This window comes from Sciurus vulgaris (genome assembly GCF_902686455.1).
Source record: "Sciurus vulgaris genome assembly, chromosome: 3".
Classification (NCBI taxonomy): domain Eukaryota; kingdom Metazoa; phylum Chordata; class Mammalia; order Rodentia; family Sciuridae; genus Sciurus; species Sciurus vulgaris.
Genome location: NC_136463.1, coordinates 145876276 through 146020454, shown reverse-complemented (window position 1 = coordinate 146020454; position 144179 = coordinate 145876276).

Below are 144179 nucleotides of genomic sequence, written 5' to 3'. Positions count from 1 at the left end.
AGTGTGGGAGGATTCCCTCTTCTACTATTTCATGGAATACTTTGAGGAGTATTGGAATGAGCTCTTTTTTAAAGGTTTTGTAGAAGTCGGCTGAGAACGCATCTGGTCCCGGACTTTTTTGTTGGTAGGCTTTTGATGATTTCTTCTATTTTATTGTTTGAAATTGATTTATTTAAGTTGTGTATGTCCTCCTGGTTCAGTTTAGGTAATTCATATGTCTCTAGAAACGTGTTGATGTCTTCGTGGTTTTCTGCTTTGTTGGAATATAGGTTTTCAAAATAGCTTCTAATTATGTTTTGTAGTTCACTTGTGTCGGTTGTGATATTTCCTTGTTCATTCCGGATTTTAGTAATTTGAGTTTTCTCCCGCTTTCTCTTTCTTAGTGTGGCTAAGGGTTTATCAATTTTGCTTATTTTTTCAAAGAACCAACTATTTATTTTGTTAATTTTTCCGATTGTTTCTTTTGTTTCAACTTCGTTGATTTCGGCTCTGATTTTAACTATTTCCTGTCTTCTACTACTTTTGGTGTTGCTCTGCTCTTCTTTTTCTAGGGCTTTGAGCTGTAGTGTTAAGTCGTTTATTTGTTGATTTTTTACTTCTTTTATTGAATGCGCCCCATGAAATAAACCTTCCTCTAAGCACTGCTTTCATATTGTCCCAGAGATTTTGATATGATGTGTCTTTGTTCTTGTTTACTTCTAAGAATTTTTTTATTTTCCTCCTGATGTCTTCTGTTATCCATTCATCATATCATAGCATATTATTTAATCTCTAGGTATTGGAGAAGTTTCTGTTTTTTATTCTGTCATTTATTTCATATTCAATCCATTATGATCTGATAGAGTACAAGGTAATATATCTTCTTTTATTTGCTAATAGTAGTTTTGTGGCATAAAACATGGTCTATTTTAGAGAAGGATCCATGTGCTGCTGAGAAGAAAGTGTATTTGTTCTTTGTTGGATGGTATATTCTATATATGTCTGTTAAGTCTAAATTATTGATTGTGTTATTGAGAGCTATGGTTTCTTTATTCAATTTTTGTTTGGAAGATCTATCCAGTGGTGAGAGAGGTGTGTTAAAATTGCCTAGTATTATTGTGTTGTGGTCTATTTGATTTCTGGAATTGAGAAGGATTTGTTTGACGTACATGGATGAGCCAATGTTTGGGGCATAGATATTTATGATTGCTATGTCTTGCTGATTTATGCTTCCCTTAAGCAGTAAGTAATGTCCTTCTTTATCCCTTCTGACTAGTTTTGGCTTGAAGTCCACATTATCTGAAATGAGGATGGATACTCCAGCTTTTTTGCTGTGTCCACGTATATGGTATGTTTTTTCCCATCCTTTCACCTTTAGTCTATGGGTATCACTTTCTATGAGATGAGTCTCTTGCAGGCAGCATATTGTTGGATTTTTCTTTTTAATCCAATCTGCCAGTCTATGTTTTTTGATTGATGAGTTCAGGCCATTACATTCAGGGTTATTATTGTGATATGATTTGTATTCCCAGTCATTTGACTCATTTTTGGTTTTTGACATGATTTGGTTTCTCCTTTGTTTGGCAATTCCTTTAGGCTACTTTCTCCCGTTGCTGATTTGCATCATTGTTTTTCATCTCTTCCTCATGGAATATTTTGCTGAGAATGTTCTGTAATGCCAGCTTTCTTTTTGTAAATTCCTTTAGCTTTTGTTTATCATGGAAGGATCTTATTTCGTCATGAAATCTGAAAGTAAGTCTTGCTGGGTATGAGATTCTTGGTTGGCATCCGTTTTCTTTCAGGGCTTGGTAAATGTTGTTCCAGCCCCTTCTAGCTTTTAGGGTCTGGATTGAAAAATCTGCTGATATTCTTATTGGGTTCCCCCTGGATGTAATTTGATTCTTTTCTCTTCCTGCCTTTAAAATTCTGTCTTTATTTTGTATGTTAGGCATTTTCATAGTAATGTTCCTTGGTGTGGGTCTGTTGTAATTTTGTATATTTGGATCCTATAAGCCTCTTGCACCTGGTTTTCCATTTCTTTCTTCAGATTTGGGAAATTTTTTGATTTTATTTCATTGAGTAGATTGTTCATTCCTTTGGTTTGATTTTCTATGCCTTCCTCAATCCCAATAATTCTTAAATTTGGCCTTTTCATGATATCCCGTAATTCTTGTAGATTCTGTTCATGATTTTTTACCACCTTCTCTGTTTGGTCAATTTTGTTTTCAAGATTAAATATTTTGTCTTCAATGTCTGAGGTTCTGTCTTCCAGGTGTTCTGTCCTCTTGGTTATGTTTTCTATGGATTTTTTAACTTGGTTTATTGTTTCCTTCATGTCAAGGATTTCTGTTCGTTTGTTTGTTTTTTTTTCCAGTAACTCTAACTCTTTATTGAAATGATCTTTTGCTTCCCATATTCGCTCTTTTAACTGTTGATTGGTGCGATCTTTTAATGCCTGCATTTGCTCTTTCATCTCCTCATTTGCTTCCTTGATTTTTTTTTTTTTTTTTATGCAGATGGTGTGTATTTTCAGCTTATTGGATATCCATTTTCCCTGATTGGGTCTATAGGAAAATGCACACAGTATTGAAATGATTTTGATTTAGCTTGGGTATTTGGGTATAACCAGCTGTTACACTGAGGAAGGCTAAATATCACTGTCATAAAAATTATATACATACACACATTGTCTGATCAACACTGCATCATATATTCACTGTAGAAAAAGGAGCACAGATATGTTCCCACTGGTACCCAGAGATAACCTGGAGTATAAACGAGATCCCTTCAGGCTCCAGCTGTAGTTTGGTCTTCCCTGAATCCCCGAGACAGGAGCTGAAGTAAAAACATTCAGGTACACTTGGCTAATTATCTTTTCAGGATGCCCTTGCCAAGTTCTAGTTTTATTTAATTAATTTATTTTTTTAAAATTTCATTTAGATGTTGATAGAACTTTATTTTCATCCATTTATTTATATGCGGTGCTGAGAATGGAACCCAATGCCTCACCCAAGCTAGGCAAGCGCTCTCCCATGGAGCCACAACCCCAGCCCCTAAGTTCTAGTTTTAAATGGCACTCTTCTACCTATGGGATAAACAGACTATGTTCTTGTCCTTAAACCTAAAATATAGACAGAACATATGGGACTCAGATGTAATCACCACCCTGAATGAACAGGCCGCGCAGACAGTGACTGAAAAAGACTCTTGCCAAGACTGTCATTTCCTTTCCTCCTACCTATTTTGGGACCTTGATCCAGCACTTGTCTTTGTTTCATGCACACATGATCTTTTCCTTTCACTGGCTCCAATTCTTCTGTTTTAAATACACTGAAGTTGTTATTCCCTTGAAGAAAATCTTCCCCTTGAGCCCCACTCTTTCCTCAGGCTGTCCCTGGACTTCTCAGGAGCTCTGGCTGTCACACTTCCCCAGGGGAGTGGCCTGGGTTGGCTCCCTGTACTCCCCCACCCTGCCCGGTAACCTCGGTAACCTCGTTACTTCTTTTTTTTTTTTTTTATCTTTTTTAAAATTTTAATTAAAAATCATAAATTTACATAGGGCAATGTTGTTTGATTCATTCTGTTATTTTTTCCCTTCCCCCTTCCCTCCCACCCCTCTTTTCCTTCTATACATTCCTTTCTTCCTCCATTCTTACCACCCTCCTTATCCCTAACCCTAAACCTAACCCTAACCTTAACACTAACCCCTCCTACCCCATCCCATATGTCCTCATCCGCTTATCAGCCAGATCATTCGTCCTTTAGTTTTTTGAGATTGGCTTATCTCACTTAGCATGATATCCTCCAATTTCATCCATTTGCCTGCGAATGCCGTAATTTTGTCATTCCTCATGGCGGAGTAATATTCCATTGTATATATATGCCACAGCTTCTTTATCCATTCATCAACTGAAGGGCATCTGGGTTGGTTCCACAATCTGGCTATAGTGAATTGAGCAGCTATGAACATTGATGTGGCTGTATCTCTGTAGTATGCTGATTTTAAGTCCTTTGGGTATAGGCCAAGGAGTGGGATAGCTGGGTCAAACGGTGGTTCCATTCCAAGCTTTCTGAAGAATCTCCATACTGCTTTCCAGAGTGGCTGCACTAGTTTGCAACCCCACCAGCAATGTATGGTTGTACCTTTTTCCCCACATCCTTGCCAACACCTATTGTTGCTTATGTTCTTGATAATCGCCATTCTAATTGTACATTCTGATCTCCCTTTCTGACATTTCTTCTGCTGTGCTGTCATTGGGTTTTATTTATATAGTATCTAGGTTTGTTTGGGATATTTTCTTCCCTTGTTTTCTCATATTTTTCAGATATCAGTGGGACTCTGAGATATTGCAGATTTCCTCTTTGGCTTATAGTGTCCTTGTAGATTTCCAGTATATCACATCCCAACCTTCAGTATCCTGAAGTTTGGAGGAACTTGATAATGCAGTGCTTCCGAAGAAAGCTGCCCCTAGCCTGCTACGGGGTCCAGGGCTGGGTGCTGGATCTGCATGGAAATCCTCTCACTGGGCGGTCCTGCTCCTAGAAGCTGGCTATCGACAGGGCCTGCCCCCACCTGGGGGAGCCAGGCTGCTAGGGGAAAGCCTCTCCCATCCTTGGTCTCATAAGCCACCTGCAGGCTGGGGCCCACTGTTAGGTCCAGGTTTTGGAGTTGGCTCTGGGCGGAAAAGCTCTCACTGGGCGGTCTGCTCCAAGAAGCTGGCGTGGGTCAAGCCTGCCGCCTGAGGGAGCAGGGGTGCTTGGGGACGACTCTAGCTGCCCTGCATTGCTCTGAGAAGCTGCCCCTGTCTGGACCTGCCGCCTGGGCTAAGCTTCACCCTGTGAGGGACACTCACCCTGCAGTTCTATGTTGGTCTGAGTCTCTCAATACCTCCCCTTCTTGAATACTGGGTTCTGGAGCGATGGGAGATGCAGTCACCCTCTAGTCCGCCATCTCAGATCTCCTTGCATTTGTGATATTTGAATAAACCTGTAATACTGTCTTTAACAGAGTTTAATCTTCTGGGTTCTGATACAATAACACATGAAACACATGATAATGAAAACAAATATTTGTCTATCCCCATGCTTCCTACTCCAAAAGTAAACAGATGCTGTACACTTCAGGCAACAGTTAATAATAATACAAATAAACAGGTAAATGTTCTATTTGTGCTCAATGAATAAAATCCCAGATTTTTCATGTAATCTACTAAGGAAAAATAATAAATAATAAATAAATGAAAACAATAAAAAGTAATAAAAGTAAAATATCCTTTTATTATATCAAAAGATTAACAAAGTCCTTGTGATATTTCATTTATTGTTGTAAAAATAAGTTTATATAAAATAGCAGAGGCAAATAAATGGTTTATAAATCATTATCAAAACTCTAGACAATTTTAGCAAATTTTAAGATCATGAAGATTTAATTTCAAGCATACTAGAATGATAATTGTGGGCTATGAAGAACTGAATATAGTGATTAAAGATTGTCAAATGGGAAAAATGTTACAAAAGTATCTAGTCTAGATTGGTTTGGGAAGCATAATGCTGCTGCCAATTGAGCTATCATTTTAATATAACACTTTTACATAGAGTTGTATAAATTTAAAGCCCGTAAATAGTGATACTATATACAAGATTTAGTCGTAAAACAATTTCCAAAGAACTATGCAAAAACAAGAAAGAGCTCATTGTGATACAGTGATCCTTTTTAAACTCAGTGTTCATTAGTTTTTCTTACCTAGTAGCTACTAAAAAATGAGTTAGTGAATTTACCCATTTCTACTAACCCCAAACATTCTGTCTAAATCATAATAAACTAGGTACTAAAAAATATTTGAAGCAGTGACACCTATACTTAGCAAAATGATTTAGTAGAACCAATTTTGTGCTCTTGCCCCTATGCAATATAGTTTTTTGTTTGTTTGAAATCTTGTCCTAACCCAGTTTTGAAGCTTTGAATAGAGGCTAGTCAGTTCTACTCTTTGAGCAAATGATTAACAGCTTCCTTTATTGTCTCCTCACACAGGGCCACTATCACCTGCCTAAATCACCCCAGGACAAGCTATCAGAAAATTAGGCACAGCCTTTATGCTCTTGAACCAATGAAATTATTCTAATTGGCCAATTCTGTTTTCCATATACACCATTAGAGAGGAAATCACAGGTCACATACTGGGATTAGAGTCTCCAGTGGACCCCAAAATGGTGACCTCTATGAAAGTTTTTCTGAGACGTGGAAGCAGTGCCCCATAAATAAAGAATCCTTAATATAGAGAGAGCCAAATCTTCACCCTCTGGCATATTCCTTTTGCAGAATGAAATGTCCTCCTTTGTCCTCAGTCTTTTGCCAGGTGCCGTGGTGATGGAGAAGGTTACCTTTCCTCAAGTCCCTTGTGACTAGCTGAGTGTCCATCAATGGGCATTTCTGGCCATAGTCATAATGGATGGGATTCAGGAGAATATTGCTGCTTTACTTTCCTTATCCAGGGCATCTCAAAGAATGGAAATGAAAGTCAGCTCATTTGGCTAAACTTCAGGCAGACATTTTAATGGTAGAAGCCCTCATTAGGCAATGACCTCAATCATACAATTTTGCAAACATTTTGGCTATTGCCTAACAGCTCTGGGAATACTTAACTTCACAGGTATCCCTCAAAAATCAAAGTTATATATCTGTCTGTATAAGGTCCAATTCAAAGTCTTAGTATACCACATATTCATTTTAGACTGTTAAACATCATTGATTGTAATCATATGCACGATTTACATTCCAGGTAGACAACACTGTACTCTTGAAAAAGACATGCAAATGGAACTTTTATTTTCAACAGAGGTCCTAGGCAGTAGGTTTAATTGAAAGACCCAAATGGACTCATCGAAGAACTCCTGTTTAGTCAATGACAAATAGATTGCTAAATGGGACTGTGTCTTATCCCAGGATTTGTTATTATTATTATTTTTAAACTCAAGTTCTGATACCTGTGACACTAACTTTTAAAGAATCATTCCTATGCCCCTTCCTGATTTTAAACTTAGATACATCTGTCTATCCTCCATGTGTACTCTTGGCTATCAGTCAAAACATAGTCTCCTGCAATCTATGCCTTGTGGAAAATCATGTAAAAGATTCTACCATCTCTGCCATCCTAAAAATTGTTTTCCCCATGAAGCATCTGCCCCATATCTGTCCATCCCCTGACCCCTTGGAAGAGAACCTCCCACTTCCTAATACCTCCTACTCTCCCTGCCCACTACCTCAGCACATCTCTGAGCAACTCTGAGCATGATCACAACCACCTCTTCCACTGGGTTGGAAATAACTATTAATGACCTTTACAAATACCTCACTGAGATGTCAGTTTATACTAGACCAGCCTCCTTGGCTCCAGGGCAAAGCAAACTATTATCATGAAAGCATAAAATTCATTTTTAGACACTTTCAATCAACGAAAATAATGTTCAAGTTTCCAGAATTCCCAGGTCTGTTCTTTCAGCAATGTCATACTCTGGGACTATTGGTTATTCCATTTATTTTCCTCCTTTTACTCTCATAAACTATTCTCTTTGCTATTTAGGGAAATTTACACTCTATTCTAGAAAAGTCTCTTTTACTATTTGGTCACTCAGATATCCCAAATAATCAAGCTCAAAATTTATGTCAAGTCTTAATGGGATCAATATTTAAAGGATTATTTTTTCTGGATGTCTGCTTTACAGGGACTTAAGGCTCTATCTAGGAACCCATCAGTTCATCCTTTTTTTTTTTTTTTTTTAATTTTTGGTAGTACTGGGAATCAAAACCAGGTCCTGCTGGCATGCTAGGCAAGTACTCTTGTTACTGGGCTATATCTGTGGCCCCAGTTCTTCTTCTTGGGCAGCTAAGTTGATACTCCAATCCCTTTTCTCTATGGTTTTTTCACACTCAGTCACTATTCAGTTGCTCTAATTGCCTCAGGGCCAGGTATTGAACAAATAGTCAAAGCTAGCCCCTATGTCTGAAACCTAAGAAATTATTCAAATTAGCCAATCTACAGGAAGCTGAGAAGGAGCTAAACCCACCCTATAGGGTATTCAGCTTCATTTTGCTTTAACCTTATCTCTGTGTGAAAGCCTCTTATAACCCTGTCATTTGGAGGTTCCAGTAACTGAATTTTATCTTTCCTCTATCTGTCTTTACTTTGTGTGTTTCTCTATCAAAATAATTTTTAAATTTAGAAGACACCGTGTACACACTCTTTGCAGTGTTTACCACTGAAATGGGAATGTGTGTTTCTGTCCCTATGTTTTCCTACTATTCAATTTTAATTATTTTGACCAAAGAAGTGTTGGTAGAAATAACAGTGTGCCAATATTAAGCCTGTCTGAAGAAGTACCCAGCTCATTACTGTGATTTTATTGTTAACATCCAGAGGAACTCTACCCTGGGGTAGAGTATGCTTCAGGCATAATGAACTTAGGTGAAGTCAACTCTCCCAGCACAAAGCTCAGGTTACACACACCTTGCAATAGAGTGATCCAGGCAAGTGCAGGATTTACCTGTTGACCACAAGTGAGTGAAAAGTAAGCAAAAATTAAATTCTCATAAGAATGGTAATCACTGTGAATGCCAATAAAGAGTGGTGGTTGTTTCTGGCAAAACTTACTGCCATAAGGTGGATATTCATGTCTATAAAAAGAAAGTCCTACAACATTAGAAATGTAACTTAGCATTAGTCAACCATAGCTGAAGAGATCTATCTCCAATGTGTTCCTTCCTATAAACTTAAAAGAAGAGAGAGAGGAGATATCTTGGATGACACCAAATGATATTAGATCATCTGTCTGGAAAGTGAATCTACAAGCAGTAATACCTGAAAAGGTGCTTCAAATTGAGTGATCGTGTAAGGCCCACTGCCCAGTTGTGCTAGGGCAGCTGGGTAGGTTTCCAAGAAACCAAGCAAAGCACTTGGAGATGGTTTGAAGAGTTTATCAAAAAACGTGCTTACAGGGAAAGTCCAGTGTCAAATGAACTGAAAATGTATAACTGTGCTATATGTAGTGCCTCCAGGAGCTCACCAGAAAGGAGTGCCACTTGCCTGTCCAGAGGCAGCTGACAGTATAAGCTTCTGCTTCTCCTTGGTGTCTTCTCTGTCCCAGTATTTGGAGGAATGTAGGGCAGCTTTATACATTAGGCAACAGAAGCAATGCATCATTAATCTGCCTTTATTTTATTATCTTTTTGTAGTGGGAATTGAACCCAAGGGTGCTTTACCACTGAGCTACATTCTCAGCCCTTGCTTTAAATTGTGAGACAGGATCTCACTAAGTTGCCCAGGCTGGCCTCGAATGTGCAATCCTTCTGCCTTAATCTTCCAAGTTGCTGTGATTACAGGTGTGCACCACCAGGTCCAGTTTAATCTGCTTCTGTTGCTTTGTCTCTTACAGGACAAGCATCCCAAAGAGCAGCTGTATGCAAGAGTAACTTGCTATAGATGACACCAGCTTGCCCTAATTTATAACATTCGTGGAAGAGAGCCAGCGTCCTTCAAGATAATATGTATGTGGACATTCCAGTTCAAACACATTTTTATTGTTCCACTCTCATAGCTAGGTTTGGGGGAACAGAAGGGTCACTCACGAACATGGTGCTACTGTCTTCCTCTTTTTGTAAACATAATACAAGTGACTGCATCGTTAGTTTAGTAAGTGCAAACACGAGAAGTTGCCTTCTGGTATGGCACCTTCTCATGTTTGTACTTACTAGGACACCATTTCCCACACTTGCAGGTGAAGAATAATTGGTCCTTTTTCCTGAGACTCAAATATATCTAGAAGACAGGATCCAAGTGAGAGAAACAGAATGGACCAGGACTGGAAACTGGAGCATGTATTATTATAGAATTCTCCAGAATCCTCCACCAGCAACAGGTTGCCAGGGTAGACACTTTGACATTTGTTAATAGTACTTATTCAGAATGACTTTTATTAAGGGCTGACATGTTATTTGCTTCAAAGCAGCATAATTACTGAGTAGAAAATAAGGCCAAAATTTCAAAAGTAGAGGATTACAAGATACTTATTTAATGAACGAGTAGAATAATGTATTGCATGTCTCCAACATGTCCAGTGTATGGTCATACAGGTAACCTTGTGGAAATAAACCACTGCTTATATTGCAATGAGAATTTTGACATAGTTATATAACACAGATTTTACATAAAAATCTGTAAACAGAAAAAGACATCTCATCAATATTCTGAAAGAAATATTTAAATGTCAAGATATTAAAATTATTTTGACAAGGAAATATATCAAAATGTCATCAAATACAAAATGTAAATGAAACCATAAAACACTTAGTAATTTTTGATTTTGACCTTGTACATATTGACAGAACACAAATAGAAATTTTGTGAATAGTTAAGTGCTAATTATTATGGGTAAAACTAGGAAATGTAAGACCTATTATTTTCATGAGAAATTTATGTTATAAAAATCACACAACTGAAACAATGCTAGAATGATCATAAGACAGGAGAAAACCACATAATATTTCTTATGATTGGAATATTCCTTATTTTATAGATGAGGATGCTGTCACAAAGACAGTTTCAAAACTGTGTGAAGGCCACACAGCTGAATGGGAGAGGAGTCATGACTAGGGTCCAGATCTTTGGGCATGAAGTTCATGGATAGTTTATTTTTGGATCTGCTCTTGAAAGCAAATATGAAGTACTGAAGTATTAGCAAGTATTATGGATAATCAGAAAAGGGGAACATATCACACAATGCCAATATCACCAAAAGTTTCTGGAAATTATGCAATACTGAAGCAGATCAGGTACCCCCCACCCAGAAGATCCTTACCATAATTAAGCTTCTCTTCTTGTCAGAAAGATTTTTACAAAGGGTAGTCAATAGTATATCAACAAAAAATTCTGCAAAGAGCATTGTGGTTTGTAACTTCCTCTTTCTTATGAATGCCAGGTTTGTAGGCAAACTATGTGTAACCCCTGTCAAGTCTAAGAATATGGGACAAAGAGCAACCCTTTCTACCTACTGCAATGTAAGCATCCCACTTAGTATAAATACAAAAGAATTTTCAGACTCAAGGTTCAGAGATTTTTGGGTGTTAGCCCCTCTCCCTCCGGATGGTGCCGTCTAAATAAACCTGCTTCCTGCTAATTTCTCAGGTGTCCAGCCTCATCTGACCTACACAACATGTCTTAAAGCATGTTTGAATAAAGAATCAGAGGACTGGGGAAGGAGAAATAGGCTGAAGCACAAAAGTTTAAACTATGAAATTGAAGACCAGTGAATAAAAAGTCTAAGAGATTCCAAGTTTTAATGTAAATAATTTAAGAATAAATTATATTTCAAAGTCCCTTCTTGTATTACAAAGAAAATAAGCTGCATATAGCAAATAAGGAAGAAGGTTTTGGAGTGGATGAGTATAGTCATATTCTACCATAAAACAACAGTGTTGAAAAGCATACTTTGACAATGCTATGTAAAAATAATAACAAGAAAAGATGAAAAGTGGATTTCAGTTTTGATGTGAGAATTGACAGGTTTATTATATGGTTGGGAGTAGTGAAAAATATACATTAAAGGTCTGACAGAAATATGGAATATCAAAATTGGGAAACGTATTAAGGATATTTATTTCAATCCATTTGTTAAAACCATTGCTTAAATCTCTTCTACAACAAGTGTGATATTTGGTAGGCTGACCATTCTTGAAAACCCCTGGCAATCAATCTTTTCAACTTATCTTTCAATTGTCAACTCATCCTTTGTACGTGTGTTGTTCTTGATAAGTTTTTCTTATACTGGTAGGAAAACCTAGTTCAGTGCCTCAGCTCCAATTCTTTTTTTCTGACATGCACACCTATATTTCCTTCAATCATGCGTTGAGTATTTGTTATAGTATATAAACACTCTCACATCTTTGTACAGTGAATATAAAGTGTCGTTATCCAAACATAAACATTTAGACATAAGATATCCATCCTCTACAGTATAGCTGTGTTCTCTTTTTCATTATTCTAAATCCTCAGTTTCTGTTTGTATAACATATGTATCTTTTTTCAGATAGTATAAAGTCTCAGACTGAATATAACGTTGAATTCTTTTCCATATGCTATTGTTAAAAGAAAAATTCTCCTTTGTATGAAGCTAGTATTTGTAACCAAGTATAAAAATTATACTTGCCAGTGGGCATGGTGGCACACGCCTGTAATCAGAGTGGCTCGGGAGACTGAGGCAGGAGGATCAAGAGTTCAAAGCCAGCCTCAGCAACCTCACAAGGCACTAAGCAACTCAGTGAGACCCTGTCTCTAAATAAAAAACAAAATAGGTCTGGGGATGTGGCTCAGTTGTCTAGTGCCCCTGAGTTCAATCCCCGGTACCCCTGCAAAAATTATTCTTACACCTTTTAAATGTTGTAACTTGTTATTTGAATTTCTGAAAACTTCCAGTCCTTTTTACACTTTTATATTTTGAATGTAATAATCACTAGACACAAATTTAATAGGCATATTGCCTAACTTTTCCATTAGATGGTTAAAAGTAGTAGAAAAAGGCTAAAAAACATGACATTGAATTGAAAATGAAAGTGAAAAATATATACAATTTCCCACAACATAGAAGGAAAGATAAATACCTTTATTTAACTATTATACTTAAAATCAGTGCTATAATGCATAGCCTCTGCTGCTTATATTCACAAACAAGTATATTTCATGCACTACATTTTAATGCCACAATTTTTTTTTTTTCCTGAATGTTTTCTTTCTGCATTTGAACAGAGAATTCCTCAAGGTAAGAGGACATTACTGACGAGTCCTCAGTTGCCAGTACCAGACAAGAAGTATAACAAGAAGTGTAACAATCACATGATTAATTTGAAAAGTATCTCATTAACTATATGATCAAATTGTTTATTAATAAGTTTTTTAAAATTTTGTTCAAGATGATTCTGTATTTTTTAACAGAAGTACGAAACATTAACACTAAATATTAAAAAATATTTAAGCTAGTTTTAAGTATAGAATTCCTTATAGAACATGAAAAACAAGGAGTGACTCTACTAAATGAGCCAGAATGTTGTGTCGCAGCTTCCAAAGCTATTAGCAGCTGTGAGGAACCTCTCGGCTGGAAGTGACTAACTCTAGGTATCATGGAGTCCTGCCGACAGCTTAGCTCTCATGAGACAGCAGTGATTAAACATTACCCATAATTTTTTTTCTTTTCATCAAATTTAATCATAATTTTCAAGGCAAATAAAAGATTCATTTGTCACAAATATTCATAGAGCTGTCCTCAAATGTTACCACAAGATTAGATTCCTTCCAAACCCAACTTACAGAGAATGGATTAAAAACCTCTATATAATGTGTCAAAAATGAAAATTAACTCCTTCTTCATCTTCCAAGTAATGATAAGGGAGATTGTCTATGGCCATTGTCTTGTTAGATTTTATATTCTAGATGTGCATATAATAAAGTTCACCATTATTTAAAAAATGTGTGTCCTTTAAGAATTTAACTTGTGCACAGGTTGTGGTAAATTGCAAGTGAAGACAGTCTCAGCAATTTAGGAAGGCCCTAAGCAACTTAGTGTTAATATTAAAAATAAAAAGTCTGGGAATGTAGCTCAAAATTTAAAATTAAAAGGGCTGGGGCTGAAGCTCAATGTACATTATATATAAACAATCCTGAGTATCAAAAAAAAAAAAAAAAAAAAGAAAAGAAAAAAAAGAAGAAGAAGGAGGAGGAGGAAGAGGAGGAAGAAGTGGAGAGGAAGGAAGAAAAATTTAACATGTTTTCACTATTTGGAAAGGTAAAATTAACTGAAAAGTTTGTGACTTCTCATGTGAATTCATAAGATAGTTTTAACTTTATCTTTTTTTCCTCCCAAAGAAATAAGGTGATAAAAATCCTGAAATTTCCAAACCATAAACTGACAGAAGTAGAGATAGAAACTGTTGGGTAGCTAAAGAAAATGAGCCTTTCTGGTCCTTCAGCCTGATAATTGATTAGGATCTTCCTTTCTAACCCCCTGAGAAACAAATTTAAGAAAGCTATCATTTTAGATTCAGCTCAATTCTACCTATTGAAAAATCAGAACAGCACTGACAGAGGCCATCTCTGGGTCAGGTTCTACTTAGAATCTATGCATTCATTCATACACTGTGCTAGTTTTAATTTGGTGACACAGGAAAAAAAGAAAAGCAAAATCTAATTGTTAATTACACAACTATTTGTCAAACCAAGTTTTTCTTTAGGGGCTAGGGACAAAGTTTTGAACAAAGTCAACAAACTTTTGTGTATTAGTGGAGAAGGGGAAATGTTATGGTTTGCATCCGGAATGTCCCCCAAAGGCAAACATGTTGAAGGCTTGTCCTTTAATACAGCAATGTTTGGAGGCAAGGTTTTAGGGAAGTGATTGTATGGTGGGGACACTGACTGATTTTACTGAGGGATTCAAAGCTGAATGGATTATTGGGAGGAGGTGGAAACTAGGAGGTGTAATCTAGTTAGAGGGAGTGGATCTTTGGGAGCATGCCTGTAGGGACTATTTCTCCTCCCCTGGCCTTTTTCTTTCTACTTCTTAGCTGTCCAAAGGTGACCAGTTTTTCTCCACCACACCATTCCACCTTGATATTCTGTCTTAACTCAGGGCCAAAGCAATGGAGCCAGCTAACCAAGAACTGAAATCTCTGAAACTATGAGCCAAAATAAACTTCCTTAAGTTGCTTATCTCAGGTATTTTGGTCACAATTATTAAACACTGACCAACATTGGAAGACAGAGGATAAAAATTAAATACAAATATATAATGTTATACAGTTTTAAGTACTATGAAGACAATTGAAGAAGGTAAAAGAAAAGGCAGAGTTAATTTATTCCTTCATTCTTTTAACAAATATTTATTGAATACAGAATGTATGTCAGGCTTTTTTTTTAGGGGGAGGGAAAAATAAGACCTATCAGTTAAAAAAAAATGTAAAATAGTGTCCTTCATGAAATTTATATTATACCATAAAGAAAAAAATAATTAATAAATAAGACTATATTATCGCATGATAAAGGTGAAATATGCTACAGGAAGTTCTTCATGTAGCAAAGTAAATTGACCTGGTTAACAGATGAGATGGCTTGCACAATGTTGGTGCAGCCTCAAAATGTGCCAGTGCCACACTTCAGCTCCCCTCAAGCTTTGCTCTAGAGTAAACAGCAAAGAAAATCTTTGCAGTGAGCAGATATGTTTGGTATTAACTCAGTCATTTACTACATGAAAGAGGTGATGGGTTTTTGTCTCTTTGCTGCTGTAACAAAATATCTGAAGGTAGATATAACACAGAAAGAGGTTTGGCTAAGGATTCTGGTGGCTGCAGAGTCCAAACAGTATGGTGCCAGCATTCTGGGGAGTACCACCCTGGCTAAATTACAGCACGGCAGAGAAGAAGTCATATGGAGCAGGGGCACACAGGCAACAGTGCAAGAGAAGGTGGTGGAGCTGGCCGCCATCTTTTTATAACAGCTTACTTTCCTGATACAATGAGGTCCTGCAAAAACTATATGAATTTCTTTTGAAGGCAATACCCCTTTGAATTGCCATCAGATCCTACTATTAATGGGGCCATCATATCTTAGGATCACCTCAGAGGAAACCAAACTTCCAACATATGAGCTTCTGGAAGACAAATTACACTCAAACCATAGCAGGTGGCAAGATTGTTAACAGTGACGTTGAATAGTGTCCTCGAATTTTTTTTTTTTTTAAAGCTTTAAATCAGAGCTAAGAAGGTCTGGGAAGAAGTATGTGGATGTCCCTATAGGAATAGGCACAAACCATGTAGACAGGCATGACTAATGTTAATCTCCCCCAAATGGAATCCATTTCCAGGGAGTATATATTCCACATAGTAGAAGGAATGACAACCGCCATGGCTGCTCCATGGGACCGTGATCAGTGTGTCATAGTAGAAGTGATTAAGACTATGCATAGGTCTAATAAGATGAGTACCTGCTTGCAAAGTCCGAGGTCCTTGCTACCACTAATGAATGTCCTACTCAACAGCAGTAGAGTTCATTGCAGAATCCTCCAGTTAGTCCCATTTATTATAGAGTCCAGACAGCATCTTGGTGACTGGTCCATGAAATAAGACCTTTTCAGGGAAGTGATAGGGATTGATCTTTTCCAGAACAAATGCACAGTCTGGATACAGGTGTGTCATCCTTGTGCATATTACATCCATCAACACCACCATCTGAAGACTTCTAAAATGCTGACATCTCAACAAAGTATTTCAGGTGATTCTGCCACAGGACAAGGGATCCACTTCACCACAAAACAGGTATAATGATGAAAGAAAGATCACAAGATTATGAGGCATGTTTCTATTCTATTACACCAATAAAATGAAAGCTCAATTAGGAGAGTCAACTCAAAGACAAAATCCCAGAAAATTGTCTTCCAGTACATGGTATATACTGAACCAACAGCTCATTTATAGGTCATGGAAGAAAAAAGAAAATCAAGGAAGTATCTGCTGCTTATCATTTACTAGTTATTCACCTTTAAAACTCATGCTTCTCATGCTATCTTAGACTTTGCCAACTTTGAGTGCTACTTTCCAATTTAAATAATGATTACCTGGAACCCAATATTGGTACAGCTGGGACTATTCATACACACACACACACACACACACACACACACACACATATACATACATACACACACACACACACATACACACAAACACACGTAGGATGTCTTTGTATTTTTATATCCAGTGATCACAAAACCTGCAACTGCATAAAATGTAGCCCCATGAACTCAAAGAAGCTTAGGAGTCATAACTCTAAGTTCAAGGTCAGTCATCTTATTCAGCAAGAAACAAAATTACAACTGAATGTAGTTAGATGTAGCCTCATATGTTAACTCCATTAAAAATTTAGGGAGCATTGTTCGTTTAAGGATATTGTAACTAGCAATAACATTTAAAGATTGAACGTTCTCACTTCTCAGGAAGAATTTGAAAGCAAGGTTTGTATATCACAGTATAATGTTAACAGATCCGAGATGCCCATGGTATGATTGTACCATACTCAGTTTACATGTTGCCCGTCTGTGCACTGGCCTAGCTTTCTAAATGTGGTGTCACCCTCACTTCCAACATTCTGAAATGCTCATGGGGTATGCTCAGTGGGAGCCTCCCTTCCAAACTACATTACCATTCACTGGTAGTTCCTCTGTTTCTCACGTGAGTTCCTGAGCAGGGTTTAAGCACATGATGCTACAGGCATCTCATCACCCACTCTGAATGCAAGAGAGCTAATATTTTCTGAGTGAACACTGAAGACAGAAGCAGATCATTCAGACTTTTTTCTCTCTGCTTTTTCCAAGGTAAATAGTCTGGGAAGCAATCTCTGAAGGTGTCTGAAAGACAGGGTGATTCATCTTCCTCCTCATATTTGCTTTGCCCCTTCACTGACTCACTCCCATTGCCTCTCATACCCCAAGAACCCTTTGAATTGGAAGACCAGTAAAATTGTTACCACATAAATTTGACCCAGGTCTGCTTTTAAGGAACACCAACTAAAACAACATATAGCAAAATACTTGTACATGGTCCCCATAATTTATGGGGTCCATAATATTATTACTATGTAAAAAAATCAGTGGGCAGAAATCTACTGGAAACAAAAATATGTCTATTTCAAAGATTTTAAGCAGACTGTGCCTGAAAGCAATGTTTTAACATGTGTAACTTCAGAAAGTTCACCTATGTATTGATCTGTACAATGTGACTTTTCATATTGAAAATTATTGCTCTTAATTAAATGTAATAATTTTTCCTCCCAAGTTTCCTTGTTCATATAGTTAGAAAATGAAAGATACTATTGTTAATGTGTTGGCTGTATTATCGAAATAACATTTCTTCACCAGTTAAATAATGCTCCTTTATTAATTACATATATCATTATTTATATGTATCAATAAAAGATAATAAACAAAAATCTTAAAAATGTATTCTATAAAATGTGTAATCATTGATGTCATTTGAAGTTTACTGCAAAATCAGTTCAATTGTACATAAAACTTTTTCATTTGTTTTGGTAAAAACATAAAAATTTTGGTGCACTGGGTTAATAGAACCATTCTTACTAAATTGGTAAACTGTACCTCAAGCAGAGGTAGTGTGAAAATGTACAAGTACTATTTATCCTATTTTTTTATGCTATACAGTTTTCTTTATATCTCACTCACAGTTATTAAACCAAATAAATCCCATGCATGGCTAAGATGGCTCCTTTCTCTCAAAAACAAACAAAACAAAACAAAACAAAACAAGCCAATGAGAACATGGCAATCCATGCCTTCTGTCTTTACTCTCCATCACCAACTGGATTTTTAAAACAAGCATATTTGACAAACTTAAAGTAAGCCTAATTGATGTCTGCTGATACTGAACTTGTAGTAAAGTCTTCCACTTTCTATAGCAGTTCTCAAAATTAATTATTTGTATTTAAGACACATTGTCCCTGTATCTACACAAAATTTAACTTTGGAAGTCTATTAATCTAAGAAAACAAAGTATTCAAAAATTGCAAGCCGGAAGGTACTAAGAAGTATTGAAACAAACACAAAACAAAAACTAAACATATACAGTGAAAATGCAAACGGAATATAAGATTGAAGTCTGAAATTTTATAAAGTTTGTACTAGGATATCTCAAACTATGGAAAGAAAAATTTAAAGAACTCCAGTTTTACTCAGGTAAACTTATATTCTACACTAGAATGGAACAAGTATGAAACTGCCTATGATTTGATAGCATCAAAGGTTATTGAAGTAGTCTACAGAATTTTAAATAACTTATAAGACAAGTTTTATCTTTTAAGATATTTGTCAAAAAAAATCCTAATTGGAAGCAAAAGCACAACAGCTTCAAAAATATTTGGGCTGAAATGTTTATGGATCAAAAATAAAAGAGAATATAGTTGAAAATAACATTTACTTAGCAGAAATTTTTCCAAGCTTGCAAAATACCTTGTTATCTATAAATTATTTTCCCAGTTAAAAGCTTTAAGATCTATAGAGTTAGATGACAGTTTCAATACTTTCAGATTTATTTATGTATTTAACATTATTTTTGTTTTCATTTTTAGGTCCTGGGAATTGAACCAAGGGGCTCTTCACCACTGAGCCACTGAGCCAGACTTTTTTAAAAAAATATTTATTTAGAGACCCGGTGTTGTTGAGTTGCTTAGAGCCTCCCTAAATTGCTGAGGCTGGCTTTGATCTCTCAATCCTTATGCCTTAGACTCCAGAGCTTTTCAGATTACATGGGTGCACCACTGTGCCCAGCCTGACACTTTCAAATTTATTAACCAAAACTTTTCATTGAAGATAAATTTTAGGCAAATTAAAAACAATGAATCACATCAAAATATTTTGAATGCATATTATTAACATTATATTAAAGGTGGACAATATTATGACATTGATCAAAATGTTAATTACTCTTTCTGATAATTTCACTCTTCCAAAAATAAATATAAAGCAATTTTTTTGTGTTTATATGCTACTATATTTCTACAAAGAATTTATTTTTTGAATAACTTTTTTTTATCCTCCTGTGCTAGGAATTGAATGTAGGGTTTCGTATACTAGTCAAGCCACATTCTCAGCCCAGAAAATAACTTTTGATAGTATTATTTTATAGAGTCCACAATCTAATAAATCAATGGTTATTTTTAGTAACAGATAGGTCAAAATTATACATATACAGCATAAATATTTTTTCCCAATCATTTAAAAATTATTTTGCTTAGGTATTGTCTTTTATTGTCCCAAAAATGGTAGGGACCAAAAAGAAAAAAGAAAAATTTGTAAAAATTATGTAATTGCATAATGTAAGTTTCAATTGGTGAGAGAAGGGGAAGAGTCAATTATGGTGCAGCTATTTCAGATCAGTTAGTGACTGAAACTGCCTCAAACAAGAAGACAATTCAACAGACTCCAATGAAGTGATGATGGACTCACTTGTCTGCAAAGACTAATGCAGGCAATTGCAAACTACAAAGAACCTTTGCAAAACTGAGCTTTCCTTAAATTCTGAAAAGGCTAGTGTGATTGGAAGAGAGCCAAAGGAGCCAGTGGTCAGGAAGTACATGAAATTGGAAGAAGAGACAGAGCCAGATCACAGAAGGCTTGAATTTTTTTCCTTACCTTCTTGGCATGATGAAGAGTACAGCAAGGTTTTAGGTGGTAATGGAACATGATCTGGTTTATTTTTAGGAACTTTTTTCAAATTGTTACATGGAGAATAGATTGTAAGGAATGGGGCAAAAGTGAAGGGAGCAATTACACAGAAAGCAGCAGAAAAAATTATTACAAATTAAGAAAAGACCTCTACGCACAGTGCTGTATATTTACATAAATTATGAAATATAGTTAATGGATATGTTCGTATATTTGTTGATTTGCTGCAGGATTATATTGTAATTGGAAATTCCCATTGCTTGTAAATTAATCAAACATATCTGAAGATAGCATAAAAACGCATGGCTAAACTATGTGGAGTCTAAAACTTTAAGAAATACTCTAAGGAGGATTAAGGTTCAGTACAAAAATTAATGAAATGATATTATCTCAATATGCATATGCAAATATGAAGAAGTGGTTAGGTTCAACAATAGCATAAGCAAATGATTATGATAATAAGCTCTATTATTTGAATTAATGAATGGTTCACCTCATTTGATGAGGTCACATTGTGTCCCCATGCATCTCAATATAATTTTATCATTTGACTTTATGAATCTGCTTAATTATTTCTGTGTATTTTAATGAGGAATAAAAATCACACAGTATCCGAGGTAAGTTGCCTGTGGGAGTCAGAAAAAGACTAAGAAGGAAGTAAACTCTTTCTGATTTAGAATACTCCCCAATTTTATGCTTTTTATATTTTTTCTAATGATTCACCTTGCAGATATTTAATGGTGAATAAGATGTTTAAATATTTCCTTCATATGGATTTCCAAAATTTATTTTCTAGTTAAGGTTTTTCATGCTTCTTGTGAGTAGGTATAGTTATTAATAGACTTATAGATGATATGTTCATATATGTAAGATCTATGTGGACTTCACTTACTGAATAGTTACAAATGAAGAGCACAGCCTTATTCTTTACCTCTGTGGAATGAACAGATAGTTCCCTAAAAGGGAAATAGTGTGACTTGAAAATAAATTTTGTGTGATTTCATCAAATCATCCTTGGGGATAGAACCTGGAAGCAAACATATTACAATGCCAAGTGTGTTCCTCAGGAGGCCAAATAAATTAAATCTTTGGCAGAGAAGCTAAATAAAGGGAAGCTACAGCCATGTTCTGTAGACAGATTGAAGGCACTATTTATGGTGACACAACATTGAGGGACCCTTCAGACCAGTTCATTATTTTCTGCTAATTACACTAAAACTATTAATTTTTTTCAAAGCATTTCCATTATCCTTCTAAACATTAGCAGCTAAAAAAATCACAATTTAGGTCATGATGACTATATTCTTAGTAGCTGAACATATTAACAGTTACCTCAACTCAAGGTCATTGCAAACAAATGTTATGGCATAGGGCGAAGAGGTTGCTGCCTGATGGGAAAATTTGCTCTCCACCAACACAAATTTGTTTTAAAAAAGGGAGAATGAAAGTTTTGCTCTTGTTATTATTCCCATTCAAGTTACAGTTTTAGAATTGCGATTACCAAACTCTGTGCCAAAGTACCTTAGGCAATATAAGAACAGGGCCACAGAACATTTTTTTAAAACTTCAAGGAAAACAGAGTGACATCTATGGGTCATCAGGAAAACTGCAGCTGTTAACTTTGGACCTTATTGCTAATATTGTTTGCTTTGTGTTTTGTTTTGCTTTGCTTTGATTTGACTTGGGTGTTTTGTAGGGAGAAAAAAAAAAAAAAACCTCAAAAGCTAAAGATTTCCTGAACTGAACAATTATATGATCCACTGTTTTATACAAAATTTCAGTAAAATGTACAATGAAACCTTAGATTTTATGAGAAGTAGGCCAGGGATCAATTTATAAAGAGAGAGTGTAGAGTTAAAACCAAACAAAACAAATCAAACAAAATAACACAGAGATACCGAAAATCAGTTGCTAAAATGTTAATAGGAATAATTACTGTGTGCATGTATAAAAACAGAAAAAAAAAGAATAAAAGAGAAGATAGAAAGATATCTTTATGATATCTATGTAAACAATTTTATGAGGAGGTCCCAAGAGATGCAGACTGTAAAATCTGAGAATGGTGTATTCAGCACGAAAAAGTAAAAACGTTTTATTACAAGACATAAAGTAGAAAGGTAATCAATAAACTATAGAAGATAATATAATAATTACTGTCTGGAACACTTAAAAATTCTTAATATTAATAAGATAAAAACAATTCAATAGAAAAATGACCAAAAGAATGAGCAAATATTCCAACAAAAGTGGAAATATGAATAAGTAAAATAAAATGATTCTCAAACAAAAAAAATTATAAGCACAGAGAGATTCATTTCATGGCATCAGACAATGGTCAGACAATGCAAAAATTGTCTAATCAGAAAAAGAATGTTGGTACAAGGAGGAGCTCTATGGCCACCAATATGCTAATTGTGGTAGTCTAATAAATGCTATTACTTTGGAAAATTATTTGACATTATCTTGTAAATTTGAGCAGTAGGTGATCTTTTGACCTTAGTGTATATTAGAAAAAAATGTTTTCCTTAGTGCATATTAGAAAACAATTCACATGAAAGCTACACAAAACATACAAAATAAAATTTATTATAGCTTCAATTTCATAACAGTAATATCCCCAAACAGCATTATGTCTATAGATAGCATAATCAGTAAATAAAATGAAAATGTATATGTTGGAATGGCATACAGAGTACAAGTAAACAAATTAGAACTGCTCAATATGTAACAGGATCGTAGGACCATAATGTTATATGAAAAAAGGAAAGTGAAGAATATTACATCTAAAATCCATTACTTTCAAATTTTAAAACATGTAAAACTACATATTTTCATGAAGACATTTGATAAAACTGTTTTACAAGCAAAGTAGAAAAAAAAAACAGGAAAGGAATGATATATATAAAATTCAGGAGAGAGATTGCAATATGGAACTTCAAGTGTTAACTACATAGTTATTCAATTAAATAATGAGTTCACAGGTGGTTCATAATGAGGTCATCATGTTTTATAATTTGCATATGCATTAGAGTAATTATTTTATGTTTCAAATTATCTTGGTATGCACAAAATTGTGCATGCACATTTTTCTCATTCAATTCTAACACACTGAGAAGTGATCAATTTCCATATTACTGAAAAAGGAAATGCTCAGACTCACTTACCCATGTCACACATATAATTAGAATCAAATTGAAATTAGTATCTTTTCCAATGCTCATATCATCTTACAGTGAACATCTTTTTCTGAAAAATGGCAGAACATACAAGGATATCTGATATTACAGGAATTTCCCCAGATTACTTTGTGGAATTAGTTTAATACAATGATGGATTCATGAAAACATCATTTTAATTAATTTTGAACACAAATCTGAAATAAAAGTATTTTATTAAAGTTGTGATATAGCGGCGGGAGCAAGGACCATTTTGAGGTGATTCTCTTTAGCTCCACAGGTAGATAAGTTCAAAAACTACTCCTTTCTTACCATCAACATTGTTCTAGGGACCTAAGTCTGCTCTTTATGTTAGATACTTGCCAGTATGCTGAGATCTTACCAGTTGAGCAGAAATGAAGAGTATTCACCTGGGGTACTTTGAATCTGGATACAGCATGCTCTCCAGATGTGCAGGAATGTGATCTCTGTTGAGTGAACAAAGGACAAATGTGCTCCATGCTTATGAAAACATGGACCTTAGAAGAAAAGTCAAGAAGCTCAGGTAATACTTCAGCAAATGCTAGTGTGCTGCTCTCCAGAAGTGTGCTAGAAGGTTTGTGGTCACTGACTTGACATTCATGTAACTCAGGCTGTGGAGCTTGCTAAAATGATGGTTGGGCGGTCTCTCTGGATGCTCATGAAGTACATAAGGCAAGTTCTCAGAAGCGTTTGTTGCCTCTTCAAAATAAGCCTTTCTTTACATTATCTTAAATTTTTTCCTTTTTCTAAGCCCAGGGAATTTTTTGTGGGTAGGGTCTTACTATTTCTCCTAAAATAGGCTTCCCGTATACTCAAATTTCTTTGCTGGGAAATAAGGACAGACTGTTCTTAGTTGAGTCACTGTAGGAAAGCCAACTAGGATAAGAAATGCTAAACAGAATTATTAGATTTATTTCTTTATATTATGATCTAAGATTGCTCAAGCATTTTATTTATGGTGGTAACCCACTTACTAACTTTTCCTAGGGCAGCATCTGACAAGGTATTTTTGCTGAATAAATTGTAATCCTAAGTGACTTTTAAAATTTATCTTTATGTTTTTATCAATTTATGTTATTGTCAAAATAAATTTGGCCATCATTAGAAATATAACATTAAAAATTGTAGTAATTGTTCTTGCATTTATTTTACTTACTATTAATGAACTATTTAAATATATGGGTTAAATAAATGTATTTTGCAAAGAAGAGCACTTCATCTGTAATAATAACACCTTTCTAAAAAGAGGTTAGAAACAGAAAAGAAGCTATATTCACTGAATATATATCAGACCACAAGTGGTAGAACCTCTTATATATGTTATTGCATTGTATTTTTTATATAATTTATAAATACAACCAAGTTCAGAGAAGCAAAATAATATGTTCAAGGTAACAAAACAAGTGGCTGCTTGCTTCTGAAGACTATGTTTCTGTCTCTCTACAATGCTCCTTATAACACAGGGCTAGGTGTGAAAGAGGAGTTAAATAAATATTTGTTTGTTATTGTTTATCATCTCATATGGTCAGTGTGAAATATTTGGTTTCACCTCTTTTCCACAAAGTAGATCTAATTCTGATAAGTAACTTTAAATCTCTGAAAAATAGTGCAACATATAAGGTTCACTGAACAACTCAGATTCCATCCATAACTAACAGTCTTTTTATTGGTTTTTACGTTTACAGTGATGTTTAAGTACTATAGCAATTATATTCTAATTCACAGTAATTATATTGTTTTATTATGCTCTTCTTAAAGTACTTTACACAGGTGATTATTTCTGTGATTTTATTTTATACAAATTATCCTCCAACTCATTTTGAAATGTAAATTAATGCTATTAATGACTATACATTTGTATAATTCATTGATTATGCATGGTTTGAGCAAAAATTGCTCATTCATGAAAAATCAAAGATCAACAACTCTCTTCAAATCTGTCATTGACGGATTCCTCTACATGACTCATAGTTGCTACAGGAGAAGATCTATAAAGACAGGAGCTCTAGTTTTTATTACAATTATTTTCCAAATTCCTAAAATACTATGTCTGTCACATAGTAGATGCTCCCTAAATATTTGTGGAGTAGACAAATTTATGATTTGCTCTCAATTCACTGATAATTCTGTTGCTGAAAATACATGCCTGCCCCTGCTAATTACTTGCCCTTTTATACCAAGGCTTAATTATACTTGACAGGGGATATAAAATTTAAATAAAAGTGATCAAAGTCCTTAAATAACTTAAAAATGATATAAAGGGTCATATTTCCAATTACTTATATAAACTTATTTGAATAGTGATTTAAAAGCTGCAGGGTAAAAAATATTGATCTAATAATGTAAAGTAAAAATTAAGACATATATTGTAATTGCTTCAATTATATTTCCCAGCTTATGTTTTTATATAGATTTTTTTAACCAACTTACAAATAAATTAACACAAATATTTTAACATGTATTTTTGTGTCACTATCCCTTTAGGGAAATATGGTCTCATTTTATATAATGCCCTATAATGATTCTAAAAGAAAATTAATCAAATACTAATATGTTCTTTTTAACTCTTGAAAAATGTATGATTAATACTAATTTTGACATTAGGTTTTAGATTTGTCTGAAGAAAGTAGATGCTGGTGTAGCCACAGTAGTTGCAACAGGTACTGAAATTTCAAGTGATAAAATGTTCATGTGAATCATGTCTTCAAGGACAATGTCAGTAGTACTGAACTATGTTCATCTAACAAGTGTCTATTTAGAGAACCAAAGTTGTGCCATAGTTTAAAGAAAACTTTTTGAATTAGGCATTAAATCCACATTAAACAAGTATCCCTAGTTATTAATTAGAAGATCTGGAAGTGCTAATTGTACCACTAGGGAATCTTTAAAGTTAATTCTGCATTTGCTTTGATGTTTTGTCAAAGGAGAAGATGTGGAAAATATTTGGCTGTGTGACACCTAGCTTTATAAGCACTATCGCAGTTCTAAAGGATAGAATAACAATAGTATCACTGACGCCATTCTTACCAATCACAATCCCATTGTTCCTAGAAATCTAATTTTTTAAAAGTTTACTATATTTTTGTCAATTGTGCATATCAGTTTAAATAACTCAATTTTTCACTCACTTGTTAAGATTCAGGGAAATATTTCAATCAGCTTTCCTAAGGAAATAATTACTGAAGAGGTATTTTTTATGAACCATATTTTTCTAATTTTGCATTGTTTCCACTTATTTGGTCATCAAAATTTTAATATAAAAAGTTAGCTTTAAAGAATCTGGATTTAAAAGTATAGATATAACTAAAAAATGAAAAAAAAGAAAGCAATCACAACAATATAAACATGTGAAAAGTTATATTTGTGCTCTTACTAAAAACAAGGGTCAAACTCAGAGTTTCTCCTGCTTCAGCTTATTGTACTAGAATCTTTTACTGTCATCTTGCAAGGTTTAGGAAGCATAATTTACTGAATGCTTTCCTCAATAAAATTTTTAAAATACCAGCTGAATCTTTCTTCTGTTATTGTTTAATTCCCTATGAGAAGACAAGCTATAAATAAAAAATAATCATATCATTTTACTTTTAATCCAAGTCTACACAACAGTTTTTGAAGCTAATGATAAATGTATTGGAAAGCTCCCCTCAGGAGAATGGAATTACTTTTCTACTACTGATAAAAATAAATTGCTAAAATGTAATGACCTAAGATAAAATACATTTATTATGTTATTTTGTTAACGGGCATAAGTCTAAAATAGTGTCTTTTTCTCTTCTCTGGAGAAGTTGGAGAAATGGAGTTCTCCATTTCCTTGCCATTTATACTTTTTGTTGGTCACCTACATCCCTTGTTCATGGCACCAACTTCAACCTTCCCAACAAACAGGGTGGCATCCTTTCTCCTCTCTGATCTTTTACCTACTTTAAAAGTTTCCTTGCAATTACAGTAAATTTGTCTGGAAATAATCTCCCTGTTCCAAGATCCTTAACCATACTTGACATATTCCTTTTGTCATGTAAATGAATATATTCGCAGATTTCAGGGATTTGGAAATGTCCATGTTTGATGGGTGTATTTAGCCTACGATTTCAAGAATCATTGAAATTGTCTAAGAAGACATAATTGCATTAATAAGATGTGATTTTAATTGTGCATTTGGAAGACTAATCTAAGAGCTTTGTAAAAAATCCCAGAGAAAACTTACTACTTTAGCAACTGGGTATGCCATAATTAATTATTTATTAGGTAGTCATATGTTTATAGACATACATTCAAAAGGGAAAGGCATACAACATACTTGCCATTCATATCTTTATAGGCATTTCTGTTTTTATAAGTTGTTCATAGCTCAAGTTATAGACACCTATTCACCTAAATCCAGGTTTATATGGATTTAGCTTTATTTTTCTAGGAAAAATAAATAAGGGGAGCTGAAGACAAAGAGGGAAGTAAAAAAATAAAAAGTAAGAATGGAAGGTAGGCATAAAACCAATGATATAATATTATCACTAGAAATAACCAGCTGCATCTAATCTGATGCTACAATCTAAAATATACAAGATATATATAAAATGATAAAAAACAAAAGTGAAACACAGGCCTGCTATTCTTCCACCTAAACAGCTCCCAGAATCTTCATGAACTGCCTGCCATAAGCTCTAGTAAAAAGGTATTGCTGTTTGCCTTACACATTTGCTTAAATTTTCCCCATAGGTGAATATGAATTCACAAAATGTGGCAAAGAGTCTATTTATAACTCTATATCTCTTCCCTTAAAAACACAGATCATTATTAAGTAGAACCAAATCTTGAGCTACAAATTGCAGAGTTTTAACACTATTGAACATACAGTTCTTGGATATTTTCCAGTTCTGCAGCAGTAAACCAACCCTGGGATGTCACAGTTACTGCCATAAAATATTAATGCTGCATCTTAAAGGGGAGAAATGAATGCCAAGGAAAGACTTTGAAAGTCTATTTTCTTCTCTTCCTATGAGGTTTTATAATTTTCATAATTATACAAACTAGTAAAAACAGTTTACAAATTAGCAAGTCTTGATCATAATGTTCACAATAAATAACAATTTTATACAATCAAATTTAATGAAGGGAGTTTAGGAGAAAACAGCAGTATGCATGACAGTTTATAAATAAGAAACAAACTCACCTAGAAAAGATCTCCATGTCAGAAATTTGGTGCCAAAACCCAAATTAATGTTACTCCCTCTCTTTCTTGAGTACATAGTGAAATGAGGGGGTTTGTTTCCTTTTCCATTCATAAGGAAAAAGGGCAGAATTAAGATACAAAAACATAGTGTCTTGAATTTTCTATTTACAGTTAACTAATTCCCAAGAGTCACTTGTGAAAATAAATTAGAAGAAAACATAAATGTTTCAAAGAAAATATGACTTTGCCATCTCAATTTTATAAATGTTAATCATCTGTATATAACATCTACATTTGCTTTGTGGAAGAAGTCATTGGTTAATTTCCTCTAGGCACATTTTAACGGTGATTAAAAAACATTGCTTCCATAATAGTTTACAGTATAATAGACAATATGAAGATAAAGTATGTGCATAAATATAGTCCTAAATTCCCCCAGTCATGTAAAAGCATATGCCTAGATTCTAGGTATACAGAAATTGCTTGACCAGATAGGTGTGGGCATCTGTGACCTTGAAAGGATCCCTTGAATCAGTATTACAATTTTCAAAAAAACAATGAAGAAATGCGAAAATGAATCTCACCAAAATACTCCTGAACTGTCCCTCTAAGGGTGAATTAATACAACATAGAATCAGAGTTTAAGGAGGGATGCAAATGTAGGAGTATGGAAAGTCATCTTGTGTACACCAGGAACTGTGTCACCTCTGAGTATATTGAGACGCATAACAGTCTTAATTTCAAGTTCACAGCTGGTAGGAATAACAAATATGTCACTGGAATGCACTGCAATATGTTATGACATTGTGATAAGTGCAAAAATAGACATATGCATGCAAGAATGAAGGAGAAAATGCTTACTCTTCCAGGAAAAGACTCTCCTAGGAGGAGATGATCTTTTCTAGTGAATGAGAAATAGAAGTTTCTAAAAATGTGGTGTGTGGGAAGGGAATGTGGAGGTGTGATGAGGAGAAGTATTGTCAGCAACCTAATGGTTTTCCCAGGGATGTGTGATTCACAATGGTACATTGACTCGGGGTAGGCTACAAAAGAGTCAGACCACTTCGGGGAGTTGAAGTAGTTGCCAGTGCGATTAGTCCACTGAACGTACCAGAAGGGCTGAATCAGGGAGTGCGTCTATAAAAAAGAAACAGACTACTGAATTAATTTTTTAGGAAAAAAAAAAAAAGAACAGAACAAGTTAGCTTATGCAAAAGTATAGCGGAGAGGGAGAAATAAAGGATCATTTATTTCAGCATATTTGCACATGTCTAAAATCCCAAGCAGGGAGGTCTCAAGCTCAAGGACAGCTTCAGTAACTTATCAAGACTCCATTTCAAAATAAAAATTAAAAGGGATCTGTGATGTAGCATAGTAGTCGAGTGCCCGTGGTTTCAATCTTCATTACCAAAAAGCTTAAGAAGTAAACATCATTTCAAGTTTGAGAATTTGAAGAGTGGGACTTAATGCTATCAATGAAAATATAAGAAGCGTCTATTAAATATAAGCAGCATTTTAGTTTCCTGAGCTCATCAAAATGCTGATGCGTGAACACTTGAGTAGGAAGCTCAGGGTCTTCATGATGATTAATTAAACATGGTGTTTTGAGGGTGTGTGATACAGTACTAACAAATTCATCACTATTTCATTACGTCTTTGCAAAGGTGGAATATACAGAAAAGAAAGGATAGTGGTCCTTTCTGGTTTGGAGTGAAAGCAGAGAGATCAGGATGTGGCACCAAGTTTCTGAGACTGGCAGTATCCTTGACTCATGGAATAGGTTACACAGGTGTTTACTCTCTGGTTGTTTGATGAAGTGTATATCTGTGTCATGTGTTTCTCAGTCTGTGCATTATATTTGTCATAAGAGTTTTAAAGATCAAGTTATAATTTTACTGTTTTATTCCTGGTGAATCATGGGTTGTCAGTCATTTTAATTGAGGAATTTAAAGGATTATTTTTGCCCCAAGATATATAAATTTATATATTGATGTTCATTTTCAAGTATAAGCTTTGATATAATTTCTAGGGGTGTAAATATAATTTTTTGTTTATTTGAAGTATAAAAGTTAGTGGATTTTGGAAAACATTATGGTGAACATAGAAAAGATTTGAAGAAAGAAGTGGTATAATTGTGAATTCACCATCATGGGTACAGTGTGAAAGTAATACAATGCAATTATTTCTTTAACACACGAAAGTGTAAGTATAGAGAGACATATAAAGATGGATAAATTGAGCAATAATGGAAGTGTGAACCTGTACTTATAAGTGATACTCTCCAAGTGTAAGCTGAAGATTTAGTCCCAGTAAAGCTTAAAAAATATCCAAACTCAGTGACCTTAGAAGCAGGAAATATTTAAAACCTGCTAATTAAGAACAGTTTGTTCTTCACTGATGTGAAGAAAATATATATATAAAGAAGTTTCTGAGTTTACAGTAATATGTAAATGTATGTGTGGTGTAAGACATCACTAAAAAGATATTAAGGACTGTAGGTATGATAGAGTGCTATTCTGCCATGTAATGTCATCATTCAAAAATTTGTATGATATACTTAGATCTGGTGCCATGGAAAACAAATGCAAAGAAGGAGATTTCCATGTAGGAGGTTAATTGGTGAGAACTCTAAAACCAAAACCTGTAGGGAAATGAAAAGATTTGCTTAGAGAGGAGTTAATCTGTGAATCTTTGATGCAGTCAAAAAAAGAAGAAAAAAAAAGAAAAGAAAAGATTCCACAGCAGGTGATCCTGTACTGAGTTCTGGAGCCAAGATTGCTCTTCAGAGTTGTCTCTTAAGCTAAGCAATGGGAAAAAGGAGAAGGTGTCTATTTCAGGGTTGAGCCAATTTTGGAGGAAGTTACTTTTCTTAGAGATACTCAGTTCCAAGCTATTTATCAGCAGACAATAAGGAACTACACCTTGCACATGATAAAGACTCATTGGTAACAAATACAAGCAATTTTCTAACATAAAAATGTAAATATGAAAACAGACCAATGCAAGACATTTAAAATACATTCTTAAGAGTAGCAGATGCCATATATTTTCTTTTCTATACTTCAAAGTGGAATTCCTTAATGGCCTTAAATTCTGAAGTTCTTTTTAATCCAAAAAACATAAAATAATATTCTATTGCATTTTCTATGCTTTCAGTTATTACCATTTTCCAATTATGAAGCCCCAGGTCTCTCTTTTTTTTTTCTTTTCTTATTTAAGGGGCATAAATACCATTAAATTGATGAAATAGTTGAGTGCAAAAATGAGGTGAGTCTTTTGTGCTGTGTAATAACCTTCCTTACACTAGATTTCTGATTTGCTGGCCTTTATTGACAGAAGAAAACACATTTTGTGAGCATGTCAGCCAAAGATAGCATTTACAGCTTCTAAATAATTAGATATTGATTAATTTCACCAAGAATATATGGACCATTTTTTTTCTAGCTTGCCCATTCTTAAAGATCATATAATTTCAGCTAAAGAAATCACAGAGCAGAACCTTGATTCCTAGTAGCTAACTCCTATTGCCTATCCTCCACAATTACATGTGTGAGCTGCAACAGTTCGGAAAAGCACATGAATGATCGCTTCAGTAGTGTTGAACCTCCAAGATATTCACTCTTGCATCAGGCCAAGTTAAGGAAGCTTACCAGCTTCTGCCTGAAAACTTTTCTTTACAGTTACACATGAATATATGCATTAAGAAATTCCTGAAATGCAAGTCAGATGTGATAAGTATACATAACTGCAAAGAAATAATAATAGAACCTACACACTATACTCCCACATTAGAGATGCAAATGTTTTCAGGCAAAAATTCATTAGGTCAGTGTCATGATCTGAAGTGGATGGCAGGACCACACTGTGAGTCAATGACTATGGTGACTATAGAGAGAAAATTACGTTTATGTTTTGATGATTTGGCTATTTTTACCTGGAAGTATGTTAAAAACCATAAATCATAGCATTTGTTGATACATAAAGATAAGCACATAGTTAGAAGTCTAGATGTATAGATACAGAAAATATTATAAGATATAGATATAATGTCCTGTTGTCTGAAAGAATCTGAAATTTCTACTTACACATCAGATACATTCAGTTTTGTAATGTGTCATATAATGTCCAGCATGGCTGAAACTTCAAGGATTTCTTTACTCTGGAAAAATTCATACAGAACTTATTTTACTTCACTAAAGAAATTTTAGAAACACTCCCCTAAATTTACCCCCAAAGCACTCATTTCACAGGGCAGAAGTTGTGCAAACAACCTCTTACACATCATGAGGAAAGCCACCTAATATTTGGTGAACATAACTGAAAATTAATCCAATGATAAAAATAATTTTGATAACAAAATCACTAATAATTTTAGCATTAAATTAAAAATTATGATTAAAGTCATTTAACCATACTTTTCTGTTATTTTTCTAAATTTTTTAAAGCCCATATAAGCAACCCAAAATCAGTTGCTAACTTAAAAAGCAGAAGGGTTCCAATTGTCCAGCTATTTTTCTCATTTTCTTCTGAGGTAATTGAATTAAAATACTTTTGCTAAATATGGCTCCATAGTTCTACTTTAAGAATATAAATTTCAACAAGGCTATAAGAACAAGTGCATTTTTTTATTAATTTTTGTTATGTGGTGTGGAGCGCTAAGTTATCTAGATGAACTTAGTTTATTGTAGTTTTTTAGTGTTAGTGGGTGGATTCTGAAGGTTATCGCATGTTGAGAGCTCATGATTCATTTCATTCGTTCATTCTTTCTTTCCATTCAATCATTCATTCATTCATACAACAAATATTTAGAGTGCTTCTCATACCAAACATTCTTTCAGGTCTCCGCATTCAGTACAGAACAAATCTAGGAGATGGAGACCCAAAAAGTACATAATTTTATATATCAAGAAATAAGTGATTAGCTGCAAAATAATTAGGGGCAAGGGGTAGAGAATTTCACAAAAGTAGTATTTTAGAAAAGGTGGCCAGGAAAGGCCTTTCGAGAAATTGACCTTGGACCTGAGGTCAGAGTTCTGCAGAGGTCTTGGGAGAGGAGGTTGTGGCAATTTAGAAGTTTCAGCTGAGGGAAAAGATCAAATGCTGAGAGACAGCAGCCTTAGCTAATGATTTGTAGTAGCAGCTATTTTAAGACAGAATTAGAGATGTTCAAAGCAAATGGCCACTTTCCACTCTTTCCTATATGGAGAATCATGGTATTTTACTCAAAAGTTTATGAAACTCAAAAGAGCAGACTTGGGAAATTGATATTTTGATATAACTGAGTCAGGTTTGACCTTACAGCACAAAGTTATGCTGGGCAGCAAACTGTTTAATTTCATATTACCCAGAACCTTAGTTTGAATATTCTGGTGACACAGGGATGTAAACAGATTCTGGGGAGTCTTTAGCTGCAGACTACATTACACGAGTCATTTGTAATACCAAGGACATATCGATGACGTGATTGAATCTACTAAAATACCCCCAATTTTTGTCTATGCACAATTGAACTTTTACATGTATGTAATTCATTTGCTCAAAAATTGCCATTTTGACTGATGAATTAACATGGGGGAGTTACTGAGCTGGACATCCAGTCTATCCTTTATGATGACAGTATGGCCAATAATACCATAATACTGGTCTGATGAACTGCCTATGGAAAGTATATCAGTGTCACTGCTGTCCCATGGAACGACTGATGGTGATTCTAGAAAGGACATCTCCTCACATTAACACAGCCCTGGACTGGAGTTCATGGCTTAGCAATTGAAACAGGCTGGCTTTCAATCCTTTGGTTTGAAACACAACTTGCAGAACACAACTTGCTACAGGATACATATGAGCACTGAATTTATTCCATGAAAACTATAACTAGGAGCTCAGTATAACTGGAGTATTACTTGGAAATTTACAAACAGGAAATTATTTGTTCTCCCAAACTAAAGTTAATATAATCAAAATCTGTCAAAAGAACAGTACACACATAGGAAAGCTGGCCCAGAACTGACTTTGCTGAGCTGCTCAACTCTCTCTGCAATTGCTCTCTTCTGGAATTTCATATTATGTGAAGTAGTACAGTTCTTGTTTATTCTTAGGACTGTCTGATATTTAGAGATAAAGGCATTTTAACTGATACAAAGGAACACTTTTCTAAGTGTTATAAATTCTGTACCATGATTTGGGGGAAGAATTATTTCTGATATGGGAATGGATGTTTGTATAAGCCTTTTTTTCCCCTGATGTGAAATAGAATTTTCTAACTACAAACATTTTAGTGGCAGATTTATTACAATAATATGAAATGAGCAATGTTGAAACAATATCCTAGAGACCAGTATCAGCATGAAACCATTCCTATTTTTAGTCTTCAGGGGACAAAGTTGGACCCCAGTGAGAGCTGCTGTCATGGAGGATGTATTGCCACTACCAGAATTGTGATACCAAATTGTTAGTACCTTCCTTTGAAGAATTCACCCAGATGCATGTGCTGGTGAGCTGAGGCAGAGAGAGAATGATGGAGAGAGAGCTGGGGGGAACAATGTGGAATAAGTAGCACAGTGTTTGTGTTTTGTTTTTCATTTCTGTAAATTCCTGCATAAAAGTCTCAGGATTCGAAATAAAGTTATTATATTAGTTGGAAAAAAAAAAAAAAACTGCCAAAGATATTTTCCCTTTTTTCCTTCTATTTTTCTTGCTTCTAGATGTAATATGTCCCTTTATTTCTGATTACAATTTTTACTTTTCTCTCACATTATTGTTATATATATTAAACTTATGTTTTATATGTATTAATAAATGACCATTTATTATCAGATGTTTTAAGAATTTTATATTGTCTGTAACTTCACTCTTCAATATATGTCTGTTGTAAATGCTATGCTTCAAGTTAGAATTAAATATTCTACAACAAATACAGTATGGCCCAAGCAATTGCACATGATGTGTGATACAATCAAACTAACTACTTGTAGCAGTACTATTTGTGAGTCATTTCATATTTGCATTGCCTGAATAATTTCAAAGTCAAACTTGGAGTATTTTTTGTTTTGTGTTAAGTTTGCCACTGCCTTTGAAACTCCCCATCATATTTCATAGTTATGAATTAAACAAGAGATCATTTCAATTTTTTCTAAAAAATTATGAGTTTGGAAATACCTCTTCCTGATATTCTGTTGCATTATCCGAGGGTTATAGAAAACTAATAAAGTACAAAGAAGTGAAAATAATAGGTTTGAGATATATTATAAGGTACTTATTTACACATAGTGAAGGTGACATTGAATGGAGTCATATAATCCCTGACTAGATCACATTTTTCTCAGTTGTCAAAAAGTCAACCCTGAATTTAGTCAAACAATATAAAGTGATACTCTCCTTATGTATTTCCACTTATAATTTTTCAAGTTAATTTGTTATAAATAAATAAACTCTAGGTGCATTTGTAGTAATTTTTAGCAACTGGGTAATTTCTATGACTAACTGCTTTGAAATATATAGAAATAAATTTGGTTTAAGAGTAAATTTATTGAATTTACTTAACTAGTTTTATTGTTTTCTTTAGATTAATTTCAGTATAGAGATAATTAGGTCAAAATTCTCACTAATTTTTTAATATCTTTTGTTCTCTGTGATTAACTGCTTTAATTGAAATTTCACAAATAATTACTAATAAGTGAACATTCTCTGTTGTACTGTCTAACATGCACTATATTTATGTATTTAAAAATACATGTTCTTTCTTCTCAAATCATTGGAGTTGAAACCAATTGTGTTATAGCATGGAATTGTTTAAATCTCAACATTATTGCAAGTAGAGACTAAAGAAAATAAGAATGTGGCAACACTAAAGTGAGCTAAAAACACATAAACTGGGATGCAGTAAGTAGAAGACCTCATCAAAACTGCCTCACTGCAAGCAGTGACCCCTTGCAGTGTCATTGCATACATAATGTGCTGACCAGTCACCACCACAGCCATGCCGTGCACTGCTGCATCACTTGCTCAAGGGCAGAAGTCTCAATCATGTATATTGCATTGTGTGAACATAGGCAGATGGTCTATTTATTTATTTTTTATTTTTAACTATCTTGTGGTGAAGGGAAGATCTTGGCCTTCTTTTCCTGTATTGGAAATAAATAATATTCCCTTCCCTGGCTTTGCCTCAGAGCTAATTAAGACATAGACAAAGTGGTCAAGCAGACAGAGATTAAAAACTATATATCATCATTTCATTGTGTGACAAGAGGATTTTAAATATTTTTCTCTAGAAGCAGCCATATTTGCTGGTCTAACAAAGATCAAAGGTACTTGCTAAGTGTATGATAAAGAGCAGAAAAATACGTATGCTCTCTGAAAGTAGAAAAATCCTCAAGGGAGAGAGATTCAAGATGGTGGTCTAGAGAGAAGCGACATCTCTAGTTGCTCCATGGCTCAGGATTTAAGCAGTGGGAGTAATGCTTCCAGTGAGGTGGGTGAAAGAGGGAAATCACTAAAACTTAATATTGGACAGAGTGTCTTTAAGACTCAGAAATTTGGGTACATTAAACAAAGAAGAAAGACTATATTGGAGTCAAGTCAGTTGTGGCAGTGGCAACAGTGGTGGAAGCGGTGGTAGTGGTGGTAGTGGTGGCAGCAACAGCAATTATGGAGTTGTTTCAGCACAGAGGGAGGGAGAACACAGAAAGAAACACAATAAATAGACTTATCATGTAAAAACTGAGATCAGAAAAGCAGCCTGAACTTAGCTGATCCAGAGGCTGCTCTGTGCACTGGTGCACTGGTGTTTGAACATTACTGTATAATAATAATTCTCTAAAAATATAAAAATAAATAAATAAAATGATATAAACATGAAAAAAGCTACCTCCTATAATTTATAATTCACCAGCAACTAATCCCAAAAATGTTGAAGTGGATGAAATATCATTTAAAGAATTCAAAAGAATTATTATAAAAATTATCAATGAATTCCAAGAGAACACAGAAAAACAATTGAATGAAGTAAGGAAGTCACTACAGGATGAAAATGAGGAATTCAATAAGGACATAGAAATACCAAAGAAGAATCAAACAGAAATTTTGGAAATGTAAGACAAAAATAAATCAAATAAAATGTTTGGTTGAAGTCTCTCAAATAGAGTAGACCATGCTGAAGATGAAATCTCAGAGCTGAGAGGCTAAGTGGCAAGACTTGAACTTTAAAACAGTATTAAAAATAGAGAAAATAAGTAACCATGATCAGAATATACAAGAACTATGAAAAGAGAACAAATTTAAGAATCATTGAAATACAGAAGGTTGTGAGATGCAGGCCTACGGAATACATAATCTTTTCAGGGCAGTAATAAGAAAAAAATTTCCAAACCTTCAGAATGAGATGGTCATCCAGATAAAGTAATCATTCAGAACTCCAAAATAGACAAGATAAAAAACAAACCTCTCCAGGACACAGTATAGTTAATATGTCCAACATACAGAAGAAGGATAGAATTTTAAAAGCCTCCAGAGAAAAATGTCTAGTTACACTTAGAGACAAACCAATCAGAATCACTTCTGAATTCTCAGCACAGTTCTAAAAGCCACATGGGTTGGGAATGATGTGTTCCACACCCTGAAAGAAAATAACTGTCCACCAAGACTGCTCTATCCAGCAAAATTATCTTTCAAAATCAAAGTGAAATAAAATCCTTCCAAGATGAACAGAAACTAAGGAATTTATGACTTCTAAACTGATACTGTAGAACTTATTTAAGGAAATACTCCACACAGAAGAAATAAAAATAAAACACACCCCAGTGCTCACAAATGAACAAAATCTCACTTGAAGAGTAGCTAAGCAAATGGGAGACAGGACCAAATTAATCAAAATGGCAGGAATAAACATCTCTATAATAACATTGAATTGAAATGATCTCAGCTCTCCAATTAAAAGATATAGGATGCCCAATGCACTAAAACTAAGAAGACCGAATGTTGTTTGCAAGAGATACACTTTTCAGGCATAGACAGTCACAGGCTGAAAGTGAAAAGATAGAAATTGATATACCATGTAAATGGAGCATGAAAATAAGCACAAATAGTTACTGTCTTACTGACGAAGCAGATTTCAAACCAAAATTAATCAGAAATCAATATGACAGAACCCTACAAGAATGATATAAACTCATGAAGATTGATCAGTACTCTTCTGAATAATGAATAGGTGATAGAAGAAAGCAAGGATGAAATTAAAATTCTTAGACTCAAATGAATATAGTAATACAATATAGCAGAAGCTCTGAAACATTATGAAGTCACTTCTGAGGGGAAAGTTAATAAGTGCCTATATAAGAAAATCAGAAAGATCCCAAGTATACAAACTGATGATGAATCTCAAGGTCCTTGAATAACAACAAACTAATTCCAGTAGAAGGAAGGAAATAATTAAGATCAGCAGAGAAATCAATACACTTGAGAAAAAAAAATTACAGAAGATTAATGAAACAAAGTGTTGTTTATTCGAAAAAATAAACAAGATTAGTAAGCCCTTATCCAAACTAACCAAAAGAAAAAGAGAGAAAAAATGAATTACTAAATTAGAGAATTAGAGATGAAAAAGGAGGAAATCACCCAGACATGTTAGAAATCTAGAAGATCATTGGAGACGATTTTTTTTTTTTCAGTACTGGGGATCGAACCCAGGGCCTTGTGCTTGCAAGGCAAGCACTCTACCAACTGAGCTATCTCCCCAGCCCTGGAGACAATTTTAAAAACTTATATTCTAACAAACTGTAAAACCTAGAAGAAATGTATACATTTCTAGATAAATATGATGCGTCAAACTGAACCAAAAAGACATAGAAAACCTAAACAAACCAAAAACTAACAGTAAGATGTAAGCATTAATGAAAGTCCTTCCAACGAAGAAAATCCCTGAATCAGATAGAATCTCGGATGAATTCTCCTATACCATTAAAGAAGAAGTAATGCCAATATTCCTCAAAGTTTTCCATGAAATAGAAAACATGGAACACCTCCAAATTTATTCTGTGAAGCCAGTATCATACTCATACCAAAAACAGATAAGGACACATCAAAAAAAAAAAAAAAAAAGAAAAGAAAAAGAAAACTACAGAACAATATCCCTGATGAACAAAGATGCAAAAGTAGTTAATAAAATATTAGCAGATTACGTTCAGCATATTAAGATGAATATACACTATGACAGATTTGATTTTCTTCCAGAGATGCAAGAATGTTTTAATATGTGTAAATCAATAAATGTAATTTCATTGCATAAATAGAATTAAGGACAAAAATCATGTAGTTATCTCAATAGATGCAGAGGCCAATGACAAAATTCAGCACCCATTCATGATAGAACACATTGAAAAGCCTAGGAAGAGAAACAACATACCTTAACATCATTAAGCCTATATATTAAAAACCCAAAGCCAACCTCATAGTGAATGGGGGAAATCTGAAAGCATTTCTTTTAAAATCTGGGAAAAGAAGGATATTTACTGTCACCACGTCTATTTAATATAGTGACAGAAATTCTAGCCAGAGCAATTAGGCAAGAGAAGAAAATAAGAAGGATAAAAATAGGAAATGAAGACATCAAATTATCACTGTTTAGAGACGATATGATCCTATACATTGAAGATTCAAAGAACTCTTTGATAGTGAGTTCAAAGCCAGCATCAGTTAAAATCTGCTAAAACTAGGAAATTTGTCAAAGTAGCAGTTTATAAAATCAGTATACAAAAGTCAGTAAGTTTCTTATATGCCAACACTGAAAATGTTGAGAAAGAAATTAGGAAAATTACATTCACAATAACCTCAAAAAAAAAAAAAAAAAAAAGAAATGAAATAAAATACCTATGAGTAAATCTAACCCAAGGAGGTGAAAGACCTCTACAATGAAATGATGAAATATGGAGCATTGAAGAAAGAAATTGAATTAAACCTTAGAAAATGGAAATACCTCCCATGTCCATGGATAGACAGAATTAATATTGTCAAAATGATCATACAATCAAAAGAAATATATAGAATCAATGACATTTTTTCACAGAACTAGAAAAAATAGTCCTGAAATTAATTTGAATGACTAAAAGATGCAGATTAGTCAAAACAATTCTAAATCAAAAAAGCAATGGTGAAAGCATCATAATACCTGACTTTAAATTATACTACAGAGCTATATTTAAAAAGGCTACATGGTACTGGCATAAAAACAGACACATAGACTAATGGTAAACAATGGAAAACACAGAGACAAAGTCACACATCTACAATCAACTGATTGTTGACAAAGTTGCCAAAAACAATTGACGAAAAGACAGCCTTTTTAACAAATGATGCTAGGTAAACTGGTTATCCACATGAAGAAGAAGACTAGACTTTTATCTCTCACCTTGCACAAAAGTCAACTGGAAATAAATCAAAGACCTAGAAATTAGAACAGAAATTATGCAACTCCTAGAAGAAAACCATAAGGTCAACACTCTAGAATTTAGGCACAGGCATTGACTTTTTTGATAAAAAGCCTAAAATTCAGGATATAATGCCAAGAGTTGGTAAATGGAATGACATAAATTAAAAAGTTTCTGACTGGGTGCAGTGGTGCATGCCTGTAATCCCAGCAGCTCAGGAGGCTGAGGCAGGAAGATCAAGAGTTCAAAGCCAGTCTCAGCAAAAGTGAGGTGCTAAGCAACTCAGAGAGACCCTGTCTCTAAATAAAATACAAAATAGAGATGTGGCTCAGTGGTCAAGTGCCCCTAAGTTTAATCCTTTGTACCCGCCCCCCCGCAAAAAAAAATTTAAAAAGTTTCTGCACAGCAAAGGACAAACAATCAGAAATATGAAGGGATATCCTACAGAAAAGGAGAAAATCTTTGCTAACTACTCTTCTGACATAGGATTATTATCTAGAATATGTTGAAAACTCAAAAAACACTTCAAAAATCAAATAATCCAATTATAAATGGGCAAAATAATTAAAGATGCTTCTCAAAAGAAGAAATACAAATAACCAATAAATACATGAAAAAAATGTTTAACATTATAAACAATTGGGAAATTCAAACCAAATGTACACTGAGATTTCATCTCACATGAGTCAGAATGGTAGTCATCAAGAATACAAATAATATTAAATGTGGAGAAAAAGAACACTTTTGTTATGGTTGGGATGGTAAATCATTACAACCAATATGGAAATCAGTATGGAGTTTCCTCAAAAAACTAGGAACGGAAGCACCTTATGACTCAGTAACACCACTCCTTGTTGTTTATCCTAAAGAATTAAAGTCATCGTACTTCAGTGATTCATGCATATCCATGTTTGTAGCAGCAGAAATTCACAATGACCAAACTATGGATCCAGTCTTGGTATCCATCAATGAAAGAATGGATAAACAAAATATGGTATATATATACGATGGAGTTTTATTTGGCTATAAAGAAAAATGAAATTGTTATTTGCCAGAAAATGGATGGAACTAGAGACCATTATATTAAATTAAATAAGTCAAATTCAGAAGGTCAATTCAAAAGTCAATTTGAAGATCATATGTTTTTCTCTCATATGTAGAATCCAGAGAGAAAAAGAAAAGCAGAGGCAGACCTCATGGAAATAAATGGAAATCAGTAGAGAAAAGGACGGGGGAATGAATGAGAGGGGAAAGTGCTGAGGAGTGATATAGGCCAAATTATATTGTTATATTTTGTGCATATCTGAATATGTAACAACAAACCTCATCATTATGTATTACTATAATGTATTCATAGAAATTCTGGAAAAATATAAAATAAAAATAATTTTAAAAAAGAATGATCTTAAAGGGATATTAGGGAGATAGATAAGTTATGGGTCGTACTTAATTAAAACATCATACATTTTAGCCCTTCCAAACCTTTCTCAGTGATTATTTTTACAGGCCATCTAATTAAATATTCAATATTCTTTCCTTAATAGTCTATGCAGCCAATTAGCAATTTAACCATATTTGTTCATATCATCTTTAATTTTTTCTATTTCCTTTATTTTTAAGTTTTGACTCATACTCTGAAAAAAAAAAAAAAAAAAAGCATTTCTCCATATACCATGGCCTGATAAATTCAGGTCTTTTGCACTCAATCATTGAGCCACATCCTCAGCCCTTTTTATATTTTATTTAGAGCGAGGGCCTTGCTGAGTTGCTGAACCTGGCTTTGAACTAACTATTCTGTTTCAGGCTCCCAAGACACTGGGATTACAGGCAAGTGCCACAGTGCCTGGCTACAAATTCATGTTATTGATTCCTTTCAAACACTTTAGCTGCATTTTTCACTTTTTCATAATAACTGCAACTTCATGTATTTAATTAACAAGTAATTATAGATAATACATGTAATATATTATGTCTCAGATAATATATATAATCATGCTCCAACATTAATGCAATACCCCTTCAATATAACCCTAAGGAATAGATTGTATTTACCTTAACTTGCAGCTGGGAAACTCAGGGCACAGAAGGTGAAGTGATAAAAAGTAGAAGGCCAAAGAGCTGCTAAGTCATGGAACCAGAATTTATAAAGGTGATACAGGTCTTGAGCTCAACTTGCTGAGCACTCTGCTATGCAACCTAAAATTTTGGCTAATATAGTAGACAAGATAATTGTATTATCTGTGTTAACCACTTAACCATTTATATGTGCAAAATGATGCTACATTTCAGAAGGAACTTTACATTTCATAGTTAAAATGCTCATAGAGGCTCAAACAACATATGTTATTTTCCATAATGTAGTAAGTTAACTACAAATTTGAATTTAAATGTGGTTGCTGCCAGACTCACAATGACCCTTCCATGACATTTCTCATTCCTATTTCTCTTGCCCCTTGATAACAGCTAAATCAAAGTAGATAAAACTGACCAATCCTGGATCCATTGGATTATCTACCTTGGTAATTTGGAAATTGAAACAGATGCACAGAGAGAGAAGAATTTGTTGAAAGTGAATTATTTCACAAGAAACATAATGGAAAGTTCATTAGTTCTCCTTCGTTTCATGAATATTGTATTTTCTTAATCCTATTTAATTTCATATTTAAGGAATAAATATAATTAAAATAACTTAAAGTGCTCAAAATCTCAATTACTATCAAATTATAAAATGAAATGCAGTATTTTGTGGAGAAATTATTGAGATTAATGCTAGCATCAAAAACTTACCATATGCAAATTTCCCATATGATATTACATTCCAAATTTCCCATTGTAACAAATCCCAAAGACCTTAAGGTATTAAAAATGCTTAGTTAAATTTAATTATTTGGAAAATATGATAGATAACATTCTGTTCCAGTTTTAGTCTTCTTGATTGAGGCAATTTACAATTACATTTTTCTAGTATCTGATACAAGGACTTCTAGAAACATTTGCTTTTGCCTGGTTAGCAACCAATACTCTTGCTATCCTTTTGGGGTAATATTTCAACTCTCTCCATGCCATAGGGACCTTGATTGTCTCATGTTTACAAAGGACATGACATCACAGGTAGTCTAAATGTTGATGACATTCTCCTGAGAAGAACTGGAGAGAAGACAGTAACAATTACCTTTATATGACTTAATAACAGACCCGTGACAGGATGGGACAAAATATTACTTACGAAGGTATGGACTATTCTAGGAGTCTGAATACATCCTGGTGATAATACACATCTTGTTGTACACTTAATTCCCTGCCTTTAAGAGGGAGATTTATTTGGTGGAGTTATTAAATTTGGGATTCACTTTCTGTACTTGAATATTCTGATCTTTCTCTTTCTACGAAAACCTCTAAAGCTACTATATTTAAATAGGAGTTAAAAAAGAAGGTTCTCTCACTGGTTTAGTTCATGGTACAAGTGGTTAGGATAGTGGCTTTTGTAATTGGAAAACACAATGAAATTTGAAGTCTCTGCAGCACATATAAGTACCATAAGAGAAAATTTTCAATAGAGTGTTTGTATTTTTTATGTAGAACTTGAAGAATATTAGTCCACTAATAATCATTTTCCCTTTGAGAAGTTGGTATCACTTTGATAGCAGGCGCTGGTGAAAATAAAAGAGAAGTAACGGGATACCCAGGTACAGCACAGCTTGAATTTCACCTACAATACTGGTTCATTTCACTCACTTAATCATATTCATGATTGTCCTTTCCCAAGGGCTCAACCTGTAGTGTGAGTATTGAATTTTATTGTTTTTCTTGGCCTTATCAGGTCTTGAAGGTCTGGCTGCATTTCAGGAGCAATTTTCTCACTAGTCATGTACCTTCTTTTGTCAAATTGCTAGTCCTGCTTCAACTCATAGGAGGGACTTAAGGAGAGTTCCACATTATCATTTGACAGAAGGAAAATTCAGGCCTGATTTCAGATAGTGTTTTGTAGCGTGGGACAATCTTAGTGGAGGGTTTTAACATTATTACCCATCTCAGGTTTGATCTTGGAGGAGAGTAGAAGAGGGGAATCCTTCAAGTGCTCAAATCTAAGAAGAAGCTTTATTCTCTTAGTAGAGAAATGGTCTGATTTCAAGGTCAACACTGATTTTCAAGGAGAAGTTCAGAGTCCCCAGTGGTCAGTGATTTGGGAGAAAGCAAGAGCAAAACTTGTGAATAGGCTTTGTTGAATGAACAAAGCATGTCTTTTACCTTTGGCTTTTCAAAGAATATGTCCTATAGTAGAAAAAGTTCACTTCAAAGCTGACAATAGGACTGATACTCATGAAATTTTTTGGGTTTTAACATATATCACTCAGAAAACAGTTGCTATTGGAGAATGATAAAACTATGAACCTCAGATTTAGAAAAAGGAAACTTTGATCTATTGAATGCGGCACATGACATAAAATATGTGTAATTTGCAAAGGGCTACTTTTAATATCCCATTATTTCATGAGTCTAGAAATTGAGGGGTGGAATTGGAGGTGGTATTTTAAAATACTAACCTAATGCACTCTACCAACTAATTTGATTGCAATTACCACAAATGAGTATAGAATTTTCCTGTTAAGGATTTTTATTGCCTAACAGAATACTGTTATCACTAGGATAGACAATTAATGGTTCAGGAATAGAGAAACTTAAATGGCCCCTTGGAAGTATTAAATTTCTTTTGCCCTTTGGTGGGAAGGGCTGGATTATTTCATAGGGCTCCTACAAAGCTCTCCTATATAAAATGTTCTCATATAAAAGAACGTGGCTCTTGGGGAGTAAAGGTCTGACACATTTTCTTTAAACAATGGCCTCTAAAATTATATTTTCAAAAGAATGTGAGTGTGTTATTTATTTGACAAATATGTTTAAAATGTGTACTGTGTACTGGCACTATTCTTGCACAGAGTTCATCAATTAAAATACTAAAATCAACCAACCAAACAAAACCAAAAAACAAAAAACAAAAAACAAACACTTACCTTCTCAGAATTTACATTATAGTGGGTATATGATATAAAAGGCAAAAACAACTGTATGTCAATAGAATCTTATATTAACATAATAGATATATCCTCCTTAAATATCAGAAGAAAATACATTAATATAAAAAGAGCACTCAAAGTCTAGTTGACGGATTAGGGGCACATTAAATTTCTCATTTATACATTTTTATCTCCTCCAAATTTTCATAATAAGGGCATTTTCTTTTGTAATTGAGGGAAAACCTTCATTTGACACTATAAAACAAAGAGTAATAAAATAATAAAGCAATACAAGGTAAATAAACATGTTGATGCATTTCAGAGAAAAATCCATTAATTCTACAGTAGTCTAAATTTTAACACAAAGTCGTATTAGTTTAATTTCATGTATTGGTTATACATGAAATTGTATATTTTATAAATTTGATATTTAATTTTATGTATTGAAGAGAAATATTTTAGGATTTCATTCAAATTCATTAAGACAAAGCAACTTGGCAATTTTCCTTTCAAGATGCAGCAGCACATAGGTTCCTCCTCAAGCACGTTGCTTAACTATCAGCTGCAGATTTGCTCTCCACAGGGAACCAAAGGTAGCATTCTTCTCCATTGAGCAAAAATGTCCACTCATTTTGGCTCACTGCAAGATAAACGAGAAAGGAATGCTGTGCTCCAGAATTCAGTGAGGCCTTGGCTAAGACATTCTCAAATCTGTGGCCCATGGACTTCTCCCTCTACCTAATAAGCACTTGCTTCACACTGTGCTTCTGAGAGGGTGCCTTTCTCCAAGGCTAGACACTGCCATGAGATGATTTATAGTGTATGTTTGGAGGAGTTGGGGTTGTGGGGAGAGCACAAAGTTACTTGTTTTCCTAGAAAATATGCTGTCTCTCATACTCAGAGCGGGGCTGCATGGAATTTAAGCATAGTGGGATATACTGTTCCTGGAAAGACCACACCATCCAACCCCTCAACCTACTCTGGAAAGCCTACCCTGGATAGTTCTGAAGTGGGGATTGTATAGATCCTCATGTTCTTGGTGAAATGTGTTCTACACACACACACACACACACACCTGTGTTCAGTGTTACTGGTCCCCACAAGTCAGCTATGTACAGTAGTACTACTTATCTCCTTTGGAGAGACTGTCATAGGATTATTGCTATATCCAATTTATGACTCTACCAAGGCCTTCTAACTATCTGAAAATACATGAATTATGTATTTTTTAGTTTCTTATTTGACTGCTGTTTCGGGATAGATTATAGACTTCATGTAGGCAGTTTATTAATGAACCTTATGAACCTAAACAATACTTGTCACACAGTGGACTCCAATGTACATTTGTTGAATTAATCAGTCTATAAAATAATTTCACTTTAATAATTTAAATATTTCCTTTGAATTACTCTTTCTTATGGAAAATTCCCCAGAGCTTTTGTTCAGTCTCCTTGCTTTTTATTACAAATTCTGGCCCTCTTTTATCTTTGACCTTTTCTTCTCACAGTTCACTCCCCCTTCCGAAAATAGGCTTGGAGCTTTAAATTGTGGTAGTGTGTGGGGACATAAAGAAAGAAAACCCAACTTATTGGCAAGGAAATTAAAACAGGAGATAAATACAGAAGAAAGCCAAGTGACTGTCCACCATATCCCTGTTCTATGAATATGAGTAATTGCTTATAATGGTCAATTCTGCTTTCATTCTCAGATACATATAAGATAGTAGAAATACAAAGACTCTGGAGACCATAGGGGAAAACAGGGACTGTATCATTGAATCATTGATAGCATGATGTGGACTTCATTTGTCTTTATCAATCAGGGTTAGGAATAGTGCCACATAGGTAATAAACAGGGCACCAAGACATCATTAGGATAAGTTTTCCTGCTGTTTTATCAGTCATCCAATTGTGAAATCTCTACTCACTATCTTTACACTGTTTACAAACGTCAATCTCCACTCTCTAGGGAATGGCTTGTTATGAAGTGTTCACTGGAACTGTCACATTTAACTGCTAATGACAATAAAATGGAAGTCTGTCTTAATTACTGTCTTGTCTCATGTTTCATTTGCCATACCTCTTTCTAGCAAGGTAAATTATGCAATGCCTCCAACTTCAGAACAGTGTCTGAAACATAAAGGTGATTATTGAGAGTTGAATATTTTTACATCAATGATACAGGTTAGATTTTGAACTACTGATTATTATTTGATATCAATAATATTGGGCAATGTCTATTGATATTCAACAGAAAAACAAAATGGAAGGGAAATTAAAGGCCAAAAATTGTTCAAGGGTTGGGGTTATGGCTCAGTGGTAGAGCATGTGCCTAGCACTTGTGAGGCACTCAGTTCAATCCTCAGGACCACATTAAAAAAATAAATAAAATTATGTCCATTCACAACTAAAACAAATATTTTAAAAAGTACAAATTCCAGAGGGAAAAAGTTATCAAGCAATTTAAGTAGCAAAAATCTAAAGTAGGTCAAAATTTACTTCTGGATGCCTAAAGATATTAAACCATCTGCATGCAAATCATATGAAACACCTAATGTTATTAAACCACATTCAATGATTTCCATATGATTAAAACAGCAGACACAGGTAAGAGATATCTAGCATTCAGTCATCCAGAATGATTTCTTCAACTATAATTGTCCCACAGTATGTGTTACATGGTCTAACCTCTGAGGGGAGCTATAGATCAATTTATTTTGTTCAAATTCATATTTTATAGGACTTCAAACCTAGAGGAACACTGATATGGGTCAATGCCAAATACATAAGTGGGTTTCCATGCTAGAGGAGGTAGCTTTTAGTGGCAAAGTTAAGGGTATTATAAATAGAACAGCTCAATTATCTTAGCCCGTTTGGAACATTTTCCCTTGTGGTACACACTGTCCTTTCTGTCCTTTCATGCAGACCAACTTGTGAGAGTGGCCTAGAGGTCCTCTCCCTCAGGTAGAACCCTCTCCTCACATCCTTGTGTATATTAATAGGATTAGACAAATATCCAAATGAAATAAGTAATAGAGTGCTCCTCACCATCCTTAAATGAAATTTGGCCCATGCCTTGATGAGTTAGAAACATATTTTGGCAGTTTAACCTTAATACTGGTAGAGTCGTAAGATGCTAGGAACTATAACAAACATATGAGCCTGGGAAAAAGAGACCAAAATAATTACTTGATCTTGTGTTTTTCCTTTGTTCAAAAAGAACCGTCCAGTTCTCTTTACAGACTGAAGATAACAGAGTGGTTGCTGACTGGATATTATCAGGTACTGAAGCGTTTATCACCTGGGATCCTGTGATAATAAAAGTCCACACTTTACAATTTAACAATTCAGGATGTTCGTCATAAGAACTAATATTACTAGTATTAGTTTGTGGTAACTGGTTTTCAAATAATAATTGATGAGGTAAAAAGCATGCAAATAGAATGTATATGTTGAGGCGATTTCATAAAATGAAAATACGGTAACATTTAATATACATGGTTGCTTACATATAATTTAACACTTTTGAATATTTAATTGTAGTTAAAGCGTAGACAATAAGATGGACAGAATCTATTGTAGTATTTGATGCTATGGCATTTAGGCACTAAACATTAAATAAAGCTTAGCTTATATCTCCTTCAAACTTTGTTTTAAATGTGTCTGAAAGTATGTGAATTTGGGACCTGTTTAACACAAAGAAGTCATTTCAACAGGAATCATAATTCGTCATTTTTAGTTTAGTTAAAATTTGTTAGCTTGCTTATTTATTTATTTATTTACTCATTTTAGTAACTGCTTTGACCTTGATTTACATTGTATAAACTACAGCCTGTGCTCAGACTCCCAATAATCAGATCATATCCTTATTTATTAATATTTATTTGTCAATTGTATGTCATATGTCTTCCTACCTATGTCAACAATCACCAGATGATAGACTATTCCTACCAGAGTGATTGGATTGTTTTCATCAGTTTTAATCTCCCAGTTTTCTGGTGCTGGCCATCTCTTGCCAAACTTCAATTCCATCAGTCCTTCTATGTTTTCTCCAAATGCCTAATAAAGTGGTTTTCAAACTTGATGTTCCTATCCCTTGAACCTATACTACTTGATGTTTTGGTTCTGTTTGGAACTTTCCATGTTATTTCTTCGTCTCTTCTGTTTACTTTTTCCCATGAATTTGTATCTATCCCGTGAATCACTTTTTGTATCTAGAGAAGCAGCTTTTCTTCTTACTCCTATTAAACTCCTCATAAACTGTGTGAATTATTTAAGGTAGTTACTTCTTTCTTTTCTACTTTCTGACCATAGTCCTGATAAAAATGAGTACCATTGAGTAAATGATCAGAAACAAGATATAAAACACAATTGAAAAAAAGATCCCAAAGCTAAAATAAAAATCTTGATTTTCAAAAGCATGTTCTTTGAATCTTTTTACAGCAGTAGGGTACTATTGAGAAACATCATGTACTGTGTAGGTAGTGGTTTACATTGAGGGTGATCTCAATCAAGTGTGAAAGTTAGACTAGAAGGAAAAGATACAGCGAAGACATATAATAAGATCTTCTAAAGAGGTGATTTACAGCTCCCTCACTGGTGTGGATATAGAGATCTGTAGCTTATATTGGAAATCAAGCAGCAGAAACCTAAAAGAGAAATAAATCACAATAAAGTCATAAAAAATTCATCTAGTCTGTGATGTGGTGTTTGTTTAGGGTTTGAGAAAAGGGTGAATATTATGCAGCAGTGAAGTATCAGGAAAATGCATTTACTGATCAGAAAATATTGGAGGATAAATAATAGCCACTTTGCATTGGACTTCATAGTGTAAACATGCAATTTTTAGTAATGACAGTTAGTAATTAAACATATAATGAAAGGAGTTAGGGACATGAGAAGGCAGAGAATCAAAATTTACTATTTTTGTGTTACTCTTTGTGGAAGATTTGTTTCCACTCTAACAGGGAATAGTCATTCTTGTTATTTGGTTGTATAAATGAAATATGGCTTTAATCTGTTTCCTTAATATTGATTTGTAGAGAATATATTTTTTACTGCCCTTTATATTTTTTTAAAAATAGGATTTGGGATATAAAAACCAATAATGTTGTTACTTGCTATAACAATTGCAAGAGAAAATTAATTCAAGATTAATAGTGGTATTCAAAGGGGGATGGGATTGTATAAAAATAATTGTTTATCGATTTATTTTGATTTAACTACATAAAATAGTCACCTTATATCTTTAGTTCAAATGAATACATTACCTTTTGTTTTTGCTCAGGGTGTATGGAATTTTTAATACAACTCAAGTTAAAAAGAATGAAGCTAAAAGAGAGAAAGGAAAAGATATTTTCTTCCATGTTCTTATGTTTTATAATTGGATTCTCAGTGCATTTTGTCATGTTATTTATTTTCGTAAGTAATAAAAATACAATTTTGGGCTGGTTCCCAAGTTCCTACTAAACCGGAAGTTCTTATTAAGACACTGTTACCCTCTGGTTTAGAAGCTGACACTCTTCTATATTCACTTTGTCTTCAATTGTTGCTTCCATGTAAGCATCCTCTGTGAACCATGATTCGTTTTCACTGAAATATTACATCTCACAATTTTTGCCTTCCTATTGTCTATCTGTTCTCAAAACTAGGATATAAAATATTATTTTTTTTTGGAAAAGTGTAAAAATAATACTAACAAGTTGGGAGTTTATGGAAAAGCATCATTATTTAAAAAACTTTACCTTAAATAGCTTGATGAATCTAATACATGTAGGAATATTTCAATTTTAAAAGTCTCTTAGTTGACAGAACTTTTTCTATTTATCCTTACCTCTCTTTAAGAAAATTGTCAGTTTTAATAATAAATTTATCTCTAATTTACATCATATCTAACACTTATGATACGTAATGAAGAGAGTAAACCTACAAATAACTCATATTTGGAAAAAGGCTAACTTATGTGAGAGCTTATTATGTGGCAGATGCTCTTGTGTTTTACATGTATATCTAATCTAATTCTTACAATCTGCCTGTAAAATAACAATAATAATACTTTTAGTAATTACCCCCATTTTTAAAATGAAGAAGCTGCATGAGTGACAGATTAAATAACTAGTCTAACTCCCAGAATCATTAAGTGTTAAAGCAAGAATTCAAATTTGGCAGTGTGCTGCCAAATCCGCTCTCTTCAACACTCTGTCAATGTCTGATCATAACTAGCATTCCTCAGCAACATGAGGAGGGTGTGATCAAACAAGAAAGCATTCATCTAGCTAATCTGCCACACCAACATCTGGTAGTATTTAGACAGTGCACATTGACCAAAATGATGATCAAGTCTCTTTGTTGACCAATTATTGAATCCAACTAGAGTTAACTGTATAGTCCCTCCTCTTAAAGGTACTTTTATCCATTCATACTCTATTGATTAAATGAGTAAGTAAGATTTGGAAAATAATCAAATTCATTATTGATGTATTCTTGACCAAAAATAGAAAAAAAAAGAAAATCATGATGCTTAATTTTGCTTAATTTCCTGATGCATAGCATTTTTTTTTTTTTTTGCCTTCTTCTGTTCATTAAGAGAAAATTGTAAGATGCTGCTGTCTAAACGTTGATTTATAGATAATGGATAGGCCACACGGTTGTTTAGTTTGTCTGTGATACATGAAAAATGGGTTCACCACCCTTAACATCTCCACTCTCCAACAATAACTAATAAAAGGCATCTGCAAATGGAAATTTGCAGAACTAAAAAAAATCAAAGGTCTGTTTTACTAAAATTAACTAAACGCAACACAAATTCTATAGTAATTTCAAAATCTAGAAATACAATGTTACCTTTCCTGCTTATATTAACAGTGAGAAACTAGATAACTAAATGAATCAAAGAAAATAACAGAAAAATAAACTCTGTTGGACTAAAGATATATGTGACCTGAATATTCAAAACTATTAGTATTTTAGGGATTTCTTTAAAATATTACATAAAATAGCTTTTCTGTGTTTATATGTATATGCTTCAAAAATGGTGTTTTAAAATTTTTTAGCATTGTTATTAACACTGTGGGAACTAAAGGAAAATTGATTTTACTTCTCCAGTCATGGAAAATTGTCAAAAAATTAATAGAACCAATAAGAAGTAAGTATAAAATATGTTTGTAGCTTCATTTTATAGATATCATCTACAGTGTGTAATATTTACTTATCTTCTATCATTCTATTTATTGAAGTATATTAACAAGCACAAATAACTGAATTATTTCAAGTTTTATTTATGGTAGATAAAATCATTGTGTTATGTATTAGCACTTTAAACTTAGGTAGGTTTAAGACAGGTGGGTAATAGAAAAGTAGCACAGGTACTTGACTATTCACGTGGGGCCAACTACTTTCATTTGAGGCATTCTAAGGTTGAATGACGTGCAATGATTTGTATGTATAGATTATCAAACATCATAGTGGAAGTAATAGAGCATGAGCAGTGACTGGTTCTTTCCAAGCTAAATAGTGCAGATAATCATAATTACTTCTGGATCTAGGGTCAAGAGAGCTGTTCATTACTTTTCTGGCTTATTGAAGAATCTTTTAAAATAATAAGCAATTCATCATTCCTGTCAGTAGGTTAGAAAGAAATTAAATGAAGCTAGTTCTGGGAGTGATTTTGACAGCATACTATCTAGAGCATCTTGCCTTTCATTCTTGTCATTTTGTCTCTTAATGTAGATCTCATATTTCAAAACTCCAGGTCATTCATTCAACTTCTTTTATAGTATGCTTTCATAATATATTCCACTGAATATTTCTCACTTAATTCACTAATTCATTAGTGTTTTGTACAAAGTGTTAATGAGGGCATTAGAACTATTATAGAAGATAAAAATAGTTTTTTTTTGTCTATCATGAAAGTAATATCCTTTACTGAGACACACTGTTAGGGAAAGCAAAACCTTGCAGACAAAAAATACTTCCTTTAATAAATTCACAGGTATAGTTTAATATTAAATGTATAGAGGAGATATGTAAAGACTTTTAGGTTGCTCAACTTCAACTTCTGAAAGCACATTGACTTATTTTTATGAAATAATGCATTTACTTTAATAGAAACCCATAAAATGAAATAAAAGTTGAAAAAATGAAGTTCATATGTTAAATGCTAAACACTTTTATCTGCTAAAACAAAGTTAGTAAATGTGAAGAGGAAGAACAGAAAAAGCATAATCACCAGTAGTGAACTGTAGATTGGTAGCCCTTTACTGGAAAACAAGTTGACAATTTGTGTTAAACGCATTCATGACATGTCCCTCAAAAAAATCCACCTTTGAAAATATTGATTAATAAAATAATATGAAGTATGCAAATGATAAAACAATGGAAAACATCTGAGTCCAATATGTCTTTAATTGAATGGTTAAATTAAACTGTGATCATTGCATGCAATAGAACATTATGAAAGGCATTGTTTAAAAGAGAATTTGGACTAGAAAATGCTTTGAATATTATATTAATTAAAAAAACAAAATAAAACATGTGTATTTGATAAAAGAAAATATATAAAATTGAATGGAAAAAACAAGAACATATTAAAATAGTAATTTTCCCTTTTATTACAAATTTTGCCATTCCCAAATATTCTAACATGATCACATATTGGTATTTTATTAAAAAGTGAATTATAACAAAACATAAGTGAATGAAAAAAGAATAATAGGATAAATAAACAATCAAAAATTTTTTTTTTACCACAAAGAAAGTAAAAAGACAACATACAGAATTGGAGAACATTTTTGCAAATCACAGATCTGAAATGGTCTCCCATCTGTATTATATGAAGAATTATTACAACTCAAAAAGTCAAATAACTTCACTAAAAAAAATAAAAAATATGAATAGATATTTATCCAAAATAGGTACACAGTTAAGCACAAGTAAGAATGGACATTATTAGCCATTAGGGAAATGTGATTAAAAACAAAAGGAAATACAATTCACACTTGTTAGGGTAGCTAAAATAAAAATGAAACATGTAAGTGTTGGGAAGGACAAAGAAATTGGAGTCCTCCTACCTGCCCATGCTAGTAGAAAAGAGGGCAGCTGATTTGGAAAAACTTCTGAAAGTTCCTTAACCAGTTGAACATAATCATCATCAATTCCAGTCCTGGCTATCTACATAAGAGAAGAAAAAAATATATGTCCATAAAAAAAGTAAAACTGAAAAGCCCAGGCACAAATGTTCATAGAAGCATTATTCATAATGGCCAAGGTGGAAAACAACCTGATACAGCAACTGATAAGTGGATACATGAGATGAGCAAACAAAGCAATATTATTTAGCAATAAAACAAAAGAATGTTGATACAGGCTACAACATGGAGGAACATCAGAACATTATGTGAAGTGAAAGAAGCCAGTCACAAAGGACCACATATTGCATGATTCATTTGTTTGGGATAGGCAGATATTACAGAGATAGGAAGTAGATTAGAAATTGCCTAGAGTTGGTAAGGGTGGTAGGGTGTGTAATTAAGAAAGACCTAAGAGGTACAGGATAATTAAATTGATGTTCATAGGATAATTAAATTGATCTAAAATCGATTGTGGTGATGTAGGCATAATTTTGTGAACATACTAAAATTCTTTGGCTTGGGTAGTTTAAGCATATGGCATGTTGAACTCAATTAAGCTATTAATAATACAGCTGTTTTTAGAGTAAAAATAAACTATAAGCAATACTCTCAGAATTAACAGAATAAAACAAAATGAATTTATTTTGTGATAGATTTTCATAGCTTCAACTAGTTGGTGGTAGATTCTGGTATACTTTTTATGTTTAAGACCAAATAGCAAATTCCTTCTGGTATAGGAAAGGTAGTCAGATAAATAGGCAACAGACAGACAAAAAGAGTAACAGGAAGGAAGGAATGAACATCAGGGCAGCTGTCATTTAGTTATTGATTGCAATGTTGCCATTTTAGAAATTTACTTTAGAATATTGATTACAAAATACATTATACTGCCAAATTCATCTTTCCTTCTTAATTTTACATGAAAAACTTTTTATTTATTCTTTTATATCAGTCTGGAATAGAGAAGGCAATCAATAAGTGACAAATGGGTGGCATGAACAGTTTCTCATAATTCCGTTAATGAGTTGAGATGCAGATAATATCACTTTAGAAGGGCTGATGTCAGTATTCCACATCACCTCTACAGTGAACCAGGAAATGATTCTAGCATAGTAATAATCACTATGGCCCTTTTCATTGAATAAGTGCTTATTAGAGAAGATACATTTTGTTAAGCACTTAAATAAATATTTCTCATTTTATAATTACCAAGCCAATGAGTGTGATATTTCCTCAAGTTTACTAACTAACAAAGTACAACTTACAAGACACTTTCCAAGTTGCAGATAATTATGTTAAAGCAGATTTCCAAGCTCAACTCTGTCTGCTGGAAAAGTTCATTCTCAAGTATTCTTTTTCATAAAAAACAAAAAAACAACAACAACAAAAAAAACAACAACAGGGTTTTGACATTGGATAGATAAGTAAATAAATACTTAAAGTAGATATAACAAAAACTGCATATATATATATATATTGGGGAAAGCACCAAGAAATAACTTTCTGTCTATCAGCTCATGCAGAGACCCGGGTCTTTCATAGTGTCTCTCCCTTAAGATAAGCTGAAGCCCAAGTTCTAGAGTAATATTGAGTAGGGTCATTCAATAAAATTGAGAGATACCAATTTGCTTAGAATATACTCAGCTAGCATCAACCAAAATGCTATTGAAATAAATGGTGTATTTTTTTTATTTGTTAAAAAGTCTAGCTATGCAAATTTAGTTTAATTCTATCACCGTTTTCATCCTATTTGATCATTATAGAAAAATACATTACAAATAATATAATATTTTATAATAACATATATATTTGAAATGCCAATCCATTTATAAGAACTCTTACATTTATTCTTGACAAGTGGGCAAAGCAGAGTTGCTCCTTCATCATGTAAATTTCTCTGTACTAGAGGAAGTACCTTTGGAAAAAAGTGACATTGAAACACCTCCTTTGCCCGTTCTTCATGACCTTTAGAGACTGCCCTTACACAAAATTGAAGAATGAGGTAATTATACCAACTGGAAGGTTCACAATGTAAATTAATCTAGATAATGATTAGTCAGGCTCCTTGAGTTAGGAAGAACAATGAAATTAGCATACATTTTATGGACTCACACTGTTTCTAAAAGACCATATTTCACTCATGTTACCATAGAATGAAGATAAAATTTCAAAATGTAACTTTTTCAGCTGAATTTCAATTTTATTAACTAACACTTGTTGTTAGAATCAAGGAATGGTTGCTACCTGTAATCCTTAGCAATATGTAACTTTTGAGATGAATGCAAAAGAATGTAAGACAGAATTGACTTGAAACCAGTATAAATTGTTTTTTTAATTGTCAGACCATCTGGAATTTTGAAAGAAGAAATAACTTTTATTGTTTATTCTCTTATGTTTACCTCTAATTTCCTTTGAAATGTGATTCAAAACAGCATTGACTATACAGGTCTTTCTTATTCTCAGCGTATTCTGATGTTTTATACATCTTAAAAGATTTTCCATCAATGAAACTGGATTCTTCATCTTAACAATTAGCTGCTATTTATTGTGAATTTCAGAAATTTTTCCACTGTACTCATCCATAAACACAAGTATTCAATACATAAATTTAGAATTAATTAATTATTCTAAAATTAGTAGGAAAACATCCTTCAACTGTACAATTGATAATACATGCATGTGTCACTAAAATTGTGACATAAATTTTGTCTGGTTCACTACGTTGATGCAGTCAGGAATCAGAAGAGACACACTTCAATCTGGTATTACCGTTCATTAAGTGTAGCACCCAAATCTCTTTTGGGGCCTCGAGCTTGCTAAGCAAAGCACTCTGCCACTGAACTACATTCCTAGCCCAAAAATCTCTTTTCCTTTCATTGTCTTAAAGATTGTAGGTTATATCAAATAACCAAACTTATGATCCCTTGTATTAATTTAGTTAATATAAATTGAGTTTCTCCGAAATTGAATATATCATTAGGTTTTATGAACTATATATATTTTTTGAAAACAAAAATGTTATTCTAAAGGGGTATCTACTAAGTTTTATCTAACAATTTTCCTTTTTAACAACATACAAATAGCACTTCATATCACATGAAAATGTGTATCCATTTCATATTTGCTGTACAAAGCCTATCTTGTTAGTTACCATTTGCTGCCATGACAACTCACCACAAACTTAATGGTGTAAAACAAGACAGATTGGTCATTATATACTAAAGTTTACTTTTCGGATGTAGAGTATCACTGTCTTCCCAATGGAGTTCTGCATCTCATAGATTAGTGATCCATATGCATATAAATTTTATATCAGTTATTTAATGCCTTTTACTGTGTGAAGTCTTAGAGAGTAAAATAAGAAGTTTAAGTAAAATTTGAGAAAATCAGTGAAAAGGAGAAAAGCATTCCCTTAAAGCCAGACTCTGACAAATAACATTTGTGCTATGAACAGGTCTGGCACCCATAACTAGGTCAAGATGCACTCCTGTTGAATATAAATGCTTCACAAGGCACCACTGGCCAAGGTTATTCTCTGACCATGCTGGAGGAAGAGAAAAATCAGGACCACTCTCCAACCATGCCTCAACACAGATAAACAACAACTTGTCCAAACCATAGGGATATCCAAACAACTTTGTATCTGGACTAAAATGAATGGCAGCTATTGCTTTAACAACTGCAATTTTAGTTTTGCTCAGTTCCTACCACCTACAAAACAAGATACTCAATCACAGAACTATCCTTGTCATTCAATGAAAAGCAAAACCCTACTTCCTTGAAACTTGCCCAGAATCAGGTACAAGCCCAATTCCTGGAACATTCTTATTGAAAAACTTTGACTGCACCCTTGGTAGTCACCTCCTATTTTGAAAGAAATCAAAAGCTAAGTCAACATTATTCAACCACAGGTGTTTTCTTTCTGATATTATCTGCTAAACATCAATTTTTGCCATTTACTATTATCTAGTAAAATGAAATTTTCATATTTTATAAGATTATGAGATAATGAACATGAAAAATTAATTTATGATTTAGAGTTGTTCTTGATAAAACATAGATTTTTTTTCTCAATTCAGTTTGAGAGACAGATAATAGGGAATCAGAAGACAGAAAGATAACCATGTTAAAAAATAAAACACTACCACCAAAATTATTTCATTAGTGGTTTTGACTTTTAACTTACAGTATTTAACATTATACTCCAGGAAATCTTATGACTAGTTTTAAAATGTCCATCACAACAATTTTTCATCATTTTTTGTATTAGCTGTATCATAATTGTGTCTTTATTTTCAAATGTTGGGTGACTTCAATTAAGCTTACTTAGGCACACATATTTTTTGGCCTTTGATAATGTAATGAATTTACTTGCCTGGAAATTTATTCCAGTTTCACATTGCACTAATCAAAATGACACTGATTTGCTTAGATTAATGACTGGCATTCAAAATGTTCTTGCACATCAATGAGAAATATTTTGAATTTTACTGAAGCACTGTGTAGAAAGACTATTTATTTTTACCTGTAGATTTCCCAAGAACTGAGCCTCCCACCATTAATCTGTTTAGTAATTATTAAAATTTAAAAGTCAGGGACCGAAAGATGTTATTTGACCCCTTTTTTTTAAAGGATTTTATTTCTTCCATTTTCTAGAACGAAAAATGTAATAGTTTTGTATTAATAAACAATTAAAAGAATTAAACAATGCCACTATATTTTTTATTTTAAAAGAAAACACTAATAATGAGACATGGTTAAGGAAAATGCATGAATGTTCAAGGTAACTGGATGGTGAAAAAGATGAACAGAGGAGATCTTTGTGCTGTATCTCTTCCTCTCACCAACAATTTTGAGCTTTTAGAGTAATAGGCACAAGTTTTTCTAATCTTCATATAGCACTGTGAGAAACTGCATGCAAGAAACAGAACAAAATGCAAACCCAATAAAATGTGAAACCAGATTTTCTAATCCTGTTAAAATTCAGTTACCACTAAACAACAACTATGCTCTTTATGGGCTCTTCTCTAAAATTAAGTGATCATTGAGTTTGTATTAATTATTAGTTTTAAGATCTGCATGATTTTCTCTGCCATTCCATCTGCATGCCTTTATATATGAGAAGTTCTACAACTCACCAGTTAAGGATTGACACTGTGAGAGGAAGAAGAAAGTATATTTTTTCAGGCAGTGGACCTTGACTAAATTTGGGGATGACAAATTGATCTTTTTTGTATTACATTGGATCTTGTCCTATTTGGGTGACTTTTTGCAATTCATTGAAAAACCATGGGTTTTCGTATCCTCATATAAAATAAGAATAAAAGTATGATCATTGTTCAATGCTGGACACAATGGGAAATATGGTACAAAATATTGCATGATAGAATGTGATATGGAGACATACTTGGAAACAATGTATAAGAAAACATTTTTCAACCTAGTATTTTTCTTACTAAAATATTAATGTATTTCAAACACTCATAATCAATGACAAGAAGTTTGTGTTGATATGTTCGTCAATATAATCATGAGTGAATTGTTTAGAGAAAAAAAATCTACATAGAGAGGTTTTGAAAAGACTGAATCACCATTCTTAATGTTTGTTAGCATATATATCTTGCAGAATGACATGAATTGTTACTACAGTAGCATAAAATTAAAGGTATTTACATATTAATGATCATTAATGTAATGATTCAAATATGGAATTCTCATGAGGAAGAAACAAATAGAGGAGACTGTGGATATTATATAGGGTATAAGTATATTTTTAAGAGTATAAACTACAAGGCTAATTGTTCTCCAAGACCTCAGAATTGAGGGGAGTTAAAATTTGAATGAGGAACATGTTATCACTTACTAATGCTCTTTAGAGAAAGTATAATCTAGTCTTATTCAATTTTCATTTGATCAGTCTTTTAAAAAAGAATATATGAAATACTAAGGAGGGAAATATTCATGCTTCAGATGTGGTTTTTGCATAACATCTTAACGAAAGAATAAATCCTTTACTCCTGAGGAATGGGGTGGAAGAACTGTAGCTATATGGAATCAGTGGAGTTCATCAAGAACTTCATCCTTGGGAAGCTATATTCTTCTATAAACTGGAATTCTGAAAAACAAACAAAAAAATGAACAAAAAGAATTTAAAATGTTTAAATTCTGGCAATATCCAAGAGATAAAAAATATTCTGTTTAGTGAAACAAATATTATGCAGAATTCCAATGATATTTGGTTAATGTGACCATTTACTGACTTTGAAAAAAAATAAACACATGAGTGTGGAAAATGTTTTCATTTAAAAAAGCCATCTATTTAAACGCACATTATACATATATTCAGTATTAAAATAAAATATATTGGGCGGAGGATATAGCTTAGTTGGTAAAGTGCTTGTTTTATATGCACAAGGCCCTGAGTTCAATCTCCAGCACCACAAAAAAAAAAAAAAAAAAAAAAAAAAAAAGAAAAGAAAAAAGACATGTAAGTATCATTCATTTTGGATGAATTTCTTACAATACCTCACATGCATAGCTCAAGAAAAGAAAATAAGATCATGTAAATTAAATCACAGTAAGTTTAATTGATTTTACAAATTACATTTTATGTATTATAAAATCTAGACCAATGTGAAGGCTAAGTTCCAGGGAAAGTCTAGAAATTGCCTAAATAACTTAATAAAGCCAAAAAGTGGTTTAGCATTATAGTATTCTAAATGGCAAGGGAGAAGTGTAGCATTATTCCAAAATAGTTTTGACTTTTGAGGACTCATTTTTCTTACCTTACATAGAAAAACAGATCAAATACAAGCTTTGCTCCCAATATATTAGAATCTGAAGAATATAGATTTGAATGTCTATCTATCCCAATTACTTTTCACCTTACTATGTTTTGCTCTATTTCACGTTTTAGAGATTAAGAACTTGATTTTAAGAGTTGGGCACAGAAACTTTCAAGTCCTGGTCCTTCTACAGAGTAACCTGTAGCCTTGAGCAGTTTTCTGTTTCTACATATTCATATCTGTAAAAATGGATATAGTAATTAGACATGTCTTGAAAAATTGTCCTAAATATTAAATGAAATATATATGCAAAATATTTGGTGCAGTGCCATGTAGACATTTTGTACATTTTAACATTATTATACCATGATGGCTACCATTTTTTATTTGAAGGGAAGGGAGGGAGGGATGGGAATAGAAAAAGACTATGTTAAAATTTTGTAACATATATTAGCTTCGATACCACTTAAGTTATGCTTTATCCAAAATGAAACATAATCTCTCCACAAAAAATCTCTCTTTCTCACTTTCATGTATCTTTCATTGGATCTACACCACATACCCAGTTTCTATTTGACATTTCAGTGATATTTATATAAAACATCCTTGCATTATATGTGCCACACTTCCTTTATCAATAAAAACAGTTTAAGGAGTCAAACATATTAAAAAAAAAAAAAAAGTTTCGCTAGGAAAAAAATGTGTATCTTCCCCTCTTTTTTCATACCTAATTCTTCAAGGCAAAAAACTGTTTTCAAAAATCTTTCAGTTAGAATTTTTCTATCTCTGAATAGTAGGCTTCCATGATATTTCTCATTGCCATGGGAATTTCCTACATGAGAATTGAGGTATGACTCTCCTCTTTCCACAGCAAACTCAGGCACAAAACTCCTACCTTTCCATCCATCTAATTTGTTCTCACTCTGTTACTAATGTCCTCTCTTTACACTCATCACTTCACGTATCCTAACAATTGCATCTTTGAAGAGACATTTCTACATCCTGTGGGTCTTCACCATTAGTGGTTTATTTTTATTTTTTTCCCCTGTCCTCCACTATGCCTATTATATAAGGACCATCCCATTGTCTCGCCTCACTCCCTTACTGCCATCCTGAGATTTCGCTTCCCCTTTTTTCTGAGACCTTTGTTTTCTGTTTTCCATATTTGTTTCTCTCTTGTTTTATTCCTTTGTTTGGGTGGTACCTCCACTAATTGCTAGTGCAAAGAGGTATGAGATGTAAGTTTGAGACTTGGCATAACTAAAATATTATCATATTACTTTCCTGTTTAATCAGTAGATATGGAATATAAATGTTGAAATATTTCCCTTCCATAATTTTAAAGCACTCTTCCAATTTATACTAGTTTTTTAGAGCAGTTGATTATTAACTTTTTGTATCTGATGTGTATTTATTGAATTCTGTGGAAGCTTCCTAGATCTTTCTTTAAATTCCAGGGTTCTCAAATTCCATGGCAATAGTCCTTGACATGCTTCTAATTAATTTATTTTTTCTGTTGGTTGCTCAAGAGGTCCTTCAATCTGTAGATATATAAATGCTAGGGAATTTTCTTTATTTGTCATTAATGATTCGACCTTTCCAGTTTCTATATTCTCTTCCTGAAACTCCTATTTTTTTGGTCATGCATACAAAACTGATTATTATGTCTTTTATTTAATATTTTCATATTCTTTCTTCTGAGAAATTTCCTTAATTTATTTTTGAAAACTTTTTGAATTTTTTTATTGCTAACATTTTAATTCTAATATTGAAATCTCCAGTGTATTTCTGAACATTCTTTTAAAATAACATCATCCTTATTCGAGAATACAGTAAATTTTCTCCAAATATATCACATCAATTATTTGAGAATATCTTGATATTTTCTTCCTTCCAAGTTGTCTTTCTTGTTTTTTAGTTTTGGTTCCTTTGTGTTAGAAAATTTCCACAGATATAGTTTAATCCATTATTGTATGTTCACATCAAAGAAAGCAACATTGAAAAGTACATTGAAAGTTCTGACCCCATGAGTAAATTATGGTAACTATGGGATTCACTATAGTTGACCTGGCTATTATTGGGGAAACATGAAATAATTTTTAGGTGTTTCTTCTTCTGCCATTCAGATTTCCCTGAGAATACTCTTCTAATCTCCTTCCTGAAGAGTATAAGTCTTGCTGCAAACATTTTATATGCCAAAAGGAGAAGATGAGGAATACAAACATAGATGTAAGCTCTCACTTAATGCCCTGATTTTGGTATACAATTCTATTCACTGGTGCATGCTTGTTTTTTTCTAAATTGGAGAATTCCACCTTTTATCTTTTCTGTAGTGATTCTTTGTTTTGTCCAGAAGAAGATGTGTGAAGAACCACCTGAGATAAGCTATAAAATCTACACTTAAAAGGTTTAATAAGCGATGTTACATAAAGGAGACTGTTACACATCAGTTCAAAGATAATTTTAATATATAAATAAATATTATGAGTAGGTATATAAAAGAGAATACAAAAATGAAGTCTTATATAAAGGGTGAATGTGAGAGAAATTCTCATTACAGTGAGTAGAAAAAAGTGTCCAGCATGACTCTTACTGGTCAATAGTAAGGTAAAGTGGTAGTCATTATAAAACATGAAAAAAGTGTTGACTCTTTAAAAAGTGTTGCTTGGACATAGAACATAGGAAAATAATGAAGTTAAAAAACAAAACAAAACAAAACATGAAAGTAGATTATATTTAAGAACTGCCAGAGGACAGAGATTTTATTTTCCATTTTGTGTGAATTTTAGTTACACTAAGGCCATCTTTAGGTACTAGTTATGGAGGGTAGTGGTGGATCTAATCTAATTTATCTTTCAAAAAAAACTCCAACTCCAGTTAGATGTTCTTGATGTTAATACTTTATTATTTCCAAATGCAACCCAGACAGTGCTCATGACTTACATTAAAGTATATTTTCTATATGCACAATATCTCTCCTGATATTACCTGTTGGACAATTAAAAGCTTCACTGGTGTCTCATTCCCAACAGAGCAGAGAGCAAGGATATTTTCTACACAGACCTGTAGCTTAATAACTGATATAATATCCTCAAAGAATAAGTTGCTAGCTAACAAGTACCTACTATTTACTCTGAGATGAAAGATTATCAGGAACCTCATGAGAAAAAGGTACTTGGTTTCAGTGAAGGCACAAATTAGTTGGGAAATAAAATCTTATACACAAATCAAGTAGAGAATGATTATGAAATTCAGTTCAGAGGATGTGCAGAGATTTTCAGAAGAGCTAAGAGCTGGAGAAATATACAGGGTGACATAACAAGCATAATGGAGGGCATTCTAGCTAATATGAGCAAAAGTAAATGTTCAGTGGCTCAGACAAAGGAGAATGAAGGTAAGGGAGGGGGTATAGGAATAGGAAAGTTGAATGAATCAGAAGTCATTTTTCTATGCTCATATAAGAATAAACTACAGTGAAACTCCATATCACGTACAACCAAAAGAATGGGATAATAATTAGAATAATTTATAGTCCATGCATGTAAAATATGTCAAAGGATGTTCTACTCTCATGTGTATCTAAAAGGAACAAATGAAAAATAAATTAAAAATCTAAAAACAAAAGCAAAATTTCAGAAATAAAGAGCACAATAGAGGAGACAAGAAAGATACTGGACTTCTGTTTTAAATATATTGAAGTGATGTTATTAACAAATTATGGAATGATGTTGTATATATTGAGTAAAACCAAATTGGGGCTTCATCTTGAGATTATGATTTGTCCTTAATGAAATTAATTTTTAATCAATGGCAGCATTGAGAATACCTGGATAGGAAGAGATTGAAAACAGATTCAAGAGCAAGCTAAGGAAGTACTTAAATAAAATGGGAAGCTCTAGTCCTGCATGCACACTCATGTCTCAAATTTGAACACTATTCTTTGGAATGTTTCTTGCATCTGCTTTTATGTAACTTTTTATTCTCATTTGCTGGCCTTAATGTTCATTATTTGTTTATTTTAATTTATTTTTATTGTAAACAAATGGGATACATGTTGTTTCTGTTTGTACATGAAGTAGAGGCATACCATTTCTGTAATCATAGATTTACATAGGGTAATGGTGTTTGATTCATTCTGTAATTGTTTCCTTCCCCCCACTGCACCCACCCCTCTTTTCCTTCTATACAGTCCCTCCTTCCCCCATTCTTGCCCCTCTCCCACCCCCCCATTATGTCTCCTCATCTGATTATCAGTGAGATCATTTGTCCTTTGTTTTTATGAGATTGGCTTATATCACTTAGCATGATATTCTCCAATTTCATCCATTTGTCTGCAAATGCCATAATTTTATCATTCTTCATGGCGGAGTAATATTCCATTGTATATATATGCCACAATTTCTTTATCCATTCATCAATTGAAGGACATCTAGGTTGGTTCCACAATCTGGCTATGGTGAATTGAGCAGCTATGAACATTGATGTGGCTGTATCTCTGTAGTATGCTGATTTTAAGTCCTTTGGGCATAGGCCAAGGAGTGGGATAGCTGGGTCAAATGGTGGTTCCATTCCAAGCTTTCTGAGGAATCTCCATACTGCTTTCCAGAGTGGCTGCACTAGTTTGCAGCCCCACCAGCAATGTATGAGTGTACCTTTTTCCCCACATCCTCGCCAACACCTATTGTTGCTTGTGTTCTTCATAACCGCCATTCTAATTGGGGTGAGATGGAATCTTAGGGTAGTTTTGATTTGCATTTCTCTTATTACTAGACATGTTGAACATTTTTCATATATCTGTTGATTGCTTGTACATCTTCTTCTGTGAAGTGTCTGTTCATTTCCTTAGCCCATTTGTTGATTGGATTATTTGTATTCTTGGTGTAGAGGTTTTTGAGTTCTTTATAGATTCTGGAAATTAGCGCTCTATCTGAAGTATGAGTGGCAAAGATAGTCTCCCACTCTGTAGGCTCTCTCTTCACATTACTGATAATTTCCTTTGCTGAGAGAAAGCTTTTTAGTTTGAAACTTTTCCCACTTGTTGATTCTTGGTTTTATTTCTTGTGCTATGGGAGTCCTGTTAAGAAAGTCTGCTCCTAAGCCGACATGTTCAAGACTTGTACCTACTTTTTCTTCTATAAGATGCAGGATCTCTGGTCTGATTCCAAGGTCCTTGATCCATTTTGAGTTGAGTTTTTTGCAGGGTGAGAGATAGGGGTTTAATTTCATTCTGTTGCATATGGTTTTCCAGTTTTCCCAGCACCATTTGTTGAAGAGGCTATCTTTTCTCCATTCTCTTTTTTTTTTTTTTGGCACCTTTGTCTAGTATGAGAAAATTGTATTTATTTGGATTTGTTTCCATGTCCATGTCTAAAGCATAAAAATGCTTTAGATTTATGTGTGTTGATTTTATAGCCTGCTATTTTGCTGAATTAATTGATGAGGTCTAGAAGTTTTCTGGAGGAGGTTTTTGGATCTTCTAAATATAGAATCATGTCATCAGCAAATAATGACAGCTTAAGTTCGTCTTTTCCTATCCATATCCCTTTAATTTCTTTAGTCTGTCTAATTGCTCTGGCTAGAGTTTCGAGGACAATGTTGAATAGAACTGGTGAAAGAGAGCATCCCTGTCTTGTTTACATTTTTAAAGGGAATGCTTTCAGTTTTTCTCCATTAAGAATGATGTTGGTCATGGGCTTAGCATAAATAGCATTTTTTAAATGTTCAGGTATGTTCCTACTATCCCTATTTTTTCTAGTGTTTTGAACATGAAGGGGTGTTGTATTTTGTTGAATACTTTTTCTGCATCAATTGAAATAACCATATGATTCTTGTTCTTAAGTCTATTGGCATTTTGAATTACTATTATTGATTTGCGGATGTTGAAGCATCCTTGCATTCCAGGGATGAATACCACTTGATTGTGATGCACAATTTTCTTAATATGTTTTTGGATACGGTTTGCCAGTATTTTGTTAGGGATCTTTGCATCTATATTCATCAAGGATATTGGTCTAAAATTTTCTTTCATTGATATGTCTTTCCCTGGTTTGGGTGTGAGGGTGATATTAGCTTCATAGAATGAGTTTGGCAGGGTACCCTCCTTTTCTATTTCCTGGAATACTTTGAGAAGTATTGGAATGAGTTCTTCTTTGAATGTCTTGTAGAACTCGGCTGAGAATCCGTCTGGTCCTGGGCTTTTCTTGGATGGTAGGTTTTTAAGGGCTTCTTCTCTTTCATTACTTGATATTGATCTGTTTAAATTGTGTATGTCCTCCTGGTTCAGTTTGGGAGGAGCATATGTCTCTAGAAATTTGTCAATGTCTTCAGTAGTTGCTATTTTGTTGGAATACAGATTTTCAAAGTAGCTTCTCATTATGTGATGTATCTCAGTCGTGTCTGTTGTGATATTTCCTTTTGATGGGTGGAATATTCTATATATGTCTATTAAGTCTAGGTTATTGATTGTGTTATTGAGTACTATGGTTTCTTTGTTTAGTTTTTGTTTGGAAGATTTATCTGGTGGTGACAGTGGTGTATTAAAGTTACCCAGAATTATTGTGTTGTGGTCTATTTGATTCCTGAAACTGAGAAGGATTTGTTTGATGTAAAGGGATGCACTGTTGTTTGGGGCATAAATATTTACGATCCTTATGTCCTCCTAATTTATCATTCCCTTAAGCAGTATGAAATGTCTTTCTTCATCCCTTCTGACTAACTTTGGCTTGAAGTCCACTTTATCTAATATAAGGATGGAAACCCTCACTTTTTTACTGAGTCCATATGCGTGGTAGGTTTTTTTCCCATCCTTTCTCCTTTAGTCTGTGGATGTCTTTTTCTATGAGATGAGTCTCTTGCAGGCAGCATATTGTTGGGTCTTTCTTTTTAATTCATTCTGCCAGTCTATGTCTTCTGATTGATGAGTTTAGGCCAGTAATGTGCAGGGTTTTTATTGAGATATGATTTGTATTCCCAGTCATTTGGACTTATTTTTGATTTTTAACTTGGCTTGGTTTCTCCTTTCAGTGGATTTTTCTCTAAGGTAGTTCCTCCCTTTGCTGACCTACATTGTTGTTTTTCATTTCCTCCTCATGGAGTATTTTGTTGAGAACATTCTGTAGCGCAGGCTTTCTATTTGTAAATTCTTTTAACTTTTGTTTATCATGGAAGGATTTTATTTCATCTTCAAATTTTCATTATCAAAAAGTTTAGTTTTGCTGGGTATAGGATTCCTGATTGGCAACCATGTTCTTTCAGAGCTTGAAATATATTGTTCCAGGCCTTTCTAACTTTTAGCGTCTGGGTTGAGAAGTCTGCTGATATACGTATTAGTTTCCCCCATATGTAATCTGATGCTTTTCTCTCACAGCCTTCAAAATCTTATCTTTATTTTAATGTTAGGCATTTTCATTATAATGTGCCTTGGTGTGGATCTGTTGTGATTTTGTGCATTTGGTGCTCTGTAAGCCTCTTGTAATTGATTTTCCATTTCATTCTTCTGGCTTGGGAAATTTTCTGATATTATTTCATTGAATAGATTGTTCATTCCTTTGGTTTGTATCTCTGTGCCTTTCTCAATCCCAATAATTCTTAAATTTGGTCTTTTCATGATGTACCATAGTTCTTGGAGATTCTGTTCATGATTTTGTACCATCTTCTCTGTTTGGGCAACTTTATTTTCAAGATTAAATATTTTGTCTTCATTGTCTGAGTTCTGAGGTTCTGTCTTCCAAGTGGTCTAGTCTTTTGGTGATGCTTTCCATTGAGCTTTTTATTTGGTTTATTGTTTCCTTCATTTCAAGGATTTCCATTTGTGTTTTTTTTTTTTTTTTTTTTTTTTTTTTTTTTAGAATCTCTATCTCTTTGTTGAAATGATCTTTTGCTTCCTGCAGTTGCTCTTTCAACTGCTTATTGGTATTATCATTAATTGCCTGCATTTGCTCTCTTATCTTATCTTAATCATGTATAATCTGAAGTCCTTTTCTGACATTTCTCTACCATACTCTTGTTGGATTCTATTAATATAGAATCTAGATTTGTTTGGATCATTTTCTTCCCATGTTTTTTCATGATATTCATGTATTTTCCCCTCTAACAGTGCAGATCTGGGGTATTGCAGATTCCCCCCTATAGGGTTATAGTGGCCCCATAGGTTTCCTAAACCTTTTCTTTATGGGGGAGATTAATATTAGCAGTGCCTAATTCAGACAGTATGCAATCCTAGACCAAATAGCTCCTATGAGGATAATAACAATATTGTCATAATAAACTGAATGAGTTCAATTATTATCTTCAGTATAACAGATTTGCAATAACGTCTGCAGTTTCTAATGGAAGACAAAGAGGATGCAGAGGGATATAGGATGTAGCTGTTAATGGGATAAGAAAAGAATATACAGAATTTCTAGATAATTGAAAGTGTGAGAGTATAATCAAAAGAAATTGATTGTTAGCATGCAAAAAGGGAGAAAGAGACTCTGAGGGAATAAGTAAACAAAAGGAAAAGAGAGCAAGAAAAGTAAAGAAATAAAAACTTAAAATTGTTCATTAAGGAGAAAAAGAAAATCTACACTATAACAGTCATATAGTGTTCAAACCTCCCCGTCTTCAGTAGCCTGATGCATGAGAGGTGCATTATTTGGGGTTTTATCCTCATATAATATTTTAAATTTGATTTTCTGCCTAAAATCATGAACTTGGCTGTTACAGATTTCTAAATCCCCCTCTAGTAGTGCTTTTTTTTCCACACACTTTGACTGCAGTTGGGATCCTGCAATCTAAATGCCATAATTTCATGAAGATCTCATCTGGTTCAAGCCAACCCTAAAAATATGGAAATGAAAAAGCTGAGGAATCTGAAAAAAAGCATCCATTTCTAGGACTCAAGTTAATACAAAAATCACCACAAGAAGACATTTGTTGTGTTCTTTATGAATCTTCAAGTTTGTGAGAATATACAAAAGTCAATCTTAAAAAATAATCATGCCATTAAAAAAAAATCTAAGAAAAAAACTAAAAGAGGAATATATAATTAAATTTCAAAAAATGACACTCTAAAATAAAGTCTTTACTGAAATTAACTGAAGGTTTAGAGCTCTTTAAAAATCCCCTAAGGCACCAAGTCATAAATCTGGAATGCAGATGCCAGATTCCAGATGGTTCATGCAATTGATTGCATAGAGTATGCTTGGTGTCTGGAGTCAAGGATTCTGGGCCTTCGGGATAAGTATAGTTCTACAGAATTCTTCTTCACCTAAGTGTTTTGTTTTTAAAAGAGCAACTATTATTTCTTTCTTAGAAATGAGACTTCAAAAATAAAGACATATGTTCTCATTAGATAAATCATATATCAAAGTAATAGGCTCATCTCATTTTATTGTATAGATTCATGGAAATGTACATTCTCCCATTAGATTACAATGATAGAAATAATAGTTTGCATTGTATAGCAATTGCCATGTGACAAGAAACTCTTCTAAATGCTTTATATACATTAACTAATTTAATCAAACAGCCCTACGTAAGAAGTTTCCACTGCCAATCATTTCTAGAGGAAGAAACTGAGAAACAATTAAATTTATGAACTCTAAAGTCATACAATCAGTATAAATAAACATTTAAGTAGTTTGATGTTGTTTACCTTCTTTACCATCATGCTAGTATTATAAATTCAGAGAATTTTATGGTTACCACCTAGCATATAGCATGGTACCTAATCTGAGTTAGACATTCAGTAAATCTGTATTGAGCATATTTAGTAAACAAAAGACGAATCTTTGAACCAGTCTTTTCAGATCTTTATTGTCATCATAATTAATATTATTCATAATTTTAAAATCATATGTAATGAAATTATATTAAAAGTAAAATATATTTCCTAAATTATTCCCTAAAAAATAAAATATAACAACTATTTTATTGTATTTATGTTGTATTAGGTATAATAAATTACCTAGAGCTGATTTAAGTATATAAGAGGGAGGATGTTGGTTATATAAGAATACTATGATGCCCTTTTAGGTGTATGAGGGATTTGGACATCCACAGATTTCAGTATACATGAAGGAAACTGGACCCATCTCCTGCAGATACTCAGGCAAAACTGGTGGGGGTGGAGGCATAAAATTGGTATCAAAACTAACTTGTTGAGCTTTAGTTTCCTCTTCACTTTTTCTGCATCTTTTAAATCAATACAACTTTCAACACCTTAGGTTTTCCACTTCTTAGCTTATTTTACTCTGCGCTTTATCAAACAGCTTTGTGTCATATTTTAAATGGTAAGAATGGGGACATTGATAAATATTCTGATTACACAAATGTCTAAAAATGTATTTACTTTCATACTTAATTGATACAATATTAATATCTGGTTTTGTGACCTCTAGCATTCAGTGTTGCTTATGATGAGTTGCTTTGAATAGGAATCTTATCTTTTTTATATTAACTTTCTCTGGAATATTTTATGAAGTTTCTTGTATCATAATATGTCAAGGATTTCACCACTATTTAAAAATACTTATTATTCTCTCTTTCTTGTTGACTTTTCTACCCTAAAATTAATATTATTAGGATATTGGAACTTTCAAACACACACACACACACACACACACACACACACACACACACACACACACACTATTTTTAGTCTTTGCTCAGAATTCCTTTGATTTTATCTTCTAGGTTCTCTGAACAACATTTTTGACCTCTCTATATAATTATATTTAGCAAATCTTTTTTATTTCTAATAACATTTTTTCTTTAAAGCATACAGAACTTTGCTTTGCAGAACTTTCTTACTTTGGATTCAAATAGTCTCAAAAATAAAAATATATGGTTTTAAAAGGTTCTCCTCTTTATTGAATTATTCATATCTCCTGTATGAAGCTTTCTGTTAGCTCAATTTGTTCTTTTCCTTCTATTAATTGTTGATCATTTACATAATAGTTTTAAATGGTAGACTAAATCAGTTAGTAGGTAAAGCCAGTTCATCTTTTTCTCCCTATTCAATAGGCCTGTTTTCTAACAATGATGTCTCTTAAATGGAAGGTTACTGTCAGTGTTTACTGTGGAGTATAAATACAGGAATTGGTGAACTGACTGGTTACCCTTGTCATGCCCAAGATACAGAGCTCTTTAATTTAGGACTTGAATTGTTTAATATATTTTCATCTTAAGTTATGCTGCCTTTTCAGGAGTACCCTGAATGTGCTGAGATTGTCTATCAGATCCCACTGAGAGTGCAAACAGGTCACAGATATCCTTCTTTTCGATTAAATAGTTTAATGCTTTAGAATGCGGACATGAAGTTGTTGCTAACAATAACTAAATGCAGCAAGAATGAAGAGTTAGGGGGTGCACCTGTCTTCGTTACAGTGTTGAATGAATGACTGGGGATGTTCTGATGATTCATTCCTCTGTGTATTCTTCCGAACTTTGTGGGAAAACCCAAGAAGTCTTATGGCTTGTACTTTGTTGGCTTTCTCCAGTCCCAATCCATTTAATCTTGTTTACTTTGTATTCCAAAGAAAATCAAAGATTTTATCTGATGATCACATCCTTTCTTTTTTTTCAAGAATGTTTGATCTAATTTAAAGAAAATTTATAATTATATGAACAAGACCCTGAGAGGTGGGGTAGGACAGGTGAACAGAAAACAAATGCTCTCTTTTATTATAAACCAGGATTTTAGTACATATTTCAGTTAAATCAAGGTAAAATATTTATATATTTCTCAACATGCCAATACTATCTAAAATTGTTCTCCTTTTCAAACTTATATCTTTTTTTTAGAATCAGACAATGAAATTCAGAGAGATTGATCTTGATACCTGACACATCAAACATAGAAGTTGTGTAATACAAGGTACAATGTGGATCAAATGCCAGTTATATTTCTAATCCATTACAAGTATATCTATGTAAAAAAGATGAACAGTGACTTCACTATGTTTAAATATATCAGTATTAACAATTATTTTCAAGAATTAAATTGACAAAACAATGTGAGGATATGTAGTTGCTTAAAGCCTTACAATTCATTTATAAACTTTAGAGGTCATTTGCACCATTCAACTCTAAGATCTATGCACTCAATAAGGAAGAACATTTAATTTGGTTTCACAAATTAAAGGAAATAGAATAATGGATGTTAACAGCAAGTTATTTGCATACATATAACAATTATAAACCAAATACATAGAGTGGAATTAATTCTAAAACAGATTTTTATGCCTCAAGTCTCAAAGAGAAAGAAAAATAATAATAATTAAGATTCTAGGAATACCATCTTTTGGCTTAAGATAAATTCTCAGCCTACTCACAGGAACAAATCCTACCAATATTATTGGTAGTTTAAAATATCAGTGCTGGGGGTGGTTGTAAGGCTGTCTAATATTACCAAAAATAATCATGAAAATAAATAGCTTTCAAAAGCATGGTACACATCCAGATTTGATGGCAAAAAATAGATTTACAGTTTAATACTCAGAGTTTAATAATAATTATCTTCTTTGTATGTGTGTTTTATGTTATATTAAGAATATCTGGAATAATATTGGTTCTTTTATCTTAAATAAAAATGTTATTTCCTAACTTTCCTAGCAGTTTCTATGTTTCATAACTTCACCAGTCAATGTGATTGTAAAACTAAATACATTAGAATAATTTCTACTCAGGTTGAATGGGATTGTCTTATCTTGACCTGCTGCAACAACATAATTTGGGTGATTAGATAACAGAAAGGTATTTCCCACAGTTCTGGAGGCTAGGAAGCAAGATGAATGTGCTCTCTTCCTGGGTATGTCCATAAAAATGTAGAGTGAGTGAGTTTCTTTTTATAAGAGTGTCTACTGCCATGTTCTAGTTACATACCTAAGGCCCCATCTATAAGAAAAATCCTGTTGGAGATTAGTGTTTCAACATATAAATATTGGGGTACAAAAACTTTCTGGCTACAACAAGAGTTCCCATTAGTAAGGGTACTCACAAGGAAACACAGGATTCTAAGTCAATCTAACCTTGTTTACCCATAAGAACAAAGAAAATAGTTTTTAAAATCTATCAATGGAAGTCAGGCATGGTGAGGCATTTCTGCAATCCCAGCAATTTGGGAGGCTGAGGGAGGAGGATCACAAGTTCAAAGCCAGCCTCAGCAACTTGGCAAGACCCTGAGAAACTTAGCAAGACCCTGTCTCAAAATTATATTTTTTTAAAAAGGGCTTGGGATGTTGCTCCATGGTTATGTTTCCCTGAGTTCAATACCCATGGAAGGGGAGAAAAATATTAATTTTGCCATTCCTTTCCTTATATTCTGGAATATTCAATATACAATTCTTACAGAATATCGAAACCATATTTCCAATTCCACATTAAATTTTCTTTCATTATTTAATGCAACCAGAGATCTACAAATGTTGATTTTTGAATATATCCACCATTTATGTCTGTTATTCAAAGATGACTTAACAGATTCTGTTTATTGTCACAAATACAAAGTTTCTTTGTATTTGTATTCTGTTTCTTTGTCTTCTTTTTCTATTTTTTTTTTAGTTTTTTTTAAATTAAAAATCATAAATTTACATAGGGCAATGTTGTTTGATTCATTTTGTTGTTTTTTTCCCTTCCCCCCTCCCCTCCCACCCCTCTTTTCCCTCTATACAGTCCTTTCTTCCTCCATTCTTACCACCCTCCTTATCCCTAACCCTAAACCTAACCCTAACCCTAACACTAACCCCTCCAACCCCCCCATATGTCCTCATCCGCTTATCAGCGAGATCATTCGTCCTTTATTTTTTAAGATTGGCTTATCTCACTTAGCATGATATTCTCCAATTTCATCCATTTGCCTGCGAATGCCGTAATTTTGTCATTCCTCATGGCAGAGTAATATTCCATTGTATATATATGCCACAGTTTCTTTATCCATTCATCATCTGAAGGGTATCTGGGTTGGTTCCACAATCTGGCTATAGTGATTTGAGCAGCTATGAACATTGATGTGGCTGTATCTCTGTAGGATGCTGATTTTAAGTCCTTTGGGTATAGGCCAAGGAGTGGGATAGCTGGGTCAAATGGTGGTTCCATTCCAAGCTTTCTGAGGAATCTCCATACTGCTTTCCAGAGTGGCTGCACTAGTTTGCAACCCCAACAGCAATGTATGAGTGTACCTTTTTCCCCACATCCTCGCCAACACCTATTGTTGCTTATGTTCTTGATAATCGCCATTCTAATTGGGTGAGATGAAATCTTAGGGTAGTTTTGATTTGCATTTCTCTTATTACTAGACATGTTGAACATTTTTTCATATATCTGTTGATTGCTTGTACATCTTCTTCTGTGAAGTGTCTGTTCATTTCCTTAGCCCATTTGTTGATTGGATTATTTGTATTCTTGGTGTAGAGGTTTTTGAGTTCTTTATAGATTCGGGATATTAGTGGTCTATCTGAAGAGTGAGTGGCAAAGATAGTCTCCCACTCTGTAGGCTCTCTCTTCACATTACTGATAGTTTCCTTTGCTGAGAGAAAGCTTTTTAGTTTGAATCTATCCCAGTTGTTGATTCTTGCTTTTATATTTCTTGGGCTATGGGAGTCCTGTTAAGGAAGTCTGGTCCTAAGCCAACAAGTTGAAGGTTTGGACCTACTTTTTCTTCTATAAGATGCAGAGTCTCTGGTCTGATTCCGAGTTCCTTGATCCATTGTGAGTTGAGTTTTGTGCAGGGTGAGAGATAGGGGTTTAATTTCATTCTGTTGCATATGGTTTTCCAGTTTTCCCAGCACCATTTGTTGAAGAGGCTATCTTTTCTCCATTGTATATTTTTGGCCCCTTTGTCTAGTATGAGAAAATTGTATTTATTTGGGTTTGTGTCCATGTCCTCTATTCTGTACCATTGATCTACCTGTCTATTTTGGTACCAATACCATGCCGTTTTTGTTACTATTGCTTTGTAATAGAGTTGAATATCTGGTATTGCGATACCCCCTGCTTCGTTCTTTCTACTGAGGATTGCTTTAGCTATTCTGGGTTTCTTATTCTTCCAGATGAATTTCATAATTGCTTGCTCTATTTCTGTAAGGTATGTCATTGGGATTTTAATTGGAATTGCATTGAATCTATATAGCACTTTTGGTAGTGTGGCCATTTTGACAATATTAATTCTTCCTATCCAGGAACATGGGAGATCTTTCCATCTCCTAAGTTTTTCTTTAATTTCTTCCTTTAGTGTTCTGTAGCTCTCATTGTAGAGGTCTTTCACCTCTTTTGTGAGATTGATTCCCAAGTATTTTATTTTTTTTGATGCTATTGTGAATGGGGTAGTTTTCCTAATTTCTCTTTCTGAAGATTCATCACTTATGTATAAAAATGCATTGGATTTTATGAGCATTGATCTTGTAACCTGCTACTTTACTGAATTCACTATGAGTTCTAAGAGTTTTCTGGTGGAATTTCCAGGTTCCTCTAAATATATAATCATGTCATCAGCGAACAGGGATAGTTTGAGTTCCTCTTTTCCAATTCGTATCCCTTTAATTTCTTTGGTTTGTCTAATTGCTCTGGCTAGAGTCTCAAGAACAATGTTGAATAGAAGTGGTGAAAGAGGGCATCCCTGCCTTGTTCCAGTTTTTAGGGGGATGCTTTCAGTTTTTCACCATTTAGAATGATATCGGCCATGGGCTTAGCATAGATGGCCTTCACAATGTTAAGGAATGATCCCACTACCCCAGTTTTTTCTAGTGTTTTGAGCATGAAGGGATGCTGTATTTCATCGAATACTTTTTCTGCATCTATTGAAATAATTATGTGATTCTTAACTTTTAGTCTGTTGATATGGTGAATGACATTTATTGATTTCCAGATGTTGAACCAACCTTGCATCCCTGGGATAAAACCCACTTGATCGTGGTGCACTATCTTTTTAATATATTTTTGGATGCAATTTGCTAAAATTTTGTTGAGAATTTTTGCGTCGATGTTCATTAAGGATATTGGTCTGAAATTTTCTTTCCTCGATGTATCTCTGTCTGGTTTAGGTATCAGGGTGATATTGGCTTCATAGAATGAGTTTGTGAGGGTTCCCTCCTCTTCTATTTTATGGAATACTTTGAGAAGTATTGGAATGAGCTCTTCTTTAAAGGTTTTGTAGAACTCGGCTGAGAACCCATCTGGCCCCGGAGTTTTCTTTGTTGGTAGGCTTTTGATGACCTCTTCTATTTCATTGCTTGAAATTGATTTATTTAAGTTGTGTATGTCTTCCTCGTTCAGTTTAGGTAATTCATATGTCTCTAGAAACTTGTTGATGTCTTCGAGGTTTTCTGTTTTGTTGGAGTATAGATTTTCAAAATAGCTTCTAATTATGTTTTGTATTTCACTCGTGTCTGTTGTGATATTTCCTTGTTCATTCTGAATTTTAGTAATTTGAGTTTTCTCCCTCTTTCTCTTTGTTAGCATGGCTAAGGGTCTATCAATTTTGTTTATTTTTTCAAAGAACCAACTATTTATTTTGCTAATTTTTCCGATTATTTCTTTTGTTTCAATTTCGTTGATTTCGGCTCTGATTTTAGCTATTTCCTGTCTTCTACTACTTTTGGTGTTGGTCTGCTCTTCTTTTCCTACGGCTTTGAGCTGTAGTGGTAAGTCGTTTATAGGTTGATTTCTACTTCTTTTGTTGAATGCGCCCCATGAAATAAATCTTCCTCTGAGTACTGCTTTCATAGTGTCCCAGAGATTTTGATATGATGTGTCTTTGTTCTCATTTACTTCTAAGAATTTTTTAATTTCCTTCCTGATGTCTTCTGTTATCCATTCATCGTATAATAGTGTATTATTTAATCTCCAAGTATTGGAGAAGTTTCTGTTTTTTATTCTGTCATTTATTTCTAATTTCAGTCCATTATGATCTGATAGAGTACAAGGTAGTATCTCTATCTTCTTGTATATGCTAACAGTAGCTTTGTGGCATAAAACATGGTCTATTTGAGAGAAGGATCCATGTGCTGCTGAGAAGAAAGTGTATTCGTTCTTTGTTGGATGGTATATTCTATATAAGTCGGTTAAGTCTAAATTGTTCATTGTGTTATTGAGAGCTATGGTTTCTTTATTCAATTTTTGTTTAAAATATCTATCCAGCGGTGAGAGAGGTGTGTTAAAATTGCCTAGTATTATTGTGTTGTGGTCTATTTGATTTCTGGAATTGAGAATCATTTGGTTGACGTACATGGATGAGCCAATGTTCGGGGCATAGATATTTATGATTGTTATGTCTTGCTGATTTATGCTTCCCTCAAGCAGTATGTAACGTCCTTCTTTATCCCTTCTGACTAGTTTTGGCTTGAAGTCCACATTATCTGAAATGAGGATGGATACTCCAGCTTTTTTGCTGTGTCCGTGTGCATAGTATGTTTTTTCCCATCCTTTCACCTTTAGTCTATGGGTATCTCTTTCTATGAGATGGGTCTCTTGCAGGCAGCATATTGTTGGATTTTTCTTTTTAATCCAATCTGCCAGTCTATGTATTTTGATTGATGAGTTCAGGCCATTAACATTCACAGTTATTATTGTGATATGATTTGTATTCCTAGTCATTGGACTCATTTTTGTTTTTTGACATGATTTGGTTTCTCCTTTATTTGGCTATTCCTTTAGGCTAGTTCCTCCCGTTGCTGATTTACATTGTTGTTTTTCATTTCTTCCTCATGGAATATTTTGCTGAGAATGTTTTGTAATGCCGGCTTTCTTTTAGCATATTCCTTTAGCTTTTGTTTATCATGGAAGGATTTTATCTCATCATCAAATCTGAAAGTAAGTTTTGCTGGGTATAAAATTCTTGGTTGCATCCATTTTCTTTCAGGGCTTGGTAAATGTTGTTCCAGGGCCTTCTAGCTTTTAGGGTCTGGACTGAAAAATCTGCTGATATTCTTATTGGTTTCCCCCTGAATGTAATCTGATTCTTTTCTCTCGCGGCCTTTAAAATTCTGTCTTTATTTTGAATGTTAGGTATTTTCATAATAATGTGCCTTGGTGTAGGTCTATTGTAATTTTGCATATTTGGAGTCCTAGAAGCCTCTTGTACTTGGTTTTCCATTTCATTCTTCAGATTTGGAAAATTTTCTGATATTATTTCATTGAATAGATTGTTCATTCCTTTGGTTTGTTTCTCTAAGCCTTCCTCAATCCCAATAATTCTTAAATTTGGCTTCTTCATGATATCCCATAATTCTTGTAGATTTTGTTTATGATTTCTTACCATCTTCTCTGTTTGGTCAACCTTGTTTTCAAGATTAAATATTTTTTCTTCAATATCTGAGGTTCTGTCTTCCAGGTGATCTATCCTATTGTTTATGCTTTCTATGGCGTTTTTAACTTGGTTTATTGTTTCCTTCATTTCAAGGATTTCCGTTTGTTTTTTTTTCAGTATCTCTAACTCTTTATTGAAATGCTCTTTTGCTTCCCTTATTTGCTCTTTTAACTGTTGATTAGTGCGTTCATTTAATGCCTGCATTTGTTCTTTCATCTCCTCGTTTGCTTCCCTGATTGTTTTAATTATGTACATTCTGAACTCCCTTTCTGACGTTTCTTCTGCTGTGCTGTCATTGGGTTTTATTGATATAGTATCTAGGTTTGTTTCTTACATTTTTTTCCCTTGTTTTCTCATATTGGTCAGATTTCAATGGGACTCTGTGATATTGTAGATTTCCTCTATTGGCTTATAGTGACCCTGTAGATTTCCAGTGTATCACCTACCAGCATTCAGTAGCCAGAAGTCTTGGATTAATTTGATAATGCAGTGCTTCTGAAGAACGCTGCCCCTAGCCCGCTACTGGTTCTAGGGAGAGACCTGGAGAGGTCTTTTGTTGTCCAGCCCTGGTCCCAGAGGCTGGTTGTACGTCGGAGGTCTCCACTGGCTTGGGGACTTGTGGCTGGCTCTGTGTAGACAGGCTCTCACTGGGCGGTTTGCCCCGAGAAGCTAGCCTAGAGAGGCGCTTCCCGCCGGAGGGGTGCTGGGCTGCTTGGGGAAGTCCCTGGTGCCCTGTGCTGGTCACTGAAGCAACCTGCAGGCAGGCCAGAGCTGGCAGCGGGGTGGGCCGGAGCTGGCCACGCTGCTTTTGTGCAGAAGGGCTCTCACTGTGTAGGGCCTGTTCCATGAGACTGGAGAATCTGTCCCTGTGGGAGGAGCCCACCGCCAGACTGCACAGAGCTGCCTGGGGGAGACACTATCTGCCCTGTCCTACTCTAATAAGCCACTCGAATCCTGGCCTGCCACCCAGCTGAGCTTCGCTCGGTGGGGGAGACTCACCCCGTGGTTCTATCTTCGTCCAAGTCTCTCAATGCCTCACCTTCTTGAATCCTGGGTTCTGGGGTGACTGGAGATGCAGTCACCCTCTAGTCCACCATCTTGGATCACCCCGTGGAAATAGCCTGCAGCTGGAGCGGGACAATGATGCCTGGAGAGGTCTCTGGCTGCCCAGCCCTGGTCCCAGAAGCTGCTTGCCTGTCGAATGTCTCTGCTGGCTTGGGGACTTTTTGCTGGCTCTGCATTGAGAGGCTCTCACTGGGCGGTCTGCCCTGGGAAGCTAGCCTAGAGAGGCGCTTCCCACCGGAGGGGGCTGGGCTGCTTGGGGGAGTCCCTGGCGCCCTGTGCTGGTCTCTGAAGCAACCTGCGGGCAGGCCGGAGCTGGCCACGCTACTTCTGTGCAGAAGGGATCTCACTGGGGGGCCTGTTCCGAGAGGCTGGAGGATCTGTCCCTGTGGGAGGAGCCCACCGCCAGACTGCACAGAGCTGCCTGGGGGAGACGCTATCTGCCCTGTCCCACTCTAATAAGCCACTCGAATCCAGGCCTGCCGCCCAGCTGAGCTTCGCTAGGTGGGGGAGACTCACCCCGTGGTTTTATTTTAGTCTGAGTCTGTCAATGCCTCTCCTTCTTGAATCCTGGGTTCTGGGGTGACTGGAGATGCAGCCACCCTCTAGTCCGCCATCTTGGATCACCCCATGGAAAAAGCCTGCAGCTGGAGGGGGACAATGCTGCCTGTAGAGGTCTCTGGCTGCCCAGCCCTGGTCCCAGAAGCTGCTTGTGTATTGGATGTCTCCGCTGGCTTGGGGACCCGTGGTTGGCTCTGCGTTGGGAGGCTCTCACTGGGCGATCTGCCCTTTTTCTATTTTTTTAAACTTTCTTATCCTACACACGATATTTTCTATATTGATACAAATATGTATTGAGTACCTACTATATAAATTCTGAACTAGATTCTCTCAAGGAGACCATAGCTTTCTGGAATACTCCATTAACAATATTTCAGAATCACAAAGGGTACTATAATGTTGTAATGCACATTATTTGTGTTCATTTAATGTCGAAGGATGGAAACAATTAAAACAGCTATTGTAATTGGTGACATATTGGCTATTTTGTAAGTGGAAGTTGAGATATCATGGTAACTCATGATAGTGCTTTTATGGAAGTTGGAATAGAATTCAGGACAATGGACTCTTAGCTCTAACATGTAAGTTATTTCACTGACTCTAACTAACTGAAATCATCTGATGTATACTTTAGTAAACTGACTTGCACATCTCATGTGCCCACAAAGTTTCTATATTTTGCCTCAGTTTCAACTGTCATCTTATCATTTCTATTTATCTAGTGTAAACTCCTGAAAGAGGATGGTATTGGACAGTAAACTAAAAGCATCCCTCTTGATGTGCACTTTTATGATGGTCTTTACTTGCATTGTGTAATCTTTCCTGGCCTATTACACTATGACCAGAATGGTAGCTCCCCAAGCTAATACCTGCACTAGAATCATAATGAGATCCAAAAGAATTTGTCACCACACCATGTCCACACATCTCTAAGAGAAGATATCTGACTTTCAGAGCCACACTTAATTCTAAGTTTTCCAAAAGTTATTTTTCTATATAAAACTGTTGAGCTAATTACTTCTTTTTATGACTGACTTAGAATCTTTTTTTTCCTTCTGTAACATAAAAATTCCTCTACTTTCTTTGCATGATTCACCAAAACCTAACATTATCCCCCAGAATGTATCCATAATCTTAATAATTTAATTAGTATACTCTAAAGGTGTTCTGATCATTTTCATTAATTAGTTCCCATCAAAGTTTAATAATGGGACAAGAGTAAAGGAAACTTACAATCTATATTATTTACCCAATATAATCAACTTTGGAGAGCTGCCTCCTCTATCACATTAAAAATACTATTACAGTTTTATGTTCTCTGTAAACACTAAACAAACTATATTTAATAAAAAATTGCTTAGTGATTTGTTATACGAATTTGGATGAATTTGTAACACAATGTGTTTGAAATCATGTTCAAACTGGTTGCAGAAAATTGTTTTTGCTTTTCTACTTTAAATTAACATTTCTCCACTGTTGTATATGTCCAAATTCTTTGATTAAAAATTATTTTTTAACTTTTTTTTAAATTTTTTTTTTTTTAAAAACAGGAATTCTTTTTCCTGTAGTACATGGTGGCACATACTTATAATCCCAGTGACTAGGATGGCTGAGGCAGATGGATGATGAATTCAAGACCCTAAGCAACTCAGCAAGACACTGTCTCTAATAAAATGAAAAGGCTGGGATTGTGGCTCAGTGGTTAAACAAACACCTCTGGGTTCAATCCCTGGTGCCAAAAAATGAATTCTTTGTCCTGCAGCTGAACATAAATATTGTGAAATAGAAATGAAGGAAAATAATCATAATGTAAACATTCTCACGGCAATGTATATTAAACAAAATCACTTTTTTCCAGTAACCAAAATCTACAAACAAAGGAGACCCATGAAAACAAAATATTAAGATGAAAGTTGGCATATTTGAGTCATGGAAATTTCTGTTGCATAATTTAGTTAGGTAAAATAATAAGAGAGTCCCAATAACTATAAAAGCCATATTTTAGATATTCACAAAATATTTTTGACAAAACAAATTTTTTTTCCTGAAGAGATTACTGTTTAACAAACTTCTCAATCTAATATCTAATGTATTGCTGTTTTTAAAAGTATTTATGTCTGTCAAACTGTGATGATAAATTTGTCACCACAGCTAGAAGTGTCAGTGCTAACTCCATATAAATAAGGGGACAATTGATTTTGTAATGATCTCAACTCAATTAAGTCAGAATATCTTATGTATCAGAATAAAAATCGATATATTTTAAAAGGTCTTTGAATTTAGGATTAAAGTGGGAGAGTGGTTTTTAATATACCTTTTAGCATTCCAGTTGAGTAATTTTTGAAATTATTTTTCTATAATTCCCTAGATAGAAATAAATATTTTACCAACTACTGATGTGTTCTGTTTTAATGATCTCTGCATTTATTTTTCTTTAAGGTTTCAGACCACAAATTATTTTAAACAGTGAAGAAAATGCTTGCCCTCACCCTATCTTTCTACAGATTGTTTTATGTGTAATTGAAGGGTGGTTGTGGGGCAGACCAATAGGAGTATATGAGGATTCATGGACACTGGGTGAAATGTTTGTATCCTAGAGCTCAATGATTTGAAGATACAGCTTCCCAGCCTTCAGAGCAAATTGTCTTTTCACTTATCTAACAATTGACTCAACACAATTGTATTGCCTCCCTTCATATCAGTTAGAACTCTAATTGGCAGAAAATCCAACTAGCGCTTGCTAAAAATAAAAAAAAAAAAAAATAAGCATGTAACTAAGAAGTTCAGGAGTACAGTAGGCTTTAGGAAGAGTCAGGAGCAAGATATTTAACAGTATTACTGGAATCCTTTCTGTCTGTATCCAGTCTTCATTTCCTCCAGGTAGAATTTCCTTTTGCAAAACTCCCTTAATACTAACAGGTGACTTTGGTAGGACCATACATTATATTCTCTCAGGTGTCATTTCATACATTATATTCTCTCAGGTGTCATTTTAATTTTTTTTTAATTTTTAAATTTGTTCTAATTTGTTGTGACAGTAGAATGCATTTATACATTTTAATAGATCACATATAAATGGAGTATAATCTCTTATTTTTCTGATTATGCATACTGAAGGATCACATCAGTCATGCAGTTATATATGTAAATGAGGCAATCATGTCTGTTTCACTCTACTATCCTTCCTACCCACTTATCCCTTCCCCTCCCTTCACTCCCCTCTACAAAGTAACTCTATTCTTCCCTATCAACACACCCCCTTATTGTGATTTAGCATCTGCATATCAGAGAAAACATTCGGCCTTTGGTTTTTTGGGTTTGGCTTATTTCATTTAGCATGGTATTCTCTAACTCCATCTCTTTACCAACAAATGTCATAATTTCATTCTTTAGAGCTGAGTAATATTCCATCATATATATATGTGTACATATATATATGTATATATGTACATATATACCACATTTTCTTTATCCATTCATTTGTTGAAGAGCATCTAGTTTGGTTCCATATTTTAGCTATCGTGAATTGGGCTGCTATAAACATTGACATGGCTACATCATTGTAGAATGTTGATTTTAAATCCTTTAGGTATAACTGAGGAGTGGATAACTGGGTCAAATGGTGATTCCATTCCAAGTTTTCTGAGGAATCTCTTAAGGGAGTAAAAGTATGTGGGAACCCATCCTTATTTAGCAGAATCAGACGTTGAGCCATAGGACGCAGAGGCCTGTCTTCCAGGAGCTAACAGCATCAGAGGTCTGTCCCAGATTGCCAGGAGGCATGTGGCACTGTGCAGGAGTGGTTCCCTGTCTCCTTCTGGAATATTTGCCCTAAAAGAATGGCTTCCCTAATTCCACCCTATCCTGTCCATCACAGAAGAAGATCCTCCCAGTCTTGCCCCCTTTACCTGTGTGTCTATAAAAAAAAGGGAGTTGGGCTACTCCATGTTGTTTTTGTTGGAGGCCCAAGCTGGTATGGCCAGACCGGTCATGCCCCCTTTCATTTTAAAAAGAGTATTGGCTTTTTTTGTGTTTATTGAGTAGATAAGTTTTGGGGCAATGGATTGATAAACAGCCAACATCATTCTCTGGCAGGTAACCCTTTTCTCATTCACACAGGATGTGGCAGAGAGACCCACACAAATGTATGTTTCTCAAAAGTCACAGAAACCGCTCTAAGCATCCAATTGGCTTTGCTGGCTTCATGACCACTTATGTTAATTTGACTCTGACTTTTCCAAGCCTGTGTACTCACATCTATTCCTTCATGTTTTCAGGAAGGGATCATTCAGTACACTGAGAACAGTAAAGGGAAGACCTAGAGTAATCTTGGCCATGATTTTCAGAGGAAAATTGAATGCCTGTGAAGATTTAAACTCAAAAGAATTACTTATATCTAGTCTATGATCTATGCTCTCTTACTATAAAAATAAATAAAATCTTAAACATGAAGATCTCTGATTTGTATACTGAAATATTTGTAACTTACAAATAGTAGAAGAAAAAATTAATAGAATGTCTAAACTACAGGTCAGTTAATTTTTATATCACTGTACAATTGCTGAAACTATCCAACAGGAAACCCTCCCCTCCAGTCCAAATTCTCTTAAAACATTATTTCTCCAAATATTCTCTATAAAAAGAAATTCAGTCATGCTGTTTAAAATAAAACTCTTACTATCACTATGAACCATTAAAATTAACAATATACCTACAGTACATAATCAATACTAATGTGTAAAAAAATACTAACCTGTAATAATCACTCCAAAATTTTTAGGCAAGGCTATTCTAGAATTAAGAATTATTTGTAGACCTCTCTCAACTATCTTCTGTCTAACCCCGCCAAAACTTATAGCTGCTTCCCTCACGCTTTTCTACTACAGTAGTACTGATATTCTTACGTTACTGTGAATATTTCCTGTCATGCCATTACTGCATGCTTTTGACATCCTGTTCTTTTGGCTGAGAATGTTCCTGTAAGTCATCTCTGAGATTTCCATTCTTCTTTCAAATATAAATGTGCAATATTCATTAACGTTTTCTTCTCTCTTCAAAATCCCTACTTTTGGCCTTGCTTCTGACAGTCTCTCCCATGTAACTCTTGGAAATCTTCAGTAATTACTGCCCAAGGTAGTTTATGTCCTTAAGTCCCAAATCCCACCTACTCTGAAGAAACTTCAATTTCTAGAAATCCCAGCCTTTAAATTCTAATATTCTCTCTTTAAGCCAACACTTTTCACTTTAATTGCCAGCATGTATTTTGGTTTCACAGAGACCTGCACTTGAATCATAATCCTTCCTTGATTAGTACACAGTAGGTGTAACTTTTCTTTCCTTGTTTCTATGATGGAAAAACCATATTTGCTAATCCACAAGATTATTATTATACTTATACAAAATACTCTATGAAAACAGCCCATAAGTAATAGTTACTTGATCAGTATTGACTGTCTTTTTGTCCTCCTATTTGCACCAATTTCACTCTCTATTTGCATCAATTTCTTGACAGCTACTTCATGTGTTTTCTTCAAGCAACCTATTCCATATATTTATGGTCTTTCCATCACTTTGCACTAGTAAACCTTTTTTTTTTCCATTTTTTTTTACTCTTCATAGAATTTATGTTTTATTCACTTATTTTCTTAACCACTGTAATTAATTTTTCCAAAAAAAAAATAACTTGAAATTTATATTTTACACTTGGTGAACAAAGTCTGAAAAATAAAATGGACTAACTGTATTATATATTTGATGGTTGGATGGGTCATGGCACACTATGCTATTTTAGTCAGCTTCTTCACTGCTGTGACTGAAATACTTGACCAGAACAATTTTAGAGGAGGAAAAGTTCATTTGGGGCTCACTGTTTCAGGGGTGTCAGTTCACAGAAAGCCAGCTCCACTTCTCAGGGTTTGAGGAGAGGTTGAACATCATGTCAGAAGAGTATGGCAGAGGGAAGCAGCTTACATGATGATCAGGCAGCAAAGAGAGACTCCACCAACTGAATACTAATATATACCTCTCCAATGCCCCACCTCCTCCAGTCACACCCTACCTGCCTTCAATTACCACTCAATCCCTTCAAGTGATTAATTTGCTGATTGAATTAAGGCTCTCATAACCCAATCATCTTTTTCTCTAAACCTCTTGTGTTGTCTCAGACATGAGCTTTTGGGGAACACCTCATATCCAAACCATAACACTATTGTTTAAAATTGCATAGCCCAAACATTTGACAGTGTTTCAAGCTACCAGGTGATTACTTCATTGCATATGTGTGTAGAGAGTGCAGAACATGAAGATTCTTACTGAGAGAAGAGAACGCTAGCATAAGTATGTGTGCTATATATCAAATCAAACACATTACATGAAATGCATCCAATTTAGTCATCACAGATTTTATTATTCAAATTTATAGATAAAGAAAATGAAGTTGATATGGAGTGTAAGCAAAGCAAAACCAAGAACTGGTAAGTCTGCAAATAAGAGTTTAGATCCAGCACATTTGACTCAAGAGATTAAGCTCATAATCACTCTTCTATTATATTTCCTAGAGGGGGAAATTTCATTAAAGACCATCCTGAATAAAATACACGAGGTGGAGGAAGATGGTGACTGAAGAAGACCCTCATGCAATATCCACAAGAAGACCCTCAGGCAATATTCACCGACTCACAGTTATTTACACACCAAACTACTTTCACAAGAACCAAGGAAACCACAAGACAGACCATAGTGCCTACCCTTAGTATAACAAAGACAAAAGGAGCACTCAAGAGAGCAGAGAGGAAAAGTGGTTTGCTACTCCCCCACTTCCAGCAGTTTCAGTTTGGAGAAGACCTCTCCCATTTGAAGGAAGAAGACGGAGTAAGATCCATGTCTTAGCCTTGAAGCCCCTAACTAGATTCACCATGGTGAAACCTAGGCCTGAGTGGAATGTCATGAACTCTACTATTCACCAGTATTTTGGAGACTGCCTTCACCACCCCTCTTCCAACATCAGGCAGCAGAGGATGGAGCAAGACTTGCCCTGATTTCTAGACCTGCCTTACCCGGCAGAGACCTGTGCCCTAGTAGAATGGACTCATATTTCAGCCTACATCACTGTCAGCTGTGGCCCAGACCTAAGTGAGTGTGTGTGTGTACATATATATAATATTGAAATTCAACTCTTCTATCCCTAGTTTCTTCAGTGCTTTTACCATGAATGGGTGCTGAGTTTTATTGAAGGTTCTCTGCATCTATTGAGATCCCTAAGAAATTTTTGTACTTAATTCTATTTATGTGGTGAAATACTTGTATTAATTTGTGTTTATTAAACCATCCTTATATATCTGGAAAAAAAAAAAAACTTGATTGTGGTGTACAATTGTCTTAATATGTTGTTGAAAATGATTTGCTAATATTAAGCATATTCAGAGGTAGAGATTTTAGGAAATTATTTGGTCATGAGGTCTCTCACCTCATCAATGGATTAATCCCTTGAGGTACTCATAATATCACAATGTGAATTAACTATTGAGAAGAGGTAAAAACTGTGGAGCTGGGGCCCAGTTAAAGGCAACAAGTCTTCATGGGTGTGCCCTTGGGAATCATATCTGGACCCTGGCCTTTCCTGCCCTCCTCTCTCCTTTCTGGGACCATAAGGTAAACAGCATTCCTCTAACACATACTTCTACCTAGATACTTCAACCCTACTACAAACCTAGGAGCAATGGAGCTGAAACCCATAAAACTGGCATCCAAAATAAATCTTTCCACCTTTAAGTTGTTTTCCATGAGTATTTGGTCACTGCAAAGTAAAGCTAATTAACACAAATAGCCACAGGATGCTAACATAGTGTGCAAGAACTCTAGATGCCTTGGCTAAAACTGTAAAGAAACTGTTATAAGAGCAGTAAAATTTTCTGACATGAAATAATACCTTTACTGCCCGGAACTGAGACCATAGACTATCTAGGAGAATCAATTTTGTTCTCCAATATGGACAAACATGGTCCTCTATCGTCTAAGAAAGAGCCAAGAAATTAACACATCGTTAGTGTTCTTTTTCCTCCAAAGAAAAAGAACTTGAATACTTTGGAAGATGAACTACCATAAACTGAAAATAAAGGACAATAAAATTTTAATTTTTATAAAATTTGAAAATACATGGCACCTAAGAAAATTTAATAATCTTAGATGAGTACTTTAAAAAAGCAGTTCCTGCTATGGACACATATATATATACTCAAACTCTATGCAGAATTATTAAATAACAGTTTTGATTCTATAGAAAGTTTACCAAAGCACTAAAATATCTGCTTCAGATATTTTTATAGTCTTTAAGAAAAATTGAAAAACAAAAAACTTTTATTTAAAACGGAGAAAGTAATAGAGACAAGGAAGAAAGAAGAAGATAAAGAAAGAAGAACATGTAGCTAGGGTAATTATCATGCCTAGACATAGAATTTAGTGAATATATCTCTTACATTATTTTAAGCAAGGCAAGCCTATTAATTGTTTATTTCCCTCTGTATTGGTTGTGGGTATAGAAGTAGGGGTCACATGACAGTGATTCTAGAAGCAGGACTAGTGCAGTTGCTCAATGATACCATCAAAGGTCTAAGTTAATAATCCCTCAAATATTCTTCACAGGTTCAAAGAGCTGAAGGTAAAGCTTTTTAGTCATTTGTGCACGATTGTTCTATTAACTTCTGGATCTCAGTTATGAGGAAACCTAATGAAATAGTAATTTTAAATGTGTTTCTCTCACACATAAAGAACAATACTTTGCCATTCTAACCCTGGGGCATCGTTTCTTGTAGTTTTCCTCTTCCAAGGTGGCTTCCTGGTGTTCACCTTCTTGATTAATCTCCTCCCTTTGATAGTGTTTTGTGTTTACTGACATGCTTATGGTGAAAAACAAGCTACTGAAATCAGTTCTGAGATGAGATTACACAAAGACTGGCTTCAAATGGAAATCTCCTCTTGCTGACTGAGGTAAGCCATCAAGGAATGGAATGCTTCTTCGAAATGGAAACCTATGAGTAAGCTTGAAGGTAGATCCCCCCTTAGTTGAACCTTCAGATGAGAACCCAATCCCAGCAGAATTCCTGAGTACAATTCAAGGAGTATTTGGAATACAGAAACCCAATTAAACCCAGATTTATGACCCAAAGAAATAACTGCAGTCTATGAGGTTGTAAGCAACCTTTCAGATAGCATATCAAAAATTCAGACTGAAAGAATGGACAAAAGACTAAGTGTGCATTCCTGATAAAAATTTTTAATTCCTTAGATTGTAGAAAGGACAGACATTAATAAGTAACCAAGAATGTTGCCATATCACCCATAAGCCTCCAGATGAAAATATTTTTAAAAATCATAGTAGTTAATAGCTTATTAACCAAAATTAAAAATCTCATTAAAGTTGAAATATGAAAACCAAACTTGCAATCTACAAAAAAACAGTAGAAGAGAGGGGTTATTGAAAGGATAAGAATTAACAAGATTATCAGTCAACAGAAAACTAAAATTTTATTTAATAATCAACCTAATTAAATTAATTAAAAATCGTTAAATTTGGACATTATAAATAAGGTAATTCATTTATTATAGATAGTGAAAAAATATATTTAAACTAAATCAGGCAATGGGCAGATTAAAATCTCAATGTATTGGGCAAAGTATTGACAGTTGTCTATAATGAGATAAATATTATATTGATGATGATATGTTAAATAAAATGTCTACTTGAAAAATTGAAATGCTTACCATGAACATGAAATTAAACTTAGAATTAAAATAATGTGTGGAATATAAAGTTTTATGCTAGACTATTTAAGTTCACAATGTAAAATGCATTTAGTATTTAATTGTTTATATAAGAAAATCAGTAATCATAAAAGAAAAATTTAAAAAATTTGAAATAATTATCCTAAGATAGTAAATATATAGATTAGTTTCATGAGCAAATAAATTCTGGGCTTTGACAAGCTAAATCAATAAAAGAAAACACAACAACAAAAACTTCATCCTACTTAAATATTTCCCAAATCTAAAATAAGAATATTTTGCATCATGTTATGAAGCTACAATAAAACTGTGGCAGAAACTATAAAAGAATTACACAGAAAAAGGTAACTTCAAAACAGTGTTGCATTTTGCTGATAGAATGAACAGTCATGAACTAAATATCAGCAAATCATCTGAAGCATGGTATTAAAATAATTACAGCCCATATCAAAGAGGATTACTTTCTAGGATTACAAAGTCATCATGGTTTTAGGCAATGAAGTATAAGAAATCACATATGAGGAGAATAGTTTTATATGACAAAAAGTGTTTGGTGAAATTCTTTATTCATTCTTGAGTTTTAAGTTATATAATTATACTATTAATACTATATGTATCATCTGTCATATCATAGATCAGCATAATGCTTAATGATTAAATATTTGAGCCATTCCCATTGAAAGTAGAAAAACAATTCTTACAATAAAAATATTGATATGCTATCCAATGCAATTAAAATTTTAATAGATTACTTATTCTGAAGAATATTAAATTTCATATAAAGTTAATATTTTGCCTTAAATAATAATAAATCTTATATGCAGTGCTGGGGATATAGATTGGTGATACAGTGCTTGACTTCAAAAACACAATCCAGGTTAGGAAAAATTGAGTAATGGATTGAGTAATGGACAAAAAAATTTTAAATACTGTGAGAAACACCCTACTGAAATATAAAATGTAAACTACAAACTGGGAGAAAATATTTTCAACCAATTTATCTGACAAAAGTTTCACATAAAGAATATATAAAGATCTCTTTAAACCCAATGGTTTAAAAGAATCCAAATATAAAATGGGCAATATATGAATAGATATCCCACTTCCAGGAAGACAAACAGATGGAATACTGGAATGTGAAAAGATGTTCAATATAATGATGTCACTATTAGGGATGATGATAAAGCCATTAGGGAAATGGACATTTTAAAAAGTGAGCTAATACTACTATCAAAATTGTTAAAATAAAAAATTAAGCCACCAACTGCTATGATATGTGCAGAAACTGAATTATTCATACATGGTAGATATATAAAATAGGAAGGCCACCCTAGAAATCATCAGAATTTTCTTATAAAATAAACATGCAACTTCCATACAGTCCAGCAAAACATACTCTCATGCAATGTTTCAGAGGAATAAAAATGTGTTTTTACCAAAAAATATAAAAATTTGTAATGACTTTATGCTTTATGATCAAAAACTGTAGCCAACACAGGTGCCCTTCAACAGGTGAATGATTAAATAATGCATGCCATCAAATACTAATCAACAATAAAAACAAATGTATATATCAAAGGAATAATATGGAGTCAAAAAGCCAATTCCAAATATTCACATTCTGTGTAATTCTGTTCATCTAACAATCTTGAAATGACACAGTGATAGAAAGAGAGAATGCTAGTTGTTGCCAGCAGTCAGGGATGGGCAGTAGGAAGGTGAATATGGCTTCAGAGGACAATGGGCAGTGTGGGGTGATGGTGTGCTCTTCAGGAGTTTGACTACAGCATTGCCACTCTAATGGATTAGTATTATGGATTTCAAAATGCTATCACTGGAAAAAATTGAGTAAGAAGTATATGGAATCTCTCTGTATGATTTCTTAAGGTGCATCTGCCTCCACAATAATGAAAAAATAATAAAAATTTTAATTAAAAAATCAAACAAAAATTCCATCTGTTCTAGTATACCAAAATAGTATATTTCTTAACTAAGTTAATTTACTTAAATTTAGAATTAAATTACTTAAATTTAGAATTCAAACATAAACTCTCTGCTTTTCAAAAAGAAATTAACACATTACTTATACTTCATTTAAAATCAACACTATTATTTAGGATAATAATTTCTATTATAGTGCATATTGCATTTTATCAATAAATTTCAACTTGCCCATCTTCTCTGAAAGGTTGTTTTCAGTAATGCTATTTCTATACCCTAACTAGAACTGTGGCTAGCATTTAGTAAGAATCACAGTGAAATTATATGGAATGATGAATAAATTATAGGTTGTCAATCTAATACTACAAGCAGCAGTAAATTCTTACATTGATGGATTCATTAGGAGTAAAACAAAAGATAATTATCTAGTTGATAGCATGTCCCCTTCATCTCTGTTCTGACCCATGTTTGATTGCTTGAAGTAATCATTAGTTGCTTTATTATAGCTCCTTTCCGCTATACAGGTGGTACACACTTAAAAGATTCTCATCATCTCATGTTTATCCGAAGGGCAAATCTATATGGGCACCTCAGGGAAAGGGCTATAGACTCTATAATGACAAGTTATGTTTAAAATAAAAGAGACCTTCTAACATCAAACTGATTGATCTAACCACTATATAAGAACTCAGAGGAGGATGAATGAGGATTGCCCATGGAAGTAATCACTTTTCTGAATAAGTCAAATTATAGTCATTTTATTTTGTTAAAATTCCACAGTAGTAGTCCACTTCTGGTAAGGGAACATGAATGACTTCATGTGTGTGGTATATAATTTTCTTTCTAAGCATTTTTCCTAGAAAAAATGTCAGAAAAAGTACCCATGTACTACCTGATTTATTACCTAATTTCGAAAGGAATTGGTGTGATTTCATGTCAGAAAGCACAGAGAAAGCTTTCTGATATTGCATGTGTGTGGGAGTGCAGCGCGCGCACACACACACACACACACACACACACACACACACACCCTGCCCCCCCCACACACACATACACACACACACAACTGGCAATTAAGACATATTTTTGAGCCCCGACTCTGTGGCACATACCTTGGGAAGCTGAGATACCAGGGTGCAGGCCAGCCCCAGCAACTTAGTGAAAACCTGTCTCAAAAACAAAATACATAAATAAATAAAAGAATTGAATAAATAAAAGAGTTGGGAATGTATCTGAGTGGTAAAGCACCCCTGGTATCAATTTTCAGTACTCAAACAAAAAAAAAAATGTTATTGATTAGAATTTTAGTTATATTAATACCAAGTACAGCATGTAGGGGGAGATTTAGAAGGTTTTGAAATGTAACCAAAATAAGTTAAATAATCTAAGAATGTCTGTAAAGACATTAGTACCCAGGTAGTCTATTCAAAATAGGATGATCTAATTAGGTTACAGTTCTCGTAATCCAATCATTTATCCTCTGAATATCCCTGCATTAACGGGAGCTTTTGGGGGAGATCACATAACCAAACCATAGCACTAGGCATTAGAAAGATAGCAGTAAGAGTTCTCATATATTCTATTTTGAATGTAACATGCCAAATCACTTTAGAAACAGGCAATCTCATATAAAAATGAACACATGCCTAACTGGCAATTTAAAATGCCATTTCCTAAAGTTTATCCAATGGAAACAAAAACACATAAGAAGCCATGTGAGACTGTTCATAGCTACTTTATTCATAATGACAAAAACCTGAAATATCTCTGATACTCATCAATAGGAGATTGGATCAATGGTAACATAATCATGTAATGGAATTCTACTCATCAATAAAAAATGAACAGCCTACTGAAAAAAGTAACAAGGACAAATCTAAAATCATTATCCTGAATGAAAAAGTCCAGACACAAAAAAAGGACAATTGTATGATTCTTATAGATGAAGTTCTAGGTCAGAGCTGGACGGTAATGTATCATTTGAGCAGGCCTGTCTCTTTCAACATGAGAAATGTCTCAATGTGTAACTTTTTGACTGAGAATATTGTTCCACAATGTGAAATAAACATGTATTTCCTGATATATGATTCATGTCTTTCATTCTAATGCAGTTAGATTTGCTTACATTTTGTGCTTATCAGTGATAATTCATTTAGAAAAGCAAACTTCAGCCTCTCTAGTACCTGTCCAGGTTTCTCTACATATAAATAGTATCTCTAAGTTGGTCTTCATATTTTCATTTTAAGTAGAAAAATAATAGAGGTAAGAAAAACTTTCCTTTGCATTCCAAGTGATATTTGATTTAATTTTAAAGTATTCAAAAGACAAAGAACATTCCTGAGCTTACTCCTAAAGTGATCCTGATTTCTAGAGGCAGAAAATCATCAAGTCTCTAAGTTTTTCTGGCCTTGAAGATAGTAGCAACACAGTGACACATTTAAAATCTGTCCCTCCCTTGTGATATTCTGAAATAAATCCCCACTTAAAAAACAACAACAATGGAAAAAAATCTTTGTACACACAAAATGGGAAATGACTCAAACTAGAATGAGATAAAATATAAAGTTGAAAGAATATTGATAAAATAAAAGTACAATGTGGAAAAATAACTGAAAGAATTAACCTGCAATATGCACATATCTTGCTACAGATGAGCACAGTGTAGCATTGTGGGTAAAACCAGAAAGAAGTCTAAAGGAAGCTGTGAAACATCCTGTAGCTTAGCAGAGAGCAGGTTGAAAACTGTCTACTACTTAAGGGCCTTTCCTTCACCAGGAGAGAAGAGATACTGGGGGAAACAATTAAAGAAAATGCCTAGATAAATTGTCCCCTCTTCTGCCTACTCTGTGCCTGAATTACAGATATCTACATTGATCTACATTGAAAAAGATGAAATCAGAAAGGTAATTAAATTTGCAGGTATGGAACAGCAGTAATGGTGTGAAGAAAATAGGCATACCTTATTGATGGGGAGACAATCTGAGAAATGTGATGTTAGGTGATCTCATTATTGTGTGAACACTGCAGTGCAGACTTATACAAACAAGGTGGCTCTAGTGATTCTAGGTGATATGATTTCGTGGGACCATCTTTGGTTATCTTTGGGTGACCATTGACCATAATGTCATTAGGTAGCACCTGGCAAGGTACAAAATAAATATGTCAGTATGCTTCAGGGGAGTTCATCTTATTTAATTTATTAAAAAATGAGCCTAGTACCCATGAAAGCATTGAGAGGAAATATAAGAGCTACTGCTCAAAGACAACCACATGTATTCATACTTAAGAAGGTGAGGCAGAAGTCACAAGGAAGAACTTCCATACTAAGGCTGCATAGGATCTCATATTATTCCATAACCCAACTTAAAAAACAAACCAACAAACAGACAAAAAAAAAAAAAAAAAAAAAGATGTCCAGTTGAAGTGTTAGAGTAAAATCATTAATGTTCCTCCAAGTTTATAAATAGAATAATCAGGAAAGATACAAATCACATGATTATTAAAATGATGTCATTATTTAAATTTGAAATTTTTTCATGAATTCACCAACAGCCAATCACCAGAAATGGTAAATCTCAGATTTCTCATCAAATATAGAACCCGAATACCATAGATCCACCAACAGCATTGAGTTACAGGAAAAGATGAGGTTCTTGGATTCTACATCTGATGGCATTAGCCATTTGTCAAAGCAACAGAAGGACATTTTCAAAGGCTTTCTATTTTTTAATTTGTTTTAGTTGTTAGTGGGCATTTATTTTATTGATTTATATGTCGTGCTGAGAATCAAACCCAGTGCCTCACACATGCTAGGCAAGCCTCTATCACTGAGCAACAACCCCAGCCCTCAAAGGCTTTCTATTGTACTCTTTTTGATTCATACCATTGTTACAGACTGAATAGTGTGTTACTTATGTGACCTTCTTAAAAAAATTCATTTGAAGTTATAGTTCGGTCAAACATATGACTCATGAAAAAGTAAGTTATGATCAATATGAATGAAAATCCCCTAAAAAACCTAGAAGCAGTGACACCTCACAAGCAATGAGCTCAACAAGTGACTATGTCTTTTCCTTTACATATTGTTCCCCAGGCTCCTTAGAAATATGACTGAAAACAGTTCTGGGCCATAAAAAATGCAAGCTAATTGTATTTTCTGTGGTAGTTCCAGAAAGCAAGGAAGAACAAAAATAAAAATAACTTAATGGGATTATGTCAAAATGATACAAAAACCAGGCTAATGGGGTTCCTCTGGATAAATTTGTGGCAATAGCATATTCCTTTAAAATACTAAATAATGAAAAGGGCTCATAGAAATACCTACCAAACTACAAAAAGAAAATAGGATATTTCTTCTTTCTAGGAAAATGGCCGCTACTTGTTAGAAACTATAATTTTGCAACATCCAAATATAAAATTGATTCAAGAGGAATTCATCAATAGATGCTAAAATCATTAGATGCAGGGATTACATTTCTGGGCTGGGAGGCTTGGACAATCAGCTCAGAGTCTATGTTAGAGTGATCCAAAGAGCCTTCAACCAGTAATGACTACTCTTGGTTGAGTATCAATAGTAGCAGTTCTACCTAGCATCCCTACCCCTACTCCAAGCCCTCTGTTGGCCTGAGCATTACTATAGTTCAGTTTCCATGATACAAGTAGACCAGTGGAAGCAGCAGTGGCATGGAGAGATGGAACCTCTCTGAGACCAAAACAAAAACTAGAGCAGAGAGTTGAAAAACAATGGCATTTAGCAAGCCATTTAGCACTGCAAACTTCTGCTCCATTACAAAGACTGTCCTGGTGGTCAGTCAATAATTCCCATGAAGAGGTCCTTACTGCAAACTAACCTGGTGGGTTTTGTGCTGAAAGTGAGAAAAGAGTTTGCCAGAGTAACAAACACTCAGCATGCCTGGTAAAGGAAGCATCCAATTAGATGAATGAAAAATAGAATCCAAAAGTGAAAGGAAAAAAATAAATACAACCGTGTCTATACAAAAAGCAGATAACTTGACTTGAGATTTTCTAGGAGCAAAGGTAGATATTAAAGTTCATGAATGTTTCTGGAAAACAAAAGGTACTTTTTTTTTTTTAAATCAGTCCGTCCATCAGAAATCCCATGGATGAATTACTGGAGCTGAAAAATACAGATCTGATAGTAGACCAGTGTCCTCATGAGGAAGTGACCTCTGTCCATGTCATTAGGAATCAGCTGTCTTCTGTCATCATACTTCCTAGCTGCCCCCTTCCTGAACAAAAGACTGCACAGTCTGGTTCCTGCAATGTGACTGTAGACCAATGACATGGTGACCTGAAAGGCGTGAGTGTTTTGGTGAAAATAACGATGTGAATCCTCCAATCCTACACTCTGGCAGTAGGAAGAGATCTTGGCAGGAAAACCAAAAACCTACTTGAAGAGATGGAAGAACTGTTTTGGAGAGGGAAACTGATATCTGGGTCAAGAGATGCTAACTGGAACCTTGAAGTATCAACAGTTAGAGTGGAGAGATCAGACTAAAGAGTCCTGAGCAGAGGCTCAATTGGCTTTTGAAACATGCACAACTAACTACACAGCTCAGACAGGCTGGGGAAAGCTTGGAGAGGAATTATCAGATACAGGCAAAGGAAATTCGAAGTATTAAAATCTTAAAAATATTAGTTATGATGCAGAGAATATTAGTGGTCTGGAATGATCTGAAATATGATGCCCAGATTTCAATATTTTTTAGAAAAGTAAGAATTTCAACTTTTTAATGATGAAATGAAGATCAGGTTATATCTGGAAAAGCAGATCACAAAGGAAGGGGACAACAATGAGCTGATGGGACAGGTAATGAAACTGATGGCTCTGATTTACTTGAAAAGTTACCAACTGAAGTTAGTTCACCTTTTACTCAGAGTTTCTTTCTCCCTCCCTTGAGCAGTGAGCCAAGACTTCTTCACCACTGAAGTGATCCCCGGGGTGATGCCAGATCAGGCCACCCAGACCTTTGAGGTCTTTGGAGGACTTGCTCATTCAGAAAGTATTCAAGGGGCAAGAGTACCACCTCGTTCAGGTTTTCTGAAAAGTCTGGGGTTAACTGACAGATCCCTACTGGGCATGACTAAGGAAGGGTCATTGGTTGAATGACAGGCAAAGAGAATTTCACCACTCTTTCTGGGACTCTATAGAGCATGAGAGAAGATCCTCCTGTGCCAAACTACTGCTGGAATGTGCTGGGGTTTTCAGCCTTTCAAAAGAAAGGGTCAGAGACCACATCCAGCTCTGCTACTGCCAGGAACTGGTGGAGGATCCCAAGTTCACTTGTTCTGCTTAGAGGACGAAGAGGGAAAATTGAGAGCTTCTACTTCATGACAGCCTCTGTAGGACTATCCCATTCACTCCAGGGATTGTGCCTGTACTCTAGCATCCTTTTCATAGGAGAGAGGATAGACAGAATAACAATGTATTTGTTTTCAATAGCTCTTTAAACTTTACTCAGGGACAATAAGATTTGATAATTTATTGCAATTATTTTTTATTTTGTTTTTAAAAATGCAGATCCAAAGCCTTAAATGAATTCTTTGTTGTTAAGCCTATTAATCAATAAATTACATGTAATTTTATAAAGTAGAAGATTTACTAACATTATTATTAGCAATGTTGCTTATGTATAGTGTTTTAGTAAAAATTAAAACTGTAATGAAAACGAAAGGTAGCATTCACGTTAAAACATGCTCACAGAGGGAAGATTATCAGGGAAAAAAGATATCTACATGATGCTAAAGCATCTCCAGATAGATAACAGGGGGAAAATGTACCTTAACAGTGGAGAGAGCTAATGATAATCTTAGTTGATACAGCAAAGCACCAAGACCAATGTCTTCTCAAGTGATACACTATGGAGTACACAAAATTTCCTGATACTCATTATGGCAAAAATGGTTTACCATGGATTAGATTGGAAGTTATTTTCCAGTTTATATTAGCTCTTAAAATAGATATCATTGAAAAACTATATTTACTAGGAGGAAACAGAAATGGAGAAATAAAGTGAGGATGAAGGGACTTCTACAGCCCTATGTATGGTTTCCAGACTGAAAGAACCACCAGGAAACTTGTCAGAATGCACCATGTGAGAACCCAAGCCAGACTGTATAAGCTGGAATCTGCTTATTTTAAAATTATGTGTTGATTTAATTTACATAATTACAAATGGAAAAGGCAGGGTTATGCGTAAATGTTGTAAGTGTCCCTGGGTATATTTCAGTCTTATTTATTTATTTTTATTATTATTTTTTTACAGACTGCATTTTGATTCATTGTAAACAAATGGGGTACATCATTTTGTCTCTATGGTTGTGCACGATATAGAGTCATACCATTCGTGTAATCATGCATGTACATAGGGTAATGATGTATGGAATCTGCTTTTTAAATAATTCTTAGATAATTCATGTGCACAATAAAATTTTAGGAGTACCAATCTACAAAATACCTGACCCAGGACTCTTCAAAGTCACTCCAAATAGAAAGGTAAGAGAACTCTTTAAAATAAAACAGATTGGAGACACACACGTGTATACACACACACACACACACACACGAATCTAATTTAGTGCCAGAGACTTAATTCAATCCTGTTTTTAAAAGTTAGCACATTTCAAAATAAATCACTGGAAAATGAGACAATCTGAGTAGGATTTAAATGATATCACAGAATATTTGATTTTTAGGTATGTTAATTGGTATTGTGGTTATTAGGAGATGTGTACTGAGATGTTTTAGAGTAAATTGCCATGATATATGCAATTTATTTTAAAATGCTACTACAAACAAAATTGTTTTGAAAGAGATAAAGCAGAATGAGTAAACAATGTTGTAGAATCAATGAGAATATTGTTATAGGTTTTCAACTTTCTAGGTTTCTGAAATGTTTACTAGTACATCAAAGAAAAATGGATGAAAAAATTAAGGGATCAGACAAACGGGTGTAATCATAGTGTATTTAAAAATAAAAATATTGAAATAAGTACTACTACATTGTTCCAGTGCTTAAAGATAAATGCTACAGTATAACTAATTGTTATAAACATTTCAGGATGCAAATATCAGACCACTTTTCAAAATATGTATAAGATAAAAATATTTTGAACATTTAACCTTGCATCAAAAATGCAATCAATAAATTAATCAAATTTTTAGAAAGTGTGGTTCTGTCTAAAATGAGAAAGCATGCTTTGGTGGTAATGGGAGAACTTCAAAACCGAGAATCATACCTGCACTTCCCTCAGGCCAGATAATTTGTCCCTCACCCAGATTACGGAGATCCAAAATCACATTCATTGTAAGCCATTGCTTCAGTAGAATATGATATGCCCTTTGAATGTCCTGAGGATAAAACAGTTGAGAACCACTTAAATTGAGTCCAGACATAGATACCACTATAGAAAGGAAATAAGAGATAGAATCTGGCATGGTACTGTCTCAAAGAAAACAAATTAAATGACAAAGAGAAATACATTTTTTTATTAAATTCCATCTACATGTCTGAAAAATATGAAGAAAGCTATTGAGGTTCTTCATGTCAATGACTGATTCTCAAAATAAGAACATTAAAATGTTGACCTTTAAATGCAAAAATAGTATATTCTTACTTTATAAAGTTACTACTTTGTGTGTTTGGGAAAAAAAGTATGTCTATTTCAATTCTATTAAAAAAAATCATTCCAATACCATTTAGAATGGATTTGTGAATCTGTTCTAAAAATAATCTCAAAATCACACTGTAAAGGGCGTGTTCATAGAGTGGCATAGCACCATAATTTTACCATTTACTGCAGACTAAGGATGAGCCATTTTTTCTGTATAGGCTGGCATCGAAGAGCTCCAGGAGGCTTTCCACTTTTACTGATCTACACGCCACAGGAGTCTTATGCTCAAACTGTGACACACCGTGATTAGCTACTGTAGCGGCACTCTTCAGCTCACTACCTTGGAGCCCTGTCAGGTAGTCATCCATTACCAATTATGCATCTGCAGACCTATAAGTCAATGGAATTATTATATCACTTGCCAAATGTGATACTATTTTTAGAAATCATAGAAACAAAGATATCAAATTATGATTCCTATGTTTATTACTATGCATATGTATCTTAACCAAAATGACAACCTGGGACACAATTACATTTAGCATGGTTTTCAACTGCTAAACTGTTATAAGTGTTAAGAAGCAAGCAAAAATTATATCTGTTTTAGTTTCAATAACTCTTGCAATATTGTTCATTAAAAATTTTAAATGTAAACATGTCGAGATTAATAGAAATTGAGTGTCCTGCTTCTGCCACAAAATTTAAATCATATATTAAAAAATACAAAGAATTTGTTTACTCTTACTCTACAGTATAAATGGAATATGTTAGAAAACACATGATGAGTAAATTTACTCTTATGCTAGCAAAGGACTTGTATTCTTATACTGCATTTCCTTTCAAATGATATTTTGGTTCTGGAGAAAATACAAAAGAAGAGACTGAGAGAATAGTAGTTTTAGAGAAAGTCCTTTTTTCTCTCCTATCCCATTTTTGTTTGATTTAATCTGGGTTTATTTCACAATGATATTTACATTAAATCTAGTTGCTATGGAAATAATGGAGAGACTAGGTATTTATAAGACTTGACATTACCTCTTATTAATTTAACAGGACACAAATTGAGTTTGAATGTAAGATGTCTAGGGAAATTTATCACTGGATTTTGTGGCTGAATTTCTGTATATGGCCCTTTTACTGGATGACAATAATAAATCAACATCTTAGTAAGGCCATTTTAAGAATCATTTCTATTATTCATTGTCTGTGATTAAGGAAGCATCTGTCGATGCCTTTATTTATATGGACAGTTTTGTACATTGTACTAAAAATCACAAGATATAATAAAAATATACATTTCTTATCTTCATAAAGTTTACAACTTAGTAAGGATGACAAAATAAAAGTATAAAACAATATAACAATAAGGGATAAAAATCAAGCTAATAAAATACATCATAAAGCATGGGAGCTGGGCATTTACCTCCTTGTGAGTAGATGAGTTGGAGGAATTTAAAACGTTCACACTTTGATTGTCTGCTCTTGATATAAAATTGAGAATGTCAAACTATAAGTGATGTTCAGCATTATATTTGGATTTCTGAAAGCATCTGAAATATATAATGGTTAAGGAAACAATTTCATATTGCATTTAATAACTATGAATTCTTTTAATATTACAAAACACATAAGTTAAAGATATAGAAACACTCTAGAAAACAATCACCTGAGATCCCACATGAGAAAGATGAAGCACAGAAAGATATGACTTACCCAAACTAAGTTAGTTAGCAAAGAAAATAAGAAGTCGACTCAAGTTCCTGACTTTAAGACTGGTCTTCTTTCATAAGCCTTACTGTCTCTCCCTGGAATATACTATGAGATCTACCATAAAACAGAATTTGGAAAGCACACAGAATGTGATATAGGTTTTGGGAAAAGAAAAATGCAGGTCCTATTTCCATCATACTAATTTCTGTAGAGTCAAAAAATACGATTTATATGCTTCCAAAACCAGATAGAAATCTTATATCTGAAAGAAAAATAGCAAAATAAAATGTAATGTTAGAAAAGGGAGAGTGCTATGCACAGAGCTATATGTTAATGATCAGTGTCTAATTCCAGTAGATTAGATATATCCCATACAAATCCATAAATTAAAGCAAGATGTGATCAGAAGTAATATCTTTTATAAAACAGAATTTTTTAAACTAAGGATTAAAAAAGAGCCTTCAAAATTTTGAAGTTCAAGAAGATAGGTGTTGTTTTACGTCTAACAAATTATAAACCTGCATTTTTCTCTTAGATTTCATTGTGTATATCATCATAGGCTCAAAAGTTAAAACAAAACACAAAAAATAATAACTAAAATAAAAAGAAACATGAAAAAAGAAAGAAAAGGTGAATATACTAGTTGTCTGTGTGGAAGGTGCATGTGGAAAAAGTTAAAGAAATCCAACTTTAAGATTAATTTTAAATTCATATACCACAGTTGAATTAATTATACTTTCTGGACTTCGAAATTTGAATATATTGAATGTCTTCAACATACTTTCTAAGATTCTTTAGTGTTTCTTCATTTAAATTTTTAAGTATACCAAAATGAATTTTTATTCATCCATGAACTTAAATATTCTGTTTATGAGATGTATATGGGTTTTTGGACCCAGACCTCAGTCCCTCGCCTAGAAAATTTTTACAAAATGATGTCCTTAAAGTTTTTCTGGTTTCACTATACTGTTTTATTTTTTATTTTTTGGAAGTATCAGGAGCACTCAGGAGCACTCCACTGCTGAGCCACATCCCCTGCCCTATATTGTATTTTATTTAGAGACAAAGTCTCACTGCGTTGCTTAGTTCCTCACTTTTGCTGAGGCTGGCTTTGAACTTAAGATCCTCCTGCCTCAGCCTCTAGAGCCTCTGGGACTACAGGAGTGCACCACTGTGCCCTGGCACTATACTTGCTGTTTTGTTAATCCCTTTACCACCTCTTAGGGAGTGTAATGTAGTGCCTAATAGAAATTTGGTGGGACTTTCCTACTGCAGGTCCATTTTCTACCTCATTTCCTCTGTCAGAGACCAATATTATTGACAAGGTCCAATTTTTACAAGGGTGTCTTTGCCTGGATCTTTGCTTGAAATTTCTGATTTTCTTTCCTCACGAACTCACTCAAAAAGAATACCTACTTCTATTTTATATCACCTTTGTTCACCTTAACTTTGCTTCATATATTATCACCTGAAAAGTTGCATTTTATTAGTTTATTATATTACTGATGGTCTGCATTTCCCAGAATGGAAACTCTATGAGAGCTGAAAATTTATTTAACTCACTGCATTGTCTTAATGCCTAAAAAAGTGTGTGACATAAAGTAAAATATTTGTTAAATCAATAAGATATATATACTTTTGTTTGCTATATTTCTCAAGATTCTCCTAAATTATTGAGTGAATGTGATAAATTCTTTGCTAAGCACTAACCTTTTGAATCACCTGTTTTGGAAGAAGTAAGCCAGGCTATGTGGCATTCACTACTCATTTAACTCCCACAGTATTCTGTGAATTTTTATACATGACAAAAATGAAATTCAGAAATCTTAGGCAACTTTTTAAGTATTAACTTGCAGAATCTGGATTCAATTCTGATCTTCTAATTTGGAACCCCAAGTTCTTCCTCCCAGACATTTCATGTAATATTTAAAGGCATCAGAAAGCTTATTTTTCCATTTCTGAACATAGTTTAAATGATTAGTTCTCACTGTCCATAGTCGTCATGCAATGATGCTTAAGGATGTAATAGAAAGTGTATCGCACTTAAGATTTTTGTCTGTCTCAGAGAAACAACAATTTCTAGCCTTCTTGTTCTAAGGGATAATGGAGAAGTCTATCAATTACCACCAAAATGCAAAGTGTATTTTAGTTATTACTCTAGACACTTCAGAATGTAATGTGAAGATATTTTTATGAAGATAATCTGTTTCAAAATATATTAGACTGAAAGCTCTTTCAGAGTCTTTTTGAATTACAAATTTCCTAATATTGAAGTACAAGAAAGGGTGACTGTGAATCAGACAGTCTACAAAATGCCCTTACCAAAGTGTCATATTTTAGAAACCTCTCCATATTCAAACCATTGCACTCTGGCCCTTTAATTACAAGACAGATCAAGAAGGAAAAAAATTAAATGACAAATTGGTGTTAAAATTCATTCCTCAACTCACTCACGATGAGGTTTGTGTCTATGCCCTAAAACATCTGCTAAGCTTTTTGATGTCACTGATTTTACTAAGTAGGTAACATTATTTACTGTCAGAACATAGCAGGTGTAGCAAGTGAAATAATAATTTTATAAAACAGCATTCACAAAAAGAAACTGAAGTATTTGTACACTTTGAGTGTGTCTTACAAGTCAAACAAAGGGGATGGAAATCAGCTTGTTCACTGTCCACTCTAGGTGAGCCTGAGAGGATACATGTGGAGAGTTGATACCTCTGTTTGTTTTCCTAATGCAACTTAAATTTCTAAATATTTTTTCACATGTCTTTGGTGAATACATAAAAGGATTGGAAGAATGAATCAATGCTTTTAGAAGATATGAATTACTATATTTTACTTAATATCTCCCTATTTCAAAATAATTCTGTGTAATAAAAATGTATAAGCATTTAAGCAAATTCTTGTCTTAATAACAAGAATTTGGCACTGTATTCTTGAGAAATTTTCCTTCAGCTTACATTAGAGAAAGCATAGCCAAGTCCTTCAATGTAGTACCTTCTTTTTTATTTCTATGGCACTGAATTCACTCCTTAGTAACCTCAAATTTCCCATTGAAATGTCTCTTCCCTTATTTTTCAACCTCCAGACTTTCTTTACATTCAATCCAATGTTACAGATTAATAACTACGATACAGCTTTAACCCTGTAATAATAATAACCACTATTATTCTGCTAATAATGCTTTAGTAACTGCCATATCCTAAAATAAAATTTGAATTCTGGACTTGACATTTGGAAGTCTCTGTCTGATCTCAAACTACATCTATTCCTCTTACAACTTGGACCCACCTCAACCTTTCAATACTATCTTCCCATTTATTTCTTTCACAAATACTGTATTTTATGATCTGACTCAAATGTTACCTCAACAGAGTTAGACATAATTAGAAAAGACCTCTTATTTTTCTGAAAAGTCAGTTTGTTTCGATTGTATGTCTGATATTATTAGTTCATGGCCATTCTATTCCAATCTCTTTTTGTACCATCTTCTGTATACACACGCGCGCGCGCGTGCGCGCGCGCGTGCGCACACACACACACACACACACACACACACACACACACACACACTACATTAAAATATCCTTGAGATCAGGCATCTGTCTTTAACAAATATTTTCTCTACTGTCTTCATTCTTACCTTTTTTATATGTATTGAATTTTTCATTCAACACAATCAATGTGTTATTAACATCCTCAATTTGTATATGTCAGTAAAGGAGAGCAATATGCAACAAGTTGCTGTCACATTCTCTAGATTTGAACTGAGGCAATCTGGCCATAGAGGGTCTGTTAGACATTACTCTCCTCTTCTAGTGCTTAATGAGCAAGTTAACTATGCTTATAGTTGCAAGCACAATCCATAATTAACTAGCATGTTTTTGACTGCTCTGTGTGTGCCCAAAGCAAGAAGGAGATAGAGAGGGAGAGAGAGAAGGAAGGTGATATGGTGGTTCATAGAAGCTGGTCGAAAAACAAGATAGACCAATTATGTTAAATTGGCATTGCTTATATTTTAATGTAATTATTTCTGTATTATGTTACAATTCAGAAAGTTCTATATTGTGAATCACTTTGCAATATTTTCAATTATCAACTTCATTTGAAGTTTCACAGATATTTTTCTTTTTACTTACCGGCAAAACATGACTCCAAACCTTGCAATTATAAGTCTAAATAAGACTCAAGGTGTGATAGTGGACTTTTGTCTGTTTCTTCACAGAAATAAACACAAAAATATAATTTCAAAATCATGTAAGAGCCAAATTAATAATAGATAACTATGGAAAATGGGATTTTATGATAGTTTCAAAATTAAACTATAAATTGAAGGATGAGAAGGAATTGACTAAGTGAAGAATGTTCAGAAAGGCAATGTGAGAAAGAAATGCATGAAATAAAACACACCATGGTACCTGAGTTACTACAAGTAGTAAAGCGCAAATTGGAATGACTTGAGAGAATGTGAAGAACATGATGTTCAAGTAACAAAACTTTCAAACCATGCTAATAAGTTTGAGAAAATTCATTCTGTAGGCAATAAGAAAGTATTTCTTTAAAATTATATATATATGTGCATATATGTGATGTATCTAAATTTTTAAATGAACTGATTGCTAAATGTAAAGCAACTTAAAGATAGGCAAGTCAAGCTGACCACTTGTGAGCATATTGCAATAAGCAAGGCAAGAGAAGATGCATGGTTAATGGATGTAACTACAAAGTAGATCAAGTATTTGAAAAACAATATTTAGAAAATAAAATTGGCAGAGTCTAGGAACTGATTGAAAAAAACAAGGGTTGGGATGACTTCCATGTTGCTAAGTCATTAAATAAAATAATGTCATTAATGTCTGTATGGAAACAAAGGAAAATCACAGCAGATTTTCCTGAGAAGGGTGGAGTAGGGGAACCAGAAGAGATGATGAACTCACTATGAGACAGGAAAAACTTGAGAAATCCATAAGACATCAGAGTAATGGGAAATTGGATGCATAATTTGTTGTTCTCGAATAAGCCACATTAAGAAAAATCAGAGTCCAGTCAATTAGCATGAAAATATTTAGAATGTGAAGAGGTGATAAGATCATTCAAGGGTTGTATACATAGAAAAGACTTAAAAATTATGCAAGATTCTGAAACTTCTGGGAGTGTAATGAGAAACTCTAGTTATGATCGAGAATACATGGTATGTATACACAATGTCATTCTACTCAACCATAAAGAATGAAAATATGGCATTTGCTGGTAAATGGATGCAATTTGACAACATTATGGTAAGGAAAATAAGTTAAAGCAAAAGAAGGAGAAACGGCCAGAACTGGAGTCACAAATCTCATAAAAATAGATCAGTAAAATAGGGGTGGGGAGTTGAGGAAAGGAAAAGGTAAGAAAAATGGAATGAATCTGAACAAACTTTCCTATGTGTATATATGAATATACAATAATGCATTTCACCTCTATGTATGTCCATAGTGCACTAATTTTAAAAATATATAAATAAATAGAAGAAAGACGTAAAAGGAGGGGAACAGGGAGAGGGAGAAGAGGAATGAAAGGAGGACTGGAGACTGCTCATATAAATTTTTTTCAGAATGAACCCAATATTAAGTATAGTGAAATGCATTAATAAAAAATAATATATAGTAGTGAATAGATGGTGTCAGGGAAGATGAAGAAGCCAAAAACAAATAAACAAACAAACATAATTGACATTTATTACCCAATATAAGTTAGATTTATTCCAATATAAATATATTTATTTTATTTGTCCAGGAAGAGGCCATCAGTGTCTTTTTGAAGAGAAGTTTCTTGTGGACTAGTGTGATCAGATCACACTGCAATGAGAAGGTTTTGCACTAGTTTTTCAAGGAGCTAGTTGAGAGGGAAAGGATACAGAATTGTATATAGGAGATGGAAAGATTATTATTAATCAATTTACTGCTGTGGTGTAGAAGACTTAAACATATTTGTATTCACAGGGAAAGACCAAAGGAAGATAAAAAGATATGACTATATTGAAGAGAAGGAGAACCAATATATGACTAATAAACTTATTTTGATTATCAAAAGTCTGTGTGTGTATGTGTGTGTGTGTGTGTATATATATACACATGTATATATACATGTATATATACATGTGTACACATGTATATATATATATTTATACACATACACATGTATATAAAACATACGCATGTGTGTATATATATACATATATACACACATGCGTATGTTTTAGTCAGTTTTTTCACCACTGTGACCAAAAGACCTGACAAGAACAATTAGAGAAGGAAAAGTTAACTTTGGGACTCATGGTTTCAGAGGTCTCAGTCCATAGATGGCCAACTCCATTACTTGGGACCTGAGGTGAGTCAGAACATAATGGAGGAAGTGTATGGAAGAGGAAAGCTGCTGGGGGTATGACAACAGGAAGCAAAGTGAGACAGAATTCACTCACCAGGGATAAAACATATACCCCAAAGTCATGCCCCCAATGACCTACCCACTCCAGTCACATTTTATCTGCCTCCAGTTAATACTCAGTAAATCTCTATCAGGGATTAATTCATTTTATCTCTAAAGCTCCTTGTATTGTCTCACACATGAGTTTTTGGGGAATGCCTCATATCTAAACCATAACAGTGTATGTATTTACTTATATATGATCATTTTTGTATGCATATTTTATGTGTGCATATTGTAGAGTGTATGTGTGTGTATATATTTACACATATATACATATATATTCATATGTGTAGGCTGGATATAGAAAGGTGCACAGCATCCTTTCAAGAACTGTAATTTTTGTAGCTGAGACTGGAGATAATTCTGGTGGTGTATTTATTATTTTATCCCCTTCACCTCGTTTCCTATATTTTTAGGAGAAGAAAAACTACAATTTTTACAAGAATAAAATAAAGATTTTGGATTAAAAGGGAAGAAAAACACCTGTAGAATTAAAAAAAAAAAAAAAAAAAGAAAACAGTGCAAAAATCCAGTGCAGCCCCAGTGCAGGATGTTCTTCAAGTAGTTAAATGAGTTCCTAAAATCTCTCATAAAAAGTTTTAGAGAATCTTCCACAAGGCAATACATGGCAGAAGAGAGAGAAAAACCACTTTTCATCTAGACTAATGACACAGATGCAAAAAGAAGGAATAATTCAATTATTATGTGGTAGATATGAATTAGTGTGGAAAGTCACATTTTTCTCGTATGAGAGTTGTCTTAATGGTCTATGTTGAAATGAATCATAAAGATGTGCATCACTTATTGAATGAATGAATGGACAAAAGAATAAAGAAAAAGATGCTAAAAGTGATATTTCTTTAAGGCTTCTTGCTATACTTTTAGGCATCATGTTTCTATTGGTGTTAGTAACTATGAATAAGTAGCAAAAGAGATTTATTAAGATGATTCTAAACAAGTACATTTTGAGGCAGAAAGTAGCAATTTCAATACTGGCCTAAAAATGAGTCTTTTAACACTGGCAGTTAAGAAATGCTCGTGGGTATGTATTGAGCTCCATGCAAAATTACATCTCAGAACCCTAGTCTATTCATCCTCAAAAGTGGTGTGTGTGTGTGTGTGTGTGTGTGTGTGTGTGTGTGTGTGTGTGTGGTGTGCAGGGTGAACTAGGATTAAATGAAGTGAACTTTTTCAGAGAAATGATAATGTCTACTGTTGTAGCTCAGATGGCAGATAATATCTAGCAATGCTTAATGCTGCCTTTAGGGACTAGCTTGCTTCATTTGGTTTGTCTGAGAAAGTGAGTACTGTATATTTGAATATCTTATAATAGACATGTTCATATTTTTTCCTGTTCTTAAAGCAATTTTATTGCCATGTTACTATAAATCAGGGACAACAGGAATTTATTCATTCGTTTAAATTCTTCTCCTAAATGATCTAAGTAGCATAGTATGTTTAAAAAAATACATGAGTCAGATTTCTTCAGATTTTAATTTCCCTTTTGAAAATTTAATATTGCTGGTGTTGATCTTTCTTCATTTTTGACTTTTTGTTCATCACTATATTTGGATGCACCTATTTATCTTCATCCTATTTTTATACATCAAACAACCTGCCTTTACATTTGAGATAACAGCAACATTAATGTGATGGTCATATCCTTAGAGAAGTTTCGTGATTTTCAAGTGTGATTTTGTTGTAAGAACTTATCCAAAATAGTTTCAATTATTAAGGGTGGGGGGGGAAAGTACTTTCAAAATGTAAAATGTCCTTACAGTTCAGTTTGCAATGGTAGCTTTAGGTTTCAGTTCTCAAAGAATAATTTGTGAAAAGTCCCTTGGGCTATAGAAAGCAGCAATATATCAAGGAAACAAACATGAATAGTGTAAAATATAAATTAGTGAAATTTGTAAGCAAATTGCACTTAGTGTTAATAAAGGCTGAGAGTCGCTCTTTCTTTCATCTTAACAAAAAAGGAGCAAAGAGACCATCAGCCCCAGTGATCCCTGGGTGAACGCCATACATTCAAAGAATGTTCTCTCATACAGTCTGATAATTCTGCTATACTAACATACCAATTAGCAGTAATTATCTAATTGTAGTTCATAAAATCTTTAAAATGAAGGTGTTAAATGTCTGATTTCATTAACCCCTATTCAACATATTTATTATACCTTTTATAACTAAACACAAAAGAGGTAAGGAAATGTTTCAAATGCTTTGAAATTTGCATAGATTTCAATAATATTAATATCATCTTTAGGATTTTTATATTACAGTGTAGACCTGCAATCAAAATAACAGATTTTCCATGTTTCATTAAAATAATAGGTAATCTTTATTGGGGAATATGTGACATATTTATCCAAAATCATTATGTACTATACATACTTAAATAACAGCCTTACTTCTAATATGGATTATTAGTCCCTTTTACTATAAAATATAGAAATTATATTCTTACACTGATGTAAAATGCAAATAAATCCCTTAAATTTTATTCCTCAAAATTACTACCTAGAAGCATTATTTGTCCTTGGATCTGTCTTCCTGGAATCTATCTTTCTGCAAGACACCTGACCTCACCAATGCATTTTTAAATCTTAGCCAAGAAAGAATAGATCCATTGAATCATAAAAGATATTTTAGAGTCAGCAGGAGTTTGGTCATTACTGAAGATCTTACTGTCACTGAAATGAGCTTCCACTTCCTTTTAAAAATGATAATCAGTATCTTGAATACAGCTATTTTCTGAATAGAAAGTAAGAAGACACCTGCATTTCTAAGTTCTGACTTCTGCATTTCTAATTTGATTGACAGAGAGGAGAAATTTAGGGTTTTATCTCCTTACCCTACTTGGCACCAGATCTTTTCTTGTCAATAGACCCAGACTAGGAAATGTGTGTGTTTTTGTTGAGTATGTGTGAACCTGCATGCTGTGAGAATGGTTCAAACTCATTAGAAATGTTCTTGTCGTGTTGTTGATGGCTATATTCTAACAATAGATGATAGGCTTTAATGAAAGAGAGAGCAAGTATGGGTGATATGTTAGCAACCCCAGCTGGATTGCTTTAGGGCAAATCTTACAGGCATAGACATCTAGTGTTCAGTGTATACTATGGAGGAGATTAGATTAAGGAGAGATCAATAGAACGATTCGGTTCCATTATCCGAACTGAAATATGGGATCTGACTGAATCATTAGATTGCAGAATACTCAACCACAGATCTTGAGATAGAGTTTATAATCTATACAGAGGGCATTAACCTCAACCACCTTATCCATGAGAGCAAATTCCATGACTCTTTTCCACAGCCTTATTTAGGATCAAGTTGTAGTCTGTGTGAAACTGCCAACCAATTGTTTTGCTACTCCTTTATGGCTTAATTCACATTGGAAAGAGATAGTAAGTAGCAACTAATTTTATCTGTGAAGCTGTACTTCTGATAAATAATTGGATAGTGTTGAATATTGCAAAAGGCAGAGAGTATATGAAAGTAAAGTATTATAAAATTAACATATTGATTGGATTAAAAATAAGAAAGATGGATATCTAATGAAGTCCTCACTTAATAAGAGGCAGAAGTCCTTCAGAAACCACCAATTTCTTTCCCTACATTCAGCCATTAGCAGTATTAACCAAACACCCATAAGGAATGTTATGTAGAATTCAGATTTCTCTACATGTATCACTACAGTTTTTGTGGATGCAGCTGTTCTGCTTTGTTTCCACTTATCCTGACTTGTATCATAAAATAGCTCTTTGCTCTCTAGTTATTAATTTAGTTATCATGACTGTGTTGTGCACTATACTTGGGAAAGCCCTCTTTTTTATTTTTTTATTTTTTAAGAAAAGAGGTTTATTTTGACTCACAGTTCTGAAATCTGGGAAATGCAAGAACATGATGCTGCCATGTGACTGGCTTCTGGGAGGGAATTGTGCGGCTTGCAGAATGTGAAAAAATGAAAGGGCAAGTGGCACAAGCAAAATGAAAGGGACAAACCTGCCTTATAACAACCTGCTCTCTTTTTTAAAAGAAAATTTTTATTTGTTCTTTTTAGTTACACGTGGCAGTAGAATGTATTTGGCATATCATATATACATGGAGTATAACTTCCCATTCTTGTGGTTGTATGTGATGTGGAGTTTCACTAATCATGTCTTCATATAAGAACATAGGAAAAGTTTTGTCCAATTCATTCTACTGTCTTTCCTAGTTCCATCCCCTCCCTCTCCCTTCCTTTCATTCCACTTGGTCTAATCCAGTGAACTTCTATACTTCCCTCTTCCCCTCACCTCTTATTGTGAGTTAGCATTCTCATACCAGAGAGAATATTCAGCCTTTGACTTTTTGGGATTGGCTTATTTCACTTAGCATGAGGGTCTCCATTCCATCCATTTACCAGCAAATACCATAATGCCATTCTTCTTTATTGCTGAGTAATATTCCATTGTATATAAGTACCACATTTTCTTTATCCATTCATCTGTTGAAGGGCACCTAGGTTGATTCCATAGTTTAGCTATTGTGAATTGAGGTGCTAAAAATATAGTTGTGACTACATCACTATAGTATGCTGATTTTAAGTCCTTTGGGTATATGCTGAAAGGTGGGATAACTGGGTTAAATAGTGGTTCCATTCCAAGTTTTCTGAGGAATCTTCATACTTCTTTGGTAAGCCTAAATTTACTTAATTCTTGCTGTGCTTTTATTTATATACATGTTCACCGTCTGTTCATTAATATTGGTATCTTGCTTTTGAATCAAATATTTTTGTAAAAACTTATGTCTGTTTTTTTTATTTTCCAGGAGTCTCCAACATAATAATATGCTATTACTGATAAACACCTAAATTCTAAGTCATTCTCTTTTTTCTACCCTTTCGCAACAATCTTTGAGGCCCTGGGTCGCTCCCCTCTATTGCTTGAAGATTTTCACTCCTCACTCTCTTTTAAACTCAATGTTGTATCTATTGCCAGGTTTAATGAATTTGATACTTAGATGGTTCCAGACATTATGATCTGATTACAAATTTTACCTTTTATGATGATGCAAAAGCTGTATATCCAAGAAACTTCAAATTTTGAATTTTGATCCTCTCCCTAGGTTAGCACTACATGTTGCAATGCTCTCTAGTGATGCTGGGTGGCATCAGCTGTACTGTCAGGAAGGTGAACAACTGACACTTCACTGCATGTTGCATTGCTGAACTGTGATGCTTCAGTATCACACCATAGTAATTGAATTTTCAACTTATGGTAGTTTTATGTAATAGTGGACTTACCAGGACATATGTTCATTTAAGTCGAGAAGCATCTGTACTCATATGCAATTCAGACATGCAACATTAGGAGAAAATTTTCTTCTTTTGCAACAATCTCGTCTTAACATATATGGTAACATATATCTGATATGTAATGCACTCACTGTCATCAAAACCTTTGGTCATTCCTAATAACTGTGACAATTTCAAGTTTCTACAACCATCATTTCCTATCTTTCTACTTCAAACCATCCACTACCTTCATTCCAAAAATGCTTCCACCCCGCCAGAACCCATAATCCATTGAGCCATTCCATTTTTTCAATGTCCCAAAGCTTTGTGTCCTCACATTTAAAATATATATCCTAAAACATTGTGCACTTTACACAGTTCATTTTAAATGTTTTAACAAAAAGGTCCATTAAATCTATGTTTACAGTCTCAGTGTATATCCTCTGCAGCTGAAAGTGGATAGAAAAATGCTATTATGCTGACTGGCCTCTCTGGTATTACACTCATTTAAAAAAACAAAAAACAAAAAAACAAAAACACTTTGATCTAAGCCCGGAATCTCCCGATTCTCCGCCTCTCAGATGATTTGCTCGTCCGATGAGTCATCACTATCCACTCTCTTCCTCTCTGGTCTCTGTCTCTCCTCTCTAAACCCCCTCTCAGGCTCTCTCAGCACTGATGCTCCTCCGGACCTACCTTTCTCGAGCTTCCAAAGCCCTATTCACTATCATTGTGCCACAACGTCTCTGAAGTTTCAGGAATGCTCAAGGAGCTCCAATGGTAAAACCTCAGTTCTTATCTTTTAATATAAAAGCCCAAATTCTTGCAAAATTGCCTGAAATTGTTTCTTAGTCTACCCTCTGTTAATTGTCCAACCTTATTTTCTGCTGCCCTGACTCTCCTAAGTCTACCTTAGCCAGCCTTTTGACCTTTCCTCAGATCCATCAGGCTAATCCCACAGAGGAGCATTTACACTTTATTTCTGGATTCTTCATTTTGTCTTATTATCTTACATCAAGCCCATCTGTCCAGGACATTTCTTCTCATCCCTCTTGCCAAGAGCTTTGGAAATACACAACCGCTTGTCTTTTGATGAAAAGAATTACATCATTCTAATACACCTGAAGTTATCAGTCCTTTCATTTATATTCTGGACTTTTGTATCATGAATTTGAAATTTTTTTTCTACTCTAAGACTATGGAGATGATCTCATGTGATATCTTCTAAAATCGTTGTTGTTTTATCTCACATTTAGTATTACAAATCACCTTGATTTATTTTTTGCATAAAGTGTAAGTTGGAGTCAAATTTTCATTGATTGGAATTTTCAGTTGTTGGATTTCCAACTGTTCCAACACCATTTACTGGAAAGATCATTCTTTTTACTGCTCTTCATTTACACACTTGACATTAGATAATAGCTCTAAAGTGCATAAGTCTCTCTTTCTGGATTCTATTTTCAAGTTTGCCAAAAGCATAACTCTGCTTAAAATTAGTTTCAGGAATGTGTGCATATATTTACTTTCATACACTTATTCTATGATACCAGCACAATTTGTGGAAAACACTTTCAGTTCTCTATTTAATTGCTTGGGTAGTTTTGTCAAAAATTGCTTTACCCTACTTGGAGAGTTTATTTCTGGATTCTTCATTTTGTCTTATGCTTTATTATTATCTTACATCAATTGTACACTCTTTAAATATAGCACTTCTAGTAAGTCTTCTTTTCCCTCCACATTTTTTATGCACAGAATTATAGCTGTGCATAAGGAAGAGTTTTGTTATATATTCATACATGCACACAATATAAAATATAATTTGACCATACCACCCCCAGCATTTATCCCCTCACTCCTCACCCTGAACTTCTTGGACCCTTGGACCCTTTACTCTACTGATCACCATTTGATTTTTAAGAGGCCCACCCTGCAACTTTCTTTTCCTTGTTCCTCTCTAGCTTCCACATATGAGAGAAAACATACCAATTGTGTCATTCTGAGTGTGATCTATTTCACTTAATATAATGGTCTCTAGTTCTATCCAATTTCCTGCAAATGACAAAATTTCATTTTTCTTTATGAACAAATAAAATTCTATTGTGTATATATACCACATTTTCTTTATCCACTCATTCACTGATAGACACCTAGGCTGGTTCCATAGTTTGGCCATTGTGAATTATGTAGCTATAAACATGGGTATGCAGGTATCATTGTAGAATGATAACTAATTCTTTAGGATAAATACCAAGGGGTGGTATAACTGAGTCATATGATGGTTCCATGCCTAGTGTTTGAAGAACCTCCATACTGATTTCCATTGAGTCAATAAGTGGATTATCATTTATTAATGGGATGTAATGATTTACCATCCCAACAACAATATTAGAGTATTCCTTTTTGTCTGCATCCTCTCCAGCATTTATTATCATTTCTATTCTTGATGACTACCATTCTGACTGGTGTGAGATGAAATCTCAATGTAGTTTTGACTTGTATTTCTTTAAGTGCTAATGATGTTGAACATTTTTTCATGTATTTATTGGCAATTTGTATTTCTTCTTTTAACAAATGTGTTTAATTCAATTGCCAATTAATAATTGAGTTATTTAATTTTTGATGTTGTTTTTGAGTTCTTTATATAGTCCAGATATTAATACCCTGTCATAAAGTAACTTAACAAAGATTTTCTCCCATTCTGTAGGATCTCTCTTCACATTTCTGTTTTTTTCTTTTTTCTTTCTTTCTTTTTTTTTTTTGCTATGCAGAAACTTTTTAATTTATTAAATCTTGGTATTATTTCCTGAACCTTAGGAATTCTATTGAGAAAGTAATTGTCAGTGCCTATAGGCTAGAGGATAGATCCTATGTTTTCTTTGAGGATTTGTATAGTTTCTTTTCTAATTCCTAGGTTTTGATTAATTTTGAGTTGATTTTTGTGCAAGATGAGAGATAAGGGTCTAGTTTTATTCTTCTATATATGAATATCCAGTTTTCCTAGCACTATTTGTTAAAAAAGTCTGTCTTTTCTCCAAAGTATGTTTTTGGCACTTTGTCAACCATCAGATGACTGTAGATGTGTGTTTATCTTTGTGTCTTCTATTCTGTACCACTGTTCTATGACTCTGTTTTTATAACAGCACCGAGCAGTTTTTGTTACTATTGTTTTTGCAGTATGATATGAAGTCAGGTATTGTGATGCCTCTAAGCATAGCTTTTATGGCTTAAAATTGTGTTCACTATTCTGGGTCTTACATTCTTCAAAATTAATTTTAGGATTGTTTCTTAAGTTCTGTGAAGAATGTCATTGGTATTTTGATGGGCATTGCATTGACTGTATATCATTTTTCATAGTACAGTCATTTTAACAATATCAATATTGCCTATCCATGAACATGGGAGGTTATTCCATCTTTTGAGGTCTTCTTCAAATTCTTTCTTCAAGGCTGGGGAGATGGCTCAGTTGGTAGAGTGCTTGCCTTATAAGCATAAGGCCCTGAGTCCGATCCCCAGCACACCCCCTAAAAAAATTCTTTCTTCAATATATAGAATATGGATTTTCATTGTAGAGGTTTTTCATCTTCTAGGTTAGATTTATTCTTAGGTTTTTTTTTTATTTCTTTGTTTTGAGTCTGTTATGAATGGAATAATTTTCCTGATTTCTTCTTCAGCAGACTCATTGTTGATATATAGGAAAGCTATTGATTTTTGTATACTGATTTTATAACCTGCTACTTTGCAAAATTGTTTATTAGTTCTAATAGTGTTTGGGTGAAACCTTTTGGATCTTCTAAATATAGGATCGTATTATCTCCTCACAACAATAATTTGACTTCTTCATTTACTGTTTATATCCCTTTTATTTTCTTCTCTTTTATCATTTCTCTGATTAGAATTTCCAGCACTATATTAAGTAGGAGTGTTGAGAGTGGACATCCTTGCCTTCCCCCAGAGTTTAAAGAAAATGTTTTCAATTATTCCTCTTTTACTATAAGAATGACTTTGGGATATATTTGCATAAATAATATATGTATTGTATATATTATATAGAGAGATATATATAATGATATTAAATTTTGTTACTTCTAGCCTAGTTTCTTCAGTGTTTATCATGAATGGTTGCTGAATTTTGTTGAAGTCCTTCTCTGCATCTATTGAGATGACTAAGTGATTTTTGTCCTTAATTCTATTTATATAATAAAACACACTTATTGATTTGTGTATATTAAATCATCCTTACATCTCTGGAAGAAAACCATCTTATATGTGATGTACAATACTCTTAAGATATTGTTGAAAATGATTTGCTAATACTTATTATTTTTATATCTAAATTTTTCAGGGATATTGATCTGTAACTTTTTGTCCTTGATGTTTCCTTATCTTGTTTCGGCATGAGTTTGATACTGGATTCACAGAATGAATTTGGAAATGTTTCACCCCATCCTACTTCATGGAAAATATTGAAGAGTATTGGCATTCATTCATTTTTAAAAGTTTGCTACATTTCAAGCTGAGAATCCTTTTGGTTCTGGGATTTTCTTTGTTGAAAAGGTTTTTATTATTTCTTCTTTTTCATTGCAAATTATTGGTTTATTTTGGTTTTCTGTGTCTTTCTGATTCAATTTTGGCACATCATTTTTGTCTAGAAATGTATCCATTTCTTCTCAGTTTACCAAATTATTGGAGCATAAGTTTTCAAAATAGTCCCTAATGATCAGCTAGATTTCTGTTATGTCTGAGGTATTTTCTCCTTTTTCATCTCTAATTTTACAATTTGTTTATCATCACTTTTTCTTTCAGTTAGTTTGGCTAAGGGTTTCTCAATCTAGTTGACTTTTTCAAAGAACCATCTCTTCCCTTTGTTATCCTTTATATCATTATTTAAATCTCATTTCATAGAGTTCAGCTCTAATTTTAGTTATTTACTTCCTTCTATGATTTTGGAATTGGTTTGTTCTTCTTTATCAAGGACATGAAGTTCCTCATTAGGTTTCATATTTGGGATCTTTCTGATATTTTTATGTGGCACTTACAGTTATAAATCTTTCTCTTGGAACTGCATTCACAGTGTCTCAGAGGCTGTGCTATGTTTTATCACTATTCTCATTTGAATCTAAGAAATTTTAGACTCAAGAATTTCTTCCTTGATTTCTTCTATCACTCATTCATCATTAAAAAGTGTATTGTTTAATCTCCATGTGTTTATACAGTTTCTGTATAGTTTTGTCATTTTGATTTCTAATTTCATTTCCTTATTATTTGTTAAGATGAAAGCAGTCATTTTTTTTGACTTGCTAAGAGTTGCTTTGTGGCCTAAAATGTGGTCTGTTTCTGAGAAGATTTCATGAGCTGGTGAGAGGTGATGTTGGAAGAAATATTCTATAGATGTCTCTTAAACCCTTTTGATTTATAATATTTTGTTAGGTCCAAAGTATCTTTATTGAATGTATATTTGGATGAACAATCTGATGATGAGAGACATGTGTTTAAATCATCCAGTATTGAATTGGCATCTATCCGAGGCTTCAATTTGAGTAGTGTCTCTATTATTTAATCAATTGCACCCATGCTTGTGGCATAGACATTTATTATTGGTATAGCTAATTGTTGATTTGTTCCCTTTACTAATATAAAGTGAGATTCTTTGTTTCTTCTGATTAATGTTAGTTTGTAGTTTGCTTTGCCAGATATAAGCATAGCTACTCTTGCTTGTTTAAAGGCTCCCTTTTGATGGTATATCAATTTCCATACTTTTACTATCAGCCTGTGACTGTCTTTGCCTGTAAGGTGCACCTCTTGCAAATAATATATAGATGGGACTTGTTTTTAACCTATTCTGCCAGTCTATGTCCCTTTATTTTAGAATCATACCATTTACAATCAATATCACTATAAAGAGATATTTATTCCTACCATTTGGTTCATTCATCATGTTTATTTTGGTCCTGTTTTTCATTTGGTTAGCTCCTCTTCAAATGATATTTGTTTATTTGTGAGCACTGGAGTTTGGTAGTTTTTTGTTTGTTTGTTTTCTTTTTTCCCCCATCAGAGTATATTATTTCCTTAAGTGAGTTCTGTAGTGCCAGTTCAGAAGTCAGAAATTCTTTTAGTTTCTGCATATCTTGGAAGAATTGTATTTTACTTTGATTTTGCAGGATAGCTTTGGGGATATAGCAGTTGTGGTTGACAGCTACTTTCTTTCAGGATTTGGAACACATCATTTCAAGCCCTTTTGGCCTTTAGAGTTTGTGCTGAGAAGTTGGAAGTGACTCTGATAGGCTTGCCTCTAAATGTGACCTGACATTTCCTCTTGAGGCTTTTAAAATTCTATCTTTCTTCAGTATGTTAGGCATTTTAATTATAATGTGTCCTGGAGAAGTTCTTTTTCAGTCTTATCTCTTCAGGGTTCTGAATGTTTCTGGTATCTAGATATCCATCTCATACTGAAGGTTTGGAAATTTTTCTGTTATGATTTCCCTGATCTGTTATGATTTCCCTGAAAAGGTTATTCATTTCATTAGCCTGCATCTCTCAACCCTCCTAAATTCCAGTGATTCTTAAATTTGGTATCTTAATGTTGTCCAAGATTTCTTGTATATTTTGGTCATGGTTACTTATTTTCTTTTCTTTTATGCTATCTCAAAATGTTCAAGGCAGACCACTTGGTCTTCCAACTCTGAGATTCTGTCTTCAGCATGGTCTATATTAGAAAGACTTTCAAATAAACATTTTATTTAATTTAATATGTATTTTATTTTCATAATTTCTGTTTAGTTCTTTTTCAATATTTCTATATCCTCATTGAATTTCTCAGTTACATCCTGTAGTGGCTTCCTTAATATGTTCAGTTGTTTTTTCTATGTTTTTCTGTAATTCATTAATCATTTTTATGATTCTTTTGAACTTTTTAATATGTTATCCACTTCAATATCTTTATCATCATTTGATGGTAAAGTATGAAATTTGGGGAGTATCATTTTACCTTGTTTTCCCTATTTCATACATTCCTGTGTTGGATTTTATGCATTTGTTTTCTGCTCTAATGTGTGGGCCTTTTTAAGACACAGTCTTAACTTGCCAAAGTATCCTAGAGTGATCTAGATTGAGACCCTTCATAGCTGTGGTACCCACAGTCTTCTATTTTTGATGTAGCAGTGGATATCTGTAGGTGGGACCTGGGATCTCATTCCTGTCCAGTTCTACTTCGGGGCCGATTGTTAGTTTGAGTTTTTATCATATTACAGAATAGGGAGAAACAAACAATAGCAACAACCTATGCATATAATATGCAGCATTAAACTAAATACCCAGGTCCTGTATAACATCTACAACATTTATTACCACAGAATACAGGAATTATGGGATCAGCAAGAATCAACAGATATGACTTTAAAGCAAACAGCAGGTGTCATCTATGCTACCCACAGCAATAATAATTCCATCAGCATTAATTGTGGGGGCAAAGGTTATATAAATCAGCTATTTTCAATAAATGATAAAAATACAGTTAATAAAGAGAAAGAAAATGTGATAGGAAGGTAGAAATGATTTCATATATTCAAGAAATGACCAGAGAGAATGCAGAAGAGATGTATCATTTGATAGTTATAAGTAAGAGAAAAACCAGAACAAAGTGAAAAGAAAGAGGAAAAGAAAGCAATAGGATTTGGTTATTGGCAGTAGAAGAAGAAAGAAAGAGAAACAAACAAAAACAATACAAAACAAAACCAAAATATACAAACCAAAATTCCTAACCCTCAAAATACAAGTCAAAGAAAAATAACTACATTAAAAAAATAATACATAACTATACAACTGGTGGGGTTCTACATCATGTATAACCAGAAGGATGAAAAATTATACTCCATTATATATTAAGTGCCAAAGAGTACTACTGACATCTATAATTACAAAAAAAATTAAAAATGCTAAAAACAAGAGAAAAATTTTATGCATAAGCATAGATGTCCTTGAGCCAATCAGCTCAGCAAGAAAAGAAACACAAATACACACACACACACACACACACACACACACACACACGCAGGAAAAGATCTGTAATGAAAAATGAAGAAATCCTTTCCAACAAGAAGGTCAAAGTAATCAACAAGAATGAATGATCTGTCTATGCCTGATTTCTTTCTTTCCATTTCTTCTTGAGGTATGTGAGAGTCAGACTGAGAATTGGGAATTGTTAACACTGTCCTCTTTTTGTGTTGTTCTCTGAGCTACCAGTGGGAGTGACCTAAGACTGAACCTGGTTGAAAAACTGCTCACTTCCCTTCTCACCTGTATGAGGCAGGATGGAATGGGAAATAGCTTCAGTTGGAGTTTTATCTGCATAGACTAGATTGATGTCTTCCAGGGTGCACTGTTTCAGAGTTCTTTGATGGGAGGTCCAGCAGGTGGACCTTAGATCTAATCAGGCTCAGGAGCTTTGCTGGGTGGTATCTGCTCTGAAGAGATTCCAGCAACACACTCTTAGGGCCTAGAAGTTGCTGATCCCAGTGGGGAGTCTGATCCCAGGAGCCTTCCAAGAATTCTACTTGTGGGTCAGGGCAGCTAATTTCCACACTCTGCAACCCATTAACACTGCCTTCTCAGGCTTAGTCTCCGAGTGATTCACACCTGCTTGTTCAGATGGCTGAACTGCTTCTGGTGGTCATGTGAACTGCCAGACTCAAAGAAGAGAGTTGGGCCCCCTTTCATTGGTCCACCTGGAATCCCCCTGGGTACAATCTCTCTGTGCCTGTTTCACTTACATTCTGCCATGTACTCCCAAGGCCACACAGAAGCTCCTTGCTGGGAAAGTAAAGCAGAGCTTATGTTGATCTCTCAGCTTCACAATAGCAGCTATAGCATGGAGCCCTCAAGATGGCTTCCACCTTAGCTCTCTGTGGTCACTTGAGACACAGGAATTTTTAAGCACCTTTGCACAGTATAGACTCTGGGTCAGCTAAGTTCGGGCTGCTTCTCTGAGCTCATATTTTATTGTATCAAATCTGTTTCTCTGTGCAGTGAACCAGAGCTGCTACCACTGCTGCTGCTGCTGCTGCAACTGGCTTAACTCCACTCTACTCTTTCTTCATTTTTAATGTACTCACATTTCAGAGTTTCTTCGACACTCTGATTGTCCAATCTTGAATTTTAATAAAATCCCTCTTTCATCCACCATGCCAAGAAGCAGTAATCCCTCTGTTCAAATTCTGAGCCACAGAGCAACAAGAAATGTACCCTTATTCTAAGACTCCATTCTGAATCTTCCTCTAGTAAGTCTTGAAATCCTGTTATACAAATGTCCTAAATTTCTTCTTTTTTATAATTAATATGTACTTTCTTAGAAACACTTAAAAATTTTTGCTTGATTTTGAGATAATTATAGATTCACCTAAAATTGTTAGAAATAATATGCAAATCTTCCATACTTTTCACCCAGGTTCCTCCAGTGGTAATACTGTTGAGTTTCGATATGACAATTACATTGTCCTCATAAAATAATTTGGAAAGTAGTATTTAATCTTTATTTTTTAGAAGGCTATGAAATTGATTTTGTTTATCCTTATATTTTTGTAGAAAATGCCAGTTAAATAATTCGGGCTTTGAATTTTCATTCAGGATCAATTCATTAGTTAGTTTTAGGCTATTTATATTCTATTTCATTTTGACTTCGTTTTATTAAGCTAATTTTTAATGAGCTTACTTCACCTGAGTGAAAGTTTTATTAGCATGAAGCTATTCATAATGTTCTTATAATGTTATTTAAGAACGTTGGGCCTGTAATAATGTTCACTCCCTCTTGGCATTCCAAACTTAGGCTCTCTTTATCTTGTTTGTCACCCTTACTAAAAACGTTCCAATTGTATTAATCTATCTTAACAACAAACTGCTGATTTGATATATGCTTTATTTTTTACTTTCAGAGTTAAATCATTTTTTCAGTTTTCCTCATTCATATTCTCTTTCTTTTTCTCAGTTTTTATATGATTCATTGTTTTCCACTTTCTTAGGGGGAAATCTCAGGCCAATGGTTTTAAATTATTCTTTATTTCTACTGTAAATATTTAAAGCTAAAAACTTCTATTTAAGTGCACTTTTGGCTGGACTCCATACGTATTTTTATATTTTCTATTTTACATCAGATGTTTTGGTACATTTCAGCCCAGTTTCCTTCTTCATTTCACTGGCTGGCCATCTTCATCAACATCTCCTTGGCCAAAAGTTTATTTAGAAAATATAGCAAGACTTCTCAAACATATTGAGTTTTCCAATTTATTTAATCCCTTCTGTTCAAGGGATCTATTCTGTAAGATTTAAATTCTTTGAACTTGATTGAGAAGATTTGTAGCCTACAGCAAGGGAATATTCTGTTAAGAATTTTATGTTCTTGTTTCCAAAAATAAATTGAAAGTTTTTGTAGGATTTGAGATACCTCTTCTTCTATGTTTGATATAATTATTTATTGAAGCCATTTGATTCTAGAAATATTTTTCAGAAAACGTGTAAAATGACAAATTCTGTTTTAATAATTATAAAACTATTCATATTTTCCATTTTCCTTACATCCATTTTATATGCTATGGCTCACAGAGTTTAGTTCATCTCATCTAAATTTTCTAATTTATTGATATCATGTCATTTACAACATCCTTCAGGGATTTTTAATAGTTGTTAAATCTGTAGTTTTAATATGTGATGGTGGTTAATTTCTGTTACTTCTGTATCAGTTTCAGAATAACTTTTACCAATTTTATTTGCATCTAAAAATAGCACCTTTTTTTCTTTAACTGTGGTTATTTACTATTTATTGAATTTCTGTCCCTATGTTTATTTGTTATATAACTCTACTAACTGCAGTGTCACATAAATCTTCTGAATACAGTTTTTTAAATAGACACTTTAACTCACTATTTTCAGAATCTGTCTTTGTAATTCATTTTTGTTTAAAAGTTACCTGTTCCTACTTATGTTGGCCTCATAAATTGATCAGGAAACTGACTGCTAGTCCTCCAATTTTTGAAAACTTCTTGCACTAGTTCTATTGTATAAAATTTGATCAGCAGTGCTAGCAATTTTATTTGATTATAATACATTGTTATTTGCATGCCACTTAATCTTTGACTCATATTTAATAACATTTATTTATTTAAAATCACATAAAAAATTTGCTGATTTTTAAAATTTATTGACAATATGAATATTAACCTTTGAAAAGACTATATGATCTAAATTACTTGTGATAGTATTATCTTAATATTCTAGTCTATGGTAAATTTTTAAAGTGCTTTTTGTGAACATTAAAAACTATATTCTTCTATGTTTTGATGCCCTGATCTGTGTCTATTCATTATTTTTACTCTGGAAGATTGTTATTAGCATTTTCTGTATTTAAGTATTATTTTTGAAATTCTCCAATCATTGGTTTTATTTCCTCTTTCAGTTTCTTTGAATTTTTGCTGTGATGCATTTTAAAGTAAATTATATGGTGCATGCTAATTTAGACTTATTTTGTCATCTTGATGTATGAAATTTTTATGATTCAGAAATTCCTCCCCTATTTTTAATCATCTATTTTGTCTTAACATCTACTTTGCATATTGATATAATCACTCTAGATTTATAATTGCATGCTATATATTTTTATATCAATTTTCTTTGAACAGTATTGTTTTCAATGTGTCTTTTACACAGCATGTGTTGCTGGTAATTATTCAGTCTTTTTTATCCTTACCTCTTAATTTGAACCCTCAGTTCACTTATGCTTAATGATTCTCTAATATACTTATGTTTAAATGTGTACTTTTATGAATCATTATTTATTTCCATAGCTACTCCCTGCTACCTTTTATTCTTTTTGCTTTGCTTACTTTATTTGGACTATGAATTTGATCTTTCTAGTTTTAGTAGTTATTGGGTTGTTTGTTGAATAATGCTTTGATGTTCTTCAGGTGATTATGCTAAAGATCACAACATGCAAAGTGACTTACCCAGCTCTTATATTGACTGGTCATTTAAGTTCATTTTTAGATACCTGAAAGATGTTGGCTCTTCTTAATTATCTTTGTCATTTTATAAATAATGTCAACTCTCATTTGAACACACCCATATGGTGACCATTTTTGTTAATCCTAATTGTTTTCTGAATTTCCTACCTTGGAACAGGAATCATTATTCTCTATGTTGAAACAGCACCCTTAAATGTGTCTTTACTATGCATTTTCTTGAGAAATTTCCTCTTATTTTCACTTTTATCTGAAGAATTCCTGATTTTATATTCTTAAATATGAAAATGTTATTATATATATTATTAGTATTGAGCTCTCAATACTAAATATGTCTCTATTAACCCATGCATATTTATGCAATGCTCTTCACAACTAGAGTATACACATAGTTATTTCTTTTCTTTAGCCTCACTTTATCAACTCAATGCATTATTTTCAAAGGAACTTGAGTAAACTTCTCTTTTCCTTAAGTGTGGTATATAAATTTCATTTATAATTAAATTTGATTCTATTTTTCATGTATGTATTTCATTTGGGTATTTACTCTTTCACATTTTCTAAATCTTTCTTTCTCTTTCTTTTTCTCTCTTTTAATTTCACATGCCACGGTACACTCTTTGCAATGTGCAGTTCTGTGAATTTTGACAACTTCATTGAGCTATGTACCTACAATCTTAGTTCCATATAGAATAATCTTATCATCTCATCTTTGGTGATGACCTTTATATCATATCTGATATGGGTAATCTGTGTCTTCTTCAGTCTAATTATAAGTTTGTCAATTATGTTGACTTTTTTTATAAGAAAAGATTGGTTTAAATAATTGTCCTTAATTTTTGTTATTATTATATAAATCTCTGTTCTTATTTTTAATATTATATTTCTTCTGCTCGATTTAGGATGAGGTTTTTTCCCCTCTTTTCTTGCAGGGGAAGCTTAGATATCTAATTTGAGTAATCTTTCTTTTCTAAAGGTCGTAATTATTTGATGCTATAAAGTTTTCAGTATTTGACCTGATCCTACTAATAACTGAATATGTCTTGAATTTCTGTTTAACCCTTTTTTACATCCCCTCTATCAGACCTATAATCAGTGATTCCTCCAAGAAACCCTGGATTTATTTAATAGAAAATAACATGGTGTTAAAAACCATACTGGATTATCAGTGAAGCTTTTTTCTACTGAGTTGGTCATTGTGTCTAGGTATTTTCAATGGAGAAAAATAGGAAAGATGACATATAACTACAGGGCTGTTAATTATGATTTTTGATTAGATACATAGAGTTATTTTCTCTTGATGAAAAGTCATTTTTAATTGTCCCAATGATACCAACTTAAGTACTCTTCAATTTCTTTCAAATAATCATTGTGGCCCTCTCAGAAAATCAAATTGTTACTGCTGAAAGCAGTTTTAACTATTTATGGTGATTCTTTTTCTCTTAAGACATTTTCTCCCAGGTATGTGGACCCAATTATATGTTTCAAGTCACCTTGAATGAGTCTCCACACTGTGCTAGTGACTCTAACTGGACATACAGGCTCATTTTTCTTATTTCACATCTGAGTTTTAGAGATGTTTTTATTTTATTTTTTGTAATTATAGAAAATGTTTTCCAGTTTGAAAGTGATATCTAGCAGATTAAAGATATCCAAGGAAATCTATTCCTGAAACCACAATTTTCCTCTTTTCTCCAATAGGAACAATTTGGATTTTTTTAACCTTATATTTTAGTCTGTGTTTTAAAATATCATACAGATATATAGAGAAGCAAATATTTCACTACATAGTAAAATGTATTTGCATACACACTCTCTCTCTCTCTTTGCTTATACCTTTTAGTTCTCATGAGCATTTATACTTCTAATGCTGACATGTATGGTATTATCTATATATCATCCTTATTCCCTTTTGAACTATCTTATTTAAAAATTTTGTTTTATAAATGTCAGATTAGTTAATGACCTCTTTTTTCCCTCCCGAATTTTGTCCCTAACCTCTCATTTGATTGTATTAATTTATATTACATTGCTACGATAATATTAAGAGCAAAATAATTGTACTTTCTTTATAATCATCAAATTCTGCCCTCATTTTTTGTAACTTTCATTAATTAACATCGAATTAACAGATACTCTTGCACTGTTGGTAGTTGAAATGCATCTAAGTGGGATATATACTCATTGTATATTGTGTTTTCTGACTTAACCTTAGTTCCATATATGAATGTTTTTGCTCTCTAGACTCCTGGAGAAGGACAGTGACTCAATATTTCCTAAGGTCTTGATGCTCACAAGAAGTTGATTGAGACATTTACCCTTGAAGGTCACCTATGTGGGTATAAAATCCTTGGTTCATATCTTTGTCTTTGTATATCTTAGTTATGTTACAACTTTGATTCTGGTAGAAATTGTCACTATTGCAAAGTGTGATAAAAATCTCCTTTTGCTTATACTTTATGTAAATTTACTTTCTCTTCCACTCTAAATACTTGAACATTTTAAATTTTTCTTTAAAGTTCAATAGTATCAGTGATTCCCTAGCCTATATAAACATTCTATTATAAGGATCAAAATGCAAGGAACACAAGAGATGGTCATTATCTAAAAATTATTGTTTAAAATAATAAAATGCATGAAGGAAGAAAAATGTTTAAGTCAAAAGAGTAATTAAGCAAGAAACTAAAATTTTGGAAGATTCATTGTGAGATGCGCACACCCACCCACATGTGTGTGTGTGTATATATTATATATATCTCCATGAATTGTAGAACCATAGATTCTAAAAGCTTTATTTCAAGATAGGGCTTCTGCCATCAAATTTTTTTTAAATAATAAAATGAAGGGAAAAATTAAGACCCAACAAATTGAAGTAATTCTGAGACCCTGAGAAAATCATTCTATCTTATATATTAATAAATCCTCTATTTTTGCTTAAATGTTCTGCTTTTTCTGTTTTTATTCATTTTTTTTTTACTTTTTTATGTGACTGGATACATTTGGTTTTGTGACATACATTGTATTTGTAGTATGTATAAAAATAAATTTAGAACAATAATGATGTTATTTTCTTCCAGAGAAGAAAAACATAACTTTAGAAGTGGCATAATTGGAATCTGACATGCAGTTACTGCAGGAAACACAATATTTCTGGGTTACCCATGTACTTACTGAGGAGGATGTGTTTTGGGTCTCAACACAAAGGCATAGATCTTGGTTGGTTCTGGAACTTAGTCACTGTTGTGGTGATGCAGCCGAAAGTTCTTTTTAATGTTTATCTCAGATCCTTAATGAAATGGTCTGGAACTTTAAAATTATTACAAGAAAACTGTCCTTAAATACTGTGATCACTTCCCTGTCTACCTTTGACTCCAGTTCACAGGCTGCTACTTGTTTACTTTCTTGATATCTGTAAGTAAATGCAGGTTCTCTTTTTGTCTACAGTTCAAGATAAAGTCCAAATTATCTTGTTCAAAATTGTACAACACAGAAGCCCTCATTCAATATTTTTAGACATCTTAAAAGATATGAGATATGATCCCCTTTTACAGATGAGAAACATCAGAATCAGAAAGATTAATTGATCATTCATTACTAACATAGCTAATGGAAAAATAGATTTAAATGGATTTATAGCTCAATTATTAATCAGTTTTTTATTTACCTTTAATATTGCACTCTTATAAAGTATCTACTACATGCTTAATGTTTTATTAACTCTGTTAATTCCCTTAACAGCACAAGAAGTTATCCTCACTTATTGATGATGGGACTAAAGGGCAGAAGGCTTATGTATCTAGCAGGTACTTTTTAATAAAAATACACATAGGTCCAGAATGCCTTTCTTAACCAGCTTTCCCACATAGTAAACAATGCCTTTAAAATATGAGCTATGATAAAGAGCATTATGCCAATGTAAAGAGGATCAACCTTAATCACTATATGCTTAACAATAAACTTCTTTTATTTTGAAAAAATATTATTGTGTATTGGAGGTAGTAAACCATGCTTTAAATTAAATGATATATCAAAGGAACAGTGTTTCAAATAATAGGGAGATATAGTAAGGATGCAATATGTATTCAAAGAACATTATCGACCGTTTTAAGAATATTGTGTCAGGATCAGGCACTTTTTGCTACCACGAGACAATCTGCTCTACAACTGTGAAAACACAGCAGAAACACATTCGGTGTTAAATAACTATGAAAAATACAACTTTATTCAAAACATGGCATGTAACTAATCATTTTATGAGATGTTTCAATTTCAAAAAAAGAGGTCGTGATTGATGGTAATAAAATGAAAATAATAAGAAAATATCCACTGTTGTAATAATAGAGCCATATGTTATATGCATTTTTTAAAATTGTTATGAATTTTCCAAAACAGGTTTGTGTATTTATTTTGTGGTTGTTCTAAAACTTATTCAGGACAGTTCCTACAGCTAAAAACTGGAGGAGTAAACAAGGCTCCATGTCTACACCAGTACTTTAAGCTACACCTCTGAGTGCTGAACAGTGTTTAAACTTCTACTCCTCTTTCCACCCCACTCCTTGCTGCCAGGATTTGATAAAAATCTACTGAGTAAAAAGTTTCCACAGAAAAATTTTGTTTTCCAAGACAAAAGCATTTGTTTTACCAATGGTCTTCTAAAAGTTCAGTGGACAGTTAGGCTAAGTGACTTTTTTAACTAGCAAATATCAATATACTCCATGAAAACCTTTGGGCGAGGAATAGTAGCAAATATGAATACATTTTAAAACATCATATAGCAATTCTATCTCTGGAGGTTGCTTTTTAAATTTCATATCTTTATACCCATCTTCCTCAGAATCCTCTCTTGTTTCTTGAACTCATAAACTAAAGTTTGAATAACCAAGTGGAAAATTTAGGAACACATATGGATACGTGGAGATTTCTGTTGTATAAACTACAATTATAGTCCCCAAAACTAGATTATTACCACCTAAATCTGTTAAAGTAATTTTCTCTTTCACTTTGTATTAATATAAGGATACATGACTCAATCTTAAATATTGGTTTTGGTGTATTGAACTAATAATTTAGAGAAAGTAGCTGATGAGTATCAGACAAAAAGGAAGAAATCATGCATGAAGCTGTTATGCTGAGCAGCTTTCTGGGTACAATGCTGGATGAGATTAAGAGTTTGCCAGGAGCTATCAAAAAATCAGGCATTTGGCTGAGGGTGCTCTCCCACTTTGTCCCTCACCCCTACATTATTCTTTTTCTGCCTCATTTAAGTGGAGAAGGGTCTTTTCGTCTAGCAGGACTTAGAATTTTTCCTAAGGATACACACACACACTCACACACACTCTTGCATACAGGAAAAAAGATACCTAGTAAGGAACTGAAGGGTAAAACTTCAAGATTACTTGGGAAATAATTAGGAACGATGATCTCTGAGGGCTTCGCTACTATCAAACCAGGATTACAGGAGGGAGAACAGTGAGGCACCATGGTAGACAAAAACAGGAAAGTGATACGTTACACGATATCCCTAATAACTCTCTGAGCCTGTACACTTCATAGTAAGAATATAGAAATATTATTGCAAAATGTGTCTATGGACTTTGTGATTATTTCCAATGGTTACCTGATAAGATCACCCCATCTTTGGAAGTAGAGTATGTGTCCAACTCACTAAATAGATATGACTGTACAAAACAAGTAGCTTACATCCAACAGTGCTCTTAACCCATTTAAAAAAAAAAGAAACATAATGCTGATATATAGAATATTTTTTAAATGACTTGATTATTAGATGTTTTGGAAATGCAAGATCTAGTTACGTCATTGTCAACATTTATCTTTGTTAACATGTTTCGACAATGTCAGTTATTATCTTTCTTTAACAAAGAGTGAAATAAGCTATAAAGAATAATTTATAAAATCAGAAGGAAAGCATCCCCATTTCACAGAGAAGTGCTGAAGAAGTACTAAGAGAATACTATTAATATTAATAGGAAAAAATGAGACAGAGAGTTGGGTAGAAAATGGAACTGTTCTCACAATTTCTCACAATTTAAGCATTGAATTTTGTTAGGGGGGGGAAAGAAGAATCCCTGGAAAATGCCTGTTTTGTGGGGGAGAGAAATGTCACCGATATTGAAAAACACAAGTGTGTTCACAGCACTGACTCAGATGATCATTTCAAAGGACAAAATAGCACCCCAGTAACAATTTTAAGTTTACTCCCAGTACCAAAATTCCTAGAAGCACCACTCTAAGTTACAGGGTATGACACAAGAACATTAATAAATACTGATCACAAGTTCTACATAAAAGTTCATTTCCTTTTATAGTTTTATTAATATGTAAAATATAAGAATATTACTTTAGCTTTCAGAATTTTGTATAATCATCTAAATAGAAAATACAAATCATACTCTGCAAACACATATCGTTGAACACCATATAAAGATATCTCATGCTGATGTAGAATATTTTAAAATATTCTCATACAATTAAACTGAAGCAATTATAAATTGTATGTAAACGTATATATATATGAGTGTATTAGAGAGAGAAAGAGAGAGAGAGACTGTGTGGTGGTGTTAGTGGGTGATAAGTATGTAATTAAATGTAAATAACTACATTAATAACAGTTCATGGTCAGACTTTTACAATAATATTGATAAATACTGGTGAGCAATTTTTTGAGAAATTAATTACATAAATCAACTGAATGTAATTAATGTTGATGAGGGCAAAGAAAAAAATATACTTTTTAATTGTTGAAAGAAAATGACTTAGAACTTCCTCTTCCCTAGAGGAAAAGTCAGTGGAAGAATCATCTAGCATATTCTGTAGACACAGAGGAAAAAAAAAAAATGACTGTTGAAACTTTAAGGTCAAGCATCGGCACAAAAGCCTTAGAAACAGAACAGAGTTGTTAATGAATTCCAGGACTGCAATTTACATTGTGCTAGAGAATGTAATGAGTTGGGCAAGTGCAATGCAAATAGATTCACTGATAGACATGTCCTGAAATGTATGCAGAGTGATTTAGATGTTAATTTAATTAGTTGTTTAAAACCAGACAATTTCTCTCCCCAAATTCTGGCCTGTCAAAAGTTAGTAATCATCTATCTTAACCTGGCAAACTAAATAAAATACAGAACAATTTTAGATAACCCTGACACTTCAATAGGAATGATATGAAATATGGTATTTCATTTGCAATCTAAAATATGAAAGTATAGAAAGACATGAATGATACATAATATGAAAAAATAACACAAAAAATAAAAATATAATTGGTGACATAAAATATTTAGAGAAATTGTCAATAAGTTTATTGTCATAGCTTTTCTCAATATGCTTAACCCAGGAATAAATTTTATATGTCTGCAGGTTGACAAATTTTTAAGTGACTTCAAAAATCAGAAAGTGTCTACTGAGTGTCTTCTGCATTATGCAAACAAAAGATCTATAAAAAATTTAAAGGTCTTTCAATTCAATTCCCAGTGCTAAAATATTCTTTGATTTTTCATTTTCAGCCAGTATGTGGGCTTTCCCTCCTCTCTCCCATCTCCAGAAATACCTTTGAATCCATCTGCATCAGAGTATTTATGGTTTCCCAAAAATGTCATAACCTCAATTGTCTTGTTACACACTTATTTCTTGTTTTTCTCATCATGTGCATGTGGGCGAGGGATCCTTTTTATTTAGTCTTTCCACTCTGTTATATCGAATTATAAGGTAGAGGCAAATAGAAATACAAGTAGCATTAACATAAGTTTTATGAATTAGCACAGTGATTACACTCAGAACACCCCCAATCTTATAAAGAATTGAAGTTTTACCAGCAGTTCTCTTAAAGCAAGCACCCTCCAAAGCTACCCACTACTCTAATTTCAACCCCCCTAAAGTGGCTTTTCTGTTTCAGACTTCATTAAATAGAGTCATACTTTTGATGACATTGTTAGATTAATCCCTGTGTTCAAGATGGACAATTTTATCTGCTTTCATTTCTCTTGTTATTCCAATATATAAATGTACCATAATTTATTAATTTACTTTAATATGAATGGATGTATGAGTTTTGTTAATTTGGGAGATATTTTTTGGTATAGCCCTTAGAAGCATATTTACATGTCTCTCCTTCTTCCTCTCTCTCCCTCTCTCTCTTTCTCTCTATCTCTCTTTCTCCCTCTCTCTCTCTAGTTTTATTCTAAATGTAGTTAATTTACTTGGAAAAAATGTGAGTCATTTTGAGTCTTATTTTGGGTTTGTTAGGGAGCAGAGCAGTTCTTAGTTGGGCCCCCTACTCTTCACGGTTAAGACAGGACCTATCTGAACCCTCTAACCAGTGAGTCTCAAATCCTGAGGCTTTCCAGTCTGGTGAGACAGGCTCTACTCCCAGCCCAGGATGAACAGTGAGTTCTGCTCCCTCTACTTCTTTCAAATAATTCTTTCCCTAGCCTCAGGAAGTTCCCTTACATTCTTGGGCTCCTCAGTGTTCTGTCAAATTGTTAAATACTCAGAAGCAAGGGAATTTCTATATAACCCAGGTTGTCTGTTTACAGAGGAATTTGCTATCTGATTCAATTTTAGACATGGACACAAAACTGAGATTATACAATACAAAGACCTTGCAAATTTGCCTTCAGACTATTATATACTGTGTAGGTATTATGATCTATATGTAGTTTCTTTCCTTTAAAATACATAAAATATTTCTCTGTAAGTTTGTTATTTTAATATTTTTGGATTAAAAATCAATGTAATAAATGAGCAACATGAGATAGGATCTGAATAACTATAGGTTATTTTAAATATAAAAATATTAAAGTTTTGTGTACTATAAAAATTGTTATAATCTCTTAATGAAATTATGCATCAAAACCAAATAATTGTCAATGACTCAATAGTTTCAGGATTAAAAGACAATATATTAAAGCTCCATACAAAACTTTTCCTATAGTAATGGATTTGTATTACGACTTGGATAATATAATTTGTTTTTATTTGTGTAGAATATGGTCATCAAAAAAGAACAGCAAATTATAACAGGATATTTCTTTCTATGATGTTCATATGAGTGAAAATACATGAAAAATCTTTAAGTTCACCAGCTGAAGCCAGCTAGATCATTATATAGGCAAACATTAAATATTAGAAAACAAGGCAATTATAAAAATAATGTTTCTTATCTGAATTTATTAGCAGGAAATAGTTTTCACTTTACATTGACAGGAGGTATAAAGATGTCAAATGCTCATCTTACCATTCTATTGTAAACAAAATTTTATGAATTTTACATGTATATGTGCATTTTCATGCAAAGAAAGATACCAAATAATAATAACTTACAAATATAACAGATTAATAACTTACAAATATAATAGATATTTTAAATTATCCTTTATTTATTTTTGGATTACTGAATCTTTATGAATGATATGTCATGATACTCAGAAAAATCAGTAAAATTATTTCAATTAAAAAATAAATCTGAAGTTCATTTTCAGTAGACATAAAATTACTTAATAAGTATCTATATGTTATTAGTGAATTAATATACTTTAATTTATTAGGTTGAGGGTGTAACTCAGTGGTAGAATGCTTGACTAGTATGAGTGAGACTCTGAATTCAATCTTTAGCACTGCAAAACACAAACTAATAAAAAAACTCTTAAGTAGTGTTTTGCACATCTTTTATACCTGTAAATTATTCAAAATGTTTGAAAAAATTTGTAATTTCCTTGATTTTTAATATTCAAAACTTAAATTATTTGTTAATGAGAAAATACATACATTTGATCTTTGTTCTTACTAATTAAAACATTTTCATTATTCTTAATTGTTTATATTTTGTTATCCTGGATTTTGCTCATGCCATATATTACTTGTGTGAGAAAGTTTCAGGATACAGAATTCTATGTAAATTATGTTTTGACTTGTTCCTAAACAGTCATGTGAAATCAAGAAACATATAAGCCAAAATATACTATTTTGTTTTTTATTTAATTGATTTATATGAATACAATCTTTCAAAACAATAAGGGTATATAAAGAATATGTAATCATGTTCAGCTGGTCTTCAACTACTAAGTAATGATCCTCCTAGCAAGAAAATCATACACAAGTAGTGTATGTGCACACACAAACACACATCTTTTCCATTTTTAAGTATATCTTGCTTCTTTTATGCCTTTTTAAAATTACAATCTTATTTAAAATGTTAACTTTTGGTTTAAAAAGCCTGAAAATTATTGCCATAATCAGAATATTTCATTGTAAGTATGTATTAGAATATGTTCAAGCTTAACCCTTTGGTTGATGTTTTGAAGGCTTTTACAAATATTGTTATAATGAACAGATTTTCTAAATATATATGCATTATATTTATATGTATTCTATAAAACATGTAAGTGGTGCTTGTTGTAGCAGTCATTTTGGAGCATGTTGGGCAATAGTAGAAAGATGTCCACCAGGATAATAATTTTTCCCCTTCTTGGAAAATTTTTTTCCATACAATGAAAACAATAAGATATTGATAAAAGAAACTAAAGACACACAAAAATGAGAGATATCTTGTGATCTTGTGTAGAAGAATTAATATTGTTAAATTGCCCATATTTCATGGGGTAATATATAGTGTCAATATGAGCAAATCAAAATTCCTATGTAATTTTCCACAAAAATAAGAAAAAAAATTAAAATTTGTGTAGACTCACAAAATAGCCAAATTTCATAGTAACGCCAAATAGTTAAAGCAATCCTGAACAAACAGGCAAAATTGGGGGCATCATACAACCTGATTCCAAAATCTACTACAAATCTATAAAGATTAAAATAACATAGTACATGAATTTAAACAAACCCATAGACAAATGGAACAGAGAGAGTTCAGAATTACATGCATACATTTATGGTTAATTGATTTTTTCAAAGATTACAGGAACCCACAATGGGAAAATAACAATCTCCTCAATAAATGTCATGGGGAAAGCTATATTTCCACATGCAGAAAAATTATATTAGGACTTCTTCTTATATGGTATGGTACATAAAAATAAATTCCAAATGGATTAAGACTTACATATAAGACTTGAAACTATAAAAGTACTAGAAGAAAACTTAGGGGAAAAGATCCATGACATTGGTCTGGGCAATAATGTTTTGGATGCGATCTCCAAAGCACAAGCAACAAAAGACAAAATAGAAAAATGGTATTACAACAAACTAAACAGCTTTCACACAGCAAAGGAAATAAAAGAGGAGATAACATACAAAATGGGTAAATGTATTTGCAAACCACAGTTTGATAATGCGTTAGTAACCAAAGTATATAGGAAATTCAATGGTAAGACTTAAAAATTAATGAAGGACCTAAATAAAAAATTCTCAAAAGAGAATGTTATGGTTTGGATGTGAGTTATCCCCAAAATCTCACATGTGAGATAATGCAAGAAGGTTCAAAGAAGAAATAACTGTGGGTCTGGGTCATAGCTCAGGGGTAGAGCACTTGCCTGGCATGTGTGAGGCACTGATTTTGAGCCTCAGTACCACATAAATAAATAAAGGCATTGTGTCCATCTAGAATTAAAAAAAGAAAAAGAAATAATTGTTTTAGGACAGCCTTAACCCAATTAGTGAATTAATCACCTGATGGGATTGAGTAGTAATTGAAGGCAGGTGGAGCATGTCTAGAGGAATTGGGCATTGGAGACTTGTCTCTGAGGTATATATTTGTATCAGGCAAGTGGGGATCTCGCTTTCTCTTCTTCCTGATCATCATGTGAGCCGCTTCCCTCCACTATACTCTTCTACCATGATGTTCTGTCTTACCTCAAGCCCCAAGGAATGAAGCATGCTGAGCCTGTTTTCTGTGGATTAATACCTCTTGAAAGGTGAGCCCTGGAATAAAATATCCTCCTCTACAATTGTTCTGTTTGGGTCTTTTTGTCACTGTGACAAAAAAGCTGAGTAGAGAACATACCAATGGTCAACATATATATGAAAAAATGCTAAAAATCACTAATCATCAGGAAAATATAAATAAAAACCACAATGAGATATCAACTCATAACTTTTTAGAAAGCTATTTTCAAAAAGATGAAAGGTAAGTATTGACAAGGTTATGGAAAAAGGAAACCCTTATACACTGTTGTTTGGAGTACACATTAGTATAGCTATATCAGATTCTTTTCAGTATTATTCATAATAGGCAAGATATGGAATCAACCTAAGTATCCATCAATAAACAGAGTAAAAATTGGGATACACACACACACACACACACACACACACATATGTATAATTTAGTCATAAAGAAGCAAATTCTGGCATTGATGAAAATGTGAATGGATCTGAAGAACATTTCATTGAGTGAAAAAATGCAGTCTCAGAAAGAAAAATGCTGAATGATCTTACTATATATGGAATCCTATATATAGTGAAACTCATAGAAAAAGAACAAGATGATGATTATTAGAGAATGTGGAGTGAGAGGTTGGCAGATCCAGTTAAAGAATATAAAGTTTCAATTAGAGAAAAAGAATACATTAAAGAGATCTAATGTACAGCATGGTGACCATAATTAATAATAACATTATATACTCAAAAATTGCTTTTAAAGAAGATTTTAAATGTTCAGACAACAATGTATGTGATGTGATGTTTATGTTAAATAGCACAATTCATCTATACCACAATGTAGACTTATGTCAAACATCATGAACACCATAAATACACATAATTTTACCTGTCAACTAAGTATAAATAATTCAAAAGATAAAAGGAAAAGAAAAACTGTGATTGATTCTCAGCAAAATATCATCATTGAAATTCTTAGAAAGTTGCTTTAGGGAACAATATTCTAAATAATTTTACAGATAATACAATACATCTTATATTTCTCAAAAATACTATAATAATTATACAGTCCATTAGATATACCTTACAGATTTTAAGTGAATTTTTACTAGTTTTCATGCAGACAGACTAGTTAAATTTTCTGAAATATCTCCTGTGGAATATGTAAAAATTTCCTCCAGAAGAAATGTAATTATCTTTTTTTACACTCTTGATTCATTCATGAGTATATTTTTTCACTCTTTACTTTTTCTTCCCCATTATTAGACCTGGGACATTCTAAAATGTAAAGCAATTGAGAATATAATTTGATTGTATTAATGGAATTTATATTGTATATTGAAATGATTCAAAGTAATGAGGTAGTGATTGAGTTATTAGGGGAAAAAGCACCAGCTCTACAGAACATGTAGTTTTTCCATGTTTTCTAAAATTTTGAACAATGACTGCAAATTTGTGTATGATTGATAGAATTGTAAACACATAAACAAATTTTTTAAAAAAGCATATTTCAACTTGTATAGTATAAAAATACTGAAATAAACAGTATTTTAACTTTTTCATAATTCATGGAATGTCTGTACAATATGTTTCTCATTTTCTAAAAATATTCTTGAGTGGCAAGTACTCAACACCTCCTGATTCTTTGAGTGGGGAGAGCAATTGTTTGCACATTATAAGGTGAAGAATCGGGTATTAGAGAATGGTTGTTTATGAAAATATATTTAGGTTTTGAAATAAGAATTTGATATTCTGAAAGGAATTCATAAACCTGCAAGTTAACTTACATACAATATCTTAGACCTAAGTGTTTAATTGGCTTATTGTGGCTCTCTTATTTTTGAGAAACTATAAACAGTAAGTTGAATCCTACCAAAATTAATGTAACAATTGAAAAAAAAGATTGCACAAATTTTGATTTAGATGAATAAAAGAGGAACTGATGAAGTAAACATAGAAATGATATTAAAGTTTATATATTTCTTTTCTTTTCTACCTAATGACCTAATGTTAAAGTTTTTGAGTCTCTTCTATTTTTAATTTTTATCGCATTATATTTATACATAACACTAGCAGTTCATTTTGACAGAATTATACATGCAAAGAATATCATTTGCTCCATTTCAGTCCCCAGTGCTTCCTCTTTCCCTCCCCTTTTCCCTCCCCTCTTCCCCTTGCTCTATACTCCTAGTCTTCCTTCTATTTATTTGAACAAATTATCCTATATACATATATGAACATACCTCAGTAAATTTCACAGTTATGTACAGCTAGAAAGCACCACTTTAAAATACTTTACATAGAAGAAGGATGAGTCTTTTCACTAATTTTATCTTAAATTCTATTAAATACTCTGAATGTGCTACTTATTGCAAATACTTGAAAATAGCACTATTAAAAAAATTTAGTGACAATTAAAATTCCAAACTAAATATCTTTGAAATATCTCAGAAAAAAATATATTTCGAAAATTTATTGTGATACCATAGAATTTATCAACTTTACTCAAAATGTAGAGAGAAGTTAGACAAGTTTCCTCCGGCTCATGACAATGACAGCAACCTCTTAGCCAATAGCTTAAACCCATTTCCAAACTTATTTTCATTTATTTTAAATACTTGTGAAAACAACTATCTTTCAAGTAAGCTATTTTTCTATATTCGCAAAGTTACCTTCTGATATTTCTCCCTTTTTTTTTTTTTTTTTTTTTTTTTTTTTTTTGGCAGTGCTGGGAATTGAACCCAGGACACTCTGTGCATGCTAGACAAGCACTGTACCACTGAGCCACATCCCCAGCCCTGTAGTTTTAATTAGACCCACAGTTTTGCTATTCAATAAATTTGAAACATCCATTAAATCATAGATTTCTGGTTTGAAAAAAGTTCATGTCTTGAGATAAAATAATCTGTTTTAGAGGGGAAATGGCAGTTAACATTTGAATTTGTTGAATTTGACATGTCTTTAAAACATTCAAGAGAAGAGGAGAAAGATGTTATCAAATATGTGAACTCAATATAGAAATAAAGATCATGTGTACACAACATGTAACTGATAATTAAAACCACAAATGCCTCATGGTGTGCAAAAATTAATTTACAAGAGCAGAGAAAAGAGCCTAGAACAAACATCAACAAATATTTTTGCAACAGTTAAAATAAGAAGAACATGCAAAGAACACAAAAGACTAGACAGGTGCTAAGAAAATGAGGGACTATTGGAATACATGTAGGTGAACTCAGTTCAGCCTCAAAATGCCACTAGAAGTCAAATGACGGGAACTATTATTGCCAGAAGCTAAGGTCAGATAAGAATATATGCATAAATCAAAAACCAATTTGGAAACAGAAGCTTAATCATTGATAACAATTCTCAAAATTCTTCAGCTTACTTAACAAGGCCTTCCTCTTCTCACAATCTAACCAGTTGTTCTGAACTTATTTCAGGTTTTAATACTTGCCATACTTTCTTTCACCTTCATCTTTTTGTGCTGACCTCTTTCCACTTCAGTCCTATCCATATTCTTTTCCTGATTACTTCCTAAGTACCAGATCGTAGTACTGGATTTGATATCACTTATTCCAAGAGATATGTCCTGATAGTGTTGTTTATAAATTCACTTTTTTTATTTGTTAAAATGTACCCTTGCATACCTGTAATCCCCATGACTCAGCAAGCCAAGGCAGGAGGATCACAAGTGAAAGTCAGACTCAATAATTTAGTGATGGCGTAAGCACAACAGCAATACGCTGTCTCAAAATAAAAAATAAAACCTGGGGGTATGGCTTAGTGGTTGAGTGCCCCTGGGTTCAATTTCTGGTATAAAAAATTAAAAGAAAAAGAAAAAGAAAAATGTTGCCTTTGCAGTAAGCAAGAGAGAGTAAGGCAAAGTAAGAATCACCAGCAATCTAATTTCCCACCTAGTCAAGTGCACTAACAAATTATCTGATGTAAGTATTTTGGAATTCAGGAGTCTAGTTAACACTTTTAACATATAGCAGAATACTCAGATGGTGAAATTTCACTAACTTCAGTGAATTTCAAATCATATCATGGTAATTGCTACTCATCTTCCACTTCATAGTCCAATGTCAAGAAGATGTGCACATGTTCCTGAGACAGCTTCCATGTACCCTGTGAGAAACTGGGTGAACTAAAAGACCCAATTTTCCAAATATGAAGGATTTGTGTTCTGATCATTGACTGCTTTTCCTATAGTGGAGTGTAGGCAAAAAGGTAAACTACCATTTTTACAAGTCTGTCTTTCTCTCTGACCATAGTAATTTCCAGGAAATTTAAAAGTTCAACACCTGATTCATCACCTTGTTTTTCTATTTTTTTTCCTTTTAGGAAATTAGGTGTTATAACACTAGAATATTCAAAAATATCCATATGTAAAGTAGACTTTAAAATGTTACCACATATGCTCAGAAAAACATTCAAAGTCATAATAAAAACCATTAGGAGACCTTTAATTGACACCTCAGAATAAGTTATGACCCAAATATAGCCCACAATAATAATATAGAAGCAAGAAATAACAAATCTTAGGGAAGGAAGAGATGCCACCAGTATAAAATTAAAATGTCTAGTTTTTGAAAACAAAACCAAAAACAAAACAAAAAATAACAAGGCACACAAGGACACAAA